The 122663-nt window shown below is 40.1% G+C and overlaps 3 protein-coding genes, 1 long non-coding RNA gene and 7 other non-coding genes across 21 annotated transcripts; 1 reads left to right on the forward strand and 10 right to left on the reverse strand.

Annotated features, from left to right (window-relative positions):
* Positions 1-7867: 7867 nt before the first annotated feature.
* LOC117537959 (myosin-10) lies at positions 7868-68744 on the forward strand. 5 transcript variants are annotated; one of them, XM_034203418.1, is made up of 46 exons: positions 7868-8048; positions 10213-10594; positions 21358-21514; positions 33849-33876; positions 35761-35863; positions 36209-36238; positions 36470-36484; positions 36990-37007; positions 39476-39568; positions 39984-40047; positions 40275-40373; positions 40558-40701; positions 41058-41153; positions 41986-42104; positions 42887-43039; positions 43233-43406; positions 43855-44028; positions 47392-47506; positions 47730-47792; positions 49130-49323; positions 49578-49699; positions 49791-49860; positions 50151-50311; positions 50702-50810; positions 51377-51508; positions 51726-51932; positions 52459-52596; positions 52760-52883; positions 54879-55050; positions 57212-57424; positions 57990-58134; positions 58254-58460; positions 58594-58698; positions 59021-59173; positions 60235-60483; positions 60576-60788; positions 61632-61844; positions 61952-62113; positions 62785-62913; positions 63632-63720; positions 64092-64215; positions 64417-64506; positions 64647-64765; positions 65076-65184; positions 65287-65459; positions 66143-68744. In XM_034203418.1, the coding sequence occupies exons 2-46, from the start codon at positions 10250-10252 to the stop codon at positions 66288-66290; spliced, it is 6060 nt and encodes a 2019-aa protein (XP_034059309.1). In that variant the 5' UTR covers positions 7868-8048; positions 10213-10249; the 3' UTR covers positions 66291-68744. The 5 variants fall into 5 exon arrangements, with proteins under 5 accessions (XP_034059309.1, XP_034059313.1, XP_034059312.1 ...); XM_034203422.1 differs by lacking the exon at positions 47730-47792; XM_034203421.1 differs by lacking the exon at positions 36990-37007.
* Positions 68745-69363: 619 nt separating this feature from the next.
* Positions 69364-87855, reverse strand: LOC117537960 (ubinuclein-2-like). 6 transcript variants are annotated; one of them, XM_034203425.1, is made up of 17 exons: positions 86748-87854; positions 85338-85454; positions 84747-84848; positions 83816-83926; positions 83482-83582; positions 82026-82602; positions 81159-81229; positions 80688-80817; positions 80057-80163; positions 79528-79638; positions 78207-78350; positions 77468-77518; positions 77300-77342; positions 74424-75914; positions 73322-73526; positions 72819-72887; positions 69364-71743 (listed from the first exon to the last, which is right to left on the reverse strand). In XM_034203425.1, exons 1-17 carry the CDS (start codon positions 87048-87050, stop codon positions 71697-71699), a joined length of 3780 nt encoding a protein of 1259 aa, XP_034059316.1. In that variant the 5' UTR covers positions 87051-87854; the 3' UTR covers positions 69364-71696. The 6 variants fall into 6 exon arrangements, with proteins under 6 accessions (XP_034059316.1, XP_034059315.1, XP_034059318.1 ...); XM_034203424.1 differs by having other exon boundaries at positions 83482-83585; positions 86748-87853; XM_034203427.1 differs by lacking the exon at positions 84747-84848.
* Positions 87856-88509: 654 nt separating this feature from the next.
* Positions 88510-97595, reverse strand: ttc26 (tetratricopeptide repeat domain 26). Its single transcript, XM_034203243.1, has 18 exons — positions 97288-97595; positions 96526-96669; positions 95225-95317; positions 94964-95078; positions 94533-94582; positions 93815-93960; positions 92229-92400; positions 91875-91949; positions 91638-91740; positions 91132-91187; positions 90882-90935; positions 90725-90788; positions 90550-90638; positions 90273-90356; positions 90099-90168; positions 89362-89468; positions 89072-89205; positions 88510-88811 (listed from the first exon to the last, which is right to left on the reverse strand). The coding sequence occupies exons 1-18, from the start codon at positions 97288-97290 to the stop codon at positions 88697-88699; spliced, it is 1674 nt and encodes a 557-aa protein (XP_034059134.1). The 5' UTR covers positions 97291-97595; the 3' UTR covers positions 88510-88696.
* A 1341-nt stretch (positions 97596-98936) lies between these two features.
* On the reverse strand, positions 98937-105060 carry LOC117538031. 2 transcript variants are annotated; one of them, XR_004567816.1, is made up of 9 exons: positions 104924-105060; positions 104157-104294; positions 103450-103557; positions 102696-102825; positions 101836-101942; positions 101081-101187; positions 100298-100404; positions 99436-99542; positions 98937-99189 (listed from the first exon to the last, which is right to left on the reverse strand). It is a non-coding gene; the product is annotated as an uncharacterized LOC117538031 (long non-coding RNA). The 2 variants fall into 2 exon arrangements; XR_004567815.1 differs by having other exon boundaries at positions 101081-101942.
* On the reverse strand, positions 100025-100167 carry LOC117538070. The gene has a single exon (XR_004567822.1). It is a non-coding gene; the product is annotated as a small nucleolar RNA SNORA62/SNORA6 family (small nucleolar RNA).
* Positions 100658-100800, reverse strand: LOC117538071. Its single transcript, XR_004567823.1, has one exon. It is a non-coding gene; the product is annotated as a small nucleolar RNA SNORA62/SNORA6 family (small nucleolar RNA).
* Positions 101433-101575, reverse strand: LOC117538069. Its single transcript, XR_004567821.1, has one exon. It is a non-coding gene; the product is annotated as a small nucleolar RNA SNORA62/SNORA6 family (small nucleolar RNA).
* Positions 102194-102336, reverse strand: LOC117538072. Its single transcript, XR_004567824.1, has one exon. It is a non-coding gene; the product is annotated as a small nucleolar RNA SNORA62/SNORA6 family (small nucleolar RNA).
* On the reverse strand, positions 103038-103180 carry LOC117538073. Its single transcript, XR_004567825.1, has one exon. It is a non-coding gene; the product is annotated as a small nucleolar RNA SNORA62/SNORA6 family (small nucleolar RNA).
* LOC117538068 lies at positions 103681-103823 on the reverse strand. The gene has a single exon (XR_004567820.1). It is a non-coding gene; the product is annotated as a small nucleolar RNA SNORA62/SNORA6 family (small nucleolar RNA).
* On the reverse strand, positions 104510-104652 carry LOC117538067. Its single transcript, XR_004567819.1, has one exon. It is a non-coding gene; the product is annotated as a small nucleolar RNA SNORA62/SNORA6 family (small nucleolar RNA).
* Positions 105061-122663: the final 17603 nt, after the last annotated feature.

Here is a 122663-nt window from a genome sequence, read left to right on the forward strand (position 1 = left end):
CTGGAGCCATGAACTGGAGCCAGACACCAGACTATGTTCATGCAGAGGTTTTGTAAAATTACATTAAAAAAAATAAAAAATAAAACCTCAATGTAACTTTAGGAACATATTTTCTTTCTTTCTGCCCGATTGGTTCCACTGCAGTGTGCACCTTATTTATTTTCAGGTTTCTGTTTCACTAGTTGCCTGATCTTTTTATTTTGTTTATTTTTGTTCTATTAAACAGCATATTGACATAAAAACTGATGTTTTCCCAACCTATCTACCCTACTTTTTGCAAATTAAGGTTTGAAAACGTTATGACTAAGCCATATTATGAAAAATGTATCCTAACCACTTCTGATGAGCTGAAACAGAAAGATTGCAACATTTGCAATGAGGCAACACAATCAAGCAGCATATAACCTGTGGAAACTTTGTTAGGATACTGTGATGAAGACGTCACTATTTGCATAGGGGCATGGTAAAAGGCACACTCAGGGAAACTCATAGAAAACACGTGGTGAGTGCACGCACTGCAATAACTTGTAAATTGATATGTTTGCTGGAAATTTGTAAAATAATAACTCAAATCATTATTTTATTCAAGACAGTTTTATTTTAAATCATACTTCATATATCAATGCTTTCCAGTGTGCCAAAGTAACCTGCTTACCCTCTCCTTCACAGTTGTGGAGTTCGAAACAGAACAACAGATAACTACTGCCTTAAGTAGAGGCTCAATCATTGAAACAGCTGTGCTCAATTGGACCATACCATGTAGTGAATGGGCATGGGTGACAGTATTTTCTAGGTATTACAATGTAATTGTTTAGGGCTTCAGTGGTCAGATATAGTAGTATATGTTGACTTATTTGATTTATGGTGTTTGATTATTTCAAAATACATTTTGAAGACATTAGTTATTTAGAATTACAATAATTAAGTTTATAGTTGATTGGCCTATGGGGACGGGCTTAACAAATATAAACCTCTGGCCACAAGTGATTTTGGGTGAGTCTTGGCTGTAGAGCAGAGAGGTACCTGTTTACATTTCTGAGAGCTGTATATATATTAATGTTTATTTTTTCTTTCTATTTTGGACTGGACATCCTTGTAACTTTGTTTTTTCAGAGTTTTTGGCTGTAAATAAAAGCACTAAAGTGTACATATTTTGTGACTCTAGCCATCTTATTAATTCCTTAGTTATTCCATCGACACTTTTTGTAACAGATACAAGGCTGTTTTTTAATGTTATAAAACCAATAATCATTCAACTGCTTCTTATAATATCTCCCTTTGTTGTATTCCTTTTCTCTATCCGCTATATTCCCTCATAGGACTTGGCACCATAAACATGCCATGCCAAAAAAAGCCCTTTTTAATTGGGAGGTGGGGTTACGGATGCTTGTGCTGAAGAGGTGCAGCTGCAATGGTCAGAGGGCATGCGCTCAGAAATAGAAAGATGTGTGTTAGAAGGTGGTGCTTCTCCACAAATACTCAGTGGACATTGCAGGAGACACTAAAAAGGAAGCTGAGGATGAACTACGGAGAGGAAATAGATCACAATGTCATCATTACCGTCAATGCACCATCTCCTTAAACCACAATATGTATTTGTTGTTTTAATTCCTTCATGTTGTATCAATTCCCACTGTCAATACCATTTCCAGAATAAAATGTTACCTTTGAAAGATCTAATTATTTACAAGCAATTTTGATTCTGTCAATTTTTGGAAATACTAAGGTAGAGTAAAGTAGGCTATTATCTTTATTGAACAAGGACCATACATAAAAAATACATTAATCTCATAAAGAGAAGAGATGCTACATGCCAGCAGTCCCTAGGTACACACATAACAATCAACAAACATTAATAACATTTCATAATGCTTATCACACTAACACATCCTCACTCCCAAGTCGGCCTATGTTGACGTTATGTCAAGGTCCCCTGTGTCGGCTTTTTCCAACGCAAGAGGGGGGCGGCCGTGTCGGCTTTTTCCAACGCAAGGGGGGTGGCCGTGTCAGCTTTTTCCAACCCAAGGGGGGCGGCCCTTAGCGTACATTTTCAACTTTCCGGGATGTCCATAAGCTTCTATAGGCCTATAGCTCCCTAAACGGCTATGTTGTAGACGACTTGAGATCGCGAGCGAATGCTACCCGCAGATCCATTCTCACAGCGTTTATCAACATTTTCTTACTCAATATCAAGCCACACTTATTGTTTTTACTTCTTTATTTGTAATTGAATAATGTAGGACTTTTGTTGCCGTCAGTTATGGGGAGAGTAGGGGCTCAGAATACTGAAATCTGTATCTGTATTAATGGACGTTGCCAGGCAACGCAATAATTTACAAACTCTTCAACTACAACCCTAATCATAGGCCTATTTAAAAACATTTTAGAAGGCCTCACGAAATACTTTAAGGTAAATTCAAATTTAAATGTGAAGGGATGTGTGTAATGTGGTGATTGACATTATTCACCCACGGATCTATGGGTTGGGGTATTGTTCCGCACGGACATTTTATTTAACCGGACTTCCTGTTGATGTGAAATACGAAAACATTTAAAAAAAATAAAATAATACTTTATTCCGAGTTTGCTTGCTTTTCTCTTAGGAGGTCATCACATAACGGCCTTGTAATACACGGTTCGGCTGCATTAAATATTACATATCTGCCGTAGTTCGCTATTTATAGAGCCCTGATGAGAAGACTTCTAGACAAATAGGAAGAACTGCCTCCGAAACTGAATATGTGACGTGGATCATAAATATATCAGCAATTAAACAAAATCTTCAATTTCTCTTCACAATATTAAGTCTCCTTGCAGTATCAATACTAATTCGGCTGACTTTTATATTTGATCCAATCAGTATATTGGTATATTTACACCATAACGGTGCAAAGCTGATAGAAAGGGACACCTGGTGGTTAAAGCACGTTATTGAAATGTATTCTTTTTATTATTAGATATTAATAGGAGACACAGACAGACAAACTAATAAGGCTTTATTTAAACATTAAAGAATACTTTAGGTTAAGGTCTTATTTTGAATAAGAAAAAAGCTTTGGGGGTATAAATATTAAGCCTGACAAAGTAGCCTACTAATATATTGCTTTCCTGCAATGTTAACTATTGTATGTTTAAGCACTTATTTTAACTGATATTATACATATGTAGTATACTCTTATAAGATGTATGTAGATAGGCCTAGTATAACAAATGTGCAGAATACGACAGTTTAATGGTGGAGGTATACACACATAATTGATATATGTCAGATTGTAATGCATGGAACCTGCGACCGAAGTTTTTCATCTCCGACCTTGTCAGGTATTGAACATTCAATAAATAAAGAACACAGAATTATTAAATAAAACACAGAATTTGTGTGATTATACTAAATGATTTACAAATAAACACCACTGCATATTTATAATTGTTACACGCTGATGTAACGCAAATGTTTCCAACTTGGGATCAATAAAGCATATCTTATCTTAAGATGATGATGGCTACTGCCATATTTGCAAAATGTGCCTCTGAACCTTGACAAGCATGTTTCAGGCTTATCAATTAACAACAGGAGGGGTCACAGACATAAGACCAGCTGTTAAATAAAGCTCTTCTGACCTTCGCTGTCAATGGGCACAAGCCATTTTCACCCATTTATTAATTATATGTTTTAAATGTGAGTGTTCCATATCCCCTAAACCTCCAGGGATGTACACAGTTTAATACTGGCAACTTCTTATTATGGGAAATATGAAAACGTCTTTTAAAACTACAATTCCCAGAGACATGCCATAGAAGTTAAACATGTTGCGAAACACACAATAGCCAGCATGTGTAGTTCTGGGGGGGGGGGGGTGGGTGGGGTGGACCCGTTCAAAAATCCAGTTTTGGACAGTCTGCCGTGGTTCCATCCCATTTCAAAGTGAAACGCTCGGCGTAACCCTCGGCGCACACTCAAACATCTAATCACAGAGCTTGAGGACTATCACAGGGTTTGTCAAGCGAAGCGGAGAGAATACTTACTTCCCGGTGTAATATTCTCTAAACTTTAAAGCAAGGCTACTATGAGCTGCTCCGACCCTCGGTCCTGACGGACTCCAACTTGTGTTTATTAATCAAACAAATAAATAAACACAAGGATAATTGTGTGTTATTGTTGAGTAAATAACAGTGGTTTAGAAAAGAATACAAAATTAGAAGGAAAAAACGATGAAACAATACAGATTTCAGTTTTCTGAGCCCCTACTCTCCCCATAACTGACGGCAACAAAAGTCCTACATTATTCAATTAAAATAAAGAAGTAAAAACAATAAGTGTGGCTTGATATTGAGTAAGAAGAAGGTTGATAAACGCTGTGAGAATGGATCTGCGGGTATACATTCGCTCGCGATCTCAAGTCGTCTACAACATACGTTTAGGGAGTTATATAGAAGCCTATGGACATCCCGGAAAGTTGGAAATGTACGCTAAGGGCCGCCCCCCTTGCGTTGGAAAAAGCCGACACAGGGGACCTTGACATAACGTCAACATAGGCCGACCTGGGAGTGAGGATATGTTGCAACAATCACACTCACAAATACATCAGATCAAATAATAGGTCATGAATCCAATTAAAAACAGCCCCTAAAAAATGTTCCCAAAAATCCAGTCTCTAATCTCTCTTTAATTTTGGTCAATAAAGCTTCATCCCACATGGTTACAGCTAACACACACATATACTATTACTGTCAGTGATGTATAACTAAAATGCAAACCAGGATGCTTAAAAGCCAAAATTCCTTGGAAACTAGTTCATGACCTCACTGTCCTCAGTGGTAGCTCTGATCCTTCTGGAGTAATGAGTATTGAAAGGAATGAAAGTATCTGAAAGTGAGTTCATACTATAGTTCACCTATCCAATAGAAATAAGCAAAAAATAAATACCATCAGAAAAAGGACTCTTCATGCAAATGATTTGTTTTGGAAATGGGTGAAATCATTTCACCCTTCTACTGGGAATAACATTTTCATAACTGAATGATGGACAAAATGGCTATTAAGATGGAGATTTGTGAAGCTAGCAAACTGAAAGCGAGCACATCAATCTATATTTGTGCAGAAAACCGAAGAAAGTTCCAAAGGAGGTCAAACATTTATCTCTATCCAATCTGGCAATTTGGTATTGAAAACGCCACTTTTGACATTTCTTATCTGTGCTTGCGGAAGAAAAAAAGGGAAGATGGAGATATTTTATAAACTGCTGTCCAGACAAAAGCATTAGAGCGACGGTGGAGGACGATGCTGATGACAGGTCTATTATGCCACAGAGGCGACTGGAGAAGCCAACAATTGAGAGACAGAGCTGTCGGCATTTTTGCTAAATGCACCACACCAAAGGGTGTCACTCTGTCACTCAAGACGGTAGGAAGAAACTCTCTCAGACATCTTGCATCTGCCACTCAAGCTATGTCAGTGCTCACTATGTGACATAAAGATGTACAAAGAAACATGCCCAGTCTACTATTTCGTGATACTATAAGTCAACATAGAGTAAGAGTACGAGAACAAATGGAATTAATATACACAGTTACTAAACACCTCTGTGCTTCTGGGAGAAATCAGCTTGATGGAATTTTTAAAGTGAATTATAGTTGTATTGTGTTAAATACAGTGTGTATGTCATACATCATGAGTAATTGGTTTTCCTACTTCAGCTGGATGTCTGTCAAGCTGCTGCTGCCCTCTACTGTCTGCCGCTCTTCAAATACCATGAAGAATTCTTGTGCTGTCAAATCATTTTGGGAGAGGGGCATTTAAGGTGAAGTGGTATCATGAGTGCTTTAACAAAAAAGGTTGTAGGATAAAAAGGTTTTAGGCTAATCTAATATGTGGAAGTTGCGATTTTCACTGTCCAGCTGAAAAGTGGAAACCCATTTTTCTCTTTGTAATGTTATGTTCTACTGCATAACCTAGCTGAAATTGATTAACAACAGCATACGTCAATTTCAGAGGTTCTCGATGTTTTCAGCAGACAACTTCTTACAAAATCGAGAGGGAGGGAGCTCATTGTCCCTTGCAATAATTGGATGTAATACATGTGTACCTTCTATAGTCCTAGTAATGTGAAATAACTGCACCTGAAATATGTACAAGAAAGATATAACGCATGTTTGCAGATTCTATACATTTGTCGGATTAGAACCTACACATTAACTATTATAGATAAATGTATGTTTGTCTTGCTCCCTCTTGTGGCCAGTTAAAACTAGTGCAATTAACTACTGTTACTGCATGACAAATATGGACATATCAAATTATTTCTTGTTGCACTACAATGACATTAAATATAATAAATGTTACATTTAACTAAAAAGCAGAGTTAGCACAAAGTAGATTTTGTTATTGATATTGGTGTAGCACCTTTAAAGGTCCCCTATTTATACTCTTTTTCATAAATATATTATAGGTCTCAGATATATACAAAACATGTCTCTGAAGTGTTTGGCTCCAAATACCAAACAGATAATGCATTGTAGCATCCCATAATCCCCTCTGTTTCAGCCCTGTTTCAAAAGTGCTGATTCTATGCATTTACTTTAGATGAAAATAAGGAGCCACTCCCCACGTCCCTCTGCGAGATGGTGCTCTAGGAGGAGATTCAGGTGATAGGGGGGGGGGGGGGGTTACCTTGGTTGGTTATTGGCCATTACACAAGCCAAAAAAACGTTATGACATCATAAAGTGGCCAAAATCTGATCAGCTCATTTTCAGACAGGTTTTTATATAAATGGACAGGACAAAAAGCTAATATTTTTTCCTGAAACTTTCAGAATCTCTTTACACAGAGGGGACACATGTTTATGTATAAAATACATGAAAAAGTGGATTTTGCATAAGTCCCCTTTTTAAAAAAAAGTTGATTCACAGTGAAAACTGGACACATCTTTTGGATTGCAGTTCCAGAAAAAGAAGCAATTATCTGTACATTTTAGATTATTATTTAATATGTTATTGTTTTTTTCTACAGTTATTCATTATCAATCTACTATTTTACATGGATACACATGGTAAGTATTGGTAATGTCTGTCTTTACGCAGCAGAGGGCACTATTTCAACACAATTAAATGTGTTGTCGATAAACAAAGCATAACCATACATCTGAATAAGGTATACAGATATAGATAATGAGAATATATTAAAGGGAGGATGAAAATGCACTAGGAAAAAACTGCGGGATTAAAAAAGCAGTAAAATTAGATCAGGTGTATATTTTAAATAGTTCAATAAACCAGTAATTTATTTAATCATATGGTTCTATTTTATATTGACATGTCTCTAATCAACAATATACTTTTATTTGTAATTGTATGAATCCTTTCTTAAGGAATATTGCCATTTAGATTTTGAATTTATTTGACATGGGGAGTACAGATAAATGAACAGCAGAAAACAAATAAACCAAATATAAGGTCCAAACGATGACAAATTACATTTATCAATGAACGAGCAGTTTTCAGTTACAGAGAATTCAGAAGAATAAGAATCGTTTTTTAAAATCTTCCATGCATATACAATAATTTTGTATTTTAATGCGACTCTGTAGCTCACACCAGGTATGAGTGTGCAATAGCTAAAACAAAATGAATATATGATAATACACAGAATATCAGTGACAATTTGAATGTCCTTCAACCACGTAAAGCTGCAGCAGCATCCACCGGTCTGCAGGTGTTGATCTCTTGGGCGTTATTCGTCAACTATCAAAGTTTTGGGATGGAAATTATTTTGGACCAATCACGGTCAGGCATCATACTCCAACAACCAATCACATTCCAGAATTGTAGTGAGGGTGTGTCCCAAAAAAGAGTGCGGTGCGGTGCGGTGCAACCTCCCTGCTGGCCGGCGAGAGTTTGGTTGAGAGGGTGCTGGATGGTGGGGGAGTACCACTGATGAGAGAGCGGGCGAAAGAAGTGACTAATTCAGCACGCATTTGGAGGACTATTACTTTAATCTACTGGATAACCACTGAACACCTGAGCAGGGTTTCTTCATCTACTGAGTGTGGTGAGTTCAGCAGAGACACGGGGCCTCAGCTCGTGGTAGTGAGGATGATAGTTGGTTAGCAACAGTAACCGTTAGCTAGCGGATTATTGTGCCATGACTTTTCAATGATGGAGGACCATCAGTTTTGCTAGTGTTAGCCGGGGCGCCGCACAACAAACGTGCTTTCTGTTTCACTCGGATATAGTGTTGAATTAACATGAGTGATGCAGGAATCTGTATTTAGACGTGTATTGTTTTAGAAGTTACCGTGAAACTGTGTGGTCATTGTCGGCTTGCTTTTATCCCCACCCAGACAGACGGCTTTGAGACACCCACACCCATGAAGGGATTGTGTCTCATCCCTAAAACTCTAATTTGCACAGGGATTATTTGCTTTTTGGGATTTTTGTTCACCTTGTTATTTATTAAACTCGTAAAAGCACCCATATAGGATCACGAGTTGTGTTTTGTTGGTGTTTATCAGAGCTGTCCTTGCAGGCATCATTTAAAGCGGGTAGGATATGGAGCACAGCACGCCAACTTTGAGCTAGCAAGCTAACCTAGCCGATGCAGCGGTGGGGCCCAGCCGGTTTATATCAATCCTTTAACAAACTATTTGCACAGTTTACGGCTGATTGACCCTCCTCTACTAAGATAACCAACCTGGGCGTGGTGTGCTTTATACTCCCCTGGCCCAGAGCTGAATAAGGGATGAAAGTAAGTGTTTTCCAAGTCAAAGTGAAGGGATGCAGTGACACTGCAGCCAGCAGACTCTCTGATCCCCTGTCCCTTGACCTGACCCAGATTCTGGTCTAATCAGCGCCTGCTTTAAGCATGGGACATGGTTGTAGGGTAAATAACTCATTTCAGCATTCATCAGCTGATGTTGTCTCAGTTAAGAAGCAAGCCGAAGTGGTGCTTTCAGTCAATGGGTAACATTCAGACATGCCATTGTATCAGCTGTTGAAGGCATCAAGTGCCAGGTTTGACTAAGGTACCCTCTTCTGTTATTTTTATAGCTCAGTTTGTGGAAGTGTATGCTATTATTATTGATGACTATTTTTAAAGATAAGTGCATGCCCTGTTAAAAGTCAGAATGCTCTTTATACTTACCACTCACATTAACGCCTTGTTTTTTGTTGCATAACAGAGTGACGGTTTGCCTTGGCTAAAATGGTGAGTGCATATGGGTTGGTTATGCACAGGGATGGATGTGTAAAGGCTTCTAATCTGCACGTGTCTGTGTGGGCCAAACAAGTCCTTCTAGAACAATTGCAAAGCCTTTAAGCTAAAGAAAGACTGCAAATTAATGCAACCTAAATAAAGAACACACACAATCACAATCCATTTTTATTTGGTTTAAAATCCTCTCATTTGATCTGTAGAAATATGTTTTCTTTACAAAAGACTACGATAACAGGTGCTTCCTCATGCTTATTCTGTCACTGTTTATAAGATGATTATTAAGAAGGCTATACATTAACTGCTGACAGATTGACATATTTAGTCATCCTTTCATTTTCTTCATCCAATGCACAATACACTTAGTGTTTATTAACATACAGGTACACAGTTGGGATGTCATATTTTTTAATTACCCAAATACCAGCAGTACTTTTATATAAGGTTAACCATCATTTCCCGTTGAGTGTTAACAGGAAATCAGCAACTACCATGAGTCACTTTGATAAGCTTTGACACTTGACATTTAATCAGACATGGCCTGAAATATACGTACTAACCTGGTTTTTCAAAATGTTCCCAAAGGTAAATAATGGACTAGCTTTTGAAAGCCTTACTTCTTTTGAAAGTAATATATATTTTGTTATTGGAAAGATTTTGTTCAAATGAAAAACTAGTGAGTTTTCTTGGAGCCAGCATTTAGCAGCTGTTAGAGAAGCTGCATCACCCTTTTTGCTTAACCATTAGCTTTAACATTCAGCTGTATAGAATGCAACTTGGTTGAGTAGATGTGTTATCTGAAATTGGATACATTTTAGTGGTAGGGCTACCACCATATGAAAGATAAACGATATAACAACATTTAAATCAACAATCCGAGATTTAGGTGTACCTGTTTTACAAAGTTATAAAGTGAACTGTGTGACAGTTAGCAGCTGCATGGATTTGTATTGTCACTTTTTTTCTGCTGACCAGACAAACATACTTTTTCTCCTTCCTACAGGTGGCATAGCGTGTTCTGCTCCTGGTTTCCAGCAGAGATGGCACAGAGGAGTGGGCAGGAGGACCCGGAGCGGTACCTCTTTGTGGACCGCGCCGTGGTCTACAACCCGGCTGCACAGGCCGACTGGACGGCCAAGAGGCTAGTATGGATCCCATCAGAACGCAACGGCTTCGAGGCAGCCAGTGTTCGCGAGGAGCGTGGAGATGAGGTGGTGGTGGAGCTGGCAGAGAATGGGAAGAAGGCGGTGGTCAACAAGGACGACATTCAGAAGATGAACCCGCCAAAGTTCAGCAAGGTGGAGGACATGGCCGAACTCACCTGCCTGAACGAAGCCTCCGTGCTTCACAACCTCAAAGACCGCTACTACTCTGGCCTCATCTATGTGAGTAACAACTTGAAAGTCTTTAAAAATGATTATGTTGAAAGTTTATTTGAAGAGATCATCACAAAAGGCACTTTCACACTGCGGTACTTTTCCCACAAAGGTTCATGTGAACTTAGTTCATGTGAACTCTTTTATCGCGTTCACACCAAAAAGAGCCGGTACTAAAATTAGTTCATGTGAACCTTTTTACCCCCTCGAAAGTCCCTGCTAGAGAGCGGGGACTTTCGAGCGGCTCTTTTGTGAGAAAAGAGCTATATTTCTGATTGGCTGGAAGCATTGCAAACCACGCCCCGCAAAACTCCCAAAAAGTTTTGTGAAGCCGCCATTTTATTATCCTCGCATTAGCATTATTAGCATTAGCCCAGCGCAGAAACGCAGAGAGACTAACTTATGGCAACACAAAATAAAACATGGGAGTGGTGGAGATGAGGAGGTGTCGGCGTTCTGGCGATTTACTCGGAAGGCTTCAGTAGAAGCTGCTGGGAGTCCCAGCAGCTTCTACTGAAGCCAGTCCCCAACTCCGGGGACTTCCGGCCGGGGACTCCGGGTGGCAGTATACGCCGTGAAGTGGTTTGCAGCCTGCCAGTAAGCCCAAAGCAGAAGAAGAACAAGTGACGTCAGCGGCTTCATTTGCCTAATCCACCCCCAGGGACTTTTTCCAGTGTGAACGCGATCTGTACTTAGTTCATGCGAACTAAAGAGTTCACATGAACTAAGTTCACATGAACCTTTGTGGGAAAAGTACCGCAGTGTGAAAGCGCCTAAAGAGTTGATGTAACAGTTCCATCCAAATGTCTGTTGGCCCTAGATATTAACTTTGTGATAAATATTGATTTTTTTGTCAGGCTTGATGTACTCTAAGTAACCTCATTACAATGTATTGGGAAGCAATTGGGTTTTATTGTAGTGCATTTTACCACATTAGTGCATTTATAGTCTAAAAATTGTGAGGAAGTAACCTTCAGTGTCTTTAAATAATCAATTGGTGTACATACCTTTTCCATAGCACTTCATACTTGAGTCTCTGCATTCAACAGACTAAGAAACACATTACCTTTAATGAACAAGCCATCATGTCCTACATAAGCTGCCGATTTCCCCTGTGATTATGACCCATTTAGTGGCATGCATTCCTGGAATAGCCCAGACACAGAGCTGGTGGGCCACCTGAGACCTGGGCAGGAGGCCGGGGCCGAAGGGGTTCACACTCAGAGGCCCGGTCACAAAGACAGAAATGAGCTTTGCTAAACTACAAGAATGACTCTGGACAGATTGTGAAAAGTATGGTTTGTTTCCATAGACAGCTGTAAAGCTGTTCAACTTACTTTGTAAATGGTTAGGAACAAGCAGTGGCAATTCCGCAACAACTTCATCTTCACCTGTTGCACTTGTCATTTCAACGTTAAAAACAATAAAACGGCATGAATTGCTTCGTCGCATCCATCTAGATCCTCTGTCTCGAGCGAGTTAACTAGCGGGCCGTCTAGAGTACCCTGGAACCGAGGGAAACTCTGAAAGAATACGCCCATTGGCTACAAATCAATATATGATTGGTTGATCAAACTGTCAGTCCAAACGTACGCTCTCATTCAGTGCAACGGCCAGGGCATTCTATCAAGGATATAGAATACCTTGGTTGAAGGATATTCTACCCAGAGACCCAGAACAAGATCTGATTGGTTGCTTTCTTTTCTAACACAAAACCTCTGAAATGCGTAGTACATGGTCCGAGAAGGACAAACAAATCAACGTAACACTGTAATATTACAGATCAACAACACAGATACGATTTTCCAGTGTTTCCCCTACCATTGTCTACCATTGGTCCGCTGCGCCCCGCCAACGGAGCCCCGCGCCCCCCCTGAAATTCAAGGTGTTGTTATGATCTCTGTAAGATCGCGGAAAAGGTAGGACCCAAATGCAGACTACAAAAACGGAAAAAGGTTTAGAAACACAAAGCGAGCTTTATTTATAAGCTGATAACAAAACATGGCATGGATCAAAACGGTAGCTCAGGAAAACAATAACACAAAAACTGACCGTGAGGAAGACCGGAGAGAAAAACATGAAACGTGACGTGAAGGGAGGACAACAAACAATGAACCGACGAGGAAACACAGGAAAAGACTAAATACAGGGAGGGGTAATCAAGGAACCAGAAACAGCTGGGTAAAGGAGGGAGAAACACAAGGGCAACAGGTGAACACAATCAGACAATCGGACACACCAGGGAAACTAACGACAGGGAGGAAAACACAGGGAAAAGGACCAGACAAGAAACAAGGAGGAAAATATGAAACAGGGAGAACAGAACAGCAAAACAAACCCAAACCTAGACATACAAAACTAAAAACGTGACATAACATAAGAATCGTGACAGGTGTTTCAAAAATAAAATAAAAATTCTAATTATTTTTTTATTATTAATTATTTTTTATTAATATATATATTAATAATATATCACCACATTGCAACTAATCTATATCTACTGTCACTTTTCACATTTAATATGTGCTCTTTTATTAAATAAACTAAACGCTTTCATTTTAAGTTGTGAGTTTAGTGTTTTTGACCCTAAGAAACACTGATGCATTAATCAATAACGATAATCCACAGCTCCTCTCTGCTCCAGAGGATTTAAAAAAAAAATATATATATATATATCCAAATTGTATATCATATTCTTGGGTGAATTCATTCAATTTATTAAGACAAGACTTTAAGAACCTCTAAATATTGCATATACCAGTGAAAATGGCACCTGAGAAATGACTTGACATGGATTGTTAAAATGTTTGCAGATTACCAATCATTTTACTCTTAGATACGTCTCATCATGGTCTGCTGCGTCTAATACATGGTGTCTTTTTATGAGCAGTATTGGTAAAGGAATGTGACAAACGGTTATCTATAAATAAATGGATTTATATATATAGATAATACATATTTGTTACAGTAATAATAATGGCTCAATCCAACATGAATCTAATACTCTCCTTTGATGCTTGAGATATTTGTTTCTGGTGCTCTGCTGTATTGTAGCTAAATATAACATTCAAGCACTATATAATTAATGTGGTGGGCTGGATGTTGTGACCAGGCAACGTGTGAGCTCTGTGGTCACTGTCTGCTTTGCTAGCTTGTATCTCCTTAAAGCAAGAGTTGTTTGCCACCATATTAAAACAAAGGCCTTACCATAACTACATCTTTGAGAAATGTTTGAGTTTTTTTAGACCAGGGGTGTCCAAACTCTTTTCACCGACGGCCACATACAGAAAAATATACGAAGGGCTTGGCCACTCACTAGAGGTATATTGCCTCATAAGTTCAGTTATAAGTTAGCAAAATCAATCAAATGTAGGTACATGATGCTTGTGAGTGTTGGCAGCTCATCCCTTAAAACAGAAGCTTCAGGTTGATTATAATAAGGAGAAATAGGAAGGGTGTATTTCAAGCTTGTAAATAAGTTATTGGGCTTTTTTCTTATCAACTAAGACATGTTGGAAAATGTTTCCAACTTTAATTGACTGAATTTAGTAGTAGTTTGGACACCCCTGTTTTAGACTTAGATGTAAAAAAAGAGGTTATCTCTTTGCAGACCTTGGTTCCAGAATTGTATTCTTCATGAGCTGAACTCTCCCTTCTTCCTACGCGAGCTGCAGCAGTGTAGACACAGGGTGTCTTAAAAAGTATTAAAAGTTGATCAATCAATTTAGCGGAAATTAAGGCTATTCAAAAGTATTAAAAAGTATTGAACGGCATTTTCCAAGGTATTACATTTTGTAGATTGTTTTCAATAAGTATATAAATTGTCCAAAGAGGTTGTATTGTAAAGTTTGCCTGAATGTAATCATTGCGTAGGTGTGTAGTGTGATTCTGTGCAGTTTATTTATGGCATCCCGTTGGATTTGAGGTCATCTGAACAGGACATCGCACGCTCACTGCTTGATGGCGCGCGAAGGCCCGTTTACGCCGGTTGTTAAACAACATCGTTTTGGGGAAATGCAAGTTTGCGTCCAAATGGTTGGAAGATAAGGAGGAAGGACAATCAATACTGTACATGTATATAGTAAATGTTAGGTAAAGTGTGTCGCCAATGTAACCGGTTAAAACTCAAAGTGGCGATGAGGTCTTAAAATGTATGGAAAGGATCTTAAAAAAGGTCTTAAAAGGTATTACATTTGACTTCAGGATTCCTGCATGTACCCTGAGACATCAAGTTCAGTTTTTATTTATTCGACTGAAAATAAAGAACATCTTTGTATTCAACAGTAGTTTTTAGGGCTTTTAAGGGGAAAGAGTGACTCCAGCCCCATCTCTTAGCTCAGGGAGGCCCATGCTGAGTCACACTGTAACCACACTGCCTTAACAGAGTTCTTTGTGTTCACTGATAAACAACAGCTGTCTGCTCAAATAACTGCATTTTTCTTTTTCAGTGGGTTTTTTCTGGAAACCGGTGCTTAATCAACAGCTAATCCATGTCATCTTTAAATGTCTCTGCTGTTCTACAGGGTTACCGACATCTCTTTCCTCTGGTTCAGTTTAAATGCTGAGTAATTCCTCATGCTGCTAAATTACCCTTTTTTTAATTTCTCCTCAAAACCAAAGTCCCCAAGTGTGAAGCGAATGAACTAGGACTTTTAAGGGATTTGAGTTTTATGCATGCCAGATTTCTGTCTATAATTTATTTGAGCATTACTCACTCTGCATGTTTTCCTGTCCTGCTTTTGAGTATTGTGTGACCTTTTAAGACAGACCAGCATAGCACAGCGCTGACATTACTTCCATCGGCTCAGCAGGCAGGTAATCATCATGCTTCAAACTAGTGGGCAATAAATCATAAAACAGGAAAAACATTTAAAAACGACTTTATGGACTTAGGAAATGAGCTCAAAATGTTTAATTCATTGAACGTTTGATGGATATACTATTTCATACCTGGCTTTGCTGATTGATTGAACAATTACGATGCAAGCCAGTGGCGGAGGATAAAGGAGGACGGAGTATACGGTAGTAATGATGTCACTGTGATGTATTATTGAATGCCTATATGCTCATCCTTTGTTGCATTGATGGAGCAGAGTGTTCAGCCTGAAGATGATGGTTGGCCGCTGCAGGCTGAGAGCTTTATGTGGAGACATCATGTTTGCCTTCATCGACCGGCTGTCTCTCTATTCATAGAGCCTACATCTTACTGGAGCATGGGGTTCCAGTGTGATCTGAAATATACTTGGGGGATTGGTGGTAGCGGGGGTGGGGGGTTTGAGGTGACGTGCCTTTGTGACGTGCAACAACATTAACATTAACCTTTCTGTTGGTCGCTTGTTAGCAGACCCTTCACGCGATGGCAGAGCGAACAGGTACAGGCAGGGCCCATAGTGATAGCCCTATAGTTTATTTTTTATTTTGGAGTTAAATGCATCAATCTGGTGCACTTTGAGGGGAAAATAAAGAGACTAGATCTGTGGAAACACCTATATCAGGAGTCACCAACTACATTTGTCCAAGGGCCAAAGTTAATCCAAGAGACACTTTCGGGGCCAGAGATTTTTATATATATACAGTTGCAAGAAAAAGTATGTGAACCCTTTGGATTCTCCACACATAGAGTTGTGTGTTCCTTCCAAACAACTCAACTTTGGTTTCATCTGTCCACAGAATATTTTGCCAGTAGTGCTGTGGAACATCCAGGTGCTCTTTTGCAAACTTCAAACGTGCAGCAATGTTTTTTCTAGACAGCAGTGGCTTCCTCCGTGGTGTCCTCCCATGAACTCCATTCTTGTTCAGTGTTTTACGTATCGTAGATTCGTCAACAGAGATGTTAGCATGTGCCAGAGATTTCTTTAGGTCTCTAGCTGACACTCTAGGATTCTTCTTCACCTCATTGAGCATTCTGCGCTGTGCTCTTGCAGTCATCTTTACAGGACGGCCACTCCTAGGGAGAGTAGCAACAGTGCTGAACTTTCTCCATTTATCGACAATTTGTCTTACCGTGGACTGATGAACATCAAGGCTTTTAGAGATACTTTTGTAACCCTTTCCAGCTTTATGCAAGTCAACCATTCTTAATCGTAGGTCTTCTGAGAGCTCTTTTGTGCGAGGCATGGTTCACATCTGGCAATGCTTCTTAAGAATAGCAAATTCAAAACTGGTGTGTATTTTTTATAGGGCAGGGCAGCTTTAACCAACACCTCCAATCCCGTCTCATTGATTGGACTCCAGGTTGGCTGACTCCTGACTCCAATTAGCTCTTGAAAAAGTCTTTAGCCTAGGGGTTCACATACTTTTTCCACCCTGCACTGTGAATGTTTACATGGTGTGTTCAATAAAAACATGAAAACATATAATTGTTTGTGTGGTATTAGTTTAAGCAGCAGTAAAATATATATATATTTATATATATATAATTGATTAATATGTTCACTTTATTGAAAAATGTATCCTTTTTTTTATAATCCTGTATCCGGGGTAATACATCTGAAAGCAGTCCTGATTGGCAGGGAAAGGAATCAACTTTTGTATTAATACCGTGTCCTGATTGGTGGGAAACAGTTGCAGGATATAAGAAAATGGTTTGCCTGGCACGCAAACATTTCACTGTCAAAGAGCCTCAAGCAGATAAATACGCATTCATCATGCCATCGTTCAATAAGGCTACACCTGTTTGCCTTTTCTGCAATTAAACGGTCCCTGTTGCAAAAGAGTACAACCTCAGGCGTCATCATATCACAAAGCATGCAACTTTCTCACTTTTTTTATTATTTTTTTTTTTTACGCCACTGTCACCCCGCCGTGCGGGCCGGATGAGAATGTCTGGCGGGCCTGATGTGGCCCGCGGGCCGCCAGTTGATGGTCACTGACCTCTATGAAACAGAACTGTTTACATTTCAATAATCATAAAATCATGGCCATAACCAATAACATACCATAATATCCAATATAAAAAACACTGAAACTTGTTTATTTATTTATTTTTGGTTCATTTATAGTTGTGAGTGTGTCTGTGCTCCTGAACCAGCCTCTCCTATCTCCCTCCTCTCCCTCCTCTCCCCCTGCTCCTCTTTGAGGCAGCAGCAAAGACTAATGTTAGCTCTCAACAAGTTTTAAAAGTGTATCTTACCTTTTTTCACCTAGTTCACTTTTTATGCATGCATATTTTAATGGAATGGAAATATGTGTTTACATAAATGGTGACCAAACTGTTTGAGACCCACTGAGAACTTAGACTAAGTTAACTATCTAAACACTCAGAGAGTCCTTTACCTAACCTGAGCTGAGGTTATCCCGAGCTTGAATGACACACAGAGACCAATCGAGGGCTTTGATGTGATCTGTATGACAGTGGCCATGTCGGCAGGCCACATCATGTGGACAGCCAGTCACCCTGTGTGAGGCAGGCCACTTAACAGGCCAGGCCATCGGGAAACCTCCCGGTCCTCCTGATGTCCGGGCCTGGGTACTGGAGGCGTAGAGCGAGGGATCATTGTCCACAAGTTAAGCGATCGCAGATGGCGTCGGGGTCACGACGATACAAAAAAATTAAAACCCAAATGGGTCGCGGCCCGTCCAAGTAAAGTCTATGTGTGGGAAACCCTGGGTCTCTTCATTCACAACTGAAACCTGGACAGAAGATTCTCCTGAATGTCTTTTATAAAGAAATAGACCTTCAATGATACTTTCATTTCATTCACATGGGCTCTTCAGAAACCCTTTCGGTAACGTTATATTTACAGTCTATTGTTTATACATTCTCACACTATGTTTAGCACATTTATTTTTTTACTGCATCATGTTATTAGTTGCATTTTGTCGTGTAGGATCAACTCTCTCAGCTGTTTGAATAAGGCTCCTTTTGTAGGTAGTCAGCAAAGAACATAGTGATGATAGGTTTGTCATTTTAATCAAGTGCTGTTGAGTGAAATAAAGAGAACCAAACTTCATATTGTGTCCAGGCAATAATGGAATATGGTGAGGCAAATAGAATTCATATTTCCCTAGAAAGTCGGCATAGACATGATTTTCAGTGTTTAAGAACATGGTACAGCCCAGTTAGCCCACTAAGTTCTGAATGGAGGGCACTGATTCATGCAATAGCAGAAGAAAATGTTTCCCCTTTTCCCATTGAGAGAGGCCCTGTTGCTAAGCACTGCTTGGTTCCCAGACATTTATCTGGACATTTCCAGAGGGATGGGAACCCTTTCAACAATTTCAGAGTCCTCTTCACATTGTCTGAGTTGTCGGTTTAGGACTTTGTTGACTAGCTCTTCAAACCCATCTATTTGGTCAAAATATGCAGCTGCATTATCTCTGAGATGCATATGTAGTAGTTGATATCCTCACGTCTTCAGTAACTGTAAATAAAGTATTTCAAATTAAAGGTAGGCATCGTCCAGAAACAATTTCCTCTGATATGACAGTCCAGTCATTTTGTCCAGTGAATGAGTGAGTACTTTAAAAAAATAGTTTTTAAGGAAACACAATTGTACCATTAGGTGGAACAAATATATACACATAAATCAGTGACTGCAGTGCATTGACAATCTGGCAAAACAAGTTTGAACATTTCTGCATATCAGATATTGGCAAAAATCTGATATTGTTCAGCGGCCTAAACTGACTATATCGATTGTTTGAGTCAAAGTCTGCATTTTGAGAAAGGAATGAATCACAACTAGCTGGCTGGCTGGTTTGTTGTTTTGCCTGGTTGTGTAGGTGTCCAACTGCTTGCCCTCAGACTCCCACTAATCCCTCAAATACCCCCGGGGTCCCCCGCCAAGGACAGCCAGCTGAGTCCCGCTGCTCCCCTCTGCATGTGGCCCATGCTGGGTCAGGAGTGCTGATCTGTCTGCCTGGCGCTGCGCCCATCAGAAGGGGCCTGGGAAGGGGTAATTATTGCGAGGGGCCTATAGTACATCCTGAGTTGCATGGGGTATATTTTTAAAGGCAATTGCAGTTAGCAAGGTGTGAGTATTGGCCTCAGTTATGTTTCAAAGTGTTGCTGCTGGCGAGTTCAGAATAACAACATCTTTGTGTGGCCAGGTTGAGGCACAGAGCTGTGTCTAAAGCATCTGTGCACACGGAAGAGGAGCGCAGGGGGATTTTGAAGGCCATCTGGTGACATAAACCACACACACACGAACCACATGACCAACACCAGCACACCAGTGTGTTACCGTAATATATGCACATCCGAGAGCTCTTATGTCAGCACTTTCGGGCTCTTGCTAGCAGCGTTTGTATTTCATTAAAATCTGTATTTGAATACTACAATATTACAAAATGAATAATGTTTAGCCTCTGGTTAGCCAAACATTTCTTTTGTATGTGAGTAGAATAATATCCTACAATTTATAATATATTTAAATATAACCGATATAACTTATGCCATAATAAACAATGTATATATTAAGTGATAATATTGAATTATGGCCCAGCTGGAGTTGCAGTAACATCACAATGCAATTTCAGGCTCCCCAGTATCAGACGGCAGATATGTGTTGTGTATGTGTGATGGTGCGGTGTGACCCTCCAACCTGGCAACGGTTGTGATGTGTTTGTCAGTGTGTTTCTCTCACTTAGACACACACACACACACACACAGACAAAATCCCCTCACTCAGCATGCTTTGGTCATGTCACCATTGTTCCAGCTCAACAACTGGGTTACAGGCCCGGGGCCCCTGCAGCCCACCGGCCGTCACAGACAACATCATTTACAGAATGTGGCTTTGCAGCACAGCTAAACAAAAAGATCCGAAAGGTGAAAAAAGGGGAGGCACACAACGTATAGGAGTAAAAGGTCATTAACGTTGCATCAACTAATGTTTAATGCAACTAATTAGAGAAGACGTTATTTAAATCTAAACTTTAAAGCATGATTATCAATGGATAGATGGGTGCTCCTCATCCACCATTAAACATTTGTATTGTTATGCTGTGTCAAGATGTCTAATCCCAGTCACTGATGTGTGACTCAAACAGCCATAATCCGGCAGTGTCTGCTGTGTACCCGCTGCACTCTTGAGTTCATGGAGATCACCAGCAGCAGACATGTCAGGGATTAACCCCGTCCTCTCCTGTCTGCCTGTCTGCCTGTATGTCTCCCTGCATTATTCAACTGAGGAACCCTTCCACTTGTTAGTAAAATCACCCCCTTTTGAATCGGATTTCTGTAGTCAGTCAAAGAAAGTCAGTGTAAACTTGCAGTCACTTTAATGTAGAGAAAAAGGAGATGGTGATTAGCCTCATATGAGAAGAATAAGTGAGCGGATACTTGGCAGTGTGCCAGCTAGCTGTAGTGTTGCATCGTTTTCTGGCATGATCTGTGAATTCATAATCTGCACGACACAATGGGCATCATCGTCGGGAAATGTTCACGTGGCTTTAGTAAGACATTTAGCATTCTGTATTTTTAAAATAGTTTTGGATCATCACAAACCACTGCTATAGAGCAGAACAGGTAGCCATTCATTTGGTAGACAATTTGAAGTTGCACCTACTCACGAAACATTTAACATGTTCAGGATATAGACGTTAAGGACAAAGTATTAAAATGTTCTTGAATGAGGCCTTTTTGTTTTGGTGCGGACAGGACACATTTTAATATAGCAATTAAATTAGGACTGAAAAAACATTGTTAGGGTAATGAATACAAATATAATTCTACAGGTATTGTAAAATAGTATCTGTGAGCTAATGATGATGGGAGGGTTGCTGTGTGATGAATGAACTTTTAATCATGTTTTCCTCACTGTTTATAGACATACTCTGGTCTCTTCTGTGTGGTCATCAATCCCTACAAAAACCTGCCCATCTACTCAGAGAACATCATTGAGATGTACAGGGGCAAGAAGAGGCACGAAATGCCCCCTCACATCTACGCCATCTCAGAGTCTGCGTACAGATGCATGTTACAAGGTAAGTGTTGCCTTACCTCAAAATGCCCTTAAATGTCAATGTATGGACTTTAATTTGTTTCTGTTAAAAGCTAGCTGAGCACCTGCATCACCTTTAAAAGGTCACACCCACTCAACTTATTTTATATGTGAAAAGAGGCATAATGTGATTATCTCTCTTGCCAAGTGATTTCAATGCCACCTGAAATGTCTCAGCCAACATTCAAGGATGTGCTTTGTTTGCTTTGTATTAAAGGCTGATATATCTGCGTGGGCTACCTGTGCCCAGGTATCAAAGTTGTTTGTCCAAAATATAAAAGTTTGTTCTTGCTCTGTGAAGTTCTGTCTTCTCAGATGTTGTTCTCAAATGCTCCACATCAAGTTTGTGATTTTGCGGGTCATTTCAGGAATGCCCTGTTGTGAAAAGGGCAATAAATTATGTTTGAAAAATCTAAGCATGTTAATTTCACCTACTGCACACAAGCTGACAGTTCAAAAATGAAACAAACTAAATAAAGCTACAATGTTTAAAATCATAATTCAATTCAGGCTTTGCAGATGGGCATTAATACAGTCATTTTCAACCCACTATCTCTTGTTTTTCCACACAAATATGACTAGTGGCTTAGTGCTGACTTTCAAAATGTTTGCATATCTTTCCCAGTGCATCTGTGGCTTTTAGGCTGCCTGAGTTGTCGCGTTGATATGATTTTAACCTTTTGAACATTTAGAAAGAAACACAATCCTGTAAGTGAAGGCCGTCCACTCAAAGATCCCTGCCTGGTCGTTGGCGAGTTTCCAGGCTCTATGAGCAGTGACTGACTGGGATCAGACCAGCGAGAACAGAGAGGGTGACCCCATTGTGCTCAACAATAAGTCCTTTGTGTGGATGTGAGGGCCGACCAGTGGGGGTGGTGACAAACTGGACAGTCCCGTCAGTCCTATTCGGCTTTGCTTTCCCCGTGTTGGTACACAGAAGCAAGTTTCGGCCATGTCAACAAGTAGCTTGATGATTGCTTCCCCCTCTTTAAACTCTTTTAAACAACTCTTTACAAGTGAGAATCGCAAGACATTAATTTACTACATACCTACTTCCCCATTTTTACCACAAATATTCAGTTTATAAAAATAGTTTTCCTGTATTTGTAGTAGGGCTGGGCGATTTTTTCGGTTTTAACGATTAATTTGCATTTTTACTTTCCTACGGTTTGTGAAATGGCTGAACCGAAAAATCGCGATTTAAAAACATTTCTAGACTCCGCAGATTTGTTTTGCTTTAAGGGACTCCGTAGTAGCTTACTCTCTCACTTTCCAGAACGCGCACAAAACTCAGCCACATTGCCTGTGACTACCCGATCTGCAGCTCTGTGTACACATATATCACTTAAATTATTCAATACATCCTTTGTACTGAAGTATTCAAGAGTAAATAAAGTTTAATATAAATGATTTGCTGTGGCCAATGGTTTTCATTGCATTTACAGACCCGTGTAAATCTCTGATACCACCCAATGAATGCATTGACTTGCTTGTAGAACTACGCTACACAAAACAGATAGCAACACCTATACAAACTATTTTTAAAAAAAAGGGGCTACTGTATCGACCTATATAAAGTATATCAATATTTTTTTTTTCTTCAAAATACCAAAAATATCTTGCATTTTAGCCATGTCTCATTTCGCTCCATTTGCTTTTTCCAGAGCTGTTTTTGCAGCGGGCTGATTCTGTGAGCTGCAGCTGACCACGCCCCCCTGCAGGAGAGGGGAGCGTGCTCTGAGATCAGCTGCTGGGCTGTCTGTAGAGGGGGAGGAAAAGAGATCTCCGTCCTCCGTGTTTTATTCTTATAGAAGTAAGAAGAGAAGTAATGGGGCAGAAACCCTCCTTTTTACGCAGCGGTCCAGACATAGACATCAAACAGCGACACATATTCAGTTGCCAGTTACTTTGGCATCAGGGCAGGGATATCTAGATACTTTCCAAGGTTTGCCATCATGAATTGTGCTACTTTTAAAGCAAGCAACGATGTTTTCAAATCTGTAATCAAAAAGCTCCTCAAAAACACTATCGAAGCAGTTCCTGCCGTTGCTACGTTAGTTCAAACAGTAACAACGGACTACTTTTCTTAGCGGATGCTTGTCAATTTAAATCAATACATAAAACTATTTTTTAAATCAATAAAATCATTTTCTAAATCCATAAAAGCATTTCAATTAATATTGGGAGTCATGTCGTTACTTTGTTGAGAATGTGGCCATGTGTAATAAGCGGGATGATGTGTACATTGCATAATGTGCCTTCATGCCGATCTAGATCCCTCCGCAAAAAAAACAAAAAAACGGCTCGTTCGCGGGCGAGAGCCGGCTCCCGTCGGTCACTTAAAAGAGCCTTGGTCTGGTTTGTTTAGAAAAAAACTGAAAAAAATCGAGGTTTAAATCGAAAATTGTCCATTAGTTAGAAAAAATCGTGATTTTATTTTTAGGCCAAATCGCCCAGCCCTAATTTGTAGTCTTTAGGCTTTGGTCTAATGATGACGTTGATTAAATGGAGTTATCTCTTCACAGCTGATGATGTTCTAGCACAGGAACAGTTTCAGTAGTTGCCTTGCTGTGGGTGTTGTTGAACTCTGCCAGCTCGTCGTTTCGTCCCGCTATTTTTTTTTTATCACCTCCTCTTTTCTTCACACCCTCTATTCTCTACACACCGCGTTTCTACATGGATGGACATAAACAGGTGGGGGCAGGGCGACCTGTCAATTACTAATGCGTTGAACATACTTCTGTTTTCTTAATTAAATAACCACAAGCTTCATTCCCCTCAAGACGCTGCATGTGTTTACTTTATGTCTTGGATTACTCAAGTGTGATTTGTGATTTTTAATGCACCACTACTCCAACCCTTTTTCAGTTGTGGTCGTTTCAGAATGAACAGTGTGGTTCAAAAGGAGGTTTGTAGGTTGGAGATTAGTGGAGGCCAGCTGCTGTTCAGCCCTGAGCATTTCAGCAACCTGGTTAATGTAATAACATCCAGCTGCACGGATTAGCACTGGTGTTGTTGTTTTTTTTACTCTTTTCTCCAAGTGGCCAATAAAGACTCTTGAAACCCAAATACTTAGGCTGATATTATCACAATTATTTGATATGCGACAAATTGTCTACTAAGGTTTCTGTAATTTTATAATACTGTGGTGTTAGGCATTTTCTGTAAAATCAATGAACAGTTCACGGATAAAAGAGCCAGAAAGGAATGGAAAAAACACCTCACTTATCAAGACTCTGAATACATTTGATGTCCAACAAATATTCAATACTGCTATAAATCAGTCCTACTATGATGATGCAGTTTAGTGCTTTTTCAATTGATCATTTTATTAATTATTCAATTTCTAGAAAACTGTCTTCATTTTCAACTTTTCTCTGTTTTATATCATTGTAAGTTGGATATGTTTGGGTTTTGGTGGGCAAAACAAGAATTTTAAATGTCGACCCGATCTCTCTTTTTATGACCATTATTTCACATTTTAATAAGATAAACAATAATTTGATAAAAGAAACAATTATCAACAGAATAATGAAACAAAAGATACTTACAGCTCTATTCTTGTACAATAAAATATATGAAAGTTATAATAATAATAGATTTAATTTGTTAGCGCGTTTACAGGTGCTCAAAGACGCTTTACAGATATAGTGAAGAGAAAAGAAAAGGAAGGAACAACAAATAAATATATAGTTAAAGTTAAATTCAAATAATACAAAAACAATCACACATTTAAAGCCAGATTGAAGAGGTGAGTCTTTGTGAGTTTTTTGAAGGTGTATAACTAACAGTGTATACATTGTCTGGCAAAAATGTTGACAAGCTTGCGTTGTCTCACATTATAGGTCACCATATTGCCCGGCCCATACCGTGCTATTACAGAATGTTTCATTAAATCACAGTGATGAATATCAGACTTTCACACATCATGTTTAGACTTTGCAGTGTCAGTTGCCATCTGAACAAGAAAGAACACTTGAGACGTATAATTTGTTGCCACTGATTTATGACCTTTGGAGTCAAACAGATTGGCTAATTGCATCTATAGCTGAAGGGTGTCTAAACCTCGCAGAGATCTGTTAATTACCTCAGCATTGGTGTGAAGCCAGTCAGAACTCATATGGGAGGTTAAATGAAGTGTTACCTAACAAAGACAGGGGCCGTTTCTCAATCGCGAGAAAACTGGCTTCCAAGCCAATATTTCAAGGATACTACGTCATCGAGTGCCGCCGAAGGACTGTTCCAATCTCCAGCATACTTGGAATTCCACAGAGGCCGCGTCCTTGGTTTGGGGGTAATTTCGAGGCTGCACATGGGTAGACTTCGCGTCCTTCAAATCCCCACAATGCTTTGCGCACGGACCAATTTCCCCAAATCTGTGGCGGAAAATGTAAGGCTCATATGAGGCACACCTGCACACTTGCTAGCCTGTTCCACTCTTCGTTTTCCGAATGCCAAGAAGGATTCTTGCCTAGCTTCTGAAGGAAGTGACTCGGAAGACATGTGCTACCAAGCAAGTATCCTCGCGATTGAGAAATGGCCAGGGTGTGTAAGCAGACCTCCAGAACCTTCTGCACATCTGTCATTGATTAGTGGTCCAGATACTTTACATAATTACCCTCGCTGCTCAGTCGAGGTGAACTCGCTGCCGTACATGAAGCTACATTTTATCATATCTGTTAATGTGTCGTAGGAAAATGCTGATGCTTTTAATAAAAAACGTGTCAAGGAACGGTCATGTATGCAGCTGCGATAGCTTCCAAGAGTGGACAGGCATCAGCACTGACAGTGTCCCTAGGTGGGGTTTTTATACAGGGGGTCTTTGTTTCAGTAGAAATGGTAAAAGACCACCTTCCTCAAGTGACTCCCCGGTGTCTAATCCAGGCGTTAGGTCGAGTCCAGCTAGAACCATCATAGCTCAGCGATGTTGTTACCAAAGCCCAGTTTTTTATTCCCCTCACGTCAAATGTATCATGTCAGCAGCATGGCTGATTTTGATATACGACGATTACATTTAGTGTTTAAAGAATGCAAGGCATGTGTCCATTAAGTTTTCAGTGATGTGCACAGTGTAATATATACTGTCAGGAATGTTTAATAAGCTAGCTAGGGAATGTTTTTAATGGCACAGCGTACACTGGCCCACCTGGCACGATTGAGGTCCATAGCAAACAGTAATGGCTTTGATGGCCTTTTGAACTGATGCCGGGCTCTTTTAACCTCAAACCTCCTCCTGGACAGACTGGAGCACACTAAGCACAAAGTACGTTTTGGCTATTCTCTTGAAAAAGTGATCCACTGCTGTAGTCAAGGAGCTGTGGATGAGGACAGGTTTACATTCACAGTTATTTTTCTTAAAGACATTTCTCTTTTTCCTTATAAAAACAACTGGAACAGAGTCTTTTGTGGACAGTGAAACCGCTCAGTCAGTAACTGAAGGAACACTCGTGTTTTCATTGTAAGAGATCTTCATAAAGCTCACAGCTGTATCATAAAATGACTGGCACAGTTAGCTGCTATTCCTTTATCTATTCCTTTATAGTGTTATTTTATAGCCCCTTTCAAATGCATTCTAAAAGGACAGGTGACAAAAAACTACGAGAAGAACACTAAATGTGATTCATTTTTCTTCTTCGTTCTGCCAAATTAAAAGACAGTCCCACTTTGTCTTTTCTTTAGTCCAATTAGGGACAGTAGTGTCTTAATTCCAGCTGAACACAAACGTTAAGCAAAATGCTTTCCTGACTGATTGAGGGAATTTTCTTGTTGCGATTGCCAGTTCAACTGATTCCCCTTTTCCTTGTTATTGCTCCTCCTCCTATTTAATGTTAAGATATGGGTCTATAATACCTTTTTTTGGTTGTCACCCAGAGTGACCGGATTGACTGGTCAATATAAGTTTTACTTGTGAAGTTCACCTGGTGGCTGTTTGTTTTCGTTTTTTTAAATCAACTAGTGGAAGGGAGACTGACCAGTAGTTCACGATATAGTGTTAGAATCTAAAGTAGATTTAGTTATGCTTTGTCTTTCTGTCACTATCTATATTAAATACAACATTACATGTCAACACTGAGCTCTTTTTGCCCCTAATGTAGATATTACTCACAGGTTTTCTTCATACATTTCTTTGCTTCAGTATTTCCATGAAAACCTTCAATTACATTTAAATCATTTTGTGAATGTTTTTCAAGCACAGCTATTCCCAGATTTCCTTACAGACTTTCCTTCTTAGAAAGGCTCCATATGGGAAACCTAAAACTTTGGATCTCCTTTGCATTTCTTTCCGTCTGGAAATCCTTGGCTTAAGCATCAGTCCCAGTTCTTCCCACACTAGAGGCCTTTAAAAAGCTAAAATGGATAGTTGGAAATGATTGATTGCTTTGGCTTTTAAAACCTTAATGGCAGATATTTCTGTGTCAAGGGTGAGTTCACTCCCTTTTTAACCAATATGAAATAGTATTCTCACATTTGAAAGGTGTAGTTAGATGAATGGCACGTACTGGTTCATCAATGCCACTTTAAGGTCCTTACACACCAAGCCGATTTCGGCCGTCGATAGATGTCTGGCCGTCAATGAGCGTCCTGTCGCCCTACTCAGATTGGTGTGTCCCGCTGTGCCGACACCTTCCGCCGCCGATTCAACATGTCAGGAGGCTGATGGTACAAGGCCGTCGGCTAAAGAAATCACTCTGATTGGCAGTTCAGCTTAGCGAATCAGTGCATGAGAAGCGAAACGGAAGTGAGGGACCCAAACAAACGATTAAGAAGGCAAATCTGAGATTTCCTTTAACTCCAGCTCTCGACACAGGTTCGGGAAAGCTCCATGAGCTTCTCGCTGTAGAGTGAAAATGGAACGCACACGCTATTTGTTGTTTGTTTATATCACGCAGTCTGTTCTTCTTCTCTCGGTTATCATGCAGTCTGTCTTCCGCCGCCTGTTGGTAAGGAGAGTTATTGCCACTCACGCATGCGCAGTTCGTATGTGCTACTTGGCCGTCGGCTGAAGTCTTTGCGGTGTGTTCCAGTGCGACTGTTGGCCAAGACGCAGGAGACGTGAGGCGACACAACAGTCGGGTCCGTCGGGACGTGTTCTTTGGTGTCAGTTTGGTGTGTAGGGGCCTTTAAACACAACTGTGGCCTTCTTTTATTAACCTGTTAAGCCCCATAGCCCCCCGAGCCTCTGAATTAGCACTAAGTGACAAAATGCTAATGCACTTAGCACAGAACTTACGGTAGAAATATGTTGTTTGTACATCGTTTCTGTACAAACAATGAAAGCTGAGAATCCACAGGTTACAATGGTATAAGTATCATCACTCGACGACCAAAACTCAGGGCAGCGAAGGCGAAACCAGACAACACACAACTTAGCTTTACGGGGCCAAAACGGCAAATACGTCGTACCTCTGCTGTTTTCTGATCAAAAGCATTAAAACACATAAAAACGCTGCTGAAGGTTAATCCAATGTCTCTGTGTCACTTGTGACATGATTACTGATAATCCATCATCATATTTATGGCAATATTCGTATTTCCGAGTGTGACGGAGCTTCCGGTTTTGGGCAAGCTGCGTGCGCATCACTCTCACTTTAGATGGATTTAGGAACCTCCCCTCAATTATATTGGCTCTAACGGTTAAAAAGAGGTGTGAATCACCAAAATCGACCACTGGGTTCCAGAGAAACGGCCCAAAATACCAAAATACACCCAAATGACCCCAGAAGTGTTTTTTTTCTTTCTAAACCTCTCTAAAAAGGTAAAATGTCCCTTGTTTTGCATCAATCTTGATACAGGGTACTTATTATATGTTATAGTTTGGATTCCTAAAGCTTTTAGTCTACTAACCCATCATTCAAGGTCGGTTTTCACTATCAGTAATGTTTTTTTTTGGACTCAAACTATAATTTAAATTGTTTTACTATGTTCAATCTGAATTTACTTTAAAATAAAAACATCTATATTAATTCTGACTTTTCTACATCCAACTCACAGGTTTATCATTACTTTGAGAAAAAAGATTATTCATTTACCCCTTTTAGAAGTGAAGTTATGGTCATTTGTTCTGGGAATGTCACTTTCGAGCCTGAGACCAGAAAAACAGGCTCGGGGCTTAACAGGTTAAGTTGTTAAAGCTCCTTTGGCACAATGTCATAAGTATAACTGCTCAAGGTGTTTGCTTTTCCATGCCAGGACACTAAAGACACCCAGAATTCTTCAGAATCAGCTATGCTTTAAGATTTCTGTTGTTGTAGTTTAGTTTTATGCCAATGCTCCTGCCCCATCCAAGTGTGCTTCATCGCAAATCCCATAATTGCCACATGGAGTACTTAACCAACATTATTTTAGTTGAAAATAAAATATAAATGATAGTCCAAGCATAGTAATGTATTTGGAGTGTCAAGTTTTATTTCTTTCCTCAGCCTTTAGCAGCCTTGGGTCATCGCTTGTTACGGCTAGATTTGCAGGATTGCCTTTTAGATCATCATTTGAAAGTGTATGCCATTAGAAATTCATGAGATGCAGTATTTGTTTGAAAGAAGACACATTGTAAAAACAATGGAATGTAGAAAATTACATTACGAACTAAGAGTCCTTTTTGCTTTAAGACATTACCCCTACCAAATAGGTAATGATTCTGTTGAGTCTTTTTGTCAGCAAGACTACATAAAAACTGATGACTTGGGTAATGGCTTAATAAAGCATTTATTGCTAAGAAAACATCATAATTAACATTATAGCTTTGTTGTCTTTGCAGACAGCACAGAGACAAAGCTCTATTTCCTCCTGGTAATGAGACAGCATCATGCTGCTCAGCGATTTGTCTTCATTACCCTGAACATTTAGCTCATGAGTTTTGCTATTTACATCTCTGTGGTTTCTTTGAACGTTTTTATCCCGCTGTGACATTTTAGTAACAGCTAGATTAGAGTGCAGGACTGGTTCCTGAGGTGAGTGTTTGCACTTCAAATACAGGCCTTAGCCATCAGTGGCAGACACTGGCCCAGGCCCAGCGAGCCACAGCCTCACAATGAGCTCACTGTCGAGAGCTGAGATCAGCTCCCTTTCTCCCCCCCTCTCTCCTTAGTGGGAGAAACACCACATGCAGAGCTGCTGTGTTTATGTCTAAGCCGCAAGACATCGTCACATTTTTCACTGTCACCAGTTTGTAAAGCCATTGACGAAAACCGTTTCAATCTAATGGCTACTTTTATCCAAATATATACTACATAGCTTGTGTCTTACTAAATGTCCATGTTTTTGTCCTTAAAAAGGTCTGAGTCAATATTTAAAATACTAAAATGTCTCAGCATTCTCTTAAAAAGAGATATTTTATATCCTGGGGCAAATCTTCACTAACTACCCAACATAATGGAGTCATGTGGAGTTGGCAAGAGCCTCGCTAATCATGCGAAACCCACAAAACAGTCCTTATGACCATTAAGTAATGTTACGGAAATAACAGCCCCTGTTAGTAGTTCTCATCTGCACAGACCCACAGTCGTCTGCCACTAATCAGCGCCTAACAGTCTGGAGCGAAGCAAGAGGTTTCACAATGACTGGATCACATCTTTCCACTGTCTGTGTCTGCGGCGAGTCTGATAAAGGAGAGCTTTCTGAGTGCCGTATGTTTCTGATTCAGATAGGGGTGTGAATGTAAGGATGGGTGAAAAGAGTCGGGGGCGAATGATGAATTGTGTTTGCATGTGTGCTTTAATGGCCGTCGTAGAGAGATCCTGAAGGTTCGGCATAGCTTTAGCAGTGTGTGAATGCATGTGTCCAATTCCCCTTGTTACAGTTCTTAACTGCAGGAAGTTCCTGGTCGAAGCCAGGAAACCCTCGCTGTCCCTGATGAGCCTTTCAGCTGTGTCCTCAGTCAGATAACTTTCCGGCGTTTTACCTCAAAAAAGCACAGTCAGCACTTCAGTCCAGGAAGCCCCTGGCAGTACGGTCCAGTCTGGGAATCAACATGTACAAAATTAGTTGAAATATTCACAGGTTGTCTGAGGGAAGTAGTTGCTAACCTTTATGGCTTTTGACCCCATTGAAATGAAGCAATGGTTACTTGTCACCCCAAAGTACATGTTATCACATTGAGTGGCAACATGATATGTGGGCACTAAGTAGTTACAATACGTATATGACCCCTTCAGATTAACCATAGGATGACTTGGTAGGTTCTAAACTTGCAGGTCATATGTTAGAGTCAAAATAAAAGTTTGCATAAAAACATTTTTCATGATCAGCCATCAGACTAACCATGCTGAGCAGAATTAGATCACAGTCAGGGACCAAGAGTGCTCTGCTGCTCTATGTTTAAATGATCAGCTCCCTAGCCACATCTACAGTACTTCTGGGATTTTAATCTTTTATATCGTCTTAGCTTTTTGCTAGAAGGGCAGAGGAACTCAATGAAACTAGTAGGTTTTTGCAAAAAGCTTACTTTCCTTTGCCATGGATCTTATTTGTATTATATGCTGCTCAAACAGATCACTTAACTATTCTGACGTAGAGGGGGTTGCGTCCACTAAATTAGGAACATTATTTATCATTGTGTTTATATTTTCACCTGCTGTACCACTTCAGATCCAAATAAATTACAATTGCAAACTCTTGTTGCCTTGCAATATTTTGTTCAGACTGTTGTTGAGCTACGTACTGAATTACCTTTGGAAACTTAAAAGGACATCTTTAGGTACACATGCATGTTAAGGCAGGAATGGTTTTGGTTCGGTCACACAGCTATACTTAAAGTGAGAAAAATGTGTCTCTCCCCGAGTTATTGATGGCTAACCTCTCCAAAGGTAATCCACTAATGCAGCTGCTTGCCAATCAGCAGTAACTGCTTTAATTAACAAACATGTTGACTTTGCAATACAGTACAGTATGAATGGCCTCTGAGATCCTGAACACTTGATGACCAGGTGCTTGCTCATCAAATACAGGAAACTGTCTTAGCCAGAATTAAATAAGATGGATGCCCAATTCATCTTTTAACAGTCGCACCAATCGCAGGTGATTGTTTTAAGCCCACTGTGATGAACTGCTTTTTGATTCCAAAATGTTTTACGGCTACAGAGCAAATGATAAAGTACCTGCGATTTATATTTTTGGGATTCATTATTTGACTTCAACAACAAAGATGATTTCAAATATTGAAACATTATGTTTTATTGTTGGCAAATGTAAATGTTCAAGTGCAATACAACTGTTTCCCAATATAAAAGGATAATCTTGATCCATAGTCCTGATTTTACTAACTTAATCATGACATGGCGTCTGTTCGTACTGAATGGATCTAACACAGTTGCTGTCAGGGCCAAAGCTCTACAGAGTGAAGAATAGAGTGCAGAGCGTCTGATTGCTTTTATCTTATCTTTGGACTTCTTGCTGCTTAGCCAGCCATGGGAGTTGACAGGAGGCCCTGTCCCTGTGGGGGCCATCGACAGGAAGACAGAGTACTGTTTTCCCATGACATCATCACCATTAATTCACCCTATTGAACTGGAATACCCCGGAGACACACATGGAGACACACATTAGACATCATTTTTTACTGCCACACGACCACAGTATACATTTCCCTCAGCAGACCTCACATTAACATTTTCACAAGAAAAGATTTAAGAATTGGATCACTCTTTGTGTCACCATGCTGTGAATGGTTGATGCCATAGTCAGTCAAATATGTGCACATTTCCTTGAACTAATCTCGCCAACAATTTTTAGAGAGACTTCATGAAATTTAAAAAAATTAAATGTATTCCAAACACATGACACAGACACTATTAAGGCTTCTTTAACTATCTGGTAGATACTTAAGCTTTCAAATGCATTCACTAAGCATCTCTGCCCAGGATTGTTCATCTTTACCTAATCAGCGATTTCTCTCGCCAGGACTCAAAATCCTACCTCGGATCAGCAACCTCTAAAGTACCAATGCAAAATAAATATATAAAGCTGACATTATAGTTGCCTTATCTCTCCTGTGCAGTGACTTGACTTCACAGTGCCACTTCTCTGCATTCCAGGAAATACCTGTGGTGAAATTATGTGAAGCCTGAGCCTACAAAAAAACGAGGCACGGGCTGTGAAAACATGATATTAAAACATTTGATGTCAAGCTCACATGGGCTAAGATTGACTTTGACCTATAAATCCGCAATCTGCTGATAAGACTTTACTTTTGGCATGGTGTTTTGGTGATGAGGTTGTCAATCAAACCTCGAGAAAGCCCAGTGGAGACTGAATCAAAGACTGCTGAGGTTTAATTTGTTCTTGCTTCTTCTCCCTTTTCCCCCTCTTCCTGTCTCCCACAGATCGAGAAGACCAATCCATTCTTTGCACGTAAGTATACAGCCTCAGTCAGTTGCTTCATAAATATCAATTTTATAATAAAATGTCTTGTACTTTATTGAAACTGTTGTTATTTCAGCATATTGTTTGGTTTATTATTGGTTGTCGATTAAACAATTGGTAACTCAAAGCCTATACTTTTATGCCTGTGGGTCTTATTATGAGTTAAACTGAGCCCTAAGTCCACAATGTATAGCATACAATTCATGGTTGATTCACTATCCTTATTCTTGTCTTTTCCCCCCTTTTTATTCTCGGAAATAACATCACTTGGTGCAGTATATCAGTCTCTGTGGCATTTCGTTCCTCTGAAATAAATGCAATTCAAAGGGACAATAATACATGCACTGGTAATTAAACTACAGTTCAGGAGTGCAAGTGAACCAACGATCTGCCCCGGGCCTTCACAGTCATTGTAGATTGTGTGTCTCAGTGACATTGACCAGACTGTCACTACTTGAGAGAAAGTGTGAAATGTGGGTCTGAGAAATGCCTGACATTTTTGCTACACAGCCCTCTGGCGTCCTTTCAGTGACAAGTGTCTACATATGACAGGAATGTCACCAAAGAAAATGTCAGAGAGGCTATCAAGACACAAACCAGAAACAACCCAGTTACTCATGCAGGGTGAATAGTGAGGAGTTTGTGTCATCCTCTATATGCATAGTGTGTGTCTGACTATCATTTATAAAATAACTTTACATTCAACAAAATACAACCCCAACACAAACAAAGCTGAAAATATAATTTTGGGATGACTTTAAAAAAATGTAGGTTTTATTTTGAATGAATAACATATTATACAAATGAGGTCATATTCAACCCACGTAAAATGATCCTAGACAGTGATGACGAATTTACATCAGAGTACGGAAAAGCAAAGAAAATATTACATTTGAGGCGACATGTCTTTGTAAAGCACAGATCGTGACGGATTGACTATTTTTATATAATGCTTTGTTTAAATAATGGTTCGAATTTGTAATAAAATCATAATCTAGAGTTAGAGTTCAACACCTCAAGAACGGTAACAAAATATAGTTTAAGGGTCAGTAGTTTGCATTAATGTTTCTTTTTTTTAAACAAAAGACGAATATATTCATGCTTTCACACAAAAAGGTTATATGCATGATCTCGAGGGCTTTGGCTTTGGTGCTCAGATTGTGCCAAACTCATTGCAAATAATATAAAACACTAACAAACTAAATAATGTCAAAGTCAGCTACCTGTGTATATTTTTCTGAAGTATGGGAGCAGAGAAAAAAACAGACATAATCCCTCCATGATTTCCCTCTGTTCACAGCAGCCTAAAGGACTGGCACTAACACAGTTATCCCAGTCCTTACTGTCACACTCTCTATCTGAAAGAAAAACAATATTTTGTGCATACTTGGTGTATGCAAATGTGCACTTACTGTAAAACCTCAAGTATGCTCTAAATCTAAACTGCTTCCCTAAAATCTTTGCATGGCTTGGAGAATTGTTTCAGTTTTTCAATGCCGTGGTCACTGTATGACAGAGCAGATAAAAGCAGGCTGCACATCAACAGGTCAGCGACCACAGGACTAAACCTGACTAACACGCACTGCAGAGAAAGAGACACATGACAAGACACTCACGAAGAATATACTTTCAGTCTAAATATTATTCTCACATTACTTTCTTGTGGAAAAGAGGACGGGGCTTGTGTTCTGTCATCACCCAGAAGCACCTGCAAATCTGTAAAGTTAAGAGACAGTAACTTTATTGATACAGTTTTTAAAGGTCAAAAAGTGACTGAGATGTAGACTTAAAGGGTTGATTCTGAAGAGTTAAGTATGTCACACACACTGTTCTGAAGATCTCTGTTTTGTGTGTGTCTCCTTTGTCCCACAGAGGTGAGTCAGGAGCTGGCAAGACAGAAAACACAAAAAAGGTCATACAGTACCTGGCACATGTGGCCTCCTCCCACAAAGGAAGAAAAGACCACAACACGCCTGTGAGTATTCTCTCATCGCTCTAAGTAATGTAAGCAATATCTTCTCAAAGCCATAGACGAGACTGAAAAGATCCATAAAAGGTGAATTACTAACATTGGATTTGAAAATGAATCATTAACACTATGCCATGTCATCTCTCTGAATGGCCCCACAATCCATTAAGACTAGGTTGTTTATTTTGACCCTATTAAAAATGTATTTAAAGTAACAAACACTATAAATAACTAATGATCAGCTTGACCATAAGGGGGTTTTATTCTATAAATACCAGCTCCTGTAGTAGGCAATATGGCTCTTTGTGTACAAATTCTAACAATGTGCATTTGATTATCTGTACCAAACAGCCAGAATCCCCCAAACCAGTGAAACAACAGGCAAGTCTCTTTACTTTCTTATACTCCATGTTCTGTCGTGTATGCTAGACTCACATTTTCTTATCAAACATTTTTACTTTTGGTCTAAAAAGGCCTGTCTGAAATGAGATAATTAAACACCGTCAATAAGTTAGAAGACACCAGATGTGTCGGTTTACACTTAGTGTGATTTCGTAAGTTTAAATACCTCAAAACAGCATATTTAGCTTTTACATTGTCTCTCTCTGTCAGGCCCAAAATGCAGTTGTAAGTACATTTCAAATCTTTGCATGATTTCTCAGTCTACCTTAAGTGTGTTTTATGTGAATGACTTCTGTTAGACGTACCACACTTTAAATGTGCTTGCCATTATTATGATTCACAGAAACAGTCATATGCATGTTGTATGTATTTATGTGGTTGTCACATGTTGAGCCATCCTAAGCTATATGAAGCCGAGCCACTTCTGCTGCTGCAATAATGATAATAATTGCCAAAGCAAGGCGTATATTATATTTGTGTAGGTCACCTGACCTAGAGCGCTGCAGGTAGTTCTGATAGCAACATAACCTGAGTAACTACAAAACCACTGATGTATTGTAATATCAACTGTTGTAATTCTATCATTAGACTGCTGTCGGTTATACCTAGATGACGGCAATAAGGCCTCATTCAAAATGTTTAGCTTGAACTACAGGTTAACTTGTATCCATGACATTAATGCAATTTTATTATCCTCCATGATAACAATTGAATTTCCCTATTCCTGCAGAGTGGATCCCTGTTTTATGTGAGTAGTATGTAGTTTCTCACCTATCTCGCCTAACTAACAATATAAAAGGGGTGCTATCCCACTCTGTTTCCATCTCCTCTTGAACCTGAAAAGCAACTGCCATCCAGCAGTATTTATCAACCTAACTTTGATCTGTACTTCCTGTCCTCACTGAGTTAATATACTTCTTCTATCAGACATTTAACATTTACATGACTTACAGTGTGAGGACCCCTACCCTCATAGAGCTCAATCTTTGCTCTAATCTTCTGTGTATACACTAATGTGCTTCTTTAAGCAGATAGATACCATGCTATCACTATGGATTAACAATTAGAAAAAAGGGAATTCCTTGTTATTTTGTTCAACCAATATTGTTTTACATTCGGTAGAATGTGTTATAGATATATCCAGAGGTGTCTGCATTTGTGATTGACAGGGAAAAAACAAGATATAATTAAACCAAGCATTATTCAAAATCTTTCTTGTAAATGCATAAACAGAATCAGATCAAATGATGTTCATCAGTCAGTCCGTGAAAGTCTAATTGGTAGACTTGGCTAGTTTTCTATCAATTAATGAATATTTGTTACTGAAATAGAAGAATGAATATCCTCCAGTTGTCATTACAGCTAATGAAATCAGACAACAGCAAAAGTTACATCACAAGATGTGTAGCAAACGTACCTAAAATAAATTAAAGTGCTTCACTGGTGTTCAAGCCAACTCATCCTAACCACTTGACCTGCATCTAGTGGGCGATTTCATACACTAAGTTATATTAAGCCTAGAAGGTTTGTCGTCCCACATGATTTCTCCCCTTTGGCTCGTACCTCTCCACACGCTGCATGTCATTCCCAATTCTCCTTCTTCTGCTGATGATAAGAGCAACTTGTAATATTTACCTATCCTTGAGACCTCCAGAGCAGATGGAGAGCTACGAGTACACATCCACATCTTGCCTCTGCTTCATGAGATTTAGTGGAACAGTTTTGACTGATCCTCTTTGGACTCCACTCAATCTGTCCTAAAGTAACGCTCCATGGCCTACAGACAGCCTGCACGTTGATGAGACATGCATGTAGCTAAATACTTTCTATAAAGACAGAACAATTAGTTTTATAGGAGATGACAAGAATGATTTTGTATGTGTTTCGGGAGATCAGTAGTTGTGAGTCCTCTCAGGTTGCCTAAATGTTTATCACAGCTACACAACAATTGTCCGCCTCATGTGAGGGAGGCAGCTCTGTTGGCTGTCAGAAGCCTGGCATGCTCACTATCAGGAATGTGGGTCAACTTCTAATGCTGCCTAATTGGCCCCCCACCGGTGTTTGTAATCTGCACTTTGTGTTTATATGCGTACAGCAGACCACACAGATGGGTAGAAGCTGCCAATGAACAATTTCCAGCTACTAAGTTGCACCACAGGCCTGTGTTTATGTAGAAACAAAGGTTTTTTGGTTGAAACCCCATTCCTGGTCCTTTTCTAGCTTTCAGAGCGGTGGTAGAGTTGATCTAGTTTAGCCCTGCTTCTTTCCAGCTGCATAAAAAACTGAATTAAAAGCAGCCCATCATGCTCTCCGGCCGAAGATCACATTACATGCCTCACATCCTGAGTGCAATGCTGATTCCTCATTCCAGAGAGCTCCCTTGTGTGGAACATGGCCTCCTCCAACCCTTTGTGTGTGCAGCTATTTCTGAAGTCATTTGAAAGTATTCCGCTCAGCCACAAGAGGAAAAGTAACATAGCAGAAGAAAGTGTTTTTCTCTCAGCCATTTTGGATTCTGTGGTCGTGACAAAGCCCACAATGTGGCTGAGATGCAAACACACTGCACCACCTGTCCAAACATCTGCACAACGCATTTATTTAATTATTTAGCTTCTTTGTACAGTCTGATGAAATGAAGCCAAAGTGTTTCTGTGGCTGTCTGGCTTTTCTCACAACAAAGAAATCTCCCTCAATCACATTACACTTAAAAATATAAAACTAATGCGAATTGAATAAACTTGGTTGTGAAAGATGTTATGATGACGACACAATTTTCACAGGATTCGTTTTTTTTCTCATTTAAATCTTCTATCACATGAAGATGTTGGCTCTATCTTCCGTCAACATATTGCTATTAACACAAACTGACTGGGAATTGCCATTACCAATTACATGACATGTACATGACATCGTACCTTAAAGAGGAAGAAGGACATATTTATCTATACCTTCAGAAATGTTACATCAAACAGAGGTTGCCTCTTTATAATAGTTTTCACAAGTTGTTTTCACATTGTTTCTGCCTGGTGTTGCTTTGGATGCAAATGACTTTGTTAGTAAAGGGATAACATGACATCTGTCTGTATTAAACACATGACAATATTTCATCTGTCTTTGTCTGCATGTATGTTTTTCTATAATCAGTAATTCACAAGTTTATACTCTGTTTTTTGCTGATAAGTCAAAGGCCTTCTGTAACATTCCTCTGTTTTTCAGGGTGAATTGGAACGTCAGCTTTTACAAGCCAATCCCATCCTTGAAGCTTTTGGGAATGCTAAAACAGTGAAAAATGACAACTCGTCACGTTTTGTAAGTATAGAAAATGAATATTCATGTAGATAGGTTGCATTTTGTTATGTGCATCAAAGTCTAATCCATCCCGTATTCCAGCCTGCGACCATCATTGCACAAACAGACCTTTCATGTTCCCTATGGCTCACACCCTTTTATCTAAAAGTACTACAGTCAAATTAAATGATGCTGGTTGAAGTCCTGTGTGTCAAAATAATGGGATGTTTTGAATATAAGCACGTCTATAACCTATTCTGTGTGTAGATGATTTGTCTTAGTCTCATGCTTTTTAAGTTTGATGTTATATATATAAACATCAAGCTTAATCCTCACCATGAGGCCTCAGCTTGTGTTACAACAGAGTTATGTAACAGATTGATTTCTGTATATCTTGTCTTGTGCACTTTCTGAACATTAGTGTTAATCTCTGCAGGGGAAATTCATCCGCATCAATTTTGATGTCACCGGATACATCGTTGGAGCCAATATTGAAACCTGTATCCTGCTTTGAAACGATGGACCAGCACTAAGTAGCGTGTTGATAAAGATATTCATAAAGCGTTTATTGGAAGTTGGGGAAAAAATCCATTTATACATACATTTTGATCTGGATTTGTCTACTAATTGGACCTGTAATCTAGGAACCATTTCTCATGTAAACAAGTTTTGATTCTATGTCCAAATGAACGACCAAATAGATATTTTCTTGACCGTTCTGTGTGAGACTTACTGGAGAAATCCAGAGCTATTCGTCAAGCCAAAGATGAGCGCACCTTCCACGTTTTCTACCAGCTGCTGGCTGGAGCTGGAGAGCACCTCAAATGTAAGTAGACTGAAGTTTAAAACTACCAAGGTATATTATGTTTCTGTCAATCTCGACCAAATCTGTTTTTGGCAGCTGAACTTAGTAAAATACAAGTTGACAGTATAACTAATAATAATATGAAATAGTTCACATTCAAAACATCACATCTTAACCACTTCTTTTAATGTTTTATTCATTACAGCGGATTTGCTTTTGGAAGGATTCAACAGCTACCGGTTTATGTCTAACGGAAACATCACGATCCCCGGCCAGCAGGACAAAGATAATTTCCAGGAGACGATGGATGCCATGAACATCATGAGCTTCGGCCATGAGGAGATTCTGTGTACGTTACCACAACACTAGCAAGAGACATGCATAAACATAAAAGTTTCCCAAGAGTGTTGCTTTCATTACTACGGAGAAAATGACTTATCAAGGTCCCTCTGAATGTATTGTTCACAGAGAAACAAGCAATCTCTGTACTGTACCTGTGTTTATGCAATGCTGCATTTTTGAGTGAAAAGAAAATGAAGGTGATGGTTAAATAGTTTGTCATTTGAATGGGATTTGATCAAATTGTTCAGTACATGACCATAAAAAAACACACCTGTTTTTGTCAGTTCCACTGCTTAAACACATCCATGTAATGCTACAAAATGTCACTACAATATTAATATTTTCCCCTTTTTATATCTGTAGCCATGCTGAAGGTGGTGTCCTCGGTGCTTCAGTTTGGTAACATTAGCTTTAAGAAGGAGAGGAACTCTGATCAAGCCTCTATGCCTGATAATACTGGTATGTATCCCACACACACTCATACACACACACAGACATGCGCAGGTTGCAATCCTTTTACATCTGCTTTATAACCTCCCAGCTCACAGGTCAAGAGATTATTTTCCTCCTCTTCCTCTTCCCATATATACTTCAACTCCTCTCCTCCCCTCTCCCTGCCTCCCTCACGCTGCGTCCTTATCCACAGAACAGAGGAACTAGTGATTTATGTCTTTTCTCTCCCCGGGCCCAGTCAACCGGCCATTAAGCCACATTATTATGAGGATTTACTCCAGAAGGAAATGGGGCAGAGTCTTCCAGTTCCTCCACATGAGGCACTGCGTATTTGGCCCTTAAATAAGGGAGACAGGGAGAGAGGATGAGTCCAATGCCAGTGATGCAGCTCGGCCAGATATTCCCAAATGCAACAAGCAGAATCCAAGACTGAGGCAGAGGTTTTTTTTAGTAGTACAACTTGGCTGAGCTTAAGCAGATCATGCTTTTCTACTTTTCCACTATCTCCAGCCATGTAAAATATTACATTTTTCCTCATTAAATCTATTGAGGGAACATCTTTAAAAAGATTTCTGCTTCATCTTAAGGTTCTATAGTTTTTTTTAACGATGTGTAATAATATCGATTCAATAACATATTGTCAATGCAACACTAAGATCTTCATCAGTATCAAAACCAAAAACAAGAAATTGTCTCCGTAACGTTTTGTTTAAAGATATTAAACATTCAGGTATATATCAAATATACCCTTTTAAGACGTGTGTTGTAGCCTCCTTTTAATCTAATTTAAATAACTGTGTATTCCCTGTTGTGTGTTTTTCCCATCTCTGTCTCCCAGCTGCCCAGAAGCTCTGTCATCTGCTGGGTCTGAATGTCATGGAGTTCACCAGAGCCATCCTGTCCCCGAGGATCAAAGTGGGAAGAGACTACGTCCAGAAAGCGCAGACTAAAGAGCAGGTCAGTGAGCGAACAACAAGTCGTCATCTTTCATTTCCAGCTCAGATCCACCGTAACACTAATCATGGTCTATTCCAGGTTTCATTTTTGGATTTGATGTGCATATATTCTTCATTTAAATCATCAGTACAACTTCATAATGACTAGAGCTGCAAAGGTCTGTCTGCAAACCGATCAGTCTATTGAAAAAAAAAATCTAATTATTTTGATCAGTGATTCATTTTTAAAGTTGTGTTTCATACATGAATGGCAAACAATGCAGGTTTTCTTTCTTTCTATTCCTTTGTTTGAAGCATCCGCCTAGCTTTTTCTCCAGCCGCTGAGCTCCATGGGGAATGTTGTAAAACAAACCGACATGAAATAAAAACTCTGAAGTTGAAACATTTTAAAAAGTGATGGCTGTACCAGTGAAGGAAAAAAAAAATGATATCTAGCCTTGTATTGTATTTTACTGAGCACATACGAAGGCAAGTTTTACTTTCTCTGAAACTTCTCCAAAGTACGTCTCCTGTTTATAAATCATTCATTTTAAAGTGCTATTGCAGACTTCTGATCATTATGGCTTCAGCTCAATCAAACAGCCTTTGCCTCAACTGTTTTAGATATCAATACACGTCTGTCACATTAACGGTATACAGTATCTCCAAGATGTAAGAGTCCATTTCTGAATCTGAATTGTACTGACTATTGCCCCGATCTACCTGTGCTCGCTCTCTGCCATGGCCGCTCTTCCTCACCTGACATTGTCTTATTTTACCTCTGGTTTCCTTTTCTCCCTCCAGGCTGACTTTGCTGTTGAAGCTTTGGGTAAAGCGACATACGAGCGTCTGTTCCGCTGGCTGGTCCATCGCATTAACAAAGCTCTGGACAGAACCAAACGGCAGGGGGCGTCCTTCATCGGCATCCTGGACATTGCTGGTTTTGAGATTTTTCAGGTTTGGATAAAATCTTTACAAGTTTTAATCTTAAAATAAGAATGTTTGTCAGGTTGTGGCTGGAGAAAATGTTTTTTGCTGTTGTTGTCATTCTCTTACAAACTATCTACATTTGAGGTTTTGAGCTCTTGTCATTTACACATATTTCATTCGTTCATGTTCAGAGTATTGTTTTTCTTCTTCCCTACTACAGTTGAACTCATTCGAGCAGATGTGCATCAACTACACCAACGAGAAGCTGCAGCAGCTTTTCAACCACACCATGTTCATCCTGGAGCAGGAGGAGTACCAGAGGGAGGGCATCGAGTGGAGCTTCATCGACTTCGGCCTCGACCTGCAGCCCTGCATCGACCTCATTGAGAGGCCGGTCAGTGTGGATGATTGGCTGATCTACTTGTTTTGTTTTGAACATACTTAAACTCTTCAACAAATATGTTCCACTTGTTTTTTTAAACTATTAAGCTATGTCTCATTGTTAATAACACACTCTTAAGTTTCATAATACTTTTCTTATCCAGTATACAATATTTAACTGGATACACAGTATTTTTTAAATAAATCATGCTTTAGTCGCAACATTGTTTTTTAACCACCTGCTACATTTTATGCGTTTTAGAAAGTAAATGAATGAACAAACATTTGCTTAGTTATATCTGCATTGAGTCAAAGTTGATAGTTAGTATTTGAGATGCCAACCATAACGCTCCTGAATAATAAACACAAAATGCAAATACTTTAAGTTTTATCTCACTGTTATAAATACAAATGCCTCTCTCTCCCAAGGCTTGAGTTCTGTCTTGTTATTGTTCCTTCAGGCGAACCCTCCAGGAGTGTTGGCTCTGCTGGATGAAGAGTGCTGGTTCCCCAAGGCCACGGACAAGAGCTTTATCGATAAGCTGAGCCAGGAGCAGGGCACACACTCCAAGTTCCAGAAACCTCGGCAGCTCAAGGATAAGGCCGACTTCTGCATCATCCACTACGCTGGCAAAGTACGCTCCTTTTTAAAAATGTCTTTAGGAATTACACTCAGCAGGTTTCTGTCTTTGTTAAGTCCTCTGCTGGTGGGTTCTCCAAAGGAAAACAATTGGTTCACTGAAGGATAAAGCTCTCAGTGTATGGAGCTTGTTTAAAGATTATTAGGGCTGTCAAGTTAACGCGTTAATAAAAAAAAAAATTAACGCCACTAATTATTTTAACGCGATTAACGCATGTGTATTTTTTTTCCTCGGCCGCCCCGTAGTTTCAGAGCGCATCGAGTTTAAAATACCATCTACAAGCTGATGCTGACAGCCCCGCTCCTGCCGCCCGCTTGTGGCAGACCACACTTCCACGCTCACCGGCAGGCACCGACTGGCTGTTGGGAGGACCGGGAGGGTGTGTGTATGTGTGGCCCGAGCGAGCGAGAGAGAGACCTTACGTGTATTGTTGTTGTTAGCATCTGGTGCTAGCTAGCTGCGCTAACGGATATACGGAGCTGTTTAAATGAAAATAGAGGAGCGACATTTCGCCACAACTGCGCCGAGCACTTGACTTTATGCAGGAAGCCAGACAGTGGGACATTGTACGAAAAGTCAGCACACTCAGCACGGATAGTGCGCAACATGATTGCAGCGTCCAGGCAGCTCCCGTTCGAGCATATGCCTTGAGTTGCACATAGCTCCAACGATCCATCACACACACACACACACACACACACACACACACACACACACACACACACACACACACACACACACACACACACACACACACACACACACACCATTTGTATTGTATTATTGTATGAGAGAGGTTCCAGGTTGAATTGAGGCGAATATTTGTAATGTTCAGAGGTTGTTGTGTTTAATATTCATGAGAATATTTGTCATTGTTCAAATGATAATAAACATTAGCATAAAGCATATTTGTCCACTCATATGTTGATAACAGTATTAAAAACTTGAAAAATATTCCTCTAAGGTACATTTAGAACAGATGAAAAATGTGCGATTAATTTGCGATTAATCGCGATTAACTATTTGAATCGACTGACAGCCCTAAAGATTATAGGTCAGGCTCTCTTCCAAACTGCACTCACAGACACAGACACATAATGAAAGGGTCATTTTATTAATCATCTATGCTTATACAACTGATACCCTTATAGTTAAAGTGGACCTATCATGCTATATTTGAAACATATATTGTAGGGCCATACCTATATAAAACATGAACCAAACAAATACCAAACAGATCATGCATTTTAGCCATGCCTCATTTCGCTCTATTTGCTCTTTTCCAGCCCTGTTTTTGCAGGGGGCTGATTCTGTGAGAAGTCTTCTTCGCTGCTTTTGTGGCAGACTACAGCGCCACTTACAGGCCTGGCATATGTACTACAGCGTCTCCAGCGCTTTCGAGCGGTCTCTCATTCCCCTGATAGGTGGAGAGTTGCCCATATAGGCGGAGCACCCCTTTTCTGATGTCAGAAACATTCAAATAATAATCAGCTCCGTTGCAGCCCCGTTTTTAGAGATTTGGGTATGGAGGAAAAGAGAGAGGGTTGTGTTTTCTGACACTTGGTGAGTTCCCTGACACACAGGGGACACATATTCATGCATAAAAGACGTACTAAAGTGCATTTTGCATGATAGCCCTTTAAGTTTCATTGCCAGGACAGTTCCTAGAGTGGAGTGAATGTTCTGTTTTACTTGGATAGTGGTGGTCTAATGGATAGTGAGGTGAAAGTGATAGTGAGGTGAAGATCGGAAGGTTGTGAGTTCAAATCCCGCCAGGAACACCACCTGGGTAAGGCACTTAGCCCTTAGTGCTTTGGATAAAAGCGTCAGCTAAATGAAATGTTATGTAATGTACTTCCATCCTACTTAGAAACATATAGTATGTTATATATAAATATATATATGGCTCCCTTGCAGGACCAGCTGCTTTATTAATGTCTACACTCATATTTTCCACTACATCTCTTTTCCTCCCTAATATTCTTCTGCAAAATGTAAACACATTACATTACATTGCATTTAGCTGACGCTTTTATCCAAAGCGACTTACAATAAGTACATTCGACCAGGAAGACACAACCTTGAAGAAAACAGAATCATATAAGTACATCAGGTTTCATAGAGCCAAACATTTCAAGTGCTGCTCAACTGGCTATAGATAAGCCAGTCCTTTATTAGTATATAAGTGCTCTGTTAGCAATTCTTTGTTAGTAATTCTATCGCTCGAAGTGGAGTCGAAAGAGATGAGTTTTCAGTCTGCGTCGGAAGATGTGTAAGCTATCTGCTGTCCTGATGTCAATGGGGAGCTCATTCCACCATTTTGGAGCCAGGACAGCCAACCCACCAAGACAGAAGTCGAAAATGATGCAATGTTCTCCTGTGGTGGGATTTCAGGGAAATACTGACTCCTGGTTTGATTGATATGACTTAATATTGGAATGGATTTGGAAGTTATGAGGTGTGTTATCCAACAGGACTCAGTCTCTGCAGGGAGACCTGCTGAGGAACACATCTGCTTACCATTAAGTGAACTTTGACGTCTTACACCACAATCAGTCAAAAACACAGAGGTTGAACTGTAAGAACATCTGCTGTGGAGAAATATCTGCAGCCCCATTAAGCCAAATGTTGTAAACAGGAGTATGCACAAAAAATATTACCTCTCAAATGCAGCCTGAAACGCTGCAATAAAGTGTGACCTGTGCAGTATATAAAGTTAGTATTCGTAGTATGTCAATTTGTCAGATATACAAAAATATTTATACAGAGATTTCTTATTGAATATATGTTTAAGCATCATAGGCATTAATACACAGTCTGGATGGTTACACAAGAATGCACATTGATAGAGTTGTTGATACAGCCAATACTTTATAGCTAATCCTTTCTCCTTATGTTTCCTCTTCTGTCAAATGACTTCCTGTTCATCCCACTAATTATAGTTTGAGCTCCCCACAGACCCCCAGTGAGACCCCTGCCCTCAATGTTTAAGGTTTTTACCAAAATTAATATTTGAGGGTTAAAAATAAATAATCTTATCTCCATTTCTATCGGCCCATATTCCTTGTTTACATAACAACATAAATATTTGTCTTTACTTTTTTTTTTTTTTGTGTGTGTGAGCAGTGAAAATGTAAATGTATAAACAAGGCTTAAACTATCTAATGGAGACATTTTACCTCAAATACTTTTTGACTTTCTATACTTTTGGCATTCAATAACATAAACAGAATAACAATAAAACCTGAAGAGCTGATGTTTATTGACATATATTCAAACAAATCCTTAAATGTGCTGTAATAATAATAAGGTATTAGTTTTGTCCATATCTCTGAGTTGTACATGCGATTGTTCCAGGTGGACTACAAGGCCGATGAGTGGCTGATGAAGAACATGGATCCCCTGAACGACAACGTGGCCTCTCTCCTGCACCAGTCAACTGACAAATTTGTGGGTGAACTTTGGAAAGATGGTAAGCTGCTACTTTCTTATCTCTAAACATTTCAAATGGTGTTAAAAATAATCAATTTTTTTTTTAACTCATCCGTTAAAATTCTGTATGTATGTACCTGTTTGCTTCTCACTCAAGCCTACTAACAACAGCTCTCCTTGTTGACCAAAGCCTGTTCGTTTATGATAACTGAGGATACACTTAACGTCGCCCTCCCCTCCCTGTCTCTTTCTCTGTGTTGTAGAGATTCAGACCATTCAAAGGGCTTCATTCTATGACAATGTCACTAGTCTGGATGACCCCGAAGGTGAATGAATGGGTCGTGCTGTAGCTGACCTGGGCCAAAATAATAATAGCAACACATTTACCAGTAGGCAAAATAAAATTGATTGCCAGAGAGGTTCTTAAAAGTGTACTGGTATATTTTTGCCCAGATCTGTATGTGTCATGCTTCAGCCGGTGCCGTGTCTGTCATAGCTACAATGGCTCCCATTTGCTTCCAGGCTGCATGGCTCCCTTGTCTCAGCCAAAAGCAGTAGTCACTCCTGAATATTTAGAATATATTCAACTGCTCCCTCTAGTCGAATCAACGTGCTTTAGTTTGTGTCAGTATTTTTGTAGGCTGACATGGTTCTTGTGATCTCTGTGTGTCCAATAGCCCAGAAGCAAGTGTTTGGATGGAGTGCATTGCTTCATAGATTATTTCTGTTTCTGTCCCTCCTCTGTCGTGATACATCCACGAGCAATTTAGGGTTCGAGTCCTGACTGAAGACTATTTAATGACATTAATTTCCCGCCTTCCTCCTGCCTAGATAGGATCAGAGTAGCGGGAAATTGAAAGCAGATGTCGGTATTTGTTTTGGCTCCGAGCTCAGCCCTCAATGTGAGGGTCCAGACGGCAGGCCATACATCATCTCAGTCTAAACTCCAGCAGTCTGTGACTAGACAAACAGATTTTATTTAGACAGTTGGATATTAACAGGTGCCATAGTGTATATTTAATTGAGTGTTAAATCATAACATATTACTAAATAAGTCTACTGACATTATTGCTAGATTATAAAACAATTTCAATATGTAATGAATAATTCTGTCAATATTCTATATTCCCAACAAAAATCTGCACAAACTGACAGGTTCCTTTATCACCATGCACATTTCACAGGCTGAGTAGCATGAACTATGAGTAGTCAATTCCTCCTCATGGGTAAAATTGTTGGAGTACTCTTTTATTATAGGTTGTAAAAAGGTCTATTGTAATATTTATTCATTCAGTGTCTGCAACTCCTTTAGTGTTAACATGTTAGAAGTCAAATGTTGAAAAGTGTTCATGTAGCTGCCATCAAGAATCGTCTCTCTAATCCTTGAGGACCAAAGAAAAGCATTTAAATTCATCTTTGTTAATATGACATATGACCCTGTATGTACACACCCTTAGGAAAAGATATGCTACACTTCCCATCTGCAGAAACTAGTGTTAGTTATACCCCTGAGTGTTAGACTGCAGTGTGTAATGTCTTTTTCATCCATCTGCACTTCATGTAGCTACATTTTGTCATTGTGTGGCTGCTGCTGCTGTTTTTTCTCTGCCCCCCCCCCCACAAAGTCTCCTCGCTCTAACCAGTTCTCCCCTCTCCCCACCAGTCGACCGCATCGTGGGCCTGGACCAGGTGGCAGGGATGAACGAGACAGCCTTTGGCGCCACCTACAAAACCAAAAAGGGCATGTTCCGCACGGTGGGCCAGCTCTACAAGGAGTCGCTCACCAAGCTCATGGCCACACTGAGGAACACCAACCCCAACTTTGTCCGCTGCATCATCCCCAACCACGAAAAAAGAGTAAATAAAGAATCTATATGTATTTGTTAGAATCTGCATGTTGAAAAGTGGAGAGTCAGCGACCTTTAACGGTGAAATTATAATTGATTTACCCTGTACCATGTTGAGTCTGCTGTCACTTGATTTCTGGTCAGTCTATTGCGTTAATTGCTTTGAAATCCAGTAATGCTAATATCAGTTCAGTTTAAAGAGCAGAAATTGTACGATATAAAAACTTGTTTTTGGTCTTAATTGTTTATTTGTTTCTCCTCCAGGCTGGTAAACTGGAGCCTCACCTGGTTCTGGACCAGCTCCGGTGTAATGGAGTCCTGGAGGGGATTCGTATCTGCAGACAGGGCTTCCCCAACCGCATCGTCTTCCAGGAGTTCAGACAAAGGTGACAAACCACAAAGAAGACACTTTCTTCTTAACTCCATTAACATTTTTGAGAAAGAAGCACTGATCATGATGTACTTTATTGTTCACAGATATGAGATCCTGACACCTAATGCTATCCCCAAGGGTTTCATGGATGGAAAACAAGCCTGTGAAAGAATGGTAGTGTTTGTTTTTTTGTTCTTGCTGTATTTTAGTTTTGAGACAGAGCTACTAAATGTAGGGAGTTTTGTTTTGCTTTTGATCAATATCCAGGAACTTTTGAATCAAAGAACTTACCTCTTTAAATCTAAATTCTTTGAAAAAGCCTGTAGTGAAAACTCTAAAACAAATACTTGTTTGATTGTGATGTCAAACTGTTTTTCTTAGCATGTCATACATTTTTTAAAACAAAATGTAAATGTTACCCTTCAGAGGTAAATACTTAACAACTGTTTATGTGTTGTTTATAGATCCACGCCCTGGAGCTGGACCCCAACCTGTTCCGTATTGGTCAGAGTAAGATCTTCTTCAGAACCGGAGTCCTGGCTCACCTGGAGGAGGAGAGAGATCTGAAGATCACCGACATCATCATCTACTTCCAGTCTGTTTGCCGTGGATACTTGGCACGCAAGTGGGTGCCAGATCTCTGTTTTATTTTATTTTATATGTATTACTTTAGCAGATGTATATGCGTTTAAATGCACAGGATGATTTAAGGACAGTGATGCAGCTTACACATTTGTCAAGTGTAAAGGCATTTCTCATGTCAAGTCACAACTTAGTGCTTGTAGCTCATCCTGGTAGTTCCCATAAAAGAAATCACAAGTACTAGTAGTACCCGTTGAGATTTAGCATTATTACCAGAGCAGTGAGGGAATACACTATTTATTAATTTGTTTGCTGCTTTAACAGCTCATCTGTTCACTCAATCCAGCCCAACCTTGTTTTTTAAAAATCCTGCAGACTTGAAATGCACCCCTCTACCTCAACACGGCTATTATTGTTCCATTTCTTCTCTTAGGGCCTTTGCTAAGAAGCAGCAGCAGCTGAGTGCCCTAAAGGTCCTCCAGAGGAACTGTGCTGCTTATTTGAAGCTGCGACACTGGCAGTGGTGGAGGCTCTTCACCAAGGTGAGAAACCCTGACAGCATCACAGCTGTACACTTCTGCTCCAGCTAAAGATCTGAGCATTTCAGAAATGACTGATGGAATACCTCAACATGGAGAATACTCAATATCTCCATAAGGCTTTAAAATGTTTTGCTCCCTATTGTATTGGAATTTGCAAGCGTTTCATGTTGTCATCAAAGAAAAGGGTTTTAAGGTTTTGAGTTAATCAAACTCCATCTGCTGAGGAGTACAGCTCAATAAAGTCCAAACGTTTTTTATTGATTCTTGCCAAGGTGGAGAATAAAGTTAATCCTATTTTTGCCTTACTGAGCTTATTAGAGCAGGGTGTCCGCATGGCTTAAAAAAGTGTTAACATACTTAGAAAATAAAACAGGTGAGGAGCAGGTGCTATCAGACCTACAGCAAACACCATCGCTACTATGTTATGTAGCAATATGTCATTTCATCGTGATTGGCAAGTGTCCATTTTAGCAAAAAACTAAATTAATTTAAGAGTTTTTAAAAATATTTAACCATTTAAAACGCTGCGGAGGTTGATTTGTTTGTCTTCTCTTCTACTCTGTCAGGTGAAGCCTCTGCTGCAGGTGACCAGGCAGGAGGAGGAGATGCAAGCCAAAGATGAGGAGCTGGTGAAGACGAAGGAGAGGCAGCTCAAGGTGGAGAACGAGCTGGTGGAGATGGAGAGGAAACACCAACAGGTAAACATGCACTCTGTTATGGAAAGTACAGAACATAATGGGCTTCAAGCTCAGATCATTTTTGGAACAATTACTTCACCAAAAGGTGATCAATTCAGAATTGAAACATGATTTTAATCCTGCAAGGATTTATATAATTTTGTTCATTACAAATGGAAGGAATCAATCTAATGTCTAAGAAGGCTGGATATATGTTTGAACTCTCTCCCTTCTCCAGCTCATAGAAGAGAAGAACATCCTAGCAGAACAACTCCACGCAGAGACGGAGCTGTTTGCCGAGGCCGAAGAGATGAGAGTTCGTCTGCTTTCTAGGAAGCAAGAGTTGGAGGAGATCCTTCATGACCTGGAGTCCAGGGTGGAGGAGGAGGAGGAGAGGAACCAGAGCATGCAGAATGAGAAGAAGAAGATGCAGTCACACATCCAGGTGTTTATCCTCATCTGTTTAAACTCCTACACGCTCCAATCACTCGCCTATTTTTGATTTTGATATTCTGAATTCATCCTAATAGTTGTTGCATATAAAAATGTTCCTCATTTGAACATTTAAATAACCTTTTGACATTTTTATAAAAGTTGAAGAGAGTAGGATTCCATATTTGAGTAGCTGAGTTTGCAATTGGTAAACTCCTATGTTATTCCTTAAGAGATGTTTTTCTCACTTGGATCCTTTATCTATTCATATTAAATGGTTTAAAATAATTGTACAGTTTAATGCAAAGTGTTGTAGCTTTAGAGAGCTTTAAATGTCCGACTTCCATCACTTTAAAAACGTGAGTGTTTAGTCTATAGCTTCTTTGCACTGGTTTACGTGTGTGTGTGTGTGTGTGTGTGTGTGTGTGTGTGTGTGTGTGTGTGTGTGTGTGTGTGTGTGTGTGTGTGTGTGTGTGTGTGTGTGTGTGTGTGTGTGTGTGTGTGTGTGTGTGTGTGTGTGTGTGTTTCCCTCTCCACAGGACCTGGAGGAGCAGCTTGATGAAGAGGAAGCTGCAAGACAGAAGCTGCAGCTGGATAAAGTGACAGCCGAGGCCAAGATCAAGAAAATGGAGGAGGACATTCTCATGCTGGAGGACCACAACTCCAAGTTCCTCAAGGTGAGAGGATTAGATCTGCCAAAGATGGGTCGAACAAGAGCCAGAAGGAAAAAACAGTCTATAAATTAGATAAAATAAGGTCATAAATATGAGTGATTAATAGAAAAATGTTGACCTTCTCACCTCTAAAGTGACAGTATAATTTACTTATTTCACCCAACAGGAGAAAAAGCTGCTGGAGGACCGGATCGGAGAGATGACCTCCCAGCTGACGGAGGAGGAGGAGAAAGCGAAGAACCTCGGCAAGGTCAAGAACAAGCAGGAGCTGATGATGGTTGACCTGGAGGGTAAGGGCTCCCAGCAAGCTGCTGCTTATATCATAATAACACTTATTAGGACAAACAATAAAAGATGGATGGCCACCGTCACAGTTGAAAGACCCATTTAGTTCTGTTAGCTGTAATTCTATAAGAAGTTCCAGTAGCATATATGACAGAAATTACAGTATAAACTAGTGTTAATTTCGTTGACTAAAACTATGACGAAATATGTTCGTCAACGACCTTTTTTTCCATGACGAAAACGAGACGATGACGAGACGGCACCGACGGCAGTAAACAATAACTGTAACGAAATCATCATGCAATATCGTTGACGAAAAGTGACGAGACGAAAATGTAGTTTACTAAATAAAAACTATGCCAAAATCTCTCTTTACTTTCGTTGACGAAAAATGAGGAGATGAAATATTATCAAAGATAACGTTACATCTCTGAGAGTCAGTTTTTCTCCCAGCAGTTCCATTTCCGGTGCTGCGGCAGGGCAGCAGCTGTGTGTCTGTGCTGCGCGCGGCGGTAGATTTGAATTACACCGGGCAGCGGCACAATATGAACTGTCAGGAAGACTCGGGTCGAACTCATGGTCTAACTAACCTTATTTAACAGAAAATAAAATGGCAACAACAGGGCTTGGGAGCAGTGGTCGCACTCGCGTTAACCGAATACCCCCCCGTCAGCGCGAGTGAGTGATAAATTGTGCACTCGACGGATAATAATGGATTATGACGGAAATGTTACGATCCTGTCCGTCAAAATGACTGACAACGAAAAAGTCTAAAGCCACCACTGCTTGGGAGAAAGAAACGATGTGATATTTGGGCCCATTTTTGCTACAATGAGGCGGAGAAAAAAAGCGAATGCATTGTTTCATCAGAAGGGAAGCAATGTGGCCATAACACAGGTAAAAACACCACAAACCTGAGCAGATACTCTCTGCAAAGCTTCTTAATCATTCAACCTGTGGTTTTCATCAAATAAGGACAAGATATAATCTTATTGTGAAATAAGTTTGACTAAAATGACAAATTATTGGTTTTGGCTAGAAGTTTGACTGAAATGTTCTATATAATCTGATGACTAAAAAAGACTCAACAATTTTCATTGACAAAAAGTAGACTAAAATAGTTAGTTTTCTTTGACTAAAATGCTCAGACTTTTAGTCGACTAAAACTTGACTAAATAAAAACAGGATGAAGGTGACTAAATATGACTAAAACTAAAAAGGACACAGGACTAAGACTACAACTACAACTAAATTATATAAACACAAATGCGCTACAATGAAAAGTATGAACGAATCGCGGAAAGAATACAAATCTGAAATCTATTAATGATTTTTTTACTTTTCATGACTAGTAAAAAAAAAACTGTTTTGTTATTGTCAGTAGTAAATATGTGTCGCTAAGGCCCGAGGTGTGTAACCCCCTAATCCCACCAGGCCGCTGCGCTGCGGCGTTTTTAGCGATCGCGGCCACTCTAGTCAATGGGTGCTATTCCACCAGACCCGCTGCGCTGCGCCGCGCTGCGCTGCGCCGCGCTGCGCCGCGGCTCGAAGCGTCCCAGAAGCTCCTCGCCGCAAGGAATTTCTAATATATAGGATGATTCCTATTTTTGACGCAGCGCAGGCAGGAAGTGGAACGTTCATCCAACAACTGCGATGCTGCACACACGACGCTCCGGTTCTGCAACGTTTTGAAACGCGCCTGGTGGGTTATCACGCAGGAGGAGGTCGCAGCCGCAGCGCAGCGCAGACGCTTCCGGTGGGATCAGGGGGTTAGACAGTTTGTAAAAACACTCATGCATTTCAGCAAAGCAGTTAATCTGATTAGCATGAGTTGTGTCAGGCTGTTAGCAATTAGGTGTTGGTGGCTTTTCACTTTCTGTGACCTTGTTGTGCCTCCTATTTGTTGTCCCTCTGTGACTTTGCTCATTTACCTCTTGTGATTAACTGAAGCCAAAAGTGTTCACATTTCTTACTAATCATTGATTTTGCCTTTCTTTCAGAGCGTTTGAAGAAGGAGGAGAAAACGCGCCAGGAGCTGGAGAAAGCCAAACGCAAACTGGATGCTGAGACGACGGACCTGCAGGATCAGATTGCGGAGCTTCAGGCCCAAATAGAGGAGCTGAAGATCCAGCTGAGCAAGAAGGAGGAGGAGCTGCAGGCGTCTCTGGCCAGGTCAGAGGTCAACATATACAACATCAAAGTACACACAAAACTGACAGCTTCAGACACCTTCAGTGAAACATAAAACACTGATCAACTCAATTCAAACATGAGCTTTTTAGCAGGGACAATTGATGTCCTAAGTGTGCTAATGGTACAATAACTGAAAACAACATTTGTGAAAAATCGAATAAAGGAAAGTATTTGATCATATGACCCCAGTTCAATAAAACTCTTATCAGAAACTGAGCCAAAGGTTTCCTTACAGTAGACAAAGGGACACATCCTATTATATTCAATATCTATTTAATTCGTTGTCTGAAAGTAAAAGTATTTCTGTCCAAGCGCTTTGCTATTCACAATGATTGTTAGGCTGCGATGGATATTGACTGAGCTTAACAAGTGTCTAATTGATTAATTATTTTTTTGTATTATAACACTCACTACTGGGTGAACTCCTGTGAACCCGCATAACTATGAACCTAAACTGATGTGGGAAAATATCACTGTTAGTGCTATTGCTCGTCGTTAGCATGTGAAGCACAACTTCACTCACATCCTCTTACTAGTGCAGCACATCCTATTTCCATGACAACTGCACTCCAATTCAATAGAAAGACCGAAAATAGACAAAACACAAACAAGCACTCAGTCAACTCGAACTCTGACTCTGACTTAGAGCAGAAAACGTCTTCAGCTGCTGCAGACGGTCCTTCTGCAGACCTACTCTGATCCTTCACTCTTCTGTGTTTGCCTTCAGCGTCTCTGGCTGAGAGCTTTCATGTTGGAAGCAGCGTGTCTGATTACAGGCAAATTGATGTTGATTGATGGCGTCAGCTTTTATCTTTGAAGTTGTTTTTCCACACGAAGCAATAAAGAGCTTGGCTAAAACAGGCTGTCATTTTTGCTGTGAAGGGGAAAGTGTTTTTTTACTATCACAACATTTCTCTCAGCTATGGCTTTAAGCGTTGTGTTTCTTACCACAACATATATTCTTGATTTATTTAAAACCTCTGTGTGTCCAGATTCTCTAAACAGTAGGAACAAAATATGAGCTATGTCATATTTAATTATTTTCCCATTTAGCCGTCCCCAGATGCATGTTGATGAGGTACACGGCTGTGAAGGTCGTTGCTGTGAAGGTCAGCTCGGATTATTTTGACTTCTCAGTGGTTCCCTCTTTCCAGCAGGCTAATAGTCCAGGCTGCAGGGGTCGTTTGTTAATGTCATTTCACACTCAGAAATCATCAGTTTAGTCAAGCTTCAGATAATTATGCTTTCATTAAACTTGATGCGCCTCATTTTGATTACAGCAGCTATTCTGCGAACAATTGTATTCGGTATTTGTGGATTACAGGGAATGACTTTTATATTGGAGTCATTAGTGCCTTTAATCAACTCCGTGGTGTTGTGCTCATAATGAAGTCGAGCCCTTATTACACCAAGTTTAATCAGTGCGTTTCTACACAAGCGAGGAATGTTAGGGGGGTGTTGCAGCCAGCATTCATTTGACTTGGCCTCCTCACTTCCAGCAGCAAAACAAATCAACAGTCATCAACATGCTCATCATCTTGCAAATAAAACACACACACACACACACTGTGGAGAGCTTGGGCAGAGAACAGTCCCCACACTGCCACCCTGTGTGCACCGGTGGCCTCATTTCAGATGAAAGAATTAGACTTTTCTTTTAATGTAAAAATCATTTATAATAGCTGCTTTATTGCACTACTGCTGTCATTTTGAGGATTTGAATATGTAATTGAAACCTTAACTCTGAGAGAAGCGATAAAGGACGAAACGTGTTCAAGATAAGTGTATCGATAAGCAATGATCTTGAATGTGTGTTGAAATGTCAGCTGTAGTGCAAACACTATAACAGAAAAGGAAGTTGTCCAATTTGAAGCCTAAAAGGGTGTTACTGGTATGGTCAGCATTGAAAGGAGGTTAAGTGTACAAGAACATAAGACCTGGATTCTTGTACTTTTATATTCACATACTAAAACAAAAAATGTAATTCAGCTAAAATATTGATGTGGAATATAGAAGAAGTTGAACATTCAGATCGTCAGCAAATGGTCTAAGCTGGAAAATGTTCGCTATATTCATGAAGTTTAAATAGTATGATAAGGGTTTTGTCTGAACAACCGGCTTCCTTTGTGTCTCTAACCAGGAGTGACGACGAGACCCTGCAGAAGAACAACGCCTTGAAGCAGGTTCGGGAGCTGCAGGCTCACCTCGCTGAGCTGCAGGAGGACCTGGAGTCGGAGAAGATGTGCCGGAGTAAAGCTGAAAAATTGAAGAGGGACCTGAGTGAAGAGCTCGAGGCCTTGAAGACGGAGTTGGAGGACACGCTGGACACCACCGCTGCCCAGCAGGAGCTCAGGTGCTCATTGAACGCTGCTTTATTAATGAAATAAAGGGGAACTCCACCGTTTTGACACATCAAAGCCTGATTACAGGTGTCGGGAGTCCTACTGCACATGGGTTAGGGTTAGGGACGTTTTGGGAAATGAGTGATGTCACTCTAATCATTGATTAGAGCTGAAAACTCCCAAGTTTAAAAATGTAACATATCTTTTAATGTGGACCTAGAAACAGGTGAGCCTAACACATCTACTGTATATACTGTAGCTGCAACTCATCCCAGATTGAGGACAATAGCTTAATGCTACATTAGCAGATATTAGCATAGGCAGCAGCTTGAGCAGCTTTAACTACTATTTTACAAACATGCATAGATTAGTTTACTAGTTCCAAGATCTTGTATTGTTTTATTTTCTCCTCTTTTACATGTCACAGTTATCCCCAACACTATAATACGCTCTTCTTTGTGTACAGTTATTTTTGTTAAGCCGACTATAGCAATGAGGCCTTGCCTGTTAAGATGTATTGTATCAAGGAGGGTGTCCTCTCCTATTAAAATTCTTTATTTTGTGTCTGCACTCCAGGTCCAAGCGGGAGCAAGAGGTGGCGGAGCTGAAGAAAGCCATAGATGATGAGACCAGAAACCACGAGGCCCAGATCCAGGAAGTGAGACAGAGGCACGGCACGGCGCTGGAAGAAGTGTCCGAACAGCTGGAACAGGCCAAGAGGGTGAGGGGCTCGTACCTGCTGACACTCGCAGAGCCTTTAGTCATCCCTTGTGTATCATATTTACACAGAACATGAAATGAAACTGGAAATGAACTGACGTGTATTTGTGCTGTGTGCAGTTCAAAGCCAACCTGGAGAAGAACAAGCAGAGTCTGGAGAGTGAGAACAAAGAGCTGGCTGTTGATGTGAAGAGTCTGCAGCAGCTGAAGGGAGAGTCCGAGCATAAGAGGAAGAAACTGGAGTCTCAGCTGCAGGAGTTCATGTCCAGGACCACCGAGGTAGAGAGGGTCAAGGCTGAGCTGTCGGAACGCTCACACAGACTGCAGGTAAACGCCTCCAGAGACAGAGACGTAGCCTCAGATGACTCTGGAAACACAAGCATTATTTGAAAGGGAATATTCATGGCACACTGGATTTGTTTATTGTGGTTTCATCATCTCCCAATTTGTCTTTTCTCAGACGGAGCTAGACAATGCGTCCGCTTTGCTGGAGGAGTCGGAGAAGAAGGGCGTCAAACTGGCCAAGGAAGCTGACAAACTGAACAGCAAACTGCAAGACTCTGAGGTGCGAAGACAGAAACAACATCAGACAAGTTTAAAGCTTCACTTGGTTTAGAATCAATGTTAAAGTTACATAAGGTGTCACATATTTGTCATTAAGTTTGAACAGCAGCGTTGTTCTTGATGCACATGAGAGCAACGCTTCAAGAATAATGTAGACAAATGAACAAGGTCCACAGGTGTTTTAAGGTAACCTTTGATCATGGCATACAGCTAATTGAACGAATTCTAATTCATTCAAAAATGGTTGCTTTGATCTCACCAATTAGCATCTGAAAGGTATTTGTTACTAAAATAACTTTCTGTAATGATCCTTTCTGGTGTAGGAGCTGCGTCAGGAGGAGACACGTCAGAAGCTGAACCTGAGCGGCCAGATCCGGCAGCTGGAGGTGGAGAGGAGCGCCCTGCTGGAGCAGCAGGAGGAGGACGAGGAGGCGCGACGCAACCTGGAGAAACAGCTGCAGACAGTGCAGGCTCAGGTGTGCCACCTCAGATATGTAGATATTCCTACACATACACATCTGAATGTCATAGGCACACACACATACTGTATGACTGATACTGGACTGCTGTTGATGTGCAGAGCAGCATGCAAACAGCTGTAAAGCAGTGAGACTCTGCAGCAAATGAAAGACAAGTGTCTGGAGGCAGATGTTTCTCAGTAGGGAACTGACATTTTACAGATACACTTATGTTCAATAGTTAAAGATTCATTATGCATCAGTAGCTGAGGTTTCTCATAGAATGAAAAATCAGCTCATCATTTCTCATTTGCCCCTCTTAACACCAACATTGCACACTGTGCTTCTGAACATTTCGCCAACACAAAAGGCCTTCATTAACATGATGAACTACTGTGTGATGATCACTTGTTGTAATCACATATGTGACCCGCTCTATCGAAATCAGTCGGAAGTCGCAACGGCTCATTTCAAAATAAACGTGGATTTGCGTGTTTTGTTTGATTTCAATTAAACAAAGTCTTGGCTTTCAGAATATTAAACTTGTTTCGGCAAATTCAGATGATAAATACAGCTTTGAAGCTTGTGACGGCATAATTACAAGCGGAGAACGGAGTAACTTGACGTCACAGCAGGCATAAGAACAGCCGGTGTTTCTCGTGAGTGTTTTCCCCGAGAAACAAACACAATACACACAAATGCAAAAATACACGTACACACACACTCGCGAGCTTCCCCCAGACCAGCAATCCAAACGAAAATATCTTCCCTCCGTAGTATTTTGATCATTTGCTCCGCTAATAATCAATCAGATCGATGGATTCCAGAAAAGAGGAAACTTTGAAGGCCTTTTTCTCAAAATGATGACTCGTGACAGTCATTATATAATGTGACATATTTTTGCTTAATATTTAGAGTATAAAAACAATCCTGATAGAATCAGAAAGCTAGGACTCTCCTCTTTCCAACAATGTATACAACTCAAAATGTGTCTTCGGGTCAATGCGACTGATTTCGATGGAGCAGGTCACATATTATCTTTTCATGAACTCACTGATTTGAAAAATGCCTTCCTCTAGCTGTTTGAGACGAAGAAGAAGCTAGATGAAGATGTGGGGTCACTGGAGGGCCTGGAGGAAGTGAAGAGAAAACTCCAGAAGGACATGGAGCTGACCACCCAGCGCCTGGAGGAGAAGACCATGTCCATGGATAAGATGGAGAAGACCAAGAACCGCCTGCAGCAGGAGCTGGACGACCTGATGGTGGACCTGGACCACCAGAGACAGATCGTCTCCAGCCTTGAAAAAAAACAAAAGAAGTTTGACCAGGTACACTCGACCAACTGATGTTTCAGTAATGTTAGTTTCACGATTTAGATTTACATCAGTGTATTGAGGGTCCTTTTCTTTTTCTACACTAGCTGCTTGCTGAAGAGAAGACCATCTCTGCTCGGTACGCTGAGGAGCGAGACCGCGCGGAGGCCGAGGCCCGAGAGAAGGACACCAAGGCTCTGTCCATGGCCCGCGCTCTGGAGGAGGCCCTGGAGGCCAAGGAGGAGCTGGAGAGGTTCAACAAGCAGCTCCGCGCTGAGATGGAGGACCTGATGAGCTCCAAGGACGACGTGGGGAAGAATGTGAGTGACCTTTGACCCCTTAAATGACTGCTAAATGCCAAATGAAATTCCATTTTCTTCAAAGCAGAGAGGCGTTACAAATGTAATCTATTTGGATTTCATTTACAGCTGAATTGATATTGTAGCTGCCAGGTCTAACTAAAGAGTATAGTATGATCAACCAGGGTAGTTTTCATTTCAAACCTTTATTTAACCAGGTGAATCCCATTGAGATCATTGATCTGTTTTTCAAGGGAGACCTGCTGCAAGTAGGTTCCACATGAAGACATATAAACATAAAACAACAGAAGAAAAAAAAGGACATCATACAGCATATTTACAGCGACTACAGTTTACATAGCTACTGACATTTACAGGTTCCAACAGTTTCCGATTGGATAGCATCTTTCCGTGCTTTAAAAACATGTAATGAAACCAAATTGCTCAGTTTCCATTCTTTTTGCAGACTGTTCCAAGTTAGAGGAGCTGCGCACCTAAAAGCTTTCGTCCCTAAGACAGTCCTAGCACTTGGCACATTTAATAAAACCACAGCATGAGATCTCAGGCAGTAGCTACTTTCAATTCGCCGTGTGATCAGAGAGCCGATGTTAGATGATAGTTTACCTAAGATGGCTTTGTAGATGAACATGTACCAGTGACTGAGCCTACGTACAGTAAGTGAAGGCAAGCCTGCTCTGGCATACAGGCTACAGTGATGAGTTAATACTTTACAGTTAGTTTAAATGTTTGTCATAAAACTCTTAAAGATTATTCTTCCTTCTTGAAATCCTCTCAGGGTTTTCTCAGGATCTTTGCTCCTGCCTCTCTTGCTCATGTTACTGTTTTCCCTGTCGGTGCATCCAGGTGCATGAACTGGAGAAGTCCAAGCGGACGCTGGAGCAGCAGGTGGAGGAGATGAGAACTCAGCTGGAGGAGTTGGAGGACGAGCTGCAGGCCACAGAGGACGCCAAGCTGCGCCTGGAGGTCAACATGCAGGCCATGAAGGCCCAGTTTGAGCGAGACCTGACGGCCAGAGACGAGCAGGGAGAGGAGAAGAAGAGGTCGCTCGTCAAGCAGGTACACGGGGCACACAGAGATGACCTGGCAGTTTGTATCAGGTGTTTTACACCGAGTGCTGAAACACTTGGTCCAACCTGCCATGCCGTGTTGTTTTACTTCTCCAGGTGCGCGAGATGGAGGCAGAGTTGGAGGACGAGAGGAAGCAGAGAACTCTGGCCGTGGCCGCCAAGAAGAAGCTGGAGATGGACCTGAACGAGCTGGAAGGGCAGATCCAGGCCGCCAACAAAGGCAGGGACGAGGCTGTCAAACAACTCAAAAAACTACAGGTACACACACACATGTACACAGGTCAGATTATGAGTATAGGAATTTATAGAGAAGAACAACTGAACCTCATTACTGTTAAGAAAACAGTAAATAATCCCGTTTAAGACAAGGTTATAATTCTTTGTCTTACTTCTATTTGGATAATCATGCTCTTAGCTTGCGTGATGCTTTGGGGGAGCTAACAGCAAGTACTTTTTTGCTACGGCGTCAGTGAGTTAGCTGTCGACCATAACGTGAGCCTTATTTTTAGCCTATACATTTTTACGTTTTACATTACTTTGACACTGAAGGACGTGTGGTTTCTCTGGTCATTTCTGTTATAAGTGGCTCCTCTCAATGATTTCTAAGCAGGCTGTTTATTCACAATGGGTATTATAGATAAGTATAAGTAAGTCAGAAACAAAAATAAATGTATGATGCCTATGTGCTCTGATTGAATTGAAGGGTCTCAGATTACCCTAATGGGCTCTGTTAGCCGCGTGTCAGCTGCTGTTATTACTGCTGACCGTGTTGACAAGCCAAATCAGATCAATGAAACTAACTAACTGACTTCCTGTTATTTTTACGCTGGTATGCACTTGTATACCTCAGAGTGTAAAAGCCCCTGGCCTGAGTGGTCCCTGTCCTGCTGAGTCAGCGTTTGACTCTCTGCTCCTCCCTGTCTCTGCAGGCTCAGACGAAGGACTATCAGAGGGAGCTGGAGGAGGCCAGAGCCTCCAGGGACGAGATCTTCACCCAGTCCAAGGAGAACGAGAAGAAACTCAAGGGCCTGGAAGCTGAGATCCTACAGCTGCAGGAGGTCATGCTCCAGATTATTCATTTCATGTCAAATGTATTAAATTAGAGATCAGATCATGTCTGATAAAACCTGTGTAAGATGTCTTTTATTAATGACAGGCAAAGTGACTTATACAGGGTTCTTACGGTCATTCAAAACCTGGAAAAGTCATGGAAATTCAAAATGCTAATTCCAGGCCCTGGAAAAGTTATGGAAAACAATATTTTTCCCAAAGTTTTGGAAAAGTCATGGAAATGTAACCAAAGTTGCATCAAATATAATTTGTATTTTATCTAATCGCCGAAATAGTAATACTATAATGATAATAAATACTGTATCGTATAGTGATGAAACGTAAAATAGCATTTAACGGTCGAGGTATTTTGCTGGTGAGAGGTTTTAGTTGCTTTAGCCTGTAGAAGCTAGTAAGCCTACTATTTGATTTGTTTTAGATAGGCACAACATGTTTCAGATGCAGACCTTATTTTTCTGTTCCATGTTCAAATAAACCATTTTCAGTGGTACCGCTGAGAGACTAATTTTTTTGGTCATGGAAAATTAGGTAAAGGTCATGGAGAAGTCATGGGAAATCATTTGTGAAAAAGTGTATGAACCCTGCTTATACTATGTATTCACTTTTCATCAGTTCCAGTCAGACTTCATTTCAGTTTTTTTGTGGAAAAAGATCTTCTCTGTTCTGATCCTCATGTGTTGTTGTGTTGTTGTGTTGTTTGTGTAGGACCACGCAGCATCAGAGAGGGCCCGCCGACATGCTGAGCAGGAGAGGGACGAGCTGGCTGATGAGATCTCCAACAGCGCTTCTGGAAAGTCAGTGTCTCTGTTTCTACTGATATTTGAAAAATGTGTGTTCACATTCATTTTTGAACAACCAGTGTATTTTTACACATCATCTGGTCATCTTTTTAAAAAATAAGATAGCTTAAATGTCCACTTTATTTTATAGACTGCTGTAAGGAAAGTATTTGGGTTAAACATGGAATTCAGCAATCGGTGTACATCAGTCAATCGGTAAAAGCCTGTCTCTCAGAGTGTGATAAATGGGATATAATAAACCATGCAACATTAGTCAATATATTATGCTCTTTTTTCCAACCCTGCCTGTATGAATTATGTTGGAAAGGTATTAAATCTCCCCTTCAGGATTCCTGCATGTCTCATTCATAAAATGTGTGTGTCAGGTCTTCGCTGCTGGAGGAGAAGAGGAGGATGGAGGCGCGTATCACCCAGCTGGAGGAGGAGCTGGAGGAGGAGCAGGGCAACATGGAGCTGCTCAATGACCGCTTCAGGAAGTCCTGCCTCCAGGTACACTGCACATGAGACAACAGGAAGTTTCATGAAGCTGCTTGCTTTAATGTTTCAAAAGAAAATAAACACACACAACATGTTAACTGACGTCCATCAGCAAACACCCTCATGCACTGACCGTTCTTCAGTAAAGGTGTAACTCTCAATACATCGGTTCCCATGGTGCATCTACCCGACCCTCTCTCCTCTCTCTCTCAGGTCGACAACCTGAGCACGGAGCTGACCGCAGAACGCAGCACCGCACAGAAGAGTGAGAACGCTCGGCAACAGATGGAGCGGCAGAACAAGGTCTCATATACTTTGTTAAACTCACTCGCATATATGGTATATAATCTACCCAAAAGTCAGGTGTTATGTTTGTAAGTAGGTATGTATATTTGATCATATTTAATGTTCATGATTCTAACATTTACATATTATAAACGCAGGATTTGAAAGGCAAGCTGGCAGAGCTGGAGGCGACTGTCAAGTTAAAGTTCAAGGCGTCCATCACTGCCCTGGAGGCCAAGATCCTGCAGCTGGAGGAGCAGATGGAGCAGGAGGCAAAGTATGAGACGAACTCATCACTACACCATGTCAGAGAGGAAATGTTGCATCCATTTGAGGAGAAAGATGGATAGATAGATACTTTATTGATCCCAATTTGGGAAATCCTTTCGTCAGAGAAGCAGAAGTGTGTTCAGACATTCAAATAAAAAACTGGAAAAGAGAAAAAGATGATTATATATATTTTCAACAACAATTAATCATCCCAACATGTATTTAAAGACATTAAGGCTGCTAGTTAGAGATGTGTCTGCTCTTGCTACATTCATTATGTACAGGATGTAATGTGTCCTGTCTGTTTGAACTTGCAGGGAGAGAGCAGCAGCCAACAAGATTGTCCGTCGCACGGAGAAAAAACTGAAGGAGGTGATGATGCAGGTGGAGGATGAGCGTCGTCATGCCGACCAATACAAGGAGCAGGTATTGCGTAATGAGAGTTAAAGTGTATTTTCACTCAGGAGGGTAAACCGGCCAACCATCAACCGCTCTCTGTGTCCGCCTGTTTCCCCATGTGTCCGTCAGATGGAGAAAGCCAACTCTCGCATGAAGCAGCTGAAGCGTCAGCTGGAGGAGGCGGAGGAGGAGGCGACCCGCGCCAACGCCACCCGCAGGAAGCTGCAGCGGGAGCTAGACGACGCCACGGAGGGCAGCGAGGGGCTCACCCGGGAGGTCAACTCCCTCAAGAACCGCCTCCGGTAGGGAGAGGCAACGTGCACTGCCACAAAAAATAAATGATCTGATAAAGTCACAACATTAAAGTTAGATGGAATCAAATAAATAAACTGTGTGAAAATATTAACTCTTGACATAAAGTAGTTTGGTTTGCTATTTTAGTGGCACTGGTGTCCAGTTATACCATTTTGATCTAGTTTTAGCTTGTGTATGTATTTGCAAGGCTTACCTTACGTGTGTCAGGTTGAATAGGGAATAAATAGTTAGGCATTTAGTGAAACACAGACACACTTATATGGAGCCAGGAGGCGCTAACCTTAGCATGGCGATAAGTCTCACAACAGCTAGCCTGACTCTCTCGCAAGTTTAACAATATCAATACCTATATTCTCTAATGTCATCTTGTTTGTTTAATCCGTACCCAGCAAGTACAAAGCCTATTCTGGCCATGTGTCATACTGTATGTACAGAATAGTTCCAACATGTTACTCTTTTGATGGATTAAACAAGCAAGATGCAACAAGCCCCAGTGAGCTCTAGAGGTTCTGCTACCTAGATTTTATAACTTTGAGTCAGGCTAGCAGTTTCCCCCCACTTCCATTCTTTATGCTAAGCTAACTACCTCCTTGCCACACAGACACAAACAAATGTTGAACTACTTGTTGAAGCATCAGAGGTTTAAGTTTGTCTTCTTCGCTCCTCCCAGGCGTGGGGGTCCGGTCAGCAGCTTCTCCTCCAACCGCTCGGGCCGCCGCAACCTCAACTTGGACGGAGCCTCCGTCGACATGTCGGACGACGACGCCGACAGCCGCGCCGGAGACTTCAACGACACGCAACCCACTAACGCCGAGTAAACACAGAAACACAGAGACCCTCTCATTCCTCGCCCCCCTGGCCTCTTCACTCACCTCCACCTCACCACCTGCGCTTAGTTCTCCCCCCAGATAGATCCATGGCGTCACCATCCTCTTCCTCACTTCAAACCCCTGACTGGACAGACGGTTGGAGCGATGATTTTTGGTCACGCTGGGTGGAGTCCGCCTGTCAGCCCTTTTTGTATCGGTTAACACTGCAGGGAAAATCCATCGCCCTCCCCTGACGCCACGTCTCCTGTCCTGGAGGGTCTCAGGGGCCACGGACAACTCTGCCTTACTCCGTTCTCCTCCGGCAAGCTGCCAGTCCTGGCTCGACTCTCGGCCATGTATCATCTCAGCGTCACGACGAAACACTCATCCCATCATCAGGCCCGAAGTTATCTGCTTATTGAGAAATGAAGCTTAGGTGCAAAGTGCTTTTTATATAAAACAGTAGGTGGAGGCTGTGTACACACATGTAACGTATGTGAACGCACCCCATACTGGAAATGTAGGACTTCAACGAAGCGTGTTTCACTCTGGTGTTTTAAGTGTTCTGCTCACTAGTTGTGTAAAAGCCATCTTTCCCCACTCACTCCCTCCTCTCAGTCCAAGGTCAGCGTGTCCTTGGGTCGCCTCACCGGCTGCTTTTGTTGCATGAGTTTCCTTCTGATGACCGGACAGCGTCTACAGGAACAGCAAACACCTCGGGACATGCAATAGAAGAGAGCCGACTCTAAATTGTAAGTGTATTACTGTGAAAAAGTGTTTGTTGCTTCATCTCAACTTTAAACGAAAGAATGTGTCGCTGGGTTTTAACTAGAAATCTCATAACTCATAGGGGTTAACACATTCTGTAATATGCTCTAATGTGGATGGTGAGAAAGATGCTGGAAAATGCACGGAAATATATTAAAAAATGTAACTGGAAACACAGAACAAAAAAGGCTCTTACTGGAAGCACTAGAGGCTAAACAGGTGGTTTGATTAGAAATGCTGACCGTTTGAAACGTAGTGAGAATATTTTCAGAGTTCGTGCCGGACCCCAGTTTGGACTCACTCAATTAAACTACAGAGCTGAAGCATGAGTTTTTCTGTAAAAGAATTACCTGCCAATCTTTTAAGGATTTGAATTACCTTCAGTCTTTCCAAAGACTAATGTCAATATGGATGAAAGAAATAACAAAGAAATTCAATTGAACAGTTTTAACGGTTTTCCCCAAGTTGTCACACATTCATAAAGGTCTGCAACAAATGATGTTATATTTTTTCATATTAAATTATTTTATATTTTCATACATCCTTGAGAAGTTCAAAAAGACATGCAGACTTGCAGTATGGATAGAACATTTGGAAACAAATGGAAATGCTCCATGAGATGCATCCCTTTGGATTCGATCCATCATAAATCCAAAACATTTAAAGAGAGACTCCATCAATAAACCGTATTCATCTTTTATTCAAGTGTATCTTTCTAGGGACTTCAAGGACTCATCCATGCTGCTAAAAAGTTTAAAGAAAACATTTGTTTGTGTGACAGACAGAATATTTTTCCTCCAGTTAGAAGTCTCTTTGGGATTTTAGGAGTGCTCTTAGGGATTGATCTGTAATAACTTTTCAGAAAAACGCTCCACTCTGTGCCTCAAATGTAACGTGACCCAATACCAACAAACATGGACTGCTTTGTGCCATGGTTCTGAGTTGAAGCCTCCCTACTCCTGACAGCCCTGATACATTAAGCACTCAGTACCCACAGGTGATGGACGGCTGAAAAATGGTGTTACCCTTAATTAACAGTTAAACCACTACAGTGTAAAAAAACACCCATATCCATCCATCAACCTTAGTTTCTTTATCATGAGTCAGCAGATTAGGATGTCGACAGCGGACTTCTCTGCCCTTCTCCTAAATGTAAACAGTATGTTTCTTTAAGAGTGCCTTAGACACTAAATAGGAACATAGCAGTGATTTCAGTACAGAAAGATTAAACAGGTAAACCAATGAGAACTTCAACGATTAAACTTTTTTCTTTCTTTTGTATTTTTGCTGTGCTTCATATCATACCCGCTGTGTACCTCCGTGTTCATAATAAACTCCTAGCTTCAGTGTTTAGGTCAGATCAGTATTACAGTATCTTTACAGTGAGCAGCAGCTGGATTCCCCAATGACTTCTGCACTGAGATTTAAAGTAACCTCTCAGTGCTGAAGTCATTGAAGGGAAGTGACGCTCTGCACAGGATATTGGTTGTTATTTGGTTTAAAGCTTTAACATTCACAAGTAGTTAACTCGTTTTTATTTTTATCATTATTATTATTATCCAGCTGGCTGTTGACAACCAGGCATCCAATTGCAAATACTCCCATCATTTTTATTTCTTGTATACCTGTATTTCTAGACGGTAATTTTTTTGTTCTGTTTGTTTTGTAAAAGGAAAATAAAGCATATTCATTGTAGCCGTGACTGAGCTGTTTTGTTTGGGAGAGGGGAAGGGGGGGTTTATAGTTAATAGTATGTTGAAAAAGTTATTTTATAAAATGTCAAAACATATAAAAAGTAATAGTATGTCGGCAATATGAAGTCATTGTATGTCAAAAACATTTAATAATTCATAGTATGTCGAAAATAGGAAGAAAGAGTTATAGTATGGTGAAAAAATATGAAAACGTCAGAAATATGAAAGGTGGTCATATGCTATGTCAAACAAATAATGAAATAAATCATAGCATAGTATGTCCTAAAAATATCATGAAAGTCAGTCTAGCGTGTCGAAACATAGGACAAATGTATATAGCATGTTGAATATATCATGAAAAAGTGGACAAATATCAAAGATATAATATATCGAAAATGAGGCAAAAGTCTCAGTAAAGTTTATTGAAAAATGTAATAATATATATTTAGCAAATATTTAGCCTGTCGAAAATATGAAAAAAGATAGAATAGGCTATAAAAGTCATTGTAAAGTATGTCAAAAGCAAAAACATTAAAGCAAAAATGAATGACTAATACTCACAAGTTTCTTGTGTGCATACACAGGGAGAGTTCGTCCAAAGAAAGGAGAAAAAGTCGCCATGAAAACCACCTGTTTTGTTTAATTTAATAATTGACACACAAAATAATCTACAAAAGACCAAATTAATTAACCAGTTAACCACAAAATGTCATTTTATCCTCCGGACCCCCAAAGAAAGCACAATTTATAAGATGTCACCCACTGCTCCAGTCACATGACTTCACAATGACATGAAGGACCACACGTTGACACTTGTGGGTTTACATTTTGGGGGGAAATGTCAGAAAAATCAAACACACACACACACACACACTGACCGACAGCACCCCATCTAAACGGTGAGCTACAGAACAATCTTTGGCGCCATCCCGGTGCCACCGGTCAGTCAGACCCACATGGAGGAGGAACTAGTAGAGGACAGTGAAAGACTCAGGAAGAACAGTTTTGTTAACGGAGGTATTCAGCAGAGGGAAGGAATCTCTACCGCTGTATTCAGACAGAAAGGAAAGGGAATGTTAGCTAAACGGACAACGTTAGCCATTTAGTAACGGACACAGCAACAGTTTCTGTGGGGGTGTGGCGCTAGGCTCAACCTCCGAACTCATTAAAAATTCTTAATTATCCCGTGACTCTTTTTTTCTAGTAAGTTTATAAAAGCTATGGGGCTACATTAGATAAAACAATACATAAATAACCGTAATTCGATTTGGGAGTGTTCACACATTATTCCAAGTTGTGGCTGCAAGGGCTTAAAAGGCTTAATTAGCTTTTCGCGTTGTGAATATGTAGCGGTCCCTTTAAAATAAAATTAATGGATTATATTGGAGATTTTTTTTGACGCAACAGCCAGGAAAGACACATTTGCAGCAATACTTGATATCTGAAGGCGGAGCTTATACAACAGCTGATATGAAAAACAATTACAAATTGGCCATTTGAAACATATTCCTGAAGACCTCTCACAATGTTTTCCTAAAAGATTGGTTTAACGGCCAAGCGCCAAAGTGACTATTTTTCTTGTCAGTTCTCAATCTATTCTGGTTTACTTGTGGATTAGTCATGTGGTAAACCTAGCAAAACTAGGCTTTGTGTAGACGAATGTATCTGCCCCAAAACTATTTATGTAAACGTACAACATTTACATTTCTCTTTAGCAACCAAGGTTATCGTAATGCCTCTGAACTGGAATGGACTCACACTTAAAATTGACTTTCGAAAATATGCTTCCCATGCTGTCTGAACACACAAAGGAGTCTTTAGTGAAATAATAACATCTACAAACATTCACAACTCCATAAATGCACTGACAAGTTGAGTAGAGGTTGAAAGCCAAGCGACGACTTGCACTTTTGCATTGAGCGTTTTACAGTCCTGCATAGATATTCTTCTTATTTTATCGATACAAACTAAGGCGTTGTGTTATATTAAGTTGATTTGAGTCAATAAGCAGAAAAAGTAAATAAAATAATCTTAACTCACAAAAACTAAAACAATTCAAGTAGGCTACAATCGTGACGTATCCCCCTGATCCCTCCCCCTCCCCCCTCTCTCACAGGCGGCTCCAAAACTCTTTCAATTCAAGTCTTTTTTCCAGAAAAGGTCCAGTGTGATGAAACAGCACCAAAAACACACTGAGCGAGAGAGGGGCGTCCGACTCGCTCATTCTTGTCAGAAGGGGAAACATGTCTTTACCATTCATACAGGATCATCTGGAAACAGTATATTGTGTTTTTTTTCTGTACATACACACATTCAAATCAACTGCTTTCTCTCTCACTCACGCTATTACATGTTTTTGTCCCTGTGTAAATTACAAATAATTTATTAATATTAATTTAAGCTACTACTTAACAGTCATTTGTGGGAGCAGAGGTGACCAACGCTAACATTTCTACACACAATGATTCCCACATCAGAGACGAAAAGACAGAAGAATAAAAAAAAAAATCATTATTCTGTTTTTTTTTGTTTTTTTGTTTTAACTGCAAGAACAAGAGTCCTGTGTTTCCACATAAGCTTAAATACAAATTATATTACATAGTGTAGTAGTACTCTCATCTGTATCACCACCTCGCTCACACTCATTCCACAGTGATCAAGGTCGGTCATATGTAAACATGTTGACAAAAAAATAAAAATAAGCAGAATAAAAATAAAAGTGTTCTCGTCATTCACTCTGTCTTGTTCTCATACCCGGTTCATTAGAAAACAGTTAAATTAATTCGTCATTGTAGCGAGGATTCTCCTTTAGGTCCGTTTTAAGAGACGGTGTAGCCCCGCCCCCTCACTCAACATCACCAGTCAGTCAATCGATCAAAGGTTCCTATTGGTGGATGTGTCCAGGACGCTGTGATGTCACCCCGCTGGTGTCCGCCTCCTGAGCTGTTATTGGTCAGTGGGATTTCCTCTTCATGTCTCCGCCCTGGCTTTGGTTCGCATCTGAGTGGAGAGGATGGAGACTATTTAACAACTTTGACTCATCATTGGACAACCTTCTGTACCAAGTTTGACCTGCACTGTGTGGATTTAAGATGCTCCTTATAGTGTTACATTAGATACACGTACAATAAAAGGTCTCCCCATTTAACTTGGTATGTCAGGGGGTGCCTTACTTCCTGCGTCACACAAGTTGTAGTCTGTTTGATTCAGTTGTTGTCGTTTCCTTTGGGAACTTGAAGGCTAGTAGAAATCCTCTCCCAACTGGTTGTTTTCTTTTAAGCTAATCTTTGACTATTTTTTGGATCGATGATTTACAAAGATACATGTGTATTATGTATTGTTATATAATGTTGTTACTTCTACTACTGGAACGGCTTGAACTGTGATCAGACTTCCCTGCAGAATTTAAAAAGACATTTACCTGACGGGTTATCATATCGAGAGACACCGGGCATGCTGAAGAGTTTACTGATGCGTCCTGCAAAACCACACTCATCGTCCTTTACCCTGAAAGCCTCTTCCTCAAAGTTTTACAAGACCTGGAAGCCTTATTTTGTTCATAAACTTTAGTGTCAAACTAAATTAATTCTAGTATTTAAAATAAGTTAGTCACAGGGTGAAGAACTGTGTTAAAATGTTTGTCTACAGATTTAGACGTTGGGATGGTTCTTTGCCACGTGTGCCATAAGTATCCAGGTGACCTGCAGTCTGTGTTTACAGCTGTAAACACAGACTGCATTCAGACACAGATAAATCCATACTGTCGTTTTTGATGGTGGACAGTAGAGATAATCTGGCAAAAACGGAATTGTCACTGTGCATTCTGCAGGCAAATGAAACAACAATATACATCTAAATATCTTTACAGCATGCAACTACTGTGTTACAAACCACAGGAGCAAAACAGAAACATGCTAAACATCAAATATACTGAAGCAAGCAGAACGATACAGAGCAGCCAAGCAGAGGACGACAGGTCGGCCTGACACAGGCTGATGGGGGGGAAGGGAGGAGGAGGAGGGGGAGGAGGAGGAGGGGGAGGAGGAGGAGGGGGAGGAGGAGTAGTGTAAATTACCTGAGAAAGCAAGTTGCAAGTGAGGAGGTAGGGCAGCCTGCGACCCTGACTGGAGACTCTTATACAGATCTGAGGAGAGATGGAGGGAACAAGGAAACAAAAAAGGGGCAACATGAGTAAAATGTGTAGTGAAGGGGGGGGGGGCATCAAAATGGGAAACCAGCAACAAAAAAGGGAGATGATCAAAGTGAGGGGGCAGCGTGGAACAAAAGGTTGAGATGACAGACACAAAAGATGAGGAGAACAAAGGAGGGAGACGTTTGTAAACAAAATGGAGACCAGGGAGAGCTGGAGCACAGCGGAGGAGCTGCTGCTTCAGTGGGAGCGCACACACATAAATAGACGTATACAAATCTAGATGCATCACTTTCTCAGTCCTATATAAATAAAGATTAGATTTGAGGAAAATATCAGTATAAGTTTTATATATTGTTACTCCTTTCTTGTTTCTCTTGATCGATGTTAAGCGACACAATGCTTCTGCAGGTTGTGTGTCCCCTCACCCATTAGGTCGCTCTGTGCTAGTGTGTATCCTGAGTTGGAGCTGGGGACTGATCCCATGCCGGCGGCCCCCGGGACCCCAGGGCTGAAGTTGAGCAGCGGGGGGAACTGGAAGGGCTGCGAGAGGTGCACCAGGCCGCCCAGCATCCCGAAGCCCAGAGACAGAGGGGAGGGGCCGCCCAGGAGGGGGGAGCCTACTGTGGAAACCTGCAGAGACAGTTATGTATATATTTCCATTTATTTAGAACCGTCCATGATGTGTAAAGCGTGAAGCTGCATATAAAACATTTGTTTGCCCAAAAGACAAATAATATCCTACAATATTGCATATTCAACTATAAAAAGTGTTTACCTATAGTTAATAAATCCAGAAAAAAAAGAGGTAACATGAATTTGAGTTTGATCTCGTGATATTAAAGCATGGACTAAACACTCTTTTTAAATGCAGTTTAGTCTCTAGAATTCATTTAAAAAAAATACATAATTAAAATATTTTCATAGATTAAACGCTATAAACCGAGTTATTCCGCTAGTGTCTAATGGGGAAAGGGGGAAGATGTAAACATGTAAACCATGTAGCTACATACTTCTGAGACATTATATGACCTTAAAGGTATGGTAGGTAATTCACTTCAGAAACATTTTTGTTTTATCCCATGGAATGCTCTTAACATCCCGATAGCAATGAATACATTAAATTATTTGACAATAAATACATACAAAGAAAATCATCTGTGGAAGCCGTGGTGCTTTAAAAAGCACGACCAATCATCTGAGCCGGCCCGGCTAAAATAACTGGATGGCCTACCTGCGTGTCAGACAAACTTATCTCATGCCCTCATTGGTCATGTGCACGTTCGTATGTGTTGGAGGAAGTCTGAAGGAAGGTCGTTTTTTTTTCCGGCTGCGTACTTTCAAATTCTAGCGTACTCGAGCTGGTTTCTCCGTTCTTACCTACCCTACCTTTAACAACAGCAAACTCAAACATAAAAGACTCTTAATAAACTAAATCTAATAAACACACTCTAAAAACTAACGTAATATAAATTGACGAGTCAAAACTAAAAACAATTAGAATATAAAACTAATGAACCTTAAACCGACCTGTGGGAGGTGTGACGTTGTGGAGGATGAGGCCAAAGTGGTCCAGCTGTTTAATGCCTTTGGGCTCTGGTTAGCCACGCCCATTACCCTCTGCCTCTGCGCGTGATTGGCTGAGACTGAGGGTGCAGAAGACAGTGGAGTTTTGTCGGCCCGGCTGCAGACGGCTGATATCACTCCCTTGTTGATGATGCTACTGTTACTGGTGGTGGGCAGAGCTTTCTGTCCTCTGGCAAAGCTGTAGGTACTCTGCGGCGGCTTCACCTGCACCCCCCCGCCCCCCGATACACTGAAGGGGGGCCGGAGCACTTTGGGTGTTTTGAGGGAGAACTGGTGTTGTTGCTGTTGGCTGGAGATCATCTGATGAGAGAGCAGGTGTGAGGGCGAGGACGACGGGGAGGGGGAGGAGCAGGGAGGGGGGGTCGGCGCCGGAGGCCGAGGGGTGAGCTTGATGATGTGGGAGGAGTTGCTGCTGTGGGACGACTTGGTGAGCGTGGCCTGCATGGGCGTGATGAAGTTAGCCTGGTGGTGGTGGTGGTGTGTGTGGAGTTTACCTTGAGAGGAGGAGTGTGAGGAGTGTGAGGAGTGGGGGGAGGGGGAGGCAGATGGGGAGGAAACCACCAGAGAGGGAGGGCAGAAGGACTGCAGGCCGGGGTGGGAAGCAGAGTTTGAGCGAGACATTGAGGAGGGGGAGGAGGAAGGCGTGGCGCTGCCGTTGCTGCTGATGGTTTTGCTTTTGGCCAGTCCTCCCAGAGATCCCAGCAGCCCCCCCGGACTCACAAAGGCCTTCTGATGGGGGGGCAGCAGAGGGGAAGCCGTGGGAGGGGGCCGCTGCTTTGGAGGCGAAGGGGACGGGTGAGGATGCATCTTTCCGTTCCCGCCCATCACCAAGCCTGTCCTGTGATTGGGCGTTGCCATGGTGAGGAGTCTCTGAGGCTGCGATTGGCCCATAGAGGCAGATCCTTTGATCAGGCCGTAGGGTCCCTCTGCAGTCCGTGAGGCCAGTGACAGGCCGGCTGCCTGCACTCGAGCCAAGCAGGAAACAGCGGGAGACGAGGAAGACGAGGAAGAGGAGGTAGAATAGGCGGTTGGTAGCGTTGTTGTTGGCAGGTTCCCAGCAGCTGCCAGCGGAGAGGGCTCCCCCCTCGACAGGGAATGAAGCTGCGTTGTGGAGGCGATGGAGGCAGAGAGCTGAGAGGCCGAGGGATAGTGAGGGGTGACGGGGGGAGGGGAGGAGGTGGGCATCTGGAGGGGCGGGGGGGACAGAGGGCTGTCTGAGAAGCCCAGGCCCTTCGAGGCATTGCTGAGGAGGGCCAGAGCGTGGGAGATGGAGTCCAGCGAGGGAGCGGTCAGATCCTCATCCAGCGAGTCTGACAGACAGATGGGCTCCGGGGGCGAGCAGGAGGCCGGTTTCCGGTGTGAGGTCAGAGCGGAGGTGTGCAGAGACGAGGTGGAGGTCATGCTGAGAGGGGGTTTGTGGATCCAGAGACCCTCCTACAGAACAGAAGACACGGAAAAGTGTCAGTACCTCAGAGGCAGACAGAACCAGGACTTCATAATTTTCCCTTTTCCTCAGTTAAAACAAACTCATAAACAGACATTATACTAGGGATGGGATGTTATCATAGATCACAACTAAAAACACTCATAAGTTATTCTGGTGGCTTTCAAATATCAAGATAATTATGAATATCCTTACATGAGTGACTTGAAAAAGCTGTCTTGCTCTCTTTCGTGGGAAAGAGGTTAAAAAAAAACCTAATTTTTGATGTTGGTGATTCCAGTACGTTTCAGTACCATTTAAGAGTAGGGCAGCATACTTGTTGATTATCATGGGGATAATGTAGTGAATTGCAATTATAAGGGATAATCGTGACATGAAATTATGTTGGCCTATGCCTCCATTGCCTAAATTGCAACATCTAAGCCAGGGGTGCCCACACTTTTTTCAGTTTGGGAGCTACTTTTAAAATGACCAAGCCCAAAATATCTAACTACAGGGCCGCCCCTGCCCAATCTGTGTCGCGAGCGCGCGGGGGGAGTGCTAGTGGACTAAACGGCGGATAAACTGTGGCGCACTTACACTAATTGCGCCACATAAGCGCATAATAGTGCGCCGCATTTGCGCTTCAGATGAGGAGGTGAGGCCCCCTCATAACTGCATGAACCTGTATGGCACAATACAACTCAGACTGGCTTACCTGTACGTCAATCAAGTGGCAAATGCCATAGTAAGGATGGATGATAGGCTAACTTTTTTTTCTTTCAATGCCATGCGATTTACCCACACTACCTTTGCGATCGACGTATTGGGCACCCCTGATCTAAGCAAAGCAAGAAATAAATCCAGTTCCTGTCACTGTTAAAGGTTGCAATTGTGTTGCAGATATAGATCTAAGTGGGTGTTCAATTCTTGCAGCCTTCATTTAATAGGAAGGCTTTTAATGTGATTTTCTGGTGACTGTATCTTAACATTCATCATGCTTTATGTAACATTATTTCTTTCCAACAGGACTCTGCTGTGGAAATAATACTCAATTTACTATGTGAGCTGTAGTGGGTTTATTTTACCCAGCTAAGACCCCTGGTTATTGTGTGAATTGCACATTTTATAACCACCCTAAAGCATAGTAATAATAATATAAAAGACGAATTGTTCTTCCATGTTTATCAGTCATGTTAAATGAAATTAATACTAAACAGCAGATCTGTTTTCAGAACTGAGCAGATGACATATCATGAGTAAAGTATATTATATTGTTGCTTCGGGTTAAGATCCAATTAACGTTGTGGGTTGAAAATAAATCTGTACTAAAACAAAAACGCAGTTGGATATGTTTAGATATTATATACAGTATATGATCATGGCTGTCACTCACCTTGGCTTTGGCCCTGGGCCCAGGCACCATTCTCCTCTTGACTCTGTATAGAAACATGAAAGCAAATACTTAGCCTTTAATATTTACATTTAGCATTTAAGCTTAGTCTCAGAGAAAATAATCGAGAAGTTACCGTTACTGAGCTGTGTGAAATAAATCCATACTTACAGGTTTCCAGTGAGGTGACTGTGAACAGCAAGACTCTCCTTTAGCAGAATCCTGAGCAGAGGAATCAAACAGTGATAAGAACATTTTCTCTGAAAGTGTATATATATATATATTTAGATACACTTTCAGAGTTTGTTAGTAGAGATAAAAAAAAAAACTGCCATGGAACTCATTTTACCACCCGATAAACCATTTTGCACATCTCAACCAACATATTATTCTGTGTGTCTGTGTTTGTTTTACCATTAAACTCTCCTGCTCTCCTGCTCTCCATACTCATTTAGTTGCTTTTGTTGTTATATTGCCACTTTATTGTCTTTTTTTTAACATGTAACTTCATCTCTTTTAAAATATCTTCTAGTTTACGCAGTGGAATTCGGTGTAATGTAGATTAATGTGCTTACAAATAAAGACATGATTACATTCAGGCAAAACAAATGGCTGCTATTTATAACAACCTGTGTTCAATGGAAAATGTCCATGAACTCACCAGCAGACTAACCTCATTATTCTCTCATCTGAAAAGATATAAACTGCCAGCTCCATCTGTTGGCATCCTTCTCACCAACACAAACCTTTTTAATCTTTAAATGAGTTTTTTTTTTAAACTTAATTATAGTATTGAGGTTAACTTCATAAGTCGGGTCCTGGAGAATTTACAGCTATCTTATCAATATGAAGGAATTTGTTCCCCATATTAAAGCTAAGCACAAAAACAAGCACACACACACACACAGACCTGGCTTGCATCCAGCCCTTGGGCCATAGTGGTTTGACCTCGTTCTCTAAGAAGGCCTTGAGGTAGTCCTCCACAGACAGAGAGCACTGGTTCTCCATCTCGTAGCAGCTCAGCTTCACTCGCACCAGGCTGCACAGCAGGTTCCTGCACAAACACAAAGGCTCATTTCAACGCCAATTATTCACTATTCAAACCTAAATAAGGCTGCAGGTGTTGAGCACATAATGGCAGAGGACACTGTTATTCTTCAGGAGTCAGAGGTAATTATGAACTCTTAAAACCCATTGCTGAACATTTGGAAGCTGTTCGAAAAATGAATGAGGAGTGAAAAGCTGCTTTAAGTCTTTCTCAGGGCTTTTGTAATTTCACAAGGACACTAATTCTTTGCTCAGGGTTTCTACATTTGTGCTATAATTTCATTTCAAGACTTTATTTATCCAGGTGTATCCATTGATCTCTTTTTCAAGGGAGACCTGCTCAAGTAGGTTCCACATGAAACATGAAAACAACAAAAAGGACATGATACAGCATCATTACAGGGATTACAATTTACAAACCTATCCACATAAACAGGTACCAACAGCTTCCGATTGAGTAGCATCCAACCGAGCTTTAAAAACATTTAGTGGCACCAGATTGCTCAGTTTCCATTTCATTTGCAGACTATTCCAAGACAGAGGAGCTGCGCATCTAAAAGCCATCTTCCCTAAGACAGTCCTAGCAGCTGGCACATTTAATAAAACCACAGCATGCGATCTCCGGCAGTAGCCACTTACAATTCGCCGCGAGATGAGGGAGCAGATGTAGGATGGAAGTTTCCCTAACATGGCTTTGTATATAAAAATGTACCAGTGACTGCATACAATTCAAGGCTTTCATAAGTACATTTAAAAGGAGAATTTGATATTTCACAAACTCAGTTTGCAGGTCTTGAGTAATTTTGCATATGTGTGTTAAGTTGTGGCTCCAACAGTTTTCCCGCTGCATGTTGAGACTATTTACCTAAATAAACCTAAAAGTTCCTCACAGCTGGAAATATTTATGACTATTTTGCCATTTTCCTTAAGTCATTCATTCATTTTCAAAACCTACAATGTATTCGTTTTCTCCATCCGAACCACACTAACAGTTTTAAAAGCCTACGCTCAGTTAGCTAGATCAGACACATATACTGGAGATAAGCACGGAAGGTAGAAATGTAAGGAATAGCCGTGTACCTTACAAGAAAAACGATCAAAGACACTAAGTCAAACGTGCAGCCACACAAACTGCAACATGCCATCCAGCCAGCTCTTACAGCAGCACGGTTATCAATCATTACCTGAGCTTGTCATCCCAGACAAACTTCTTCCGTGGGCCCATCACCCTTTTCCCAGGCTTTTCTTCATCTTCCTCCTCTGAGCCATTCTTTTCCCCTTCTCCTGACTGCTGCCTGTAGGACAGACACACAGTCCGTGGTATGTAAATGTACAAGCACACTTTTACAAACAAGCAGCATGAATTCACTTTATTCTATAACCTCTGCAGTGATTACTGTGATCTTAAAAGTGTATGGTCCGAGCATCGAGTGCCGAAGACACTTGGCACACACACACACACACACACACACACACACACACACACACACACACACACACACACACACACACACACACACACACACACACACACACACACACACACACACACACACACACACACACACACACACACACACACACACACACACACACACACACACACACACACACACACACACACACACACACACACACACACACACACACACACACACACACACACACACACACACACACACACACACACACAAAAAAAACAGATGTACTTACTTTGCAACCTTGGCCATGCAGTCCATGTTGTATCTGGCTATCTGCTCTGGCATCGAGCTACACACCGCCAGCTTCAGCTTCAACAGCGGCGTCCGTAGGCGATCGTCCTGAGGGACACAGAAGGGGAGGTTGAGTTAAGAACAGAGGCCAAAACAGAGGAACAGGAATAAAAGTAAAGACAATAAAAATAAAAAATGGGAAGAAAAAGAGGTCAGAGTGAGGAGGGAAGAGAAAACGAGAAGAAAAAAAGAAACATAAACAAATGAGAAGAAAAGAGAAGGGCATGTGGGAGTGTTGATCCATTTCATGAACAAAGCTACTTTAATGTTGCGTGACAAAAGACTAGAATATAGAGGATCAGTTGAAGACAACAGGAGCTGAAGAAAGCAGCGCCAATGCTCAAAGATAACGCCTAAAAAGAGCAGTGAGCTAGAAGGAAGCACTTGGAATATGTTGTTGCTTTAGTCACAGATCACGGGACTACAACAAAGCTAGTTATTTGTTACTGTTTTGTTCATGAATCTGGCTTTTGATGATCACAGAGTAATCCAAGAGGAAGCTGTGGGAAGGACCTTTTCAAATGGGATCTGAGATCAGTTATTTGGGGGATCCACAGATAAGCCTCACTCACCTGGATGTTGAGACTGAGCTTCTTCAGGCGTTTGAGGAGGGCTTCTTTGTTGCACGGCACAAATGCCTCCATGTGCGAGTAGATGCCGAGGCGCACCTCAGGAGGCTGCTCCTGGACCTGCAGCTCAACGCTGAGAGGATGAGAGAAAGGAGAACAAAAATCACAATTGAGATACAGGATGGACAGTTATGGCAATGGAGAGGCAGATGGTAGGATACAGAGTCAGAATAAACAAGAGATGGGAGATTAAAGTAATGGATGGAGAAGAGTGGACACACTGAGGGGGTGGTGAAAGTAAGAGAGAAGTATGGAAATGACATTAACACACAAAATGAGAGACAGAAGGAAAAACAAAACACTTAAAGACAGCAGGAGAGGTGGCGAGGGAAATGGTCTGAAACTGAGTGAGAAACACTGGAGGAGAGTGAGCTGGCATTTAGCTGAGGGTGATTTAAAAGCCGTCCTACTCACTCCAGGAGAATGTTATTCATGTCCAAGGTGAAGAATTTCTTCCTGCCCTCTTGATCAAACTGCCGCGAGGCCTGTGGGAGAAATGTTGAGTCAGCACACTGTACCAGCACTCTTTCATACAGAACAAATATATATGAATGCATAGACATATCTGTGATGCTGTGCCTTTTCTAAAGACACAAACAGTTTCTCCTCTACCTGATGCTGTTCTTCATATGGCTCTCATTTGAACAATTATCTTCTAAGGATGCTTTTACACTTGTTGAATTTGTTTGCCCATTCATTTGAAAGCTCTGAAATAGCCCTATATATGCTATTGCTCTATGTTGCTCTGTACAGCTGCCACATGACATTTGAATGAACTCTTGGTTCCTTCCATTTTAATTTAAAGTTAAACTTCCTTTAATCATTTCTAGAAAACCTCTTACTAATGTTGAACCTCTCAAGATTTCTGAATACCTATGCTGATTTTGAAAGCAACAAAAAAAATGTATGGTCCTTTATGTATTTATCTTCCCATCTACTTGGCTCTTTCTGCCTCTCTTTAAACTTTACCAACATCTAGAACAACAGGTCCCTGCTATGGATTGACTTTGTGGCTGTGAGACATAAAGGCAAGAAGTAAATAAGAACTTCTTCAGAGTGAGTTCTGCCCAGCCCCACTGTTTTCGTTACATAAAAAGCTTCAAGGTTCAGCCTGGAGCTATGTTTCTCCAATGCTTTAGAATAGTCTATTCTCATTGGACTAAACAATCACAATAAACATTTTGTATCACTTCCTGAGCTAACAGGCATTTGTGTTGAACTTCAGTGAGGAGAATTCACAGGTAATTGCAGCTGCTCACAGACAGGCTAGAGTTGACTCACCGCCCGCAAGTCCTCGATGCGTTTAATAAGAGGAGCAGGCAGTCCATCCGGCAGCGGAGGCGGAGAAAACAGACCGCTGGAGGAACCCGGGCCTCTTCCCTGGCCCCCCCCTCCCCCTCCTCCTGCTGCTGCTGCTGCTGCTGCGGCTGCTGGTTTAGGACCAGGAACCCCGACTCCCAGAACACCATTCTCCCGGGCTGCAGACATGGCGTGCTGCTGGTCAGAATCCAACACGCTGAAGTCCAGTTCGCCTAAGAGATCCTGCAGCTCCTTCTCATTGGCCGAGCCCAGCAGTGACATCACGGCGGGGTCCGAGGTGAGGTCTGCCAGTGAGAAGTCGCTGCCGGCTGCGTTGTGGGTGGAGTTTGAGGCCAACAGGTGGTTGGTTGAGTTGATGGAGGGTGGCTTGTTAGCCACACCTCCTGCCAGGCCGGGGTGAGCCACGTTCGAGTTGATTTTCATCATGTCCTCCTTCTCCCGGGTGAAGCGGCGGAGCATGGCCGCCAGGTACAGCGAGTCCTTCATCAGCTTCTTCCTCTTCTTCTTCTCAGGCCGCTGGAGGGTGAGGTCTGTGACTCTGTTGGAGGAAAGAACAGTGATGCCTTTTTTTAGCAAAATGCTTCTGATGTTGTAAATGTAGCTTATTTGTCTAAGGCTATCTAGGTAAAAAAGTATCCACATGTCGGTAAGCTCTGATTGGTTGACTAAATCACCATAAACTGGCACAAAAAAGTTTGAGATTGACATTTTAATAAGGCAACAAAGACAACTTCAATTAAATTGAAGAGGGAAAGAGCCGTGGGTGGCTGGAGGTAAAAAGTGCAGGATAATGAATAAATTAAACTCATGCTACATAAAAGACATTTCAGTGGCAAACTGAGGCATCGACACACGCTGTCAGAGACGACTTTGAAACGTTGGGAGAGGTACTGTGGGGATTCTGCAGGATTAACCTGCTGTCTGCTCTGAAAGATCTGACACAGACTCATATATAACATAATCTGTTTCATAATGGCACAATGGCAATAGCTACTGCTATTTTTGGACATTATTTTCAGAGTGGCGGCATTATGGAGTATTAAGCCTATCTGAGCGTGCAGTATTTCTGGAAGGTGTCTGGCTGTCACAGTCAGCATCCCTTCCTCATGATAGATGTATGAGAGAGGATCCGCACAAAAGCACAGGACTATAATGTCACACAGGGTGGTGGATTAATAGCACGGAGACGACCGGACGAAATGCGTCATCACATATTCACTGTGGCCAACAAATCCATGGGTGTCCAAAAGGTCAACTTTTCCAGCTAAGGAGAACAACTAAGCCATTTACACAACAGGGTGTGTGTGACAGAGCCAGTGCAGCTTGTGGAGGTTCACATGATACATTTACATATGTTCGGCTGATTAATAAACAAACCAAAACATTCGGAGGAATATTATACCGTCATGATTCTCACCCTTGTTTAGGTAGTTTGTTCTTCTTCTGGTTCTTCTCTTCTGAACTGTCCACTTCCTTCTTTTTCCTCTTCTTGATTAAATTCTCGATGTTGTCGTTAGTCTTCTGAAATAAGAGCACAGCAAGCCATGGATAAATAATTATGTATTCCTACATCTTTACTAGTTTTAGTTCAACATTGGAAATGAGTATTATCCTTGACATCTCTTAGTATTATGTCACTTCTGTTTCTGACTGTGTCAAATCCACATATTTGCAGGCTTGAAAGTAACTTTCAGACACTGAATAATTAATAATACATTCTTTGCGTTATGGACATGTTATGTTAGTCTCACCTTGCCCTCCTCTCCCTCAGAGTCGGAGGCAGCTCTGAACTGCAGCGTGCCAGTGTTGATGTAAAACCCCCCCAGCTTTGTGGTCAAAGATGCAGGAACCAGCTCATCATACTGAGAGAAAAACACAGAAGTTGAAGGATAAGATCACATGAATCTAGAAAAAAACCTAGATCCTATTACAAACAAAAGCGAATGACGTGATAATGTTTCTTGTTAAGATTAAAAAAAATTAGCCCAGGCTCTTCTGTTGGTCAGTGAAAATTCATGACTTGTTGTTCACAAAAAAACCCAAAGAGAAACAAAAATCACAATCCCTCCAAGACACAGATGAAAGTATTTTCATCAGAGACTGAGAGCATATCAAAACTAAAGGATCAAAACATCAAACAGGCACTGCCAATGTATGGGTGCAGAGAGGACAGTTATCAAAACATAAAACAAATCACATTATGGCAGAGACTCGATACAAGAGCATCATTCCAGCTATTACAGTCAGACAGTGATATCCTCAGTATCATACTGAGTATTAACAAACACTGTCCAACCTCAACAATGACATATCCCTTTGAGGACACTGCCGCACGTACGTACTCATGAGTCATGAGGATGGTTTTAGACCGTAGTCACAGATTGTTTGTATGAAGGGACAAGCGGCTATCTTTAGAAGTGCCACTGAATGCACTGTATTGGAGCGACAAGCCACAAAATAAATATTTAACCACAGGGGAATAACAACAAGACCGCAAATCAGGAATGTGAGGAGGACAGCAGGTTAAATCAACAGATAATAAGGGAGAAAATAAAAACAATGTGCAATGGTGCAACTATAAAGACTTAAGAGAGACGTCAGACTAAATAAAAGTGTCATCCCCGGAAAACAAAACCGCAGGTGAAAAATCACCTCATTATTAATAAAGTGAGGAGCACTTACAGCTTCTGAGTTGTCAATAAAGGGGTCTGCGTCGTCGTAGCCAAAGCCTATATCAATCAAATCTTGCATTCTGTCCTTCTTCTTCTTCTTTTCCTCATTACCCTGAAAAATTATTAAAAAGTATAATGTTATTTTAAGTTTTAGATGACATAAAAAAAACGTTTTGTTGTTTTTAAATTGCTATTTAAGTACATAAACCCAAATCAGAAATATATACGCTGACTGAAGGGCTTGTTAAAATGATATACTTATTGGCCGGTACGTCCGAAGATCAGTATAAAAAAATAGCAGAAACAGAAACTTTCTATAACAGTCATATTTAACTCTGCTGCTAACCATGTGTTTCCCTTTCTTCCTGTTTCTCACAGCTGAACTGTTGAGCTGAGATTTTTAGCCATATTAATTACATTTACCATGACACTGGTTTTCCTCCAAAGACCATTGAAAAGTAGTTTTTTTAACTGAAAACCATCTCTGTCGTCTCAGTTTATGTATGTGGTCATCAACCAAATATATCATCATCTGATTGTTTAACTAAACTAAATATCTGCAAGGTTATAATGCTAAAAATATCAAATTAGAAACACTCACATATTTATTTTCCAACTGTTTTGCCAGGGCCTCGACCTGCAGCCGCACTCTCTCGTCATCGTTGAAGGGGTCGTTGGGATTGTTGGAAGAAGTCAAACTTTGAGTTGTCTTTTTTGCCTGGAAAATAAAGTAATACTTAATATAAATAATCAGATGTCAGAGCTATGATTAGACAGTTTCACTGCATCTCACTCTATAACGCTGCCTGACTATGTTATAAGCTCAAATAAAAAGATAAATACAATCAGTTAAATATCCCTCACAGTCAGAGGTGGGAGAAGTACTCAGATCTTGTACTTAAGTAAAGGTAGAAGTACCATCATTTAGGAATACTTTGTTACAAGTGAAAGGCCTGCCTTCAACATGTTACTTAAGTTTTAGCATCAAAATATATTTAAAGTACCAAAAGTACTCATTATGCTGATTGGTCCCTTTCAGAATAATATTATATATTTTGATTATAATTATTGGCGCATTAATGTGTTTATCACAGCTGGTAAAGGTGCAGCTAGTTTGAATGACTTTGTATACTGCAGGCCAGGCTTGTGAATTTACTCCAGGTGTAACTAAAGTCTTATGTAGTAGAGTAAAAGTACACGATTTACCTCTGAATTGTAGTGGAGTAGAAGTACAAAGTAGCAAACAAATGAAATACTCAAGTTAAGCACAAGTACCTCAAAATTGTACAAAAAGTAAAGTACTTGAGTAAATCTACTTAGTTACTTTACACCACTGATCTCAGTAATCGCAACAATCATAACATATGCCAAACATGGCGCTGGTATAGCCAGAAATATAATTATGAAATCCTATTCTGCTTTGCAAACTTTCTCATCCAATTCCCGCTCATGTAAACCATAATAAAAGCAACAGAATCCATCATCCCAGACTGCACAGATTCAAAATGAGGGAAGCTCCTCTCTGACATTTGCCTTCCTCTCATGCTACATCCTGGTACTTCCATCAGCAATGCTCTATCATCCATCTATCACCCGCAGCCAGAGGGCCAAACTGCATGTGGCATTTCCAAGTGCTGTAATGGCTGTGTGACTGGGCTGTTGCTGGGCAAGTCTGCGTGAATAGGACACAGGTAGCAGCACAAGATAAGCTTCATCTCTACATGTTTAAAAAGAGGAGTTCCCTCGATGAAAAAAAGCTACAATGTGATGGTAGAGCGCCGCTGAAGTTGGAAAGCACACAGAGTGGACTGGTCAAATAACTGCGCTGTCTTTTGTGTAGAGTCGCACTAATGGTCAGTTTCAGCCACGCTAGTCCACAGAAGGACAAGGTGCACTTCCCCCCTCTCACTCAGCAATGACAAGTCCACACAAACACTTGCCAAGAGCAAATAATAAAATTAACCCCAGCTCCAGTACCAGCCGGCCTGGTGATGTTGGTCAGAGATCCTACCTGGCGGTTTTGGATGAGTTCTCCATAATTAAACTCGGCGGAGGAGCGGTCGTCAGGCTCGGGTAGGGACAGGTTGAGCCGCACCGTCACCCTCTTCTCGGCTACAGCCGTGTCCCCATCGCCGGTTTGGCCGAGACGCCCGTTGCTGGCAGCACCCCCTGCCCCGGTCGCTGCCTCGACCTCCCCGGCTTCACCGAAGTTGAAGTCGGCCTCATCCTCCAAACGCCGTTTCCTAGACTCCGCGGCCGCTCCAGCTGCGAAGGCCGAGAGGGTGACAAATTGCACTTTTCTCGGTTCGGCCATTTGGATGAGCTGCCTGCCTGAGCCTCGCTCCGGACAGACAGCGACAGCGAGGAGAAGAGCTACTTCGCGAAACTACTCCAAATTGGAGGGTGGAGGACGGTTTCGCGAAGCCCCGACGGCTGCTCGGTGCCTAGACGGACGTTAGGGCCTCCTCCGCACCATACGCAATGAACTCCAGGGGCTGTGACGGCGGGGGAAAAGTTGTTTCTACGGCAGCTACTTGCATCCTCAATTTGCTATGGGACCGAGACATTCACAGTAGCCATCTTGGGTTTCGGGAGTAAATAAAATATCAGAAGAGAGGGGTCGCTGCGCCTGCGCTTACGCACAAAGCGGAAGCACCGTGGCACAGGGGGTTCGTCACGTCCAATCAACGCGTGCCCCGATCCTAGACCCGCCTCTGTCACAACAGGCGATAATAACAACACTGACAGTAGGCCTACTATAATGACCTTTAAATAGTGTCTAAGTGAAGGACAGGCTGTGGGATATAACCTCACCCCACATGCTGTGTGATTACAAAAGTATCATATAACAGCTTCATCTCAATAATCACAATCCACAGCTTTCGGTTGAAGCCTTTCTTTCTGTCTATTCAGGAAAATGCTGAATTGTGCATTTTTCTAAAGCACACCCTCAAACATCAAATCCTAAACGGAAGAAAGCAAGCCAGATGGTTGGCTGTCTCAGTTAACCAGCACAAAACAGCCGATTTATTTACAGCCACTACTAACCACCTGTTGATATTCAGTTTATGATACCAACATGTTTCCCTATGACAATAAACTCATTTAAATGTGACATTGATGCTTTTATTTATTTGTTGGACTTCTGTTGCAGAAACCATGAGTGGATTAACCAGTTGGAAAGTCCTAGGGCAAAGTTTGGTCTGTAATCCTTATTAATGCCACACCTAACATATGTGGCCGATCCTTACACATTTGCAATTGAAAGAACTTTTTAGAGAAAAACCAAACACAACTGCAATGTTGTCTGAAAACTATTTGCATCCACATTAGGACCGTTTCGCGGAGACCTCTTTGTCACAATACAACACCCAAACTAAATAAATGCTACATCTCCTCTTCCTTGTCATCTTTTCAATGGCTACCAACAAAAGTGCATCAGTGTAGATCTTTCTGGAGCATAATTCACATTTTATTCTCATGTTTTTGCAATTTTGAGCAGCTTCTTCGGCTACCTTGTGCAATGCAGAATAACAAAAGTGTAATTTAACAACAGCGTTGTTTAGTTTGAGTATTTACTCCTTTTACAATACATTCATTTATATATATTTGCTCTTGATAATCCTAAAAGTGTATTGTTGTCTTGCACCGGTTCCTTTTCCACCCCTTGTTTTTTTTTTTTTAATCAGCAAATAGTTTTTTTAATTGCTTATTGGTAGAACTTTGTAAAGCAAGTTACTTGATACGTGATACAACTGACAAGAACAAAAAAATACATAGTCACGTTTTTATTATAAATATACGAGTACATAGAGAATTGCAATTCAAAACTGACATATTTAACAACGTAATGGCAGAGATAATAGTTTTATTTTTGGGCATAGGTATAATTTATACAATAGAACTGCTGATGTCTGCATAATGAAGCTACTCTTGATGTAGCGAGCTGAAGATCAGCTGTCATGAGAGAAGGACTCTGTTGTCTTTGGCCCATTTCCTCAGAGCTCGAATGATATATTCAACCTGGGGGTTTCCTGAATTTCGCAGCAGAGACAACACCTCTTTAAGTGTCTCCCTGGAACACAAACAGGATATGTGAGGAAACAAGATTAGACGAAGAATGCACCATTTCTCGTGTTGCTTTAATTTAGACATCACACCCACTCAAACACAGAGGTTTAAAATGTCCGCCCCGATGTTATTGAGTTTTACTGGGTAATGATGACAGCGATCTCTTTGACACATGATGTTTTGCAACGAAAACAAAAAAACTAGAAAACATTGTAAAATGTAAATTGATGAAATATATTGCAGAGGAAAAAGAGACAAACGTACTTAGACTCCTTGTTGGCCAGTATGAGCTGGAAGATGCCGACACATGCGCCTCTCTTGCCCTCCCAGTAGTTGGATTCTGGGTCCAGTTTCTCCAGAGCATCAAATGCTTTAGCTGCATAGTAGAACTGGCCCATCTGAAACAATAACCATATTTCCATGAGAAATGCCCATTTTCCTGGCATCAGTTATTTTATTCTGTGTGTGTGTTAAAATGTGACTTGAAATTAATTTGTTATCGCTAATTACTATTTGTTTTAGCAATAATTAATTAATGTACAGGATGCTGTCACCTTGTAGCAGTCGTTGGCAATAAGCTGCAGCAGACTGAAGGAATCGGAGGAAGTGCCCATCTTCAGATAGAGCTCCCAGGCAAGCCGGCCCCTCTGGTTCATGATGTCTGACAAGAACAAGACGAGTTCAATAATCCTTCATTCACAGGCAGATTCTGCAACTTTTATAGATTCAGATTTGGGAGATATTCGCTGCCCGTGGGAAGGTTTTCATTGATGTGGGTAAAGCCGAGATGGGGAGAAAAACCTTTTAATTTAGATATCCATGTCTTAGAGCTGCTGAGCGTAACGCCAGCTGGGTGCAAAAGTGAACATTGTTTTATAAACCCAGGGCTAGAAATCTGTCGGTGATGTTTGATTAGATCTCAGTCTCGGTGAATTAGTATAAAGGCTTCCTCAGTCTAATGTAAGAGTTCTGAGTTCATGATTTTATCTCATCAGGTGTAGATTACTGTAACTGTTTACATAAAAAGGCCTCTCCTTTATTCCAAATGAAGATCTGTTCAGAGTTGGAAAAACTGGAAATAGGCTCTGATTTATGAGGGTTTCTGTCTCAACTCCTCCTCTGACAATAAATGTAAATGTATTTATGTTTTCCTTTTCTATTTTAAAGTTGAACAATTTTTTACAATTCCTTTTAAAGTTAAGTTGACATACATGAATTGCTAAATGAAGGATTTCTGCCTCGGAGAAAGATTTTGGTAATTAAACATCACTCATACAAATGCTATACGTACAGCATCTAGCCAGCCAGCTGAGGTAAACATAGTCATTCTTGATCTTTTCACTCTGAATCAGTAGAAAAATCTGAAAGAAAAAATCGAATTAATCCAAATATCTTTAAGCAACGTATTAGCATTGATATATGCCTGTAAAAGGCAGTTGTGTGGATGTTTAATGAAGTAAGGTACCTCTTCTGCTTCTTTGTAGTTGCCAAGGGCTGCTTTAGCCTGAGCATAGTTGAAGTTGAACGTATCATCGTTATAGAAATAACCCTGAAAAAACAGAAGTACAATTATTCCTACACGAAAAGGCCCACATGTGCGCTGTGTCTGTGAAGCACTACTGCTCATCTGAAGTGCCACTTGTCTCCCAGTGTGTGGGAGTCTTTGTAACTCCATCTCACATATTCACACCACAGCAGAGTATTCTCACTGTGATTATACTGGAATATAATATAGCACTAACCTTGACTGAGTTGAGATATATGAGGACATCTTCAAACAGTCTTAAGAGGAAGAAGCAGGACGCCATGCACTGTCTGCCAGGAATAGTGTCTGAAAGCAAGAAGTATGTTACACACACATCCTCACACAGCTTTCCTTTATAAAGCGCATTTTGATAATATTTATTTTCAATGTACCGCATTCGCTGGCCGAGCCTCCGACCAGCTGGAAGAACTGCTGAGCAAATTTCAGGTGATCCCTCTGAAAGACAAAGCATGAAAACAGAAATGTGTCTCTCTGACTCTCTATTATCACTTTTGTTTGTGTGACTATTTATTTAACAGAAATACTGACTGATCCAATTTCTTGTCCCAAAGCTGCATTGACGACTCCTTTCAGAATGTACTCCTGAGAAAAAGAAAAAAAAATGTATCAATATTCTTCCCTGTAAAAACCTATTAACCATTGTATGCAAAATGGCCAATATTAGCACAGGTTGTAGTTTAATACAGCTACTGTATTGGGAAGATCTGGATTTCCTTATGGAGACCAAAGAATTATATTTGATATCACATTAACACCCAATGACACATTAAATCATTACCTGAGTTGTGTTGGGAACCAAATCCTGGATGAGGTTGTAGGCTTCCTGCACATCATCTGGAAGTAAAAATATGGAGCTTGTAAGTCCAAGCTAGGGGAGGTTTTTCTCTGAAATATGACCCCTAAAACCCCTACACAATTAATTAAAGGAGACATTTACTTAAAATGTTGGATAATAAATCTTAAAGTCTAAGGAAGTGAATTATCTTCGGTTTTTGGCTCTTTTTTTTTTTACACCACAGAGATTTGAGTAATTCCTAAATACGGCAAGTATCACATAAAATAGAGTGTTATATATAATTTATATTTGTAGAATATTTAAATATGATTAAAGCACATTTAGTAGAATTATGAATTTGTGAACTATTGATGACTATGGGAAAACATGTCCTTATCTTCATTTCCTCACCTCTTAATTTACAGTTAGTTAGAGATTTGATGCATTTCAATAGGAATTCTTTCTGTGTTTAGCTTGTTTCAGAAAACTGTAATGCCATGTCTGCACACCTTGTCTGAGATAGTAGATGACCAGGTTGAGTCTGGCCTCGGGGATCACATCGATCAGAGGAGGCAGCACCTGCAACGCCCCCTCCCCACCACGGAACACCACCTGCAGTTCACAAGGGGGGGGATTCAGAATGTGGAAAAGCAGCATGTGAGTCACTGGTTAATGTACACCCACGCACGCACGCACATACACACACCCACACACACACTCACACTCAGCGCTTGTGAAGAGCTTACCAGGTTGTGTCGGATAAGCTCCTTAGCAAACTCAAAGGAGCAGGAGGAGATGTCGATTAGGTTCTTCAACTCAGCCTAAGATGGTGAGAGTCTACAGTAAGCCAAACCCACTACCAGATAGTGATGACAAGCAGTTACTGGTAAACTGTTACAGTGCATGTATGGCTACATAAATAAACATCAAAATTATTTAAAAAACGTTTTCCAGAAAAGCACAATAACTGTGCACTGACCGCTCTAAAATACTGTATCTTTAAATAGCCACTTCAGTTGTCACTTGTTTGAAAGTATGCCTTTGTGTTATTTGTTGGATTATTTGCATGCTTAAGCTATTGGTTCCTGGGTTCTGAGTACCTCGGCTGCCTTGCCATTGTAAAGTCTGAAGTGGTTGCAGGCCTTGAGGTTCAGGGCAATAGTGGAGTCCGGCACGCTCTGCAGGTACACAGCCAGCACCTCCTGAGACACGTCGTAGTAATCCAGCTTGTAGTAACACAGAGCCACGTACACTTTCAGGGCCAGGAACTCTCTGACATACAAGAAGCAACGAGGGGGTTAAACTGGCTTTCAGACCTAAAAAAACAACAGGCTTTTCATTACCACACAAATCCTGTTTAAAACAGTTCATTTTGCATTTATTAACCATGTGTGTACCATAATGTATTGAGTTACTATTATCTCATATTTCTTGACAAAAAATAGTTTGTATACATATTTTATTTAACTATTAGATAAGTATATCAATAATTTATTCTAGTTCATGACAAAGTGTAAAAGCAGTGACCTTGAGCGTGATCAGTTTTAAATATTAGCTTTGTATAGATGAAAATTGAGATCACTGTCCACACGTGCTTCTCCTCTTCACTGATGTTTGTATCAAATAGCAGGGCTCTATGATATTTATAATCGTTGTCTTCACTTAAAATAATTTACCTGATATACGATGCCGAGCATGGTTAGCTACAGTTCAGCAAGAATACTTTAATACTTAAAACCCACCTGTGGCCTAGTTTGTAAAAGTTACATCAACGTACATTATTCCCTTTCATAGACACCATGGTCATAAAGCAAATAAAAGATCGTATGTTTATTGTATATTATAATAACAAAATCTTTATAGTTGGGCATATTTTCAAGACGGACACAAGAAGTTATTATAGGGACAAACAGACATAAGAAGTTACAGAAACAAGACACATCATATATTCTGGTTTTAGGAGTAATGTGTATATTTTTGTATTGCTGTTTTTTGATATTTTAGAATTTTTGTATTTTATTAAAAAAGTGTGCTCAGAGCTTCTGCAGAGGAATGCTGATAACTGACGTCACCCTAGTTAACCGGAGATACACCTTGGCCTCCAGATTCCACAGCGCCTGGAATACATCTCTGGGAATGTGTCACAGTGAAATCAAAGTCTTTCATTTTCTTACCCTTGCTTCTTCAGATACAGTACAGCAGGGTTAGAGGAAGCTGGCTCAGCAGATCACCTGCACTGACACCTGAATTATCTTCATGGTTCCAAGAGGCGTGAAGCTCAAATTAACAACTCACACCTGTCGAGGTAGTGCAAGGATGTCACATGCACGCGCAGCAGAACTGTGAAACTGATTTAACCCGTTAAGATCCACAACGTGAGCCAATACTGTTAATTTATTCTCTACTGTTTTCTGGAGATACCTAAAAAAAAAAATATTTACAAGTGAGGATGAGACTGATCTAAACTATATAGGAAAAATAAATACATTTCTATTTTCTTTATTTATTCTTAAGAATATGTTTTGTCCTTTTGGAAAAATACATATTTAATATTATAAATGTTTTATTGCTAATGATTTATGAGTGTTTATTCCCAGAATAAATTCAACATTGCAGTTTTTCGACTTTGTAATACGATTAGCTTCTGAATGGGTTAATACAGTGAAAGGCAGTGAACGGCACCGACCTGTTCTGCAGGAGAAGGCGTTTGTAGATGTCTATAGCCTCCTGGTAGTGGGAGCGCATGTAGTGGATGGACGCCAGGCTCAGCTGGTCCTCCGTCACGTCCTCCAGATTCTGATGGAAACTCATCAGACTCTTCTCATCGTTAAACTGAGACACAATATAAAGACAATGAAGGGATACATCAATCAGAAATGTTATCATGATAAAGCAGCTAAGACTGCTAAAAGGAACGAAGACATGAATCACACTAAGGAACAAAAAGGTCACAGAAATCGGAAATATTCATCATCTCAACAGCAGAAAAGGAGATAAACGATGGACAAAGACGATATTATCAGGTTTAAGAATATGTACTTCTACTAAAGTAGTAGTGCATTCCGCTTGTACTGAAGAAGTATTTTCAGACCACATTATTTCTACCTTTAGCTAAGTAAAGGATCTGGGTACAAAGACGATATTACCAGGTTTGTATTGAGATGAATGCACATAAATGATCAAAATTGCACAAAGTTTTTCTCAGTGTTGAGCTCAGACAAAACGAGATGGAATGAAAAATCAGATCAGCATTCAATGACATGAAGATGTGTGTTTCTTTTGTATTTTAAACCAAAAACTGCATTTACAGAGCAGGGTGGCTCAGCAGTAAATTGTTATTATTAAGTGAGGGAAATAAGGTAAATAAAAAACGCAATAGTAACAAGATATAGTTGTTTTCCAACCTTGTGAGCCAGGTGGAAGAGTAGTCGGTTTTGGAGGGGGGACACTGGAGCTACAGACAGCAAGAGATACCAAATATAGTAACACAGCAATCCACATGAGAGGCACAATGTATTTACATCATTACATTTGCTCAATTACACAAACGATATCTGGTGTTAAATTAATGTATGTGAACTAAAACTGTACAGAGATTAACTTAACTGAAAACAAACCAATACTTATTGACATTTTGAACATGCAGCTTATTTACACCAATATACAGTATGGTCAAATTCAAGCAAAACATTTTATTATATGTGAAAATACAAATTGTGTATTTGGACTGGTTGTTAGGCACACACCATATCTCGTTCACATTTGACAGTCAATTGGCAAGATAAGATACAATGAATAGATAGATACTGAATGCTAAACATGAGCATGATCTTACCCTTAGATGCAGCGTCCTGAGCCTCTTTATAGAGACCCAGAAAAAACAGTACACAGGCCAGAAAGACCCACACATCCTCAGCACAGTCAGGCTTCATGGTCAGAGCTTTGTACTCCTGTCACATGAAGAGGGAATATAACACATGCGGTCAGTCTAAAAATGCAGCCAGTCACATCGTTTTAATTTCTCCATTTATGTATTATCCATTCCTGTGTATTAAACTACACACTCATTAAGACACACATGTACAGCGAAGAGTACCTCCATAGCTCTCTTGTAATCGCCCAGGTGGAAGGCACAGTAGCCAATCCAGAGGTCTGCATGCTCTTCTTTCTCACCAATACTTCTCTGAAACTGGAGATGACACAGCAACAAATCAGCAGCGTTCAGGAATACAGTGCTGTCTGTGGCATAGGTGTGGGAGTGATGCTATTTCTGAAACTTTAATGCCAGAGCATGACACAGGACAATCGACTGAATCGAAGTGCAGCAAATACTATATTAAAGAATATATGCATAGATTATTCACCAAATGGGAAAGTTGTCCCAGTGGTTTCATCTCAATATCTTGTCAACTGAATCCTCTCATTTGGATATTATTCATTTAGCAAATATGCTGCTTCATTTCAGAATTTTGAAAATGATGGTCTTATCAATCACATGCAGGAAAAGAAAATATATATTTTGTTAGCTGTATGTGACCAAGATAAATACTTAATGGGACGTTGCACAATTGAAAAACAAACTTGTCAGTGCTCTCTAGTGGACTAACTGTAAAATGGTAAAACGGTTTCTATTACCTCAAATATAAGATGTTATTTCTTGTTAATTATCAGTCAACATATACAATTATCAATATGGCCTTTTGCTGCATGTTGTAGGACCTCTCCCTCTTTCTTATCCATCTTTGGCTGTACTGTCTAAAAGTGTAAACATCTAGAATAATAGGCAGCCTTCATTTATAACATTTAATTTACTGATCTAGATTCCTTACATTTATTTCAAGGTTATTCAGCATTTATTGAACCTTTTAATCAATCAATCAAAGTTAAATTATATAGCCAAATATCACAAATGTAACATTTGTCTTAGTGGACTTGTACAGTTGTACAGAACATGAATATGAATATGAAACCCTCTCTCCTTAGACCCTCACTTCGGACAAGGAAAAACTTCCAAAGAAACCCCACAGTTACCGGGGGGGAAATGGAAGAAACCTCGGAGAGAGCAACAGAGGAGGATCCCTCTACCAGGAGGAGAGAGATAAATGTTGTGTGTAAATTAAAAAGATAATGCATTTACAACTAAATCATTTTGAGTTTTGTTACATTTTCATCCCACTTAATTATTATTATAACAATGCAACATTGTATTGGGCTTTTGGGGATCTTGTAAATGTTACCAACTCTGATGTTGGAGATGTGGGTGAGCTGCAGTACAGCACACACTGCTCTACGGGCTAAACAACTATAGTAATCCCTGAATGCATGTGTACACACTAAACGTATCCCCTCTAGTAAAGGGTAATAGTGAAGGGTGTGATATGAGTGTACTTTACGTACCTCTAACAGGGTAAAAGCCCCAAGGTAGTCTCTCTGTTGCAGGTATTCCTCCAATGACGGAACTTTTGTCTTGTTTTTCTTCTTTTTCTCGCTGATGCTCACTGCCGTCTCTCCTCCCACGGCTGGCTTCACGCGAGAGAGAATCTGCCATGGTGCAACATTTTTTATTTCTCCAGTTAACACAGAAATGTGAGGGGTTGGGGCAACGATCAGTGGTGTAAAGTAACTAGGTACATTTACTCAGGTACTGTTATTGAGTACAACTTTGAGGTATTTGCGTATTTCCATTTAATTCTACTATGTACTTCAATTAAGAGGTAAACATTGTACTTTTACTCGACTACATTAACATAGTAGCCTACCTTTAGTTATTTTGTTGATATGGAATAATGATTAAAACAAATATGATCAACACTTAAATAAGACTTTAGTCACACCTGGATTACATTCACATGCTACCCAGCAGAAATTAAGTAATTGAAACTATTTCCAGCTTTACCAGCTTGATAAACACATTAATATATCAACAATTATAATCAAAATATATATGATGCTGAAATGGGCCACTTTGCATTTTGTAAACCTTTTTTACTTGAGTTACTATTTACATACAATACATTAACTTGTAACAGACTAGTCCTACTCTGTGGTATTTCTACAACTCTGGCAACAATGCACAACAATTTCAGAAATATGAAATAAGAAAGCATTACAAAATGTATTGACAACGTTTTGCATTGAGGTATGCAAAAGTTTACTCACCATCTCGACGAGTCTTGATGAAGAGGCCCGCAACGCTAGCTAAGACTTGTTTATCACTAGGTAACGTGTACCTCTCAACGGAAACACAAACTGCTAGCTGTTACGCTTGCTCCATTACGTGAGGTTTTAAGCTAAATAGAGTCATTTTACATTAAACCCCTGCCAGATAACGCTGCCAACGTAAACGGAATTCACTTACGAGAACAATTTAAGTGATTAAATTGAAGTTTTAACACGTTTTTCTACTGGAGAATTATGGAGGATCTGAGTCAACGTTGGCTATCTAATAGTTTAGTGGCAGCGTAGACTAATTCTTCCGGTCCCATATTTTCAAAATAAAAGCACCCTAAAATCTAGTAAGGCAGTTTAACAACTAATCAGGATAAACGGTAGGCCTACTCAGTAACAGTAGACATACTACAGTGTAAAACGACTTTGTCACAAGTAAAAGTCCTTCATAGATAATCTTACTTGAGTAAAAGTACACGAGTATTGGCATAAAAATACTCTAAGTAAAAGTACTTATTGTGCGTAATAATATCCCATTTTAGAATAATAATATACCGAATTATTGTTATTCACGCATTTATTTGTTCATCACAGCTGGTAAAGGTGGATAATATTGAAGTACATCATACAGTATATTGCTGCACCATATCTTAACCTACAATTTTGTATCATATGTTATGTATGAGTTTATGTTTTGCTAATAATCTGAATCTGTAAAATAACTAACTCCTTTCGTCAAAAATAATGTAGTGGAGTAAAAAGTAAAATCTTGGATTCCAAATTGTAGTGAATTTGAAGTATAAAGCCGCATACAATACAATTAAGTTAAGCACCCCAAAATCTTTCTTACGCACAATAATGTACTGGATTTTCTTCACTACATTACGAGACTGAAGATAAATAGTTGATGAAACCCATCCCACACCTCTCCGAAAACCTTTCAGAGCATTAAACCCCAGGTTGGCGAAAGCAATTGAAGGCAAAGAACGGACAGAGAAACCATAAAAAATAAACCGCTTTCGAATGCCTTTTATTTTGAAGTCAAATCGAGTTTGGGACTCAACCGGAAACCACTCGAATCTTCATTGTTCAACTTGATGAAGCAGTTTGTTCTTTGTTGCCTAGCAACGGAAGAAAGAAAAATGGCTGTATCACACACTTCATAAAACATACATGGCGGTTCAGAATTTAAAAAAATACATTTATTTACAAAGCACAGATATAAATATTCATTAACTATGCATGCATAGTTAACAAATGAGGATAAGGCACTGGCCTCGTAAGCCAGGGATTCATGGGTCGATTCCTATCTGGGGTGGTATGGTATGTTTGAAAATAGTTTATACAAAAGTCAACTTCAATGCATCGTAAGTGAGATATTGTGAGTGATTACTCACATGGACAAATATTAAAGTTTCTTAATTACTTGCGTGTAAATTACTACGAGAATTGAAGGAATGTATGACTCATACGAAAATATAAGCAAACTAGCACAGGATATTAATGCTTTAGTAAGGGACATTGCACCATGCCATTTACTTGTGCCTGTATACATGTTGACATTTGGCAGATTTTGAATTTCGTACATGAGCATACATTGTGCAATATTATTGCAGACAAGCAAAAGAAACAAGACAGTATTATGAATAATCAGCCATCTTTATTGATTTCTCAGCTTAGTGCAGTTTCATTCATATAGTCCAACATCAACTTCCTTGGGGAAGTTAACAATCTGTACAGCATCCTACAGCCTCGGTCCTTTGACACAAAGGAGATAAAAGAAACACCAGGAAGATCTGAGGACAGAGACGTGCAACAAAAGCATTGTGCATTTCTAATGACTTTCTTCTCGACTTGACACCAGTCTTCAGTGGTCGTCTGGTCACAACACCCCTTAACAGGAAACAAGAGAAAACCGTTTAAACATTTAAATAAGCACCATTTTCAAATTCATCAAAACTCTTCCAAAAACACAACTCGGAAAATAATTTGGTAAACATGGTAAGAAAACTCAGAATTTGGTATTGAGAAAAATTATAGGTAAAAAAAAAAAAAAAAGGTGAAAATATTCTACATTTAAATTTAAAAAAATAGGAAAGATAATGTTATTATCACTCCAGCAAAAGCATAATAACTCACCTCCTCCGAATCTCCTGTAGAAGTAGAGAACAGGCGTGACTTCATAAGCTACCAAGGCGATGTCAGACCTCTCCCTCCAGAGGCATCCTGAGTCACAGGCACCACACCTGCAAATCATTCAAATGTTCAGCCACCAAATTAAATAGTCAGAGCACAGTAAAAAAAATCAAAGGGGAGATAAAACGTGCAACTTATTTGATAGCTAAGCAGCCTATAGTTTGCCGACAGGAAATTATGCCACACAAGGCTTCAAATCAGCTGATCTAAGTTTCATAACAGCCCCTGGGGCAAAGGATGACTGTCTTCAAATGTGGTTTCTACTCACTCATCTTTTCCATGTGAAAGACAACAGGAAGCTAACAGCAGACAGCCTAACAATGTGCCTGCACATGGGCCTAATCCATTCACTATAGAATCTGCTGATTCATTGAACCCATTACAACTGAAGTAACCTGAGGCAGTGCTTTGTGGGTTGCAAATGGAAACGGGTAAACAAATAGTATAAAAGATGTAGTGCAACTGTGCCTGCAGGAGGTTCCCAACTAGTACAATTGTATGAAAAAGAAAAGCCCCCTTGTATTAAACATTTAAATGTGGCTCAGGTCACTATCAAACTCCAGTCATGGGACAGCAGTCCTACTGGTGTTAGCGAAAACCCGGCCATGTTACTGTGGCACACTTCCGACACCCAAACACAGACGAGATCAGTGCCAGGCTTTAATTGTGTGCTGCATGTTTAATGCTATGCGTTTTGAGTGGCATGCTCTTGCTTTAACCAAACATCTCAATCATCTAGACATTTATGATATGGTCCTACTTTTATAATTAAACGTGCAACATAAAGCTTTGTGCATATACAGACCTGCTCTGTATTCCTGAAGGAGAGGATGCCAACATGCCCAGGTTCAAGAGGCAACAAATGGCTCTGGTCGTTCCCAAGCCTTCCTCGCATTATAAAATACACACTACCTGGAGAGGAAAACACACAATGACACTCAACATACTCATGACACAGCCACACAGAGATTGGTCATCTGATTAGGTCAAGCTTTTGCTTCAATTTTATGAATTCATTTTTTATTCAGACTGGCCCAATTGTCGTCGTACCACTATCCAGTTATTCAAGTCACTATAGGTCAGTTTTGGTGCATTTCTTCAAATCATTTGTAATTATATTTAGCAAACCATTTTTAAATGTATATTCTCATAGACTAAAAGGTTCAAATGTGGCTCAGGTCACTATCAAACTCCAGTCATGGGACAGCAGTCCTACTGGTGTTAGCGAAAACCCGGCCATGTTACTGTGGCACACTTCCGACACCCAAACACAGACGAGATCAGTGCCAGGCTTTAATTGTGTGCTGCATGTTTACTGCAATGGAATACAATTTAAAGTCTATCAAAGCAAATACCAGCATTAAAACAAGGCTAGCTTGTCCTGTGATTTGAACTTAAGTGCAATTGCATAAGATAAAACAGTGAAACGAGAGTACAGAGTCCTTTCATGTAGAAGACAAAGATAGTCTAATTTGTGTTTTTTTTAGGCATGTTCTTGATAAAACAAAAACACATCAAGTACAAATGTATGTAATGGTCCTACTTTTATAATAAAACATGCAACATAAAGCTTTGTGCCTATACAGACCTGCTCTGTATTCCTGGAGGAGAGGATGCCAACATGCCCAGGTTCAAGAGGCACCAAATGGCTCTGGCCGTTCCCAGGTCTTCATCACGGTATAAAGTACACACTACCTGGAGAGGAAAACACAATGAAGCTCGACACACAGCTTGGTCATTCGATTAGCCATTCTACTGGCAAGGTCAAGCCTTTGCTTAAACGTGATGAATGCATTTTTTTTAATTTCAGATAGGCCTCATTGTAATCGTACCACTATCCAGTTATTTGAGTCAGTATCGGTGCATTTCTTCATTTGTAATTCGTTTTGGAAACTATTGTTATTTTTAAAGAAAATGTATAATCTTGCACTTTAATGTTAAAATGTGGCTCAGGTCACTATCAAACTCCAGTCATGGGACAGCAGTCCTAATGGTGTTAGCGAAAACCCGGCCATGTTACTGTGGCACACTTCCGACACCCAAACACAGACGAGATCAGTGCCAGGCTTTAATTGTGTGCTGCATGTTTACTGCAATGGAATACAACTTAAAGTCTATCAAACTAACAGTGTAACGAGAGTACTGAATTGATCCATGTTTGAATGCTTATATTTTCAACTTTCATGTGGAAGACAAAGATAGTCTAATTTGCATTTAGTTTTTTGTGGCATGTTCTTGCTTTAACAAAACACATCAAGTACACATTTATGTAATGGTCCTACTTTAGGACAGACCTACTTTTATAATAAAACATGCAACATAAAGCTTTGTGCCTATACAGACCGGCTCTGTATTCCTGGAGGAGAGGATGCCAACATGCCCAGGTTCAAGAGGCACCAAATGGCTCTGGCCGTTCCCAGGTCTTCATCACATTGTTAAGTACACACTACCTGGAGAGGAAAACACACAATGAAGCTTGACACACAGCAACAGAGTTTGGGGATCGGATAATTAGCCAGTCTACTATCAAGGTCAAGCTTTTTCTTCAATTTTATGAATTTATTTTGTATTCAGATCTGACCTATTGTAATCATCCCACTACTCAGTTATTTGAGTCAATATCGGGGCATTTCTTCGAATCATTACTATTTTTTGTAAACTTTTATTTTTTTTAAATGTATATTCCTGCCCTACAATGTTCAAATGTGGCTCAGGTCACTATCAAACTCCAGTCATGGGACAGCAGTCCTACTGGTGTTAGCGAAAACCCGGCCATGTTACTGTGGCACACTTCCGACACCCAAACACAGACGAGATCAGTGCCAGGCTTTAATTGTGTGCTGCATGTTTACTGCAATGAAATACAACTTAAAATATACAAAAACAAGGCTAGATTTTCCTATAATGTAACCTCAAGAGCAATTGCACAAGATAAAAACAAAGTCATCAAACTAACAGTGAAACGAGAACTGAATTGATCCATGTTTGTAAGCTTATATTTTCCACTTTCATGTGGAAGAAGACGATAGCCAAATTTGTGTTTAGTTTTTGATGGCATGCTCTTGCTTTAACAGAACATCTCGTACAAATTGGTGTAATGGTCCTACTTTTGGACAGACCTACTGTTATTAGGAAAGTGAAACAGGTTTGATTTATTTAGGCTGGAATTGGTAAAGAATCATGAACTATTAGTCAAAACTCACTGTCAGTATCTTTTGCAGATGCTGCTCCATCTGAGAGCCTGGTTGGTTCCTGCTGCAATGAAGGTCAGAACACCCTCCTCCTGCATCTACAGCACATCATGTCTACTGAGTTATGAGTTTGATGGGAAAGCTGTAAGAAAAACAAAACAAAAAATGTGCGACATGGATTTAGTTTTTAATTGAGATGCAATCCATTGTCATCGTCCCACTATCGAGTTATTTGAGTCAGTATGGGTCGACATCTTTGCATTTCTTCGAATCATTTGTATTTTTTTAGCAAACCATTGTCGTTTTTTTTTTTGTTGTAAATGTATATATACACATTCCTGCTCTTTAATGTTAAAATGTGGCTCAGGTCACTATCAAACTCCAGTCATGGGACAGCAGTCCTACTGGTGTTAGCGAAAACCCGGCCATGTTACTGTGGCACACTTCCGACACCCAAACACAGACGAGATCAGTGCCAGGCTTTAATTGTGTGCTGCATGTTTACTGCAATGAAATACAATTTAAAGTCTATCAAAGTAGTGTCAAACTAACAGTGAAACGAGAGTACTGAATTGATCCATGTTTGAATACTTATATTTTCAACTTTCATGTGAAAGACAAAGATTCTTATTTGTGTTTGTTTTTTTGTGGCATGTTCTTGCTTTAACAAAACACATCAAGTACAAATTGATGTAATGGTCCTACTTTAGGACAGACCTACTTTTATAATAAAACATGCAACATAAAGCTTTGTGCCTATACAGACCTGCTCTGTATTCCTGGAGCGGGTGACACCAACTTTGCCCAGGTTCTAGATGCACCAAATGGCTCTGGCTTTTCCCAGGTCTTCATCACGTTGTTAAGTACACACTACCTGGAGAGGAAAACACACAATGAAGCTTGACACACTCATGACACGGCCACACAAAACCTTTTTTTTCTTTTAAACCCTAGTTCTTTTTTTAATGTATATATATATATATATCCATTAATGTTAAAATGTGGCTCAGGTCACTATCAAACTCCAGTCATGGGACAGCAGTCCTACTGGTGTTAGCGAAAACCCGGCCATGTTACTGTGGCACACTTCCGACACCCAAACACAGACGAGATCAGTGCCAGGCTTTAATTGTGTGCTGCATGTTTAATGCAATGAAATACAACTTAAAATATTTAAAAAAAACAAGCGTTCAAAGCAAGGCTAGCTCTTCCTTTGATGTGAACTTTAAGGGCAATTGCACAAGATAAAAGTCATCAAACTAAGAGTGAAACCATGTCATGTTGAAGACAAGAACACTCTAATTTGTGATTAGTTTTTGGTTGAATGCTCTTGTTGTAACATAATATCTCAAGGATAATATGGTGTAATGGTCCTACTTTAAGACAGACCTACTGTTATTAGGAAAGTGAAACAGGTTTGACTTATTTAGGCTGGAATTGGTAAAGACACATGAACTATTAGTCAAAACTCACTGTCAGTATCTTTTGCAGATGCTGCTCCATCTGAGAGCCTGGTTGGTTCCTGCTGCAATGAAGGTCAGAACACCCTCCTCCTGCATCTACAGCACATCCAGACATTGTGTCTAGTGAGTTATGAGTTTGATGGGAAAGCTGGAAGAAGAGAAAAAAGAAAAACAATTGTTTTAGATTTCGTTTTTTATTGATGGGATCCATTCTCAGACTATCGAGTTATTTGAGTCAGTATGGGTCGACATCTTGATCTTTATATTTCTTCGAATCTTTGATATTGTTTTGCAAACCATTGTCGTTTCTAAAATATATATATACACACACATATATACACACATACATGCTCTTTAATGTTAAAATGTGGCACAGGTCACTATCAAACTCCAGTCATGGGACAGCAGTCCTACTGGTGTTAGCGAAAACCCGGCCATGTTACTGTGGCACACTTCCGACACCCAAACACAGACGAGATCAGTGCCAGGCTTTAATGGTGTGCGTCAATATAAAAAGGGAAAACGTGTTTAGCAAATTGGTAGTTTTTAAATATATATTCCTGCCCAGGGACGATGGATGCAATTTAGCTACAGTTAGTTATTTGTTACCACTGGCTCAAGAGTTGTGTTGTGCATGCCCCGTATATACATTAAACGCAATGCAGCCATTAAAGCGAGTTCATTAATGTATCCCTGCAGCATAGTTAAAGCTTTTCTTACATGTTAATCCTTACATAGTGTAATAATAAGACGGTAATTCAGAGTTATATTTCTCACCACGTGGACCAGACTTGCAAGGACCAGCACCTCGCGGTCGAAAGAGAGAGAGACAGGAAGTGGCGTCGGTTTTATATATTTTAGTCTCTTTGCCCCGAGTGCTGCCTGTCAGGTCGATTATGGCTAGAAATTATCCGTCTTGTGTAAAACTCTCGCGAGAGTTTGCAAGTCACGTGGCTGAATGTTTACGTTTGGCAGGCAGCCTTTCAGTTACGATCGTTAACATCAGTGGGCCACAGCAAATGATGGTGAGAAGCTAAACTATCTATTAATTATGTCAATTACAGGGAGTGTGATTGTTGAAATAGGGTGTTAGCGGTCTTGCTGTTCAAAGAAGAATGACAACACTGTAGATCACCAACACTATGGTTTATTTTGTATTCACAGGCAAGTCAACGTTGTCGCAGTAAAAGTCCCAAGATAGCTCCTGGTGCAATAAAATGTTGCCTTTCAGTGTTTTACTATTATGTCTGATGTTTCTCTATTAATATTGCTGCTGCATTAATGTGTATGTTGCATCATGTTACTGCTGTGTAGATGTGTTTCCGAGCCGCTCCGATTACAACGAGAGTTACAACGAGAACGTGACGTCATATTTACACAAGACGGATCCTTTCTAGCCATAAACTAGGTCAGGTCCGCTACGCACAGTACCAAGCCTGACTCTGAATTAATAACATATAGTTTGTTGTCACTGTTGTCTTCTCTTTATGCATCCATGGTTGTGACCATGTGGTGATATATAAACTATTAGCTCTGAAGGCTGGTGAAATTAGCTCTGTCGAAATAAAAGCACGTTCAAACAAACAAAGCAATCAAAGCATAACAAGTATTTTTTTCTATACTGAAACAAATTAACATGTTTTTTGCACATCTCAGTAGCTGCATAAATTACAACATCTGGAATAAAGTACATTTTTAGGCAACACGACCTTTGACAAGGTCAGCCTAATGCACTGTATGCAGGAGGCGATGTGTAACTTATCTGACTTACAAAAAAATGGGTTTAATAGGAATGGGATGTCGTTTTGGGGAAATTAACACAATAACCAAATAAAACAGAGGAGTAATTTATCTTCCAAAATATAAACAAAACAAATAGTCCAGTCTTTTATAAACGCACTCAAAAGTGAATATATATTTGATACCAAAATCATTCAGTTGAATTGAGAGTTAACTTAAGATCTGAAAGTCACAACCAACCATGGAAAGAGTTCAGCTGTTTTGTGAAATCCTTAATTCATTTGAATGGTCAGGTGAACATTTGTTGAAGAGACACCCAGATATTTGAATGTGACACTTTCCCCTCCAGCACAGGTCATGTTTGGGAGGATGGACCAGCTTAAGCAAATTGCTGGTGATGGTGAAATGGAAATAATGTACCTGGGCTTATCATTCTTTAGGAAAATGCAAGGACGCTTCACTGACTCCAGCTTACGAATTGCAAACTAGTGTCATGATTTATTTGCCTCTGGCGAGTGCTGGTCAAAGTCAAAGTCAACTTTATTGTCAATCTTTCAGTTTGTGTGTACAAGGCAAGGCAAGGCAAGTTTATTTATACAACACCTTGGCTTTCAGCACACGGCAACCCAAAGTGCTTTACATAATAAAATAAAAGACATTTAAGAATAAATACAGTGGAAGCATATTATAAAAAGGCATTTAAAAACAGTCATTTTAAAAAGCAAAGATAATAAAATAAACACAACAGGTATAAAATACATGGATAAAAGCCAAACTGGTCAGAGAGATCGAATACTATTTCCCACAATCCCGAATACAAAAATACAAATATAAATAAAAATATGTATATACCTATATACACACAATCAACAGACACATTTATACATATGCACACATTAAGACCTCAATAAAAGCACAACAATCAATCAGTGGCAAACCGTCAGGGCCTTCAATGTATTCAGAGCCTGCATGGAACACTCAGATAAAACAAACAAAAAATCGATTTAATTATATAAATAAAATGTATATAAAATGAATAAATTAGAATCGTATCTGTGTTGTTGATCTGCAATATTACAGTGTTACGTTGATTTGTTTGTCCTTCTCGGTCCATGCACTACGCATTTCCATGGAAGCGCCACAGGGAAAAAAATCCTGTAAGTCAATATATTGACTTAGCTATCTCAATATATTGACTTACTATCTCAATACATTGACTTAGCCATCTCAATATATTGACTTACTATCTCAATATATTGAAACAAATATGTCAAATACAGAATAAGGCACATAGACATCAATGTTCATCATATAAGCGGTACAACTTTATATTAAGGTACACAAATTAACCATCAACTAGTTGTTAATTAACATACATATTAGCAGTATATTGGCTCTTTATTAGTCATTATAAAACACTCATTAATGCCTTATTCTACAAGTAATAGGCCATTAGTTGAGAGTTTTTCCTCAATAACCCTATAATTAGTCCTTATTTATTGCAAGTAAAGAAGTTGTTGTTCATGAGCTTTGGTCTTAATATACTCTCCTCAATATGTCTAAATAACTCAAAATTAGGTATTTCTATCTAAGAATATATGTTCCCTATTTTAAAGTGAAGTCTTGTTCATAACCAATAAGCTAGTAGTTTGACTCTAATTGACCTGAACAGGTTCCCTATTCTAAAGTTGCCTCCTCTTCACACTTTGTAAATACATTATAGCACACAACTACTGAAATTAACCTCAACAGTACATGAACAAAGTAGGCTTACGTTGAAATATCTGTTTAATTAATGAACCACTAAAGAGAGGTTCAGACACATCCCAAAACATGTCAAGTTTCTCCAAGGCTGAGAACACATATGCAGCCTGTACTTTTTAATAAAACTGATTTTGACCAGAGTTTATGTATTTGTGATCATACTGTGTGACCGGCTTGTATGTACTTACACAATAGGTGTACTGTTCTCTCTATGTGTTGTACTGTCTCAGTGTGAACATAGATTAAACAGCCAGCCAAACTCTTTTGAGAGCCAGGGAATGCGCAGCCATGCTCCTTTATTGACTTATTTGCAGTCCACTGACATTCAAATGGAGTGAAACTATAAAAAAAGAAGTTACAAGGCACTTAATGATCGGTGGCGGGGGTTGTGTCTACAGAAGGTCCAGTTGTGATAGACACGGTTCGCCACTGCAATCAATATAACAGTCACTTCAAAATCTTTGGGAAATGTACATTAATGTAAGATTGTCCATAGCAGCATAAAAAGTGTCTGGTGCTGGATTTGAGTGTGTGCTGGGTGTCAATATGGAAACATTTTATATCACATTATTTTTGATTAAATTCCATAAAGATTACATATTGATATTTTGACGATAAAGTGTTGAGCCTTTTGTGCATTAAAAAAAATTGAATAATTGTTGACAAATGTGTAATGACTAGGAGGATAAAGGCAATCCATAGAGCAGCTAGAACAGTATGGTCACAATATTGATATAATATTGACATTGTGGGTCAAGCGCCCTCCTCAGTAAGAAATCTACATTTCCACTCATTGCATGCTGGGACATTCACCGTGACACCACAAGGCTGATCATTTAATGAGAGGCAATCTATATGTTTCATTATCAACTGCAGCAAAGTGACAGCAATAATATGTAAACATCACTTCAGGCACATTTGGTAGTCTAGCAAAAGTATATGGGGGGAGTCCATGTATAAATGATCACATGTAGAGTTTGTGCTTCACACAACCTTGACAAAAGGTCAAATGAGTGTACATTTTCAATGTAAATCCACAGCTTTGTCTTAAATGTCCCATGTCATGCTTTTCTGGTTAGTAGTACCCGTCCCCTTGTGTGTTATGAAGGTTTTTATGCATGTAAACGGTGTGCAGAGTCAAAACCCTCAAAGTACACCCTGTAGCGAGTAAAACTCTAAAACAGAAAATACCTCCCCAAACCGCCTCGTTGGAGATACGTCATTGTCCATTTGATTCTTCCGGGTACGCATGATGTCAACCGTACCCTGAACGAAATGGACCAATCCGTGGAGCCGTTACGTTACGTCCGCGGAGACGTTACGTTAAGCCCCCGCTGATTGGTCCAAATTGACCAATCCACGGACTTCCTCACACACACACTCAGTGCAAGCAGCTCTGCTGATTTCTCCTCCCTGGCTGCAGGCTGATAACAGACAGTTGGGATCGCGGCAAAATTCTCTCTGCAGACCAGGGGCGTCGCCTGGACCTGGAAACATTCGGGGCTTAGCCCACAGTGGCGGCGCTACAGTCAAATGTTCTACTGCAAGACTCCCCACACGCACATACACAATTGCGCCATCTGGTGTCACAAACGTGTGCCTGCATTAGCTTTGTTACGGCAATGGATTGTGGGAGACTCTCATAGCACGTGAGGATCTCTTGAGGGTAAGGTGCCTGTATTATCTCGGTGGACAAAATGTATGTTTTTATTTTATAAGGACAATAACGTACTGTTGTGTTTGTTTAGTTTAATGTTAATTGTTTAATGCTCACGCAGTCACAGCAACATGTTTTTTGTGTGATTGGCTATTTGTTTTATATGATTTATCAACGTGATCATCAATAGCTAATCTGAGCACCAGAACCCAGCTCACGAGTCCTTTTATGCTGTCCATTGAAATGCAGGTATGTGAGTTTTGTACACCAGTTTATTTATGTTTAATGTTTCACATTGCTCCACATGATGCCTTGACTACAAAGTCTTCCATGTTTCTACGCTTCTTCCTCTGTGTCACAGTTTCGGCAATATCAAGATCATTGCACAGGGCCTTGGTCTTGTCATAGACCTCATGTGCTTTCTCGTTACTTTGGTAACTTTTCAGTGTGTTCTCAACTGCTGTTTTGTAATCTACTGCCTGCACCAAGTCAATTGTTTCTTTCTGCAGGTATTCAAGCAGGCCCTGAGTGGTTGAGAGCAGTGTCTGGAACATGACAGCATGTAGATGGTACTGCATTTTCAAAGCTTGCTTTCCAGTCCCTTTACTAGAGGGGCTGAAAGGCTCCCTAAAGTCTTGATCAAAGCAGGGAGGTTTTTGACATGCCCAGCGAACAAGTTGTTTGTCCCCTACCTCTAGCTGTTTCTGAAATGTTTGCAATCTCTGATGGTGGAAAGAGATGTGGAGAAGAAAGAGTAGAGACTCCAGGAGATCAACGCAGGTATGTGAGTTTTGTACCCCAGTTTGTATAAGTTTAATGTTTCACATTGCTTGTGAAAAATATACTACCACTATACGATCACTGATGTTTTGTTGTTGACTGGACACTTATTTTGTAAAAGAGATAGCATGAGAGGATCTCTTAAGCAATGCAGCTCACGTGTCCTTTTTATATGCTGTCCATTGAAATGCAGGAAAGTAATCACTAGCTTTGAGTGATCTGTTGCCAAGGGGACACTACACCGGAGTTACATAAGCAGAGATAAAGTGCTATTTTGGGGGGAACTCACCTCCTCTGGGGTCCCCCAGGAAGATTTAAAAAAAATATTGAAGTTAAAAGCATCAATCTTGTGCACTTTGAGAGCAACATTAAGAGATATGATACATCTCTAACACCCATATGTCAAAAATAAATCAAAGAATCAGAAACGGGTTTATTATTTAAAAACACTTCATTTTCCAATTAAATCATAAACTATGTCAAATTATTAGAAGTTGTTAGTAATCAGATTAAACAGAAAAAAGGGATGGAAGGAGGAAATAATAATCCCTCATCTCTTGCTGTTTGCGGTTGAAATGATCTCTTTTGCTGGCCAAATGGAAAGCAGTGATGTCTCACTTGCCTTGGCCCTGTATCTGCAGTAGGGCTGTAGCGATACACTAATCTCACGATACGATACGATACACGATATTCAGCTCACAATACGATATATATCACGATATTCAGCCAACGATACGATTCGATACACTTATATTATTTTCTGAAAGATTTTAAAGGGACAGTGTGATTTTGGTGACATCTTGTGAGTGTTCCATTGACTTGGATTGAATTAATTCAACTGAAAACTGAAAGCATCAATTATACAATATATGGCTCTGACAGAGAGTCTACAGCTTGCAAATGCTGGACCAAATGAATCAAAAGATGTGGTGAGAAAATTAGTTTCATTTATTGAAACAGTGCAAACTGTAGCTTACAAGCCTTTGAAACGTAAGTACATAAAGTGCAGTATCACAATGGAGAATGGAGAATTAAAAGGTGCAGCAGGTGGCGGAACACGGGGGATTTGAATGGGACTTGTTAGAAATTAAAATCAATGTTTTGATGGCATAAAGTACCTTAAACATACCGTCAGTTTAAATGCTGTTTTATACTGAAAAACCAGAAGTTCTTGTGCACAACCAGTTGTTAAGCTTTTATTCTGAAAATCCTTCATCTCCGGTTAGCATTTAGCATGTGGCTAATATACCATTTACTATAGAGGTGAATTTAGTAGCGATATGACACGGAGTGTTGCACACCGAAACCTACTGATTTCAACACTACAACTATAGACGTCGAGATATTATTATTGCTGAATATTAAATGAAGGTACAGTTTATTTGAATACGTTTGTTTACAGACGTGGGTAGCATGAGACAACATCCGGAACTACCGGAAATGATACCAGCCGTGAGGTATTTTTGGAGTATTGATTACAGCGTTTAAAATGTATTAAATGAAAAGTCATGAAAGAGATAAGGAGGAGAAAAGGCGTGTTTAGTTATATATTTTATGTACAATGTCTGAATCCTCTGTAATGCGCAACAACGAACATTGGAGACGTGGAGGGCCGGCCCCCAGCAGCGGAACACAGCTGTTTTTCTGACTGAACCATCTTCTGCTTGTAACATTACCGCGCTTTTTATTAATTAAAGTATACATTTGAACCTTCTCAGAGACTCAATTAGTCTCCTTTTTAAAGCTTCTCTCCTGGACGCGAGAATAACGAACACAGTTATCAGACTTAATGTATCGATACCCGCGGCTGAAATATCGATACTTTCTCGGAAAACTAAATATCGATATATATCGCAGGATCGATTAAATTGCACAGCCCTAATCTGCAGTCCCTAAATCAGTCATGTTACCCATTGACTCTCGTCTGTTCTGGTGTTCCTGTTCATTGTTGTCTCCATTGTTGTTCTTGTCTGTTGTATCTCCTTCTTGTGTGTCCCTTTCTCCTGTTCCCCTTTCTTCATCCTCTACTCTGTTTGGCTCATCTGTGATGACTGTGTAGGTAAACATAAACAAGTATGTAAGTCAATCAGTTTCCAGCTCTGTCAAATAAATGAATTTCAAGATACACACATTTGTCTTCATTAAAATGAGTGTCACCACACTGTCACAAAATGTAATACTAACCAATTGAAAATAGTTAAATTTACATTGGAAACCTCTTGTAGATATCACTGTTAAGAGTAGTTGTCTGCCAATAGGACAGAATCATTCCTATACAAATGCAGTTTGAGTAATAAACTTAATATATTTACTTAAAACTTTAATATAGTCATTTTCACTTAATACTCTAATATAGTCATCTTTCTGCATTCAACACTAAGGAAAGCTGTACAATTTGACATGATAATGAGGAAAAAAGGCCTCCGACAATGCAGATCATTTTTTTTATCATATCAATTTTAAGATGCGGGTCAAGGCTTAATATTTGGGAGCATAGTGTCCCTTGCTCCCTTTCAGGAGCCCCACTGGATTAGCTTTGATCTGAAATATTTGTATAACAAGCTTGTTAGCTGGCTGTCCATCTCATAATGTTCACATAGAAACTAGCTGTCAATAGGAAATATCAATCAGAAGAATTATATTTTCATGCAAAATCTGTCACAAAAAGAGGTTGCACATTTAAATGCAGGTGTTGTTATGGCAACGTCAGTGGCCAGACAGCCACATTTACTGCTGCAAATACGTTCAAACATGCTGTCGACACGTAAAGCAGTGGCAACTATGCCACCATTTCAGCTGACTTTTTCTCAGAAATACTGTCACATAACATCCATATATATATTTCAGTGCTAGGTTGATGCTTAGCTAAGCTAACTATGAAACACTTTAACTAACAGCACTCAGGAATCAGGATCAACTGTGTACTGTAAGGTAGCTTCTAGCTTCATGTCGAACACTGACAGTAAGTCAACATTTCCCAGAGAGCTTTCTTTGAAATCACCAAGTAACGCTAAAAAAACACAACATTTAGATTGTATGACAAAGTGTTTATTTAATATATCTGGCTAGCTATAGCTACTTGCTAACGGTTTAGCTTACCCGCGCGATTCAAAGTAACGTCAACGTAGCTATAATTTATGCTTTGCTTACATGTTCGCATAACTTGTAAGTTTACTGACAGGTACATACCTTGTTCACCTGGCTCAGGTGGTGGCTCTGGGGTTGTTGTGTGAGCCACCACTTGAGAATTGCCGTCTTTTTTATTAAAGAAATATCTAATGTCCATCTTCAGAATCTCCGCGTCCGGGGCTGACAGTTTAAAGTTTAAACATTGTCACAAAGGAGAGGTACGATAAAGAGCCAATAAAACACGTTTATTTCCATATAACTCCCTGATTGGTCTGGTGGCGTCGTCTTGCCTCTGTGTTGCATTCATTGAACATGGGAAATTACAATTATGCCGTCCGTCCTATAGGTAAAGTAGGTTAATGTATTATATTATTGAGGGAGAATTTGTCCGGGGCTAAAGAAAAAACATCCGGGGCTAAAGCCCTGGATGCCTACCCCAGGCGACGCCCCTGGGCCTATGCACATCCTTATATGCAAAACAACTCCTTGAGCAGCAGGAGGCATTCACTGACCTATTAGGAGAACAGAGGGACCACACTGAACACAGGATTCCCCTTCAACACATCACACCTTGTACTCGTCTCTACAATTATCTCTTACCACCATGGAGATGTTCTTCTTTCAAATGCTCTTTATTGTGTGTGTGTCTGAGCAGATTGGAAAGCATGTTTATCCAGCAATTTACGCTACATGGCCTGAAGCTCAACAGTATTGCAGAGATCATCACACTGATCTGACCCCCATCACTACACCATGGGAGGAAGAGAGTCTAAATGATGCGTCAATCGGGAAACTGAGCGGTTATTTCTTCGTTGGTCTTTACATGAATGGAACAACCTGGATGTGGTCTGGAGGAGGAGAAGCAACATACTTACCGTGGGCTGGTGGGCAACCAGATCACTTATACCGGCAGACAGTTGCTGTTGTTTGTTTTCCCAGCTGCTCTAATGGATGGTACAATGTCTATCTAACCAGTCGTTGGCCTTTTTTATGCTTCAATCTGATCGTGTCTGAGTACAAGGCGACCTGGGAGCAGGCGATGTTGCACTGCAAACAGAATCACACGGCACTCACCAGCCTGACCTCTGAGACCGAGCATCTGTTGGCCTTGAGAGAGATCAAGCACGACAACATCACTGAGCGGGTGTGGATCGGCCTGCGTTACCTGGGGGACCACTGGCTGTGGGTGAATGGAGACCCTCTGCAGTACGAGGCCTGGCCCCAAGGAGACCAGGACCACCAGTGTCCAATATATAAACGCTGTGGAGCTTTAACCAAAGAGGGACTGTGGGAGAACTGGGACTGCAAGGAAAAACTCAACTTCATCTGCTATTAGGTCTCATTCATGATATTTCAGGTTTTAGCAGTAGCTGCAGGTGAAATGTTTGATTTGGTTTGAAAACGCTCAGTCCAAATAATACACGTCTTTTTACAGGACTTTAGTTTAACTTTATACTAAAACTGGCAATTGTATCATGACAACGTTTTTGTTTGTGATTTTAGCTTTAATTCGCATCTTGTTTGACTGCGGTCAACTCAGCCGTCTCTCGCATTTGCTTGGTCAAATGAGCAGCGCTTCATTTTTGAGTGCGCGATTAATAGCGTCTTTACGGTAATCGCCGAGAAGTGGCGCTGACGATAGTAAAAGTGCTTATGCTATATTTGATCAATCAATCAATGATATTTGATGAGGGATCAAATTATTTTTAGCCATAAGTTCTTAATAAAATTAGTACTGTTGGACTCAGTACATGTTAGACTACTACCACAAATACAATCAAGTACTTTTACTGTGTACTTTTTGAGTAATACTCTGTCAAACTCCCCTCCAGAGTACAATAATGCATGTTTTCTGCCCTCTTTGATGAGAGATACAATCATTTTTTGCAATGAGTTCTTAATAAAATCGGTTATGCTGAATTCTGTACTACTTGGACTACTACCACGAGTACAATCAAGCACTTTTACTGTGTACTTTTTAAGTAATACTTGTTTAAACTCCTGTCCTGAGTACACAAAAGAATGTATTCTGCTATCTTTGATGAGAGATAAAATGATTTTTTGCAATAAGTTCTTAGTGAAATTGGTACTGTTGGATTCAGTACTACTTGGATTAGTAGCACAAGTACAATCAAGTATTTTTACTGTGTACTTTTTGAGTAATCCTTTGTCAAACTCCACCCCTGAGTACAATAATGCATGTTTTCTGCCATCTTTGATGAGAGATAAAAGGATTTTGTGCAATAAGTTCTTAATGAAATTGGTACTGTTGGATTCAGTACTACTTGGACTACTATTAAAAGTACAATCAAGTACTTTTACTGTGTACTTTTTGAGTAATCCCCTGTCAAACTCCCCTCCAGAGTACAATAATGCATGTTTTCTGCTATCTTTGATGAGAGATAAAATGATTTTGTGCAATAAGTTCTTAATGAAATTGGTACTGTTGGATTCAGTACTACTTGGACTACGTCTAAAAGTACAATCAAGTACTTTTACTGTGTACTTTTTAAGTAATACTTGTTTAAACTCCTGTCCTGAGTACACAAAATAATGTATTCTGCTATCTTTGATGAGAGATAAAATGATTTTTTGCAATAAGTTCTGAGTGAAATTGGTACTGTTGGATTCAGTACTACTTGGACTAGTAGCACAAGTACAATCAAGTATTTTTACTGTGTACTTTTTGAGTAATCCTTTGTCAAACTCCACCCCTGAGTACAATAATGCATGTTTTCTGCCATCTTTGATGAGAGATAAAAGGATTTTGTGCAATAAGTTCTTAATAAAATTGGTACTGTTGAATTCAGTACTACTTGGACTAGTAGCACAAGTACAATCAAGTATTTTTACTGTGTACTTTTAGAGTAATCCTTTGTCAAACTCCACCCCTGAGTACAATAATGCATGTTTTCTGCCATCTTTGATGAGAGATGAAATGATTTTGTGCAATAAGTTCTTAATGAAATTGGTACTGTTGGATTCATTACTACTTGGACTACTACTATAAGTACAATCAAGTACTTTTACTGTGTACTTTTTGAGTAATCCCCTGTCAAACTCCCCTCCAGAGTACAATAATGCATGTTTTCTGCCATCTTTGATGAGAGATAAAATGATTTTGTGCAATAAGTTCTTAATGAAATTGGTACTGTTGGATTCAGTACTACTTGGACTACTACTAAAAGTACAATCAAGTACTTTTACTGTGTACTTTTTGAGTAATCCCCTGTCAAACTCCCCTCCAGAGTACAATAATGCATGTTTTCTGCCATCTTTGATGAGAGATAAAATGATTTTGTGCAATAAGTTCTTAATGAAATTGATACTGTTGGATTCAGTACTACTTGGACTAGTAGCACAAGTACAATCAAGTACTTTTACTGTGTACTTTTTGAGTAATCCTTTGTCAAACTCCACCCCTGAGTACAATAATGCATGTTTTCTGCCATCTTTGATGAGAGATAAAAGGATTTTGTGCAATAAGTTCTTAATGAAATTGGTACTGTTGGATTTAGTACTACTTGGACTACTACTAAAAGTACAATCATGCTTTGCCTGTCCAGATACGATGCTGTAGTACATGGAGAGAAGTTCCTGGAGGCTGACTCCACAGAAATGATAGGCCATGGACTCCATGAGGACTGTAGAGCCATCACAGATCAGCATGACAGGTCTTTTTTTGGCTCCCCTTCCATGGAGTCTTATTACATCAGTCAGAAATGACCCAAGGAAAAAGGATATGGAGGCTATTGTGTGGTCGTTTGTGATGTAGGTGGCCACAGGGACAGGGGAGGATCCTTTGAACGGATTTCGGACCACCATCTCATACACATAAAAAGGTGAGGTTTTCCCTTTTGCCTTTTTAACAATGCTCCCTGTCGCATCCACATATACAATGTCTTCCCTGCACCTGTCATGGAAGAGGTCAATTGTTTTGTTGGACCATAGCATGACTCCTTTGGGGTGTGCTATAATTTTTTTAATGACTGCTTCCTCAGTCTCAAGCTCTTCCTCCATCATTTTTCTGAGGCTGATCATTTCATTGCTGTGTTTTCTCAGCTTCTTTCTTGCCTGCCAGGACAATGTTTTCATCACACCAGTTGATGGTACCTGGTCTCTGTTTCCAGAAGCCAACACAGTGTCATCCAGTTTATTGAGCTTATCAAGGTACACACTTCTGGGAAGTTTGCTGGTGAGGGCATTAGCAAGTGCATCCCTTTCATCTGCACGCACAGGCCGATGTTTGAGTTCTTCACAGTTGTGCCATGCTTTTTCACCTCTGAAGGTCACAACTGCCTTAAGGGATGACTCATCCTCAATGTCAACTTCGACCTCCACAGGACAGTCATCAAATCGACAGTAGCCAACACGTGAAAAAAGTGACCCTTTCCTTTTTGACCCAACTGTTTGCACACTGTGAGATTTGAAGACAAAGCAACAGTGTGGGTGGACACTCCGGATGCCAGTGGCCATGACTGAAGTCCAGTTTAAAGATTTGAATCGACGCTTATGTTGTCTCATCCTCAGTTTCTTCCAGTCACTTTTAGTGACAAAAAAAATGAAGGATTTGAAGGCAATTTAAATGAGTGTAAGAGTTGCCCATCTTTTGAGTGTGATGAGGAGTCATATGTCCCTGATGAATTACACTGTAAAACACAATGAAAAAATATTAGCGAAAGTGACCAAAGTTGGAATGACTCTTTACTAATGTGAATCAATATATCTGAAATTGTTTATTTGGGACTAACTATAATTTCACTCCACACAGTAGTGTGCATGTTTCATAACACACTAACACTAACTACGTGCTAATATGCGATATTTACCTCTGAAACGTCTTCTGGTTCACTCGTCTCTGTGAATGCCTGTCTAACCGACGATGGGGTAGCAGGCACTGTGCGGTCAATATCAGTGGAACTGTGGTCACTGTCGATGGGGCAGGCCGTGTGGTCACTGTCTGTCGATGGGCTGGCAGGTGCTGCGGTCACCATCTGTGTCTTGTGTCTCATCTGCACATGACAAGGAGCAAATGAAATCCAAAGATGTAATTATTAATCAAATAATATAAAATATTATAGCACATCCAAATTAAAGTTGTTCACACAGGCAGACTGATGATGAAGATAAAAGCAAAGCAGAAATAAGAATCAATATTAGTGCAATATTTATAAAAAATGTACCTTTTTATGATGATTATAGGCATGATGAAGCCGTGTCCTATTGGTCTTGGAATCGGATATTCCAAGCTCCTGACACACCTCGCCCCAGAAAGTGTCTTTCTCGTCACCTTCATCGTTGTCTTTTGTTTTGGTTGTGGCTCGAAGCTTGTCAGTGACAGCCAAAAGGACTTCTTTTGTTATTGTTATTTTTCTTGTCTGAAATTGAAATGTCAAAGTTCCGTCATTTCTTTGTAAAAAAATATGACATTTGAGAAATCATTGAATTTTTTAATGCAATTACAATTGTGTGACAAATAAGAAACACTTGCCTTCCCAAACGTTGAGAAAACCAAGACTCTGAAAAGACATAAGTTAAAATCTATTATTTATAGTTAGACTTTTCACTCAGTTTAGACTTTTTTAATTAATTAGCTTGATTCCCTGACTTCTGATTTGTTGCCTATGCTATGTCGATTTGCGCTGAAAGGACAGAGGGATATATTCATAGGTGTCATTTAAGCGGGGGATGCTGGGTACATGTCCCCAGCACTTTTTAAAATGTTGTCCATACATTTTATAAAAGTATAACTTTATAACCTGTAATAAACAAGAACACTGTTTTTTTCTTATTTAAAAATAATAATAATAATACATGTACATCTTGAGAAAACAGTTTGTCCGTTGACAATTTCTATGGGGATTCTTAAATTTGGACATGTTCATACAATTTTAAAAGATAATGTATCACCCAGTCCCCCAGCAGGGTTTTTGTTTACAAACGTGTCATCTGTTAAACAACATGTGAGTTCAGTGTGTCGGGTGCCGCAGGAAGTAGGGGTGCTGGAGGAGCTGAATGGTGTACATTTGAAAAACTGAGCGACCACCTAAATAAAAATGATTAAACTACATATAATAGTTATGATTTGACTTAAAATAAAGTCAAATCAGAACTATAAACAATTCATATAAACATTTGTGTTTTATTTTCGAACACAATTATGTATATAACTACTTTTCTGTTGAAATACAAATATACGTACCCTCGACGAGCTTCCATTACAGATGAGGTCCATGGAAGCACTAATTGACAGGTATAGAGAACCGCAGTGACGCGTGGTAAAACCCGGAAGTAAACTTCTTCCGGTTCCTTCGTGAAAAACCAATGCAAATTCTCCATAGGATTTTGGAAAATAGCTCGAAATAAGGTCTGTGGTTGACACACATTTAAGAGAGGGATCACGTTTTGTTCAGCCGGATAATCTCCACATGTCTACCCTACTTTTATAATTTGAATCATAAATCTAGTCGCCAAAAGCGAAATGCTAACGTTATGCTATAAACGAACTACAAGCCAGTACAGCAGCAGGGTCGCACGACTTCAACGTCACGCCAACTTAAGATCGTTTCAACTGACTTGCACTGAAACTGCACTTTGAACACTTTAAATATATTAACATTTTAAACGGTATACCCCGGTTATCTAGGCCCTTTTTGTTTTGTTTAATTTATACCACGTTTATCTAGGCCCTTTTTGTTTTATGTATACATGTCACACTGTGGGAAACGATATTTCGATATTTCTGGATGTATAACACATGTATAATTTTTGCAATCATGTCTCCTAAAAATTACGTTCCCACAGAACTAAACTGCATTCTCAATTACGTTTAGCTAGAAACTGATTTACTCCCACGTTATGTTCGTTATGAACCTATTTAAAATACGTTTATTTTCTACATATCTTCTAGAAACGTATTTTCTCCCACGTTACGTTCGTTATGAACGTATCTTAAATACGTTTATTTTCTACATATATTTGCCATTTATTGTCTTGCTTATAATAATGATAATAGTCATTTATAAATATCATTTTAGAGCACACCTTTGAAATCGACAATCGGGCTCGATATATGGTTACATTAAAATCAGTAGGCGAGGCTGTAATTTCGCCAGCTGTTACACTCATGAGCGAGGCAGAAAATAATAGTTTTAACATGACAAAAAGCTGCTGTGTCATTTATTGCACCTCAAACATTAAAACAAATCTAGAGTTACGTGTTTCTGTACTTCCTCTAAGAAGAAAAGACAGTAAAAGAAGAGCTCTGTGGCTTCAGGCTTGATCGCCGTTCAAATGACAGCGTTGGTTTCCCCAAAAGTGGGCGGGGCTGTAAAGTGACGTAGATTTTACTATCATCTATTATTCAAAACCATTCTATTTATTCTAACGTAAATTGCATGCCAGTCTTTTATCTTTTTATTTATTTGTTTTTATTTTAAATCGTATAATGTCGGACTTTTTTTGTCGTCTGTGAGGAAAATAAATGGGGTTTAGAGCCTCAAAATACTGAAATCTGTATTTTTTTTATCTTTTCCTTCTAATTTGTTATTCTTTTCTAAATAACACACTGTTATTTACTCAACAATAACACACAATTATCCTTGTTTTTATTTATTCGTTTAATTCTATAATCTTGGGCATTTTAGCATGCTTTTTAGCCGTAAATAAAGTCACCAGAAACAGACGGGACATTTCGAGATTTAGGATGGCCAAAGATACTACACTACCCATAATCCCCAGCTATCATTTGGGACTACAGTCCCGTTGACAAACCCTGTGATGTTGGAGTGGCAGTGCGCCAAGGTTACGCCGAGCGTCAAGCTCTTTGAAATGGAACGAAACCACGGCAGACTATTCAAAACTGGACTCGAACGCCCCCCGAGAAATACACATGCTGGCTATTGTGTTTCGCAACATGTTCTCTATGGCACGTATCTACTGGGAATTGTAGTTTTAAAAGACGTTTTTCCAAAAATTAGAAGTTGCCAGTATTAAACTGTGTACAGCCCTGGAGGTTTAGGCGATAGGAAACACATTGGTGTGTACACATTTAAAACATGTAATTACTAAATGGGTGAAAATCGCTTGTATCCATAATGTGCAGCATTAATATATACCCACATGACAGCTCATTGTTACTTTGTAATTCTCCACTACAAATCAGAGGTTAACCTGGTATTTTTACTCCACTACATTTAGTTTAGTTACTTTGCAGATTCTGATTAATGATGTGAAATATAAACAACCCTTAAAGCAGACTTTAGTTACACCTGAGTGAAATTCAGGGAAGGTGATTGTCAAGTGCCAACAATCAGGAGAGATATTTGATAGTTGGTGCTTGAGAAGACTAAACATTTATCTGCAGATCTCTATAAAGTATATTCATTACTCGTTATTCTCTACTAATAGTTCATTAAAAACTGTATAATGGTTCTTTTGCACATCCCTTTCAAGATTTCAAGATTTTCTAAGGTGTATTGATCATATACACAACTTGGGTCGCAGGTTCCTCAACAGCGCATTACAAGACTCAAAAAGTACACAGTAAAAGTACTTGATTGTACTTTTGGTAGTAGTCCAAGTAGTACTGAATCCAACAGTACCAATTACATTAAGAACTTATTGCACAAAATCATTTTATCTCTCATCAAAGATGGCAGAAAACATGCATTATTGTACTCTGGAGGGGAGTTTGACAGAGTATTACTCAAATAGTACACAGTAAAAGTACTTGATTGTATTTGTGGTAGTAGTCTAACATGTACTGAGTCCAACAGTACCAATTACATTAAGAACTTATTGCACAAAATTATTTTATCTCTCATCAAAGATGGCCGAAAACATGCATTATTGTACTCTGGAGGGGAGTTTGACAGAGGATTACTCAAAAAGTACACAGTAAAAGTACTTGATTGTACTTGTGCTACTAGTCCAAGTAGTACTGAGTTCAACAGTATCAATTTCACTAAGAACTTATTTTTAAAAATTCTTTTTATCTCTCATCAAAGAGGGCAGAAAACATGCATTATTGTACTCTGGAGGGGAGTTTGACAGGGGATTACTCAAAAGTACACAGTAAAAGTACTTGATTGTACTTGTGCTACTAGTCCAAGTAGTACTGAGTTCAACAGTATCACTTTTATCAAGGATGCATCGATAAAAATCATTGTATCTCATCAAATATAGCAGAAGTTGCATGATTTTGTTCTCAGGAGGGGAATTTGAGAGTATTACCCAGAAAAAAGACAGTAAAAGTACTTCATTTTATTGTTGGTAGCAGTCAAACTAGGACTGAGTCAAACAGTGTTAGTTTTTTTAAGAACTCATGGTAAAAATAATTTGTATCGCATGAAGCAGAAAAAACATGCATTCTTTTACTCTTGCGTTGGTGCCGCTTCTCAGCGATTACCGTAAAGGCGCTATAAATCGCGCACTCAGAAATGAAGA

This window comes from Gymnodraco acuticeps, unplaced genomic scaffold, assembly GCF_902827175.1.
Source record: "Gymnodraco acuticeps unplaced genomic scaffold, fGymAcu1.1, whole genome shotgun sequence".
NCBI lineage: Eukaryota > Metazoa > Chordata > Actinopteri > Perciformes > Bathydraconidae > Gymnodraco > Gymnodraco acuticeps.

Bases quoted from the DNA above. Each gene is read 5' to 3' on its own strand.
- LOC117537959 (XM_034203418.1), top strand. From the start codon at position 10,250: ATGGCACAGAGGAGTGGGCAGGAGGACCCGGAGCGGTACCTCTTTGTG. The intron at 51,509-51,725 runs GTAAACATGCAC...TCCCTTCTCCAG, and splicing joins TGGAGAGGAAACACCAACAG to CTCATAGAAGAGAAGAACAT. The intron at 62,914-63,631 runs GTCATGCTCCAG...TTGTTTGTGTAG, and splicing joins AGATCCTACAGCTGCAGGAG to GACCACGCAGCATCAGAGAG.
- LOC117537960 (XM_034203424.1), bottom strand. From the start codon at position 87,050: ATGGCCGAACCGAGAAAAGTGCAATTTGTCACCCTCTCGGCCTTCGCA. The intron at 81,230-82,025 runs GTGAGTCAACTC...TTTCTCCCACAG, and splicing joins GCATCGAGGACTTGCGGGCG to GCCTCGCGGCAGTTTGATCA. The intron at 73,527-74,423 runs GTCGGTTTAAGG...CTGTCTCTGCAG, and splicing joins CAACGTCACACCTCCCACAG to GTTTCCACAGTAGGCTCCCC.
- ttc26 (XM_034203243.1), bottom strand. The intron at 92,401-93,814 runs GTCGGTGCCGTT...CTTGTATGTCAG, and splicing joins CGCCTTCTCCTGCAGAACAG to AGAGTTCCTGGCCCTGAAAG. The intron at 90,169-90,272 runs GTACCTTACTTC...TTTTTCTTTCAG, and splicing joins ACTACAAAGAAGCAGAAGAG to ATTTTTCTACTGATTCAGAG.